Source organism: Canis aureus, chromosome 28, assembly GCF_053574225.1.
Source record: "Canis aureus isolate CA01 chromosome 28, VMU_Caureus_v.1.0, whole genome shotgun sequence".
Classification (NCBI taxonomy): Eukaryota; Metazoa; Chordata; class Mammalia; order Carnivora; family Canidae; genus Canis; species Canis aureus.
In genome coordinates, this window is record NC_135638.1 from 28,178,120 (window position 1) to 28,322,298 (window position 144,179).

Genomic DNA, 144,179 nt, shown 5'->3' on the forward strand with positions numbered 1-144,179 from the left:
AGAAAAAAGATGGTGATCCAGGAATATTCTGAGGTTTAAAGAGAATATGTACACCAGGATATAAGTAGAGAAGAAGAAGAATACATGCCAGATGGTTTCAAACTAGGAACAAAACTGGTGGGTAAACCAGGCTTTAAAAGAATGAACTGAATTAGGCCAAAAAGTACAATTAATATTGGAGAGTGAAGGGGCAGGGAGCTAGTATTGCTAATGTGAACAATAGCCACCTGGATTTTTACTGCTAAGTAAAGCTTTCATCTGCAAATCTTGGAAGACTACCAGGTGGGAACAGTGAGACAAACAAAACTGTCAGCAAAAAAGGACCATCTTAAAACTCAGTTCAATTAGACATATATTTCTTGAGCATTGATTACATGCCAGGCATGATATTAGCTATTAGCAGGGGAATTTTAATGGTATTCTGGGACCTGGAAGCATGCAAAAAGATGAAAATAAAATTTGTGCTAGTTTCCTAAAACTCTAAAAATGAGCATTCTTTAGCCAGGGAGACTCAAGATGACATGCAACAGGAATTCAGATGCTCTCTCCATTCTTTTCAATCTTCACTGATAAGAACTCTGCATTTCCAGCAAAGAAAATGAAACAAAATTTAAAAACTGAGGATTGGACAAACTAAGATCCTACTGATAATGCTATGGTGCCACCAAAAGCCAGGAAGAAACCATGTGAGCCCATTATTGTCCAACTTCCCACTCATCAATCCCAAGGCTGCCGGTTTCCTTATGACCTGCAACAAAGCGTGACCAGGGAACACATGGAAAGGATGCCTTGCAATTATTAAGTATTAAATGACCACTCTGTTAAGAATGGCGTCTCTGTCATCTCATAAAATCTTCACATCTTTATGAAGCAGATATTATCATCCCCATTCTACAGGTAAGGAAACTGACGCTAATAGACAATAAGTAACTGCCAAGGTGAGTAAATCAGTAGCAAGCAATTGCTGATTCAAACGTAGTGGCATCTTTTGTCAAAGGCTGTATCTTTTTCCCCCTTTGCCAGTGACACTCAAGCCTGGCTGCTTATCAGAATAATGTGAAGTTTCAAAACATATCAGACGCCTGGGCCTCATCACAGACCAATTAAATCGGAATGTGTGTGGGCGTGGAACTGGCATCTGTGTGCTGAACAGTCTTCCTGGGTGATGCTAACGAGCAGTCACCACTGAGAACCACTCTTCCCCACCAAGCTGCCGTAATTCAGGTGTCTTTCATCCTTCCGCCTTTCCCTGACTTCCTCAAAGTCAGTCTACCTTTTTATTAGTGTTTACGTTGGACAGTGAGAGCCAACAATATGTCAGTTAGCTTAGGTTTTCAAATTCCTGGTTTTCTCACCTGTAACTGGCTCTGCTAGCCAAGAGTTTATGATTCCGTGATTGTTACGTACAACATGGCTGTTTTTTTTTTAATCTAAATTTAGTTGCATATGTATCTATTTTACACATGATATTCACAATTTTTAGAAAACTGTTTTCCACTCTTTTTAGATTTTACTAATATATACCCACCATTTCTCAAGCACTATCCCGGGGGCTAGGAATATGGTAAGGAAAAGGTAAAGACAGCTAATTAGTAGAGGCAGGATTTGAATCCAGCCTTTCAACTCTGGGTTCAGTTCTCTTTCTGCTCCTTGCACTCCTACAGAGTATATTTATGTAGCTATAATTATTAGGGGGAAAGCTGTTATAAACTGTGGGTTGGGCAGCTAGAGTGGCTCAGCGGTTTAGTGTTGCCTTCAGCCCAGGGTGTGATCCTGGAGTCCCGGGATCAAGTCCCACATCAGGCTCCCTGCATGGAGCCTGCTTCTCCCTCTGCCTGTGCCTCTGCCTCTCTCTCTCTCTGTCTCTCATGATTAAATAAATAAAATCTTAAAAAAAAAATAAAGTAAAAATAAACCGTGGGTTGCCTAGGCAAACATGAAGTTTATACTTTATATGCTCTGTGTATGACTCAATCTGCCCCCAAACAGTTTCCTACTATTCTATCCTAATTCTCCTTCCAAAATAAAGTCTGAATTTCTCCATCTCTTTTTTTTTAATTTTTTTTAATTTTTATTTATTTATGATAGTCACAGAAAGAGAGAGAGAGCAAGAGAGAGAGAGATGCAGAGACACAGGCAGAGGGAGAAGCAGGCTCCATGCACCGGGAGCCCGACGTGGGATTCGATCCCGGGTCTCCAGGATCGCGCCCTGGGCCAAAGGCAGGCGCCAAACCGCTGCGCCACCCAGGGATCCCTCTCCATCTCTTTTGAACTAGATGGTAAAGATAAAAAGATGAGGCTTCAGGAATTATTATTATTACCTGCCACTTACAGAGCACCTGATTAAGAGAAGCTTAAACAAATCACTTCTTTCCCACCAAGAAGTCTGAACACTAGCGGCTATTAATACTGGTTCAATGGCTCACAGATGTCAAACCTAGTACATCTGTTATTCTCATGACCAGAGTGACAAGATGGTGATAAGATGGATGCCACAGTGCCATCTCTCACATCTACATCCAAGGCAGACTAAAAAAGAAAGGGACTGTGTCAGTTTGTCTGCCCCTCCCATCAAGAAAGCAAAAACATACCCTGATTTGCAGCTCCTTTGAGCTCACTACCCATGTCAACTGTGTTACCTGATCATCCCTAAGTACAAGGGAGACTTAGAAAATGTGTTCTTAGCTTTTCTTGCCTCTTTGGAAATAGTCTCTAGTCACACAGTCTTTAGAAGCCATATTTAAAACGTACTGCATTTGAGAGGAGATGTGAACCATAAGGAGCGCTAGCCTTTTCTCTTCTGTTCATTCAGATCTATTAACTAAGCTGAATGTTTTCTTGGAAAGCGCAGAGCTTCAAACCAAGGAAACCAGGCAGTTTTAGACAAGAAGGGGTCGAACGCCAATGATAGCTGTCTGCATCTGGAAACACCAAAGGGACTAAAGCCCTGGTGATGGGTAGTGGGTAAGACAGCTGCTCATAAACAACAGAGCTCCAAAGAAGAGGTCTGGGAAAGATCGTAGAAACATGAAGACACAGTTTCGATGAGAGTTGGCCCTCTCTCCAAGTAAACTGATTCTAATATTGTAAAAGTCATTTCATTTTTTAACAGCTTTATTGAGATATAATTTAAATATCATAAAATTCACACATTTAAAATGTACATTTCAATGGTTTTTAGCATATTCATAGATATGTGCAAACATCACCACAGCCAATTTTAGAACATTTTTATCCTCTCCAAAGAAATGCTATCACATCACCTTTCTATCCTCCAACCCTTCCAGCCCTAAGCAACCACTAATCTGCTTTGTATCTTCATAGAGGTGCTTATTCTGGACATCCATTCAAATAGAAGTATATGATATGTAAGTAGTCTTTTGTGACTGGCTTCTTTCACTTGGCACTATGGTTTCAAGATTCATCCATGCTGTAGAATACATCAAGTACCCCATGCCTTTTTATGACTGGATGATATCCCATTGCATGGATATACTACATTTTGTTTATCCATTCATTACTTGATGGACATCTGGATTGTTTCCACCTTCAGGCTGCTTCTGAATAATGCTGCCATAGACATTTGTGTGCAAGTTTTTGTGTAGACATATATATTTCCTTTTCTCTTGGGAATATACATGGGAATCAAATTTCTGGGTCATATGATAACTCTGTAATAACCATTTAAGGAATGCCGGAATGTCTTCCAAAATATCTGTATCATTTCAGATTTCCACAAATAGCATATAAAGTTTCTGATTTCTACACATTCTCACTGACATTTGTTATCTGATTTATTATTATTATTATTATTATTATTATTATTATTAATTCTAACCCTCCTGGTTGGTGTGAAGCGATATCTCATTGCCATTTTGATTTGCATTTCCCTTATTACTAATGCTGCCAAGCATCTCTTTCTGTGTGTATTCTCTATTTTTATATCTTCTTTGGAGAAGTATCTATTCAAGTCCTTTGCCCATTATTGATTGGGTTATGTCTTTATTGAGTTGTAGTTACTTGTATATTCTACACATAAGCCTAATGTTAGCTGTACGATTTGTAAATATTTCCTCCCATTTTTTGGATTCCCTTTTCATTTTGTTGATAATGTCCTTTGAAGCACAAATGATTTTCATTTGGATGTTGTCCAATTTATCTTTTTTTCTTTTGTTGTTCATGCTTTTAGTATCATGAATATTTAGTCCTATATTTCATTCTAAGATTTTTATAGTTTTAGTTCTTACATTTGGGTTTTTGATCTTTTATGAATTAATTTGAGCATATGGTGTGAGGTAAGGGTCTAACTTCACTCTTTCTCATGTAGCTATCCATTTGTTCAAAAGATTATATTTTGGCCATTATTTGATTTTGATGCCTTCGTTGAAAATCAGTTGACAATTGATGCATGAGTTACTTCTGGTCTCTCAACTATTCTATCAATTTATATGTCTGTCCTTGTAACAGCACACTATCTCTATTACTATTGCTTTGGAGTTAAGTTTGGAAATCAGGAAGTGAGAGTCCTTCCATTTCACTAATTTTCAAGATTGTTTTAGCTACTTTGAATCTTTTACAATTGTAAATCTCTTACGATTTAGAATCAGCTTGCCAATTTCTACAAAGAAGCCAACTGGGATTCCAATAGGGATGGCATTCTATCTATAAATCCAATTAGGGACCATTGCCATCTTAACAATATTAAGTTTTCTGATCCATAAACTGCTTCTAATATTGTAAAAGACATTTCCTACTATCACTTTGTTTGCCTTTGTTCCGTTTTTGGTTTTTTTTTTTTTTTTTTTTTTCAGTTTATTGGTCATGTGTAAAGGAGCATATAATAGGGAAACAGAGAATCAAAATACAGTGGTATGGACAAGGAACCATAATTAAGGAATAGAACATGGTTCCTGTGAATACACCCAGGTAGAACAGTTCCCTCCAAGGTCAATCTTTTCTGTTTGAGGGGAAATCCTAGGCATTCCATTCCAGAGCCTCATTTGGGTCATCTCTTTCTTCTACATGCTGCAGCCCCTGGGCTCCCTTCTTTTTTGTTTCTGTGGCTGCCATGGCAACAGTTCATATGGGCTGGAAAAGAAAAGCTGAGGCCTCTCTGGTGCCATCATTAGTGCTACTCTGGCCAGCAGGGGGTGCCAAGAAGAGCAGCCACTCCCACTTTCTGTTTGTAACAGTTCATACCCACCCCCAAGAAAGCTGAGGACCTGGAAGTGAAAAGGTGGCATGTGTACTTCTACAAAAAGAGATTGTGAACTCTCTGGAGAGGTTTTTAAGAATTTGTGAGGATTTAACTAAGAATTCATGTCAGAACAAAATTTATGAGTGATTAACTAGATCAGAAAATTGAAACTTTTAAATTCTAACTGCAAAATACGATCTTTCCAGAAATCAGAGATCATCTTATTTTTATTTACTGAATTTGCCACACAGATTTAATTTTACATTTCCTGCTCTTGAAAGATTCACACACACGTTAGCCTCTCTTCTTTTTATGCACAGTGCATTGAACATCCTAGGGAATTAATAAATGTTTATTAAGTTAAACTCAAATGCCTGGTCTCCAGATACTGAAGCAAATTCTATTTCCATTTAACATATAGCAGTGGATCACCCACCAATGCTTTCCCAGCACCATAGTGCGAATTTCAAGGGGACACAGGGTTTTTATTTTACAATTCCATTTCATGTATGCATCAGAATATTTTACCTCACACACATGGGCAGGCGAGCTGCTATTAAATTAAAATGTGATGCCAAATACACTTTAAAAGAACTGTGGAGAGCAAGGTAATGGCCTCCTCTCACCCTCCCAGAGTAGCATCATGTGGATAGTCATGGATTAATATTTCTGGATTTGTATTATGTGGAATAATTTCCACATCTCTGACCTGTGAGCTAGAAGTCTGGACATCTTTGATGCCTATGACCGGCAGTTTTTACCTTTGCAAATCTTTTGGTATGCAACCAGTGCTGCATGATACACGTAGTTGACTAAATATTTATCAAATATTCATACAGTTACTCAGCGGATTAATTATTGAACAAGCTTCCACTGAACTATCTTTCTTTTTGCTACAGCTAATTCTCTGTTGCTCAGTTGACATATGTTCTGGGGAAGCAGGGAAATAGCCAACTCAGCAAGTTTTATTACTTTCAAGGTTATGCATTTAAGTGTGGGAAAGCAAGACACACATGAAAGCCCACATCACTGATTTGGCTTGCTTAAAAGATTATTTAAAGATACACATGAACCTCCTAATGGGTTTGGCTTCTTTTTTCTTTTTGAACAAATTTAATTTTTAAAGTAAATTTTTTATAACCTATTAACTGACAAGGAAAGGGAACTCTTTAAATAGGTCAGAATAATTTTTATTTTTGTGGGGACTTATTACAAAATATTGTCTGGTGCATTGTTTCATTTACTTTTCCATAGGAAACCCAAGAGGTCTTCTCTAGTCCCATTTTACAGAGGAGGCAGATCAGGTTCTGGGTTATCCATTGATTTCCCCAAATTCCCACAGCTAATAAGTGGCCAAATTGGCACTGGAACTTGTGTCTTATTTTATCCAATATAGCATAATTGTGTATAACAAAGGGAAAAAATGGAAATAGTTGCTATTTGGATAAATAGATTTTTGTTTTAGCAATTTTTTAATTGTTCTCTGTATTTAGAATTGGAATTACATTATGCACAATTCTTCTCTTGTTCTTGATAAGCAATACCACAAAGCAGTTACTGTTCCCATAAACCAGAGAAGAAACAGGGGAGGAAATAGCCCTGGGATCTTGGCTGCTCACAGAGCAGCTGCTTTAGAGCCTTAGGATAGGTAGAAACACGATGAGCAGGTGTTTGGTGACAAAGCATTCATGTCATGACTCTTTTTTTTTTTTTTTTTTTGGTATGTTTAACTTAGAATTTGTACTCTTCAGGGGAATATCAATTTCTTTATGGAGTTTGGTTTCTACTTTCAGTTAGATCTAGAGGAGGAATAGATCTCAAACTACCATGTATCACGAATCTCAGTATTTCTAGGTTTAAATCCAATGCAGTGTTCTCATTTCCATTTTTTAAAAATTGTGTCATCAAGCTTTTTTCCGCATTAAACATTCTTAGCAAAACATAGTTTACTTCTAAATGCTACATTTCTTGATTTTTCTCTAAGGATATTACCATAATCTACCCATTTTGGCAGTCTGCTCAAAATCTTAACAATAGGAATTTAAACAATATTTTTGGCATCATGGTAAATAAATATGGTGAAATAAAACACTTGAACATGCCTTCAAATTATCCTTTTGTAAGAAATGTTTAAAAGAAAACTATTTTCTATACACATGACCATTAATATCTATTATAGATAGGCCAGGATTTCAAGGTTACTGACCAACCATTAATTTCTAATGTATTATCTCAAGTAAATAATAATACAAGTTACAACATTATCAGCAGATGTGTTCATGTTGTAAAACACGGATGGTATATTTAATTAGTGGTAAGTAATACAAATGCTTGACATAAACTCTTGAGACTTCAGATATGGAGATGTTTTGTGAAAAGCTTTGAAATCCACTGGCATACGCCATTCTTTCATTCAAGACAAATATGTGGGCGAATCAGCAGGAGTCCATTCTGGCTTCCAGGGAGTGCCCTGGAGCTGTCCACAGGAAGGTGCTGGAAAAGGCAGCCGCAGATGGTCCAGGTACACAATTATTTCAGCCCGAAATGCAGCAGAATAATCAGACTCATGTTAGAGTATTGGTACAATGTACATGACCTGGAAACTGCTTCATGAAGGTTGCAGGGCCATCTCCAATCTCCTTTGATAATTATTTTTAAAAAGATGATTTCTCTAAAAAATAGGGAGAAGAGTCAAATAAGACAAGGAATAGCTTATGTAGTCTCATAGATGTAAATGACATTACTAATATGTACCTGGCTGAATTGCTAAATAATTGGCATTTTATCCCAGAACATTTAAAGTTCTTTATTAAATAATATAAGTTCAGATTGTATAGATTTTCTTAGTGTTTCCAACTCCATGTTGGAAAATCGAACGTCATTTTAAAAATCGGCTATTTACCCCCAGTAGAATTGCCCTTCTAGTAAACTGAAAGGGAAGGGGACAAAAGGATTTGTAGTTCTAGCAATATACAAGGACTGACTTTCAGATCCATGGTAAAGGTCAGGTGTAATATTCAAAAACAAATTAAAAGGCAGCCATTCTATTGGACTCAGAAGATTCCAGCAAGCATTGGGCACCCATGGGCATTGGCTCAAAATGTGTTTATTGTGATCACACCCCAGATGATGCTGCAAGCACTATTAAGGACCCTATTCACCACCATCCTTCTTGCATTATGTATGCAGTTATTGTTTTGCATTATGCACTATCTAAAATGATACAAAAACATTTTGCTGAAAAATAAACCACTGGTTTTATGCTTAACACCAGGATTACAAAATGTGATGTCATGAATTATTCATATCATTCGATTTAATGTAATCATTTTCTCCCCAGCGCTAAGCCTCTGTGAATGGTGTCCTATGCAGCCACTGTTTTGAAGAACTTAATACTAGGGGGAGAAACACCTGGCATTAACTGACAGTGAATTAGGCTCATTGTCACTTTGGAAAAAAAATTGCAATTTAATCTTTGATCTTCTGTACATCCTAATTCCAAGGAGCATTTATCAACACCACAAAATGAACCAACCTTAGGAATTTATAGAAATATTGACCTCAACATTTAGGCATAGGCATATATAAAAGTACTCACATACATTTAAAATTTGAACTACAGAATGGAATTCACCTTTGTTTTTTTCGAAGCAATGATGGAATGTATTTGGAATGTGTTTATGCTAATATCAAATAGATTTTGATACACATTTATAATTTATTTAGATCAAATCTTTCAAAGGAGTATGGACCTTAGGACAAAGCATGTTGAGAAAGATAAATACATCAATGCAACTTAGCCTACAGATTAAAGTAATTTATCTTTAAGGCAGTCCAAAAAAAAAAAAATCAAAACCAAGAGTAGAGAGTGCTTCTAAATGCTTGAAACTTTATAGAGAAAGGACAGACATTGGCTTAAAACTGGTAGGAGCAACTTTTAAGAATCAGAATCCCCTTCTGGTAGCTTATCTTTGACTTTTAATCCATGCTTCAATATGGTGAAGTTATCCCAAAATATTTCCATTATCCTTAAATGAGCAGATGCTTCATTCTGGGATTGAATATAGAAACGTGTTATAGTGAGAAGAGTACAGAGCCAACAAACCTGACTCCTATTCCCAGCCTGTTTCCCTGCCCAACTCGTGAGCTTCTAAAAGTGCTAATATCACCTGCCCTACCACCCTCGGAATGATGGAGGAAGACCCAAATGACATAATGAGTGGTAAAACACACGAGGTGATTCACAAATATGAGGAGCTATTATTTAAAACCAAAAATGTCTATAATTTGTACACATTTGCAATATACATAAGTGTTCAAATGGATAAGTAAAGATACTTTATGGGCATCAGTAACAAAGAAAGATAAGTTTAAAAGAAAGGAATTCACTCAATAAGAAAAAAAGAACACCATACCAATTTAAGAATTAAATGGTACGCAAATCTATATAGAATAACTTACCCATATAATTAGCAAGAGGAAGAAAAGTTTGTACATAGTGTCAGGAAAGATCTCAATTACTATTCCAGAACAATTTTTATCTCTCACAGCACCTAGCATAGCATCTTGCACACAGTTGGGACTCAGCACTGTTGCCTGATTGATAATGAAGACAGTTACCGTGGTCAATCCAACAGTAATTGAACATTCGTTTTTTTATAAGGTCAATGTAAAATCTGTCAACTGCTCCTCTGTGATAATAAATGCCTGGAAAACTTGAAACTCGGTCTTTACCAAATAATAACAAATTGACAATATTTGCTACTTTCCAAAAAAAGCAGTGGGACATTTAAGGTGTTAAGGGAGGTAGTAAGGGAGGCAGAGCAGTGAATGGAAAACATTTCTTAAGCTAATGGCTTCTTCAATTTGCTTCTACAACATAGTTTCTTTTCTACTTAATAGCCTAGGTAAAGAAAAAATTTCTCTTTCCCCCAAACTATTAGGCATTTGTCTATTAATCTTAGAAGCATACTTCAACTAGTCTCATTAACATTGTGAACTGGGCCAGGAAGAAACCATGTCACATTATAAGAACTGCCTTCCTTTCATTTCAAGAGCACCTTGACCTTCTCCAGGAGTCACGTCATATGCTCCTATCATAGTTCTCACTGCTTCCCAGGGCAGCCACCCAGTCTCCCAAGAGCCCATCTCGGCACAGGGTGGTCCTCAGAGACGGTCTGCACAGGAAGCCTCTAAGGTTGGCTTTTCATTTGCTCACTCACACATTCACTCACAGTTTAAAAAAATTATCATGTACTCAAATCCAAAAAAATGTTTGTGCTTAAAAAAAAAAAAATCTGGAGAACTGAGAACCAGAGCCAGTGCTTTAAGCCTCTCGGTGAAGCTACAGCCTAATTACTGCCTGCTGCGTGGCGCAGTTAAACACAATCAGTCAGAAAGCCTTAAAGATACAATATCCCTTTTCACAAACTGTCTGCTTGTCAATTCCAAGTCACCCCCCTGCTTTAAATCAACCAACCACAGAGCTGTTATGAACAGCAACTGATTTTCCATGCAGTGCTGCAAAACAAAATCACACCGTATCCTATTTTTAATGGCCACAGTTTTTCAACTGCATAACAAGAGTTAGCTGGCACTGCTGAGCTGAACGGTATCAAAAAAATGGGTTCAAGTAGAAATAGCATGGAACCCTTGAAGTGAACAAGTACAGACCCAATTACAAGTGCATTGTGATGCTCAGTACCAATTACATCCAAATAACAGTGGAGCAAATTTCCCCTTAATAGTTATATTGTAGACATCAACTTCTTTTATTTTTGTTCCTCCAGGATATAGCTTGATACTTAAAAGTGGGGAAAAAAGGCTGAATCATAAATATTGTTTTATTAGCATACAGTTTATTTATGCACAAAGGCTCTTCTATGGTGTCAGCTTGTAGGGACATGATATCTTGGTCATCACAGAGAGATGTTCTTTCCATAGAGTTCATGGTTTGTCAGGAATTTCACTTGGGAAAACCAGATTTTCTTTCTTGTGTATTGCTCACTAGAAACTATCTTTCCTCAAACAATATGCTTTTTAATTATTTGAGCCTTAGGGATATAAACAGGCAGTAACAGGGATTCTTTTTTTCTTTTTTAAAGAATCCTAGCCCCATCTCCAAAGAGGCGGGCAAAATTAGGCATTCCGTGAATTGAAGGAGCTGCCACTTGGGCCTTTGGGGGCTGACATATGACAGATTCCTTAATAGCTAGAAGACGAAAGAAAGAGAAATGGGAAAACAAATGAGCTGAATGGAAGTTGAAAAGATGGAAAAGAAGGTGCATACAACAAATTGATCCTTAAAACACAGAGCCAAGATAAGGGAACAGAAGAGGCAAGGGAGACCAGACTAAACAAAGCAAACAAGAAAATGTCGCTATCAAGTGTGTGTTGTGTTTTGTTGACAATCAGAGAATCACAGAGACAAGGGCTCTTCAATGTCAGCCAGTCTAACCTTGGCCCACAGACTATCCCAGCAGTCACCCTTGCTCTGCTGGAACATTCTGCCACAGACAGGCAGCTTTCATTTGTTCCTTGGGTATTAACTTCACTTTCAATTTCTTGTAGGCCAATATGGGCCCTAGAGTAGTAACAGAGTGCCACATCTTTTCAAGGCTGGCCACTCAGGCTTGAGGAAAGTAGCAAGAGAAATTAATGATGTCTCCAGGGCTTTATCAACATGTTTCAGAGGATGGGAGTACAATGTGAGCAAATAGATCTTTCGTTATTTGCCCCTTTGCTCTGCCCATTTTCTCTTTATTTGGAACTGGGAACTAGAGCACGTGGCCCAGGATTTCCCGCCAGCTTTGTATCCTTTGCTCTTTCCTCATCTCTGATTTAGCATGAGCTTCAACCTGAAACAAAATAAAGCAAAATGGGTTATCTATGGTGTGAGCTAAAATTTAAGTTCTTTAAAAGTTCTCACTTTGCATAAAAAGTAAGCTAAAGACATGCCACAGATTACAAGTAAGTGTTAGAAAACTACCAACCCATCTCTCATTCTAGAGATGAGGAAACTGAGGCCTCAGAAGAACATGATTCTAGAATACATTCGTCATCAGCAGGCAGGGCATCAACGGCCGCCACACCTGGCACTGATTCCAAGACACGCGGTAGCACTGGGAATGCTATTTATTGTACATAGTGACTCACAAATCTAGGTTATGTGAACTATAAAAAGCCTGACTCAGAGCTCCAGAGGAAGGAGCTAATACTATTGAAATATAGGACACAGATTGCAGTATTAGGATGCTTGTAGGATTATTTTCCAAGGCAGCTTTATCCAAAGCAGAACTGAATAGAGTCATACGTCCACTAACGAATATACGTCCAATTTCATAAGATAACCCAAAATACCTTTAATGACAATCAGCATACGTACTTCTGGGCATTTTTGGTGAGAGGGAGGGGGAATCAGAGGGATGGCTGAGGTGGGGGTGGAAGGGAGCCGGGAAAGGAGGCTGGGCTCTGTGAAGGGAGAAGGCCTGGGGGAAGCAGGAGAAGGCAGGAGCACCTGAGGTCCCAGGCCCACCAGCAACTGAGGACCATGACCAAGTCTTTGTCAACCTTTGCTCACTGTCTCTTTTTACCCTAGGGGAAGGCCTCCTCAGGAGACCAGGGAGAAAGGTTATAAACCTTTCCACTACCTAATCCAGACATCACCCAAAAATGTTAAGTCAAGTTTACCTTCAGGACCTTTGAATGATTTCAGTCCTTCCTGCCTTGGATCAGATTTCCCCACCCTCTGTCAATAGCTGACATTAACTTTAGTCACTGAGAGCCGAAATGACCCAAAATGCAAATGCTTGGATGAGGTAACGGTTAATCAGTGAATTAAGAAATAGAACCTATCCATCAAATGGAAAAGACTGATGTGTGATCTTTTCCTGTTTTGACGGAGGAGAGAGTCTGAAAACAGAAGGAGGGTACCAGCCACATCATGGCGAGGGAAGTGAGTTTTAAAGAACAGGGAGCCGAAGACACAGAAAGATAACTTGAGCGACATCACAACCCAGCGGGGGCGTGGAAAGAGGCTTAGCATCAAGTGTATTTTAATCTGCAGCTAGGAAAATGGAGTTTTATCCTCAAATGATTTAGGAATATTTTTGTGGGGGTGTTTGGTGGATGTTATTGAGAGTCTTATTGTTTGTTGCTTCTGTTGTTTTTAACATCTCTTGCTTCCTATAAAGAAATTTTTCCCCCAGGGGATCCTATCCCTGTAACTATACAGACTTAATTCTGGAGCACCAGTGCAATTAAAAGACGGTTCTAATTAATAGGCAATAGAATGGTTGTATGTAAAAGATTTAAGCAGTTTATGCTTGGTGTACTAAACGAATCCAAGCAAAGTCACAAAAGGCATCAGAGCCCCATTAGAATTTATCAGCTGAGATGCTTGGAATATTTTTCACACTGGATAGTCACATTGCTCTCTGCAATTGGGATTGTACTAAGAGGGGGGGGAAAGAGGGTCAACGTATTTTTCTTTACTGGTGGCAGTAAAATGGCTTCTCATTTCAGCTAAGTGGCAACCACCAGAGCAAAAGCACCCTTACTGCAGGAATGCTACTTCTGATCCACCTTAGAGAAACCGGAGAGAAACACCGTGTCCAATTTTCTAACAGTCGGCTGCGCTGAGTGGGTCAGACTGTGGGCTTTGGAGTCAGTCGCCCTGGCTTCCAGCCTGGCCTTGGCCATGTATGAAATGGGGAATCCTGGGTAGGTAACTACTCTTTCTTGTTTCAATGTCCTCACGTGTCAAATGTGCTAACATCCCCTTCTCCGAGGGCAGTTGCAAAGATTGCTTGAGTTAATTCACATAAAGTGCTCAGAATGTTGCCTTGAAACCCACTGAGCACTAGATGAATTTTGCATTATGACTGTTATCTGGGTCTATCATTACAAATCTGTGATGCTGTTGTAGAGAAACAGCACGACCAGGTATATCCCATATTTCTTATGATTATTTTGGCCAGTGGGTCTCATCATGCATGTTCAGGAGATGAGAAGAAGTTTGGAACTCTGGCATCCGAAATAAATACAGTTCTGCAATGTAATGCTGGGCAAACCATTATAAATCCACCTTCTCTTTTGTTAATGCCAATGATTTCTGAGCACTTGGGGGAAAAAAAAAGGTTGACTTCCAGTTCTTCACAGAGGCTAAACACAGTCAGTCTCAAATACTGTGTTGCTGCTGTCACTTTCTCATTTTTGAAAATTATGTCCTTGATATTCTTACTCCTACTCCTAACTCCCTACCCATCATAGAGCACCTTGGAAAAGTAACAGATTTAGAGGACTGGGCTTTGCTTGAGTTTAAGAGTGAGAAGGCAGGGAGTAAGGAGTTAAGGGGGACGCCAGTGATCACTTTGCTACTCTTGTCAACTCCCCAATTTCTGAACTCTCTGCCTACAGTTTGAGAATCATCCCTTGGTTGGCACAGTGTGCCGTCCTCACAGCCACAGCACAGATGGTGCACTGGCCATACTCAGGGCTTGAATGGGGGGAATTGGGTAGCCACCATGCAGCATCCAGGCAGTGGTGGTTGTGTTTTAGGGGCAGCTTCGGGCTCCCAGTTCTGTGCTATCAGAAGTAAGTCTCAGGATTTAGTGCCCAGCGGCAGTGATCTCTCCACCAGGCTCCATTCCTGGCTATATAAGCAGCTAAGCGTAGTTCTCTGGCTGGTGAAGTTTTTGTAAGTTACCTCATATCTTCTTTCCATACATCAGTCACAGTGTCTGAGAACACTGACTGACTAGTACAGTGGACACACGACGGGGTTTTTGAGCCAGACATTTTCATAAATGTTAAAAAGGCTTCCATAATCCAATATAATCCTCATAAGCATTACCTTTCCTGAAGGAACTACTTTCAGGGATTTCAGCATGGTTTACGTCTAAGATTCCTTCCCACTACAAGATGTTATTCATGCATGGGAAGACCTAAGTTGCGAAGCACTAACATCCATCAATGATGACTTGTGGTCATCAGTACCACTAACTAAAATTAAAAAAACAGAATATTTGATACCACAGGTAAAATTTCATGTGTATTCACCAATTTTTCTTTCTCTGTTTTTCAAAGTTATGGATGGACTACATTCAACACCTAGTAGGAACTCAATCAATACTGCACCGAATTGAACTGAATTATGTCCATGGCTCCATTCAGCCAAGGACACCTTTTCCAATTTCTCAGCTTATCACCCACACTGGTCCCCTAACTGTGTTCACCTTCTTCCTGACCCCAAGTTCACTGGCATTGCTTTAATCACTTATCACTCCGTCTTCTTGGTCTATTCCCTGCAGACAAGCTCATTTCAGCTTCATCCTGACCCTAGATCACCAGTTTCTTTGCCAACTTTGTTTTCTTCCTTTTCAATCCATCTATTCCAACAAGCCTGTAGTCTCCTATAGCTGCCCAATCACCTTTCTCAGGATAGAGGCTCAGGAAATGTTTGATGGAAGAAATGAATAATTCGCTATCTCATAATGACTTTTTAAAACACCCTTGGCTTAATTAAAAAAAAAAGTTTATCATTTTTCTGGTATTTCCTGTAGGCTAATAAGTACATATATTACACTTTTCTTTAAAAAGAGAAAAAAATTACAATTAAAAGCTTTCAAACATCACTTACACGTGTGCATATTTTTATTTTTGGTTTAAAAACTTGTTTCGAAATAAGGCTTTTAAGGCTACCTGTGGTAAACGTTCTGTAAACTTTGAAAAGGGTGGCTCATTTTCAAAGCTCTTGCTCGTATCATCTCATACGGCCAAAATTATGTGATATAATGGCAATAATTAGCATTGCTATAGGCAAAGCTCGTGAAGAAATGCCCCTTTTCATAACACTAAATAAATGTAGAGGAGTGTGCCCTTTATTTAGCAAGACAGGGCCACTTTGACCTCACAGAAAAAGGTACTGGTATTAAGTGATTCGGTCTGAGACTTTCCCAGTTTGCACTGGATCACTGGAAGTACTAGTTAAGTGTTGCATAAGTCTTTCATTTTAAACATTCCATCACAACATTTGCAAATACAATGCTACTTCTGCCTTCCTCACAACTGCCCAGTTGTTTGCTAGGACACAAAGAGCTGGATTCATCAAAAGGATGACAGCAGGTAGCCGCTAAAAATTTCAGCCACTAAAAAAGCATTTCTATTAATTTTTATCTTCCTTTAAATATTAATGAATAGTTCCAGTGATAATTAGCAATTTTCTCTAATTACAGAAAATTGGCACTTCACAAATAACAAACTCTGATATTATCTAGTATTGTGCCAGTTTTCCTATTAATTTGGAAATTCAGCAATTATCACCAGAACTATGTAGGTTAAAGTGTGTCAGATTCTAGATAAACAACTTAAAATACCCTGCAATATGAGGTTCAATGTCAAGGAAGTTCAATCTTGGCATTTAAAGAAAAAAAAAAAATGCTAGTGACCACCACTGGCTATTGCAGCATTGTGGGAAGACTTTCCAAGTTTTGTTTTATTTCAGCCTGGCCCTAACAGATGACATGGATTGCAGGACCCTGGATAGCATGCCTCATTATTGATTTGAAGAAGACAAAACAAAAATGCAAATTCTCAAATTGGAAACCAGCATATACAAAAATGCTGTATCAGATCCTAAGTGGATGCTATTATTAATTTTCTTCTAAACCCAACAAAATTTAGAGAGACAGAAATTCTCCAGTCTCTTTGTTGGGTGAGAAATAACTGACACTTTCATGCACTTATCAATCCCTGACGTGCAAACGCCTCCCCGAATGCAAACCAATCCATATACGGACTGTGTTCTTGAGGATTACCTTGATGTTAAGAAGTCAGGAGTTGGAGGAATGCATTATAACTCAGTTCACTTTGGAAGAGCTTGTTTAATGCTGACCAATCACAAGCCCATAATTAACTGTGGTAACAGCAGGAATCATAAGATTGACGATTATTTTTCATCTTAATGCGTGTCAGGATCACTCTCAACACAATGTCACTTAGTTTTATCTGGAACAGATCCTCATAAGTGCAACAGCTAAAAGCAAATGCTTGACTAGGTCTTTCAGAAGTCTTTCCCAAACTCAGCAGTTCTGAGACCAAAATTCAGACTGCATTTGCATGTCACCAAAATAACTGGTTTCTGAAATGTATAAAATTCAGCCAACTGAATCAATCCACAGGAAGCTTAATCAGTTTGACAGATTTTTTTTCATTAAAATGATACGTGGTGTGTTTGTTGCTCAACCCCCCCTCAAAAAGGAAAGTGTGGTAAGGTGACAGGGGTGGTTAGATTTCTATTACAAGATAAATAAAACTAGTTTCCAATGATACCATTCAGAAATTAAGAATAGATTAAAATATCGAACTAGGACTGTATTGAAAAATAGTGAAATTGATTTTCCACCTTCTTGGAGGAAAGACAAGAGAGCAAATGGACTGGAATTCCAATAAAAGAGATTGAAGTCAAAGAAAAACAAAATCTTGTCTTCAGGGGTTAGGAAACAAAGAAATGTATTAGGGTGAGATGGCAGAGAATGTTCTTTTTCAGTGATGCTGTTTCCAGTACAGAATTTAGAGGCCAGGGAGATTATTGTTTCTATTATTCCCATAGGGGTGAAAGAAAACCATGACAGTTCTCCATCTTTCCTCAGAACAAATCGGAACCAAGACTATGACGCCCCCTAACCTATTCAAATGTCCTTCCCTTAGCACTCACTACCTCATCCGATCTCCTTCCCATTCCACAGATGCCCTAGTTATTCCTACCATTGCCCCTTTAGCCTAAGGATGGTCGTCACATTTTTTCTCTACTTTGGCAGATCCTGCCATGTTTCAGCCTACCTGCTAAAGTTATACAGGATATAAGTAGCAATGCTTCATTCAGTTGGACAGTCCAGCTGAACGTATTTCCTCTATTTATCTGAATCCTATCAGTATTTACAGTTTTATTTCAAATCTCACATCTTTCTAGAAACTTTTTTCTAATAGCTGCAGATAGCCATGACTTTTCCTCTTTGACAGTCTTGCAATATCACATGCTTTGTACCAGATATTTTGACATATGAATTTCAGGTTGGAATTTTATTATTTCACTAAGTAGTACCATTTTCTAATTATTTTAGTACATGAAACATATGTCCCTAATGAAATTACAATATCCTTGAAAGCAAGAACAAATCTCACCTTTCTTTTGTGTCATCTGCAGAGTCTAGCAAGGACTTGACAGAAAAGGCTCCTCAGAATTAGGTGCAATTTTAAGCCTTTATCACTGACCAGGTAGGTGATGTTATACAAGTTGTTAAGTCTCATCTATAAAAGGGATATAATAATTCCTACCTCACTTATTTGTTAAGAGGACTGAATACTCTTTTTTTAAAGGATGTATTTATTTATTTTGGAGACAGAGCATTTGAGCAGGGGGTGGGGCAAGGGGAGAGAGACAAGCAAACTCCCTGCTGAACAGGGAGCCCTGGGGCTTGGTCTCAGGATTCTGAGATTATGACCTGAGCCAAAATCAAGAGTCTGCCACTCAGGACGCCTGGGTGGCTCAGCAGTTGAGTGTCTGCCTTTGGCTCAGGGTGTGATCATGGGGCCCTGGGATGGAGTCCCATATCGGGCTCCCTGCAGGGGGCCTGGTCCTCTGCCTGTGTCTCTGCCTCTCATGAATAAATAAATAAAATTTTAAAAAAACGAGTCTGCTGCTCAACTGACTATGCCATCTAGGTACCCCTTGAATACAATAATCTTTAGAAGTTCTTACATTCAACGGAATATGATGTATATTAGGAAGCGATTATTATTTTTTCATAGTCTATGTCATACATTATCACTTACATTTATATTATAAATATTTGTGGTCTTATCCGAAAGCAGAGGACTCTACTTGAAGCCTATTTTTATTGTTTGTAAAAAATACTAGAAGTTCTATTTTATTGCATTTTTTAGAAATAAACAGTTGATTCTTCTCTTTCCCCATAAGTCACCTTTTTCCTCCAGTCAGCCTCTGGTTTTCCTTCCTCAGGCTGTCTGATCACCCTGCTTTGTCTGGAGTAGTGGGATATGTCAACATCATTAACAAGTTTGGTCTACCTATACTCAACAAGTAAGGAATTCATATTTCCTCAAGAAAACTTGACACATTTATAAAAATTAATTACTAAGACTATAAACCAATATCCAAAAATCAAAGAATCATTAATACTCCAATCATATATTCCAATCACAATTCTATTAAGTCAATAACAAAAAGATAGATTTTAAAACATCATATATTCTGAAATTTAAAAAAAAATCACTGTATTAAATAACTTAAGGGTCAAAGTGAAAAATAATGATGAAATATAAATTAAATTATAGTAAATTTCATAACTGAAAGGTAATAAATTTTGATATAATAATAAACATATCAAAAATTATGCCATATAGTAAAAGAAGTTTCTACAGGAAAGTTTAGAATTTTAAAATTCTCACATAAGAAAAGAGAAAAGGCTGAAAATGATGTAAGTATCCAATTTTAGAAGTATTAAGTATTATAAAATAAGCTCAGATAAAAGAAGAAAAAATAACGTTAAAGTATCAATCAGTAAAAAAAAATAAATCAGTGAATATACAAAAACAAAGATTCAAGAGAGAGAATCAAAACGATATTTTAAAAAAAGACTGATAAAGTACAAAAAGCTTTAGTGAGGTTGTTTAAGTGGGAAAAAAAGAAAAAATAATGATATAAATTAGGGTTGCAATAGTATATGTAGAACAGGAATTACAAAAGTAGCAATCCATCAGAGAAAATTCAAAGTTTGGTGTTTTGTTTTCCTGGTAAATTTGAAACTTTCTGTACAAAGAACAGAGTTCTAGACATATATGATATGTAACTGATTTAGGAAGAATCAGAAAACCTGAAAAATCCCATAACTATTAAAGAAGTTGAAATAGTTGTTTAAAATCTTCATACAAAAAAGTAAAGACAGTTTTATAGATTAATTCTACCAAAGTTTAAAGGTGAATAGCCTTCATATTGTGTTTACTCTCCCAGAACATAGCAAAGAGGAATATGTCCCACTCCATTAATGAAGTGACTGTAACCTTAACATCAGCATGAGAAATGCAAATTACCTGCCAACCTCCCAATGCCATCTAGGTAGTTTATGTGAGTTAAGTCTTTATCTTGCAGAGTGTGGCATCATAGGGGAGTGTAATATTTAAGCTCAAGAAATAAAAATATAACAATATTATTTTTAATTATAAACATCACAACCAATAAAATTACTAACGGACACAAAAGAAGATCACCTCTGAGAATAAGAAAGTTGGTGAATGGGAAATGTTTTCAGAAGTACTTTTGAACTGTTTGACCTGCAACCAAGTGATAAATTAAAATGTGTATTTTCCCAAAAGCAAAAGTAGAGCAGGATGTGCGAATTAGAAGTAAAGATAAGCAATTGGAATATAACAGATGTTCAAAAAGAGGAACAGGTCAAGAAGCGTTTGAAAGTTTAGGTCTTATTTTCTTCCTCCATCACCAGACAGCCTGTTTCACAGTTGGCAGGGACTGAACTGACCACAGAGCCAGGGCCCATAGTCAAAGCATCATGTTGGTCAGTATTCAGATCTATCATCTTTTTTTCAAAAAGCTATCAAGGCTCTGTCTTGAATTACATTATCTCCTTTCCCCATTTTGTTTCGTGGTTCTTTTTTTTTTTTTTTAATAAAATAATTTTTATTGGTGTTCAATTTACCAACATACAGAACAACACCCAGTGCTCATCCCGTCAAGTGTCCCCCTCAGTGCCCGTCACCCACTCACCCCCACCCCTCACCTTCCTCCCCTTCCACCACCCCCAGTTCGTTTCCCAGAGTTAGGAGTCTTTATGTTCTGTCTCCCTTTCTGATATTTCCCACACACTTCTTCTCCCTTCCCTTATATTCCCTTTCACTATTATTTATATTCCCCAAATGAATGAGAACATATAATGTTTGTCCTTCTCCGATTGACTTATTTCACTCAGCATAATACCCTCCAGTTCCATCCACATTGAAGCAAATGGTGGGTATTTGTCATTTCTAATAGCTGAGGAATATTCCATTGTATACATAGACCACATCTTCTTTATCCATTCATCTTTTGATGGACACCGAGGCTCCTTCCACAGTTTGGCTATTGTGGACATTGCTGCTATAGACATCGGGGTGCAGGTATCCCAGTGTTTCATTGCATCTGAATCTTTGGGGTAAATCCCCAGCAGTGCAATTGCTGGGTCATAGGGCAGGTCTATTTTTAACTGTTTGAGGAACCTCCACACAGTTTTCCAGAGTGGCTGCACCAGTTCACATTCCCACCAACAGTGTAAGAGGGTTCCCTTTTCTCCGCATCCTCTCCAACATTTGTGGTTTCCTGCCTTGTTAATTTTCCCCATTCTCACTGGTGTGAGGTGGTATCTCATTGTGGTTTTGATTTGTATTTCCCTGATGGCAAGTGATGCGGAGTATTTTCTCATGTGCATGTTGGCCATGTCTATGTCTTCCTCTGTGAGATTTCTCTTCATGTCTTTTGTCCATTTCATGATTGGATCGTTTGTTTCTTTGGTGTTGAGTTTAATAAGTTCTTTATAGATCTTGGAAACTAGCCCTTTATCTGATATGTCATTTGCAAATATCTTCTCCCATTCTGTAGGTTGTCTTTTAGTTTTCTTGATTGTATCCTTTGCTGTGCAAAAGCTTCTTATCTTGATGAAGTCCCAATAGTTCATTTTTGCTTTTGTTTCTTTTGCCTTCGTGGATGTATCTTCCAAGAAGTTACTGTGGCCGAGTTCAAAAAGGGTGTTGCCTGTGTTCTCCTCTAGGATTTTGATGGAATCTGGTCTCACATTTAGATCTTTCATCCATTTTGAGTTTATCTTTGTGTATGGTGAAAGAGAGTGGTCTAGTTTCATTCTTCTGCATGTGGATGTCCAATTTTCCCAGCACCATTTATTGAGGAGACTGTCTTTCTTCCAGTGGATAGTCTTTCCTCCTTTATCGAATATTAGTTGCTCATAAAGTTCAGAGTCCACTTCTGGATTCTCTATTCTGTTCCATTGATCTATGTGTCTGCTTTTGTGCCAGTACCACACTGTCTTGATGACCACAGCTTTGTAGTACAACCTGAAATCTGGCATTGTGATGCCCCCAGATACGGTTTTCTTTTTTAAAATTTCCCTGGCTATTCAGGGTCTTTTCTGATTCCACACAAATCTTAAAATAATTTGTTCTAACTCTCTGAAGAAAGTCCATGGTATTTTGATAGGGATTGCATTAAACGTGTAAATTGCCCTGGGTAACGTTGACATTTTCACAATATTAATTCTGCCAATCCATGAGCATGGAATATTTTTCCATCTCTTTGTGTCTTCCTCAATTTCTTTCAGAAGTGTTCTATAGTTTTTAGCATATAGATCCTTTACCTCTTTGGTGAGGTTTATTCCTAGGTATCTTATGCTTTTGGGTGCAATTGTAAATGGGATTGACTCCTTAATTTCTCTTTCTTCAGTCTCATTGTTAGTGTATAGAAATGCCGTTGATTTCTGGGCATTGATTTTGAATCCTGCCACGCTACCAAATTGCTGTATGAGTTCTAGCAATCTTGGCGTGGAGGCTTTTGGGTTTTCTATGTAGAGTATCATGTCATCGGGAAAGAGGGAGAGTTTGACTTCTTCTTTGCCAATTTGAATGCCTTTAATGTCTTTTTGTTGCCTGATTACTGAGGCTAGGACTTCTAGTACTATATTGAATAGCAGTGGTGAGAGTGGACATCCCTGTCTTGTTCCTGATCTTAGGGGAAAGGCTCCCAGTGCTTCCCCATTGAGAATGATATTTGCTGTGGGCTTTTCGTAGATGGCTTTTAAGATGTCGAGGAAAGTTCCCTCTATCCCTACACTCTGAAGAGTTTTGATCAGGAATGGATGCTGTATTTTGTCAAATGCTTTCTCTGCATTTAATGAGAGGATCATATGGTTCTTGGTTTTTCTCTTGTTGATATGATGAATCACATTGATTGTTTTACGAGTGTTGAACCAGCCTTGTGTCCCGGGGATAAATCCTACTTTGTCGTGGTGAATAATTTTCTTATGTGCTGTTGGATCCTATTGGCTAGTATCGTGTTGAGAATTTTTGCATCCATGTTCATCAGGGATATTGGTCTGTAATTCTCCTTTTTGGTGGGGTCTTTGTCTGGTTTTGGAATTAAGGTGATGCTGACCTCATAGAACGATTTTGGAAGTACTCCATCTCTTTCTATCTTTCCAAACAGCTTTAGGAGAATAGGTATGGTTCCTTCTTTAAACGTTTGATAGAATTCCCCTGGCAAGCCATCTGGCCCTGGACTCTTGTGTCTTGGGAGGTTTTTGATGACTGCTTCAATTTCCTCCCTGGTTATTGGCCTGTTCAGGTTTTCTATTTCTTCCTGTTCCAGTTTTGGTAGTTTGTGGCTTTCCAGGAATGCGTCCATTTCTCCTAGATTGCCTAATTTATTGGCGTACAGCTGTTCATTATATGTTTTTAAAATCTTTTGTATTTCCACCAGTTGGTACTGATCTCTCCTTTCTCATTCATGATTTTATTAATTTGAGTCTCCTCTCTTTTCTTTTTAATAAAGTTGGCTAATGGTTTATCTATCTTATTAATTCTTTCAAAGAACCAACTCCTGGTTCTGTTGATCTGTTCCACAGTTCTTCTGGTCTTGATTTCATTGAGTTCTGCTCGAATTTTAATTAATTCTTTTCTTCTGCTGGGCGTGGGGTCCATCTGCTGTTTTTTCTCTAGCTCCTTTATGCGTAAGGTTAGCTTTTGTATTTGAGTTCTTTCCAGTTTTTGAATGGATGCTTGTATTGCGATGTATTTCCCCGTTAGGACTGCTTTTGCTGCATCTCAAAGATTTTGAACGGTTGTATCTTCATTCTCATTAGTTTCCATGAATCTTTTTAATTCTTCCTTAATTTCCTGATTGACCCTTTCATCTTTTAGCAGGATGGTCCTTAACCTCCACGTGTTTGAGGTCCTTCCAAACTTCTTGTTGAGATTTAGTTCTAATTTCAAGGCATTATGGTCTGAGAATATGCAGGGTATGATCCCAATCTTTTGGTATCGGTTCAGACCCAATTTTTGACCCAGTATGTGGTCTATTCTGGAGAAAGTTCCATGTGCGCTTGAGAAGAATGTGTATTCAGTTGAGTTTGGATGTAAAGTTCTGTAGATATCTGTGAAATCCATCTGGTCCAGTGCATCATTTAAAGCTCTCGTTTCTTTGGAGATGTTGTGCTTAGAAGACCTATCGAGGGTAGAAAGAGCTAGATTGAAGTCACCAAGTATAAGTGTATTATTATCTAAGTATTTCTTCACTTTGGTTATTAATTGGTTTAAATATTTGGCAGCTCCCACATTCGGGGCATATATATTGAGGATTGTTAAGTCCTCTTGTTGGATAGATCCTTTAAGTATGATATAGTGTCCCTCTTCATCTCTTACTACAGTCTTCGGGGTAAATTTTAGTTTATCTGATATGAGGATGGCTACCCCTGCTTTCTTTTGAGGACCATTCGAATGGTAAATGGTTCTCCAACCTTTTATTTTCAGGCTGTAGGTGTCCTTCTGTCTAAAATGAGTCTCTTGTAGACAGCAAATAGATGGGTCCTGCTTTTTTATCCAGTCTGAAACCCTGCGCCTTTTGATGGGGTCATTAAGCCCGTTCACGTTCAGAGTTACTATTGAAAGATATGAGTTTAGTGTCATCATGGTATCTATTCAGTCCTTGTTTTTGTGGATTGTTCCACTGAACTTCTTCTTAAAGGGGAATTTTAAGAGTCCCCCTTAAAATTTCTTGCAGAGCTGGTTTGGAGGTCACATATTCTTTCAGTTCCTGCCTGTCTTGGAAGCTCTTTATCTCTCCTTCCATTTTGAATGAGAGCCTTGCTGGATAAAGTATTCTTGGTTGCATGTTCTTCTCATTTAGGACCCTGAATATATCCTGCCAGCCCTTTCTGGCCTGCCAGGTCTCTGTGGAGAGGTCTGCTGTTACCCTAATACTCTTCCCCATAAAGGTCAGGGATTTCTTGTCTCTTGCTGCTTTGAGGATCTTCTCTTTATCTTTGGAATTTGCAAGCTTAACTATTAGATGTCGAGGTGTTGAACGGTTTTTGTTGATTTTAGGGGGGGATCTCTCTATTTCCTGGATCTGAATGCCTGTTTCCCTTCCCAGATTAGGAAAGTTTTCAGCTATGATTTGTTCAAATACATATTCTGGCCCTCTGTCCCTTTTGGCGCCCTCGGGAGCCCCAATTACACGTAGGTTTTTCTTCCTCAGGCTGTCGTTTATTTCCCTTAATCTAACCTCATGGTCTTTTAATTGTTTGTCTCTTTTTTCCTCAGTTTCCCTCTTTGCCATCAACTTGTCTTCTATGTCACTCACTCATTCTTCCACCTCGTTAACCCCCCGTCGTTAGGACTTTTAGTTTGGATTGCATCTCATTCAATTGATTTTTAATTTCTAGTTGGTTGGATCTAAATTCTGCAGTCATGAAGTCTCTTGAGTCCTTTATGCTTTTTTCTAGAGCCATCAGTAGCTGTATAATAGTGCTTCTGAATTGGCTTTCTGACATTGAATTGTAATCCAGATTTTGTAACTCTGTGGGAGAGAGGACTGTTTCTGATTCTTTCTTTTGAGGTGAGGTTTTCCTTCTAGTCATTTTGCTCAGTGCAGAGTGGCCAAAAACAAGTTGTATTGGGAAAGGAGAAAAAGAGAGAGAGAGAAGGAAAGAAAAGAGAAAAAGAAAAAAGAAAAAAGGAAGAAAAAAAGGAAAAAAAGAGAAGAAAAAGAGAAAGAAAAAGAAAGAAAGGTGAAAAAAAAGGGTGGGGGAAGCAATCAGAAATCAAAAAGAAAAAAAGACAAAAAAAAAACAAACACGGGGGAGTATCTTCTGATTCTGTATACTTAAGTCCCTTGACTTCCCCTGGAACTGGTCCGTCTAGCTGGTCTTCTGTGGGAGGGGCCTGTTGTGCTGATTTTCAGGTGTTAGCACTTGGGGGAGCTACTCTGCCCCTGCCTGGTGCAGGGCTCAGTGGGGGTTGTTGACCCCGTGAGGCCCCAGGAGGAACAACCGCAGTGGCGGGGCCAGCTCTGGAGCCCTGGAGTCAGCTCCCGCAGTCACCACGGAGCTCTCGGTCTGCAGGGCCTGGAGTCTCCGGGGCGGGGTCGCTGCTCTGCTCAGCTGGGGCAGGAGCGTCCTCGCTGTCCTGGGCCCTCCCGGCCTCTGCCTGTCCCGGGGGGAGGCCAGGTCCTGGGCTGTGTCCCGGCGCCCTGGGCTCCGGAGCCTGCGCTGTTGGATCCGCGCTCCCACCCTGCAGCCCCTCCGCGGAGCCGCCCCCGAGCCCCTCTGAGCTGCTCCCACCCCGCAGCCCCCTCCACGGAGCCGCCCCCGAGCCCCTCTGAGCTGCTCCCACCCCGCAGCCCCCTCCGCGGAGCCGCCCCCGAGCCCCCACGAGCTGCTCCGGGTCCCGCCGTGCGCGCTGCAGCCCTTAGGGAGCTCGGCGCACTCTCCCGGGGCGCAGGTGTCTGTTAATGTCCCCGGGAGCCCGAGGCATCCCCGCCCTCCTGGGTCCTGCTCGAACTCCCTGCGGGCCCCTTTCTGCCCGGGAAGGTTGGTGCAGCTCCTGCTTCTCCGGGACGGGGCTCTCCTGTCCTGGGGACACTCGCCCCGGCCTTAGCCCGGCTCCTCGTGGGGCCCCTCCCCCTTGGAGGCCTTTTGTTTTTTTATTTCTTTTTCCCGGTCTTCCTACCTTGATAGAAGCGCAAACTCTTCCACTGTAGCGTTTCAGCTGTTCTCTCTTTAAATCTCAGGCCGAATTCGTAGATTTTCAGGATGATTTGAAGGTTATCTAGGCAATCTGGTGGGGACAGGTGACTTGGGGACCCTACTCTTCCACCGTCTTGCCCCTCCTCCTGTTTCGTGTTTCTTGAATTACTAGATTTATTTGGATTAATGCACACAGTTCCCTCATTGGGTTTTATAGTGATAAATAGAAATAGAAATGCCATAATATATGCAAAGTATTCGGAACATGATAGACATTCAATTAAATATAGATTTTCCTTTCTCTGCTTGAGATCCTGAACCCACATGCTACTTTTCAATGGAAGGTTTAAAGAGGTACCTATTTTGTAGACTATAATTATGCACTGCCATTTTCTTAAAACTGTTGCCTTTTTTTGATAGAGCACACATGCAGTGGAAGGAAAAGGGAGTGCAGAGAGAGAGAATCTTAAGCAGTCTCCCCACTCAGCACAGAGAGAAGGAAGGATTCCATCTCAACCCTGAGATCATGACCTGAGCCAAAATCATGAGTTGGTCACCTAACTGACTAAGCCACCCAGGCATCCCAAAGGACATCCCTGATGTCCTTTTATTAATACAGCCCATGACTAAAATTTGTCATTCCAGAATTTTTATTAACACATAATGAATATCCCATTTTGTTTGTATGTCATGAAGCAACCTATATGTTGAAATAATTTTCAACTGGAATGTGCATTCAGTAGTTTTTGTGGAGTATTTAAGTGAATACCAAGACTGAGGAGGATCTAAATAGTTTCCATCTACCAAGTATGAAAGTTATCATTAGTATTTTAGGGCAATTTGAGAAAATAAGGGGTAGGAATTCAGAGTTCTTCAATAACTTCATTCAATTGCTTTCACTGTATGCAGTGAAAAAAAAAATCCTCTTGTGACCCAAACTTAATAAAACATTCTATATAGCTTTCAATGTCTTTAATTATGTATATTCCTGAAAATATTAAGTTATCATCACTATTTTTCTAGCTATAGGCAACTCATCTTTAGCTATCACAACTAACAATACTTTATTTTTTTCCTTAAGTGGTAAAGTAAGTCCAAATGGGTCCTAGGGCTTAAATGATTCCATCAAATATTTCCTAAAATCAGAAATATACCTCTCTTGCTCATTTATCCTTATAGTAGCAAAGTAATCTTAATTTTCTTTCCTTTGCTTGGAAAGGAAGAAAGAGAAAGAAGAAAGAAGAAAGAAAGAAAGAAAGAAAGAAAGAAAGAAAGAAAGAAAGAAAGAAGAAAGAAAGAAAGAAGAAAAGAAAGAAAGAAAAGAAAGAAGGAAAGAAAGAAAGAAAGAAAAAAAGAAGAAAGAAAGAAAGAGAAGAAAGAAGGAAAGAAAGAAAGAAAGAAAAGAAAGAAAGAAGAAAGAAAGAAAGAAAGAAAGAAAGAAAGAAAGAAAGAAAGAAAGAAAGAAACCCAAGTAGAGGCTCAATCAAGGAAGAAAAAGAAGTATGTCCAAATGTAATACTGTATCTCAAAATAAATATAAAAGTGAGAATCTTGGAGCCAATACCCATTAGGTCATATTAATGAGAGCTGAAGAGCAAGAGTGATACTCTCCTTTTTTGCTAAAATATTGCTATGGCACAAAGCTTGGAATTGGGATATTAAATTATTGCTATATCTGTGGCTGCTCTATTGCATTCTAGATATCCCCTTGTGAAGAAAGCTCATGAAAATAAAATAGGGAGAGAGAGGTAGAAATGTTTAAACTCTTCACTTGAAGTGTTTAGATCAGTGGCCAGAGAAGAGATTACAAACTATCTAAAGATCATTCCAGCCTTATGATTCAATGAGTAAAGACATACAGACAAAAATCTATATGTTACTAAGGTATTAGCTGACAAGTGAACAAGACATCAAGACACTTGACTGAATCTTTTTCATCTTATCAGGATTTCTGGAATCATGCAGATGTTGAAATAACCACTTTGAATCAAATTTATTCTATTCTCTGATAAATGGTGGGTGAACACCTGATTAAGAAGTTTACTTGAAATGAATATAAAAAAAGATTGGAAGTCTTGATCATCTCCTACCTCATTCACCCTATGTACATTTGGCAATTGATAGTAAAGTAGGCTCTTCACAGAGCATGAATCAAACATCTGTACTTTTTTTTCACACTTACCTAAAATCTGAGCCCTCTGAAAGATAGGAGTTTAAACTAACTGCATGAAAAACTTAACTCAGTAGTCCAGAATATAAAATATATTGGGCTGTAGATATAATATATAAAATATAATAAAAAAAAGAAAGAAAGAAAGAAAGAAAGAGAAGAAAGAGGGAGGGAGGGAAGGAAGAAAGGAAAGAAAGGAAAGAAGGAAAGGAAAGGAAAGGAAAGGAAAGGAAAGGAAAGGAAAGGAAAGGAAAGGAAAGGAAAGGAAAGGAAAGGAAAAAGAAACAAAATGAAATGAAAAGACACTCCCCAGAGATATGAACATTGTACTTGATTTTCTTCAATGTCATATGTCATAATTTATAGTGTGGAGTATCTCTGCTTTCACAGAGCAGAGATAAAATCATTGAAATTCAGAGTGTGAACCTCACTGGTGACTACCTTATGGAATTTTTATATTTATATATTCCTCCACAAAGGAGCTTTATCTGTGGATTGAATGAGTGCTGCCTATTTGTCAAGTCCCAAATGGGTCTTCCAGTGCCAATCCCTATTATGCTACCATTACAATTCCATGTCTTTGAGTCCTGAAAACTTTTTGTATTCAGAAGTTCCCTATTATACTTGGACACACAGCTCCTCAAGCTTGTGTTTCTAAAATTGTGGTAGATGTACCACCTGGCACATGCAGAATTATGTCAAGAGAATGAGAAACTATATAACAAATATGACATCTCTGCCTGGAAAATAAATTTTACTTGAAAGTTTTGAGGCAGAAATTTAAGTAATTTAAATAAAAATTTAAACATGTTTTGTATTTTTAAATTATATATTTATATCATGGAATAGAATGCAAAGTGTGTGTGTGAAACTGAAAACTTCAAATTAATTTAAGGAGATAGGGTTGGTGTTAGCAAATCAGTAAGAATTTTTTTATTTGTATCAAATAGCAGAAAGAACTCCATGTGACTTTAACATGAAAGGTATATATTTGCTTGTATAAATGAAAAGTTGATGGGTGGAACTGGCTTTGGATATAGCCTGCCCAGAAGCTCAAGAGATGCTTCTTAGATTTTGTCTTTTAATCCATCTTACAATCTTCTCTCTTCCATACTGACTTCACTCTTATACCCAAAAGATGAGAGCCAAAGCTTCAGTTTTTATATTTTCTCTTTTTCAAATCACAGGGGGGAAAAGCAGTAGCGTCTCTTCTAAAAAGTCCCAGGAAAAGAAAAAGTCTTTGCTGGCTTCAACTGTGTCCCTAGAGAATCACTGTAGCCAGCTACAGAATGTTCTGATTGGCTAAATTTCACACCCCCTCAGGAACTTCAACAAAACTCTATAACTTGAGAGTGGAAGAATCCATTCCCTCCTCACTATGTAAATTGTGGTATGTTTTCTAGAATAAAAGTGAATAATTCCAGGTGGCATGCTTTATACACACAAAGGCTGGTGGAAAAAAATCTGAGAAACACTGATTTAACTTATTCACTAGAACTTTACAAGGGATTAAAAGTTAGTAGAATCTAGCAATGTTCACTGACAATAAGGAGAAAGTCCCTAGAAGAGAGGTTTCAGTGGTGGGCAAGTGCTTCAAGGATGATAGCAGGCGTACCAGAGATTCTTGTCTATATTTCCCTGATTCCTGATTTCATTTAGAACCTACCTCACCTAATGAGTTACTGAATGGAGGTAAACCTAGCTGACTTAATCAGCGCAGACAGAGCTGGAGAAGTGTTTGTAGGTTGGGAGGGTTTTTGAAATCATCTTCAAGGTTGGCCAAGACAGTTGCAAACAGTATAATGAACCATTGTAATGACACTGCGGAGACCCACAAAATGCAGGATGATCAGTGCTGAGCCTGGAAAGCATCTGATCTTCTGAGCAAACCACACAACTGGGAAATTCCTTGCCAATGGGAGGAACTTTGTTTCTCTTTCAACTTCAACAGCATTGGGTTTTGTTCCTCACACTATAGCTTTGCATTGTTTTTTTCCCATACTCCTTCTTTCCAGAGAGCTGAAATCCTGTTTACCTCAAGAGATTATATTGAGAATTGTTTATTCAATTCATTAGTTATTATGTAAGTATTAGCCAGGTGGTAGATTTTGCCAGTTGCCTATCCATTTGCCTCTTCTTCCTTAGAGAGAATCAGATTTTTGTTTAAGGTGACAATGTGTCCCCCAAAATAAACCCTTAATATGCCAAACTTGATCACAGACAAGGGTGGGTTTTGGACACATCTGGATAATGATATATATTATTCATTAGAAGTCTTCTGTAGATTTGTGGAAATAGTTTTGATTTTTTTAATAGCACCACCTCTACATTTCTCCATGTCCATGACCCGGCCACAACAACATGAAGGTGAGGTGAAGGAGCTACTCTCTGACCATGCAGTGATGAACATAAGGATGATACAGGGGATGGAGAGAACCTGGAATAGTAACAGAATGTGCTGGACCACCTTAGTTTCAAGGTGCCTGCAAGGCAGCCAAACAGACTCTTAACCAATAAAGAACCAGTTTTTCAAAATTATGCAGTCTATTGATTTCTCATAACAACAGCAGAAAATTAGTCCAAAATAATTTATTCCACTGGAAGGTTAGCCTGGAAAATTCTATACATTTTTCAGGGCTATATAAACAGTGATATCTTGGACAAGTCACTTAACCATTCTAATACTCACTTTCTCCATCTCTAAAGTGAGATTAACATATCATCTACTTCATAAAATTGTTATGAGGATTAACTAAGACATTCTGTAAATAGTTCCTGGCAAAAGATAAGCACTAAAAATTGAATCCATTATTACTAATTATCATTTAAATTATATAATCTTGACTGGAAAGGAACATTTCGAAGAGCACATAGTAAAATCCTAATAGACATTAATGAATGAGTAGTTAACAGTGGTTGCCCAGTTGTTGGGAGTAAGAGTTGGTAGTTTTTTTTTCCTATTTTTCTGCATTTTCTAGTTTGTATTGACTAAATATATATGGTATTCATAATGAAAATCACTTTTATAAAAAAAAAAAAAAAAAGAAATACCTGAGTGAGAGCTGGTGCTATACGTTTAATATGAGAAAACTCTTATAATTAAAAGCCAAATCCGGGATCCCTGGGTGGCACAGCGGTTTGGCGCCTGCCTTTGGCCCAGGGCGCGATCCTGGAGACCCAGGATCGAATCCCACATCGGGCTCCCAGTGCATGGAGCCTGCTTCTCCCTCTGCCTGTGTCTCTGCCTCTCTCTCTCTCTCTCTCTCTCTGTGACTATCATAAATAAATAAAAAAATTTAAAAAAAATAAAAATAAAAGCCAAATCCTATAAGGCACATCTTCCCAGGTGTTTCCTGACACTTGACACTTGTATATTGCTGGCTTTTTTGCAAGTACTATTACCAGTACTTCACATGTAATTAGCTTCTTTAACTCACACAACACCATTATGATGTGGATACTATTAAAGCCCCTTTTAATAGTTAAGGAGACTGAGGCCTTATGAGGTAAGATAACTTGTGCATGGCTTTGTAATAGCTGAGATCTTGACAATTTTTAACTCTATGTTTTAAACTCTTCACATGTGAGCTGTAAATAATAATAGTACCTACCTCATGGAACCACTGGAAGAATTAAACAAGTAGAACTGTATATAGAACTTAATAATAGTTTATTATTCTTATTATCTTCCTTGAAATAGTACCCAAAATTTTACACCATTTTAAGCTTTACCTATTTTAAGCCTAATTAAGAAACAGCTGGGTGCCTGGTTGGCTCGGTCAGTCAGGCATCTGCCTTCGACTCAGGTCATGTCCTGATTCCAAGGTTCTAGGATCAGCCACATAGGGCTCCTTGCTCAACGGGAGCCTGCTTCTCCCTCTCCCTCTGCCTGCCACTCCTGCTGTTTGTGCTCAGTCTCTGTCTCAAATAAATTAATTAATTAAATATTTCTTTAAAAAAGAAATATTCGACTTTAATCTGTTTGTAGCACTTGACCAACAACTAATTGAGAGTATAATAGGTATTAGAGAAAAGGTTAAACAGTGCGGCTTCAGTAAAAGGGCAAGTGCTCTCCCAAACTGAAAATTTACCACTAGAAATATTTACCACTATTCTCTGCCACCTACTTTCCCTACTCAAAAAAAGCATTTCTTTTCATTTTTTAATTTATAGAAGAAACATTGAATATCATTTTTATTTTTTTCCATCTCTTATAGACTGATAGTGGTATTTCTAGTAATATATTTATTTCATTACACAATTATTTTTCCTATGCATATGAATGGCCATGCATCTAATTATTAGTATAAATATCCATTTTTAAGATCATTGAACTCTTAACTATGATTTTTTAAACATTGCTTATAGTTTAATCTTGTTATTCAAACTATTTCAGTATGTTGGTTTTTTTTTAATATATATATAAAGATTTATTTATTTACTTTAGGAGAGAAGGGTTAGAGGGGGAGGGAAAGGAAGAGGGAAAGAATCCCAAGCCAAGCCAATTCCTTGCTGAGTGTGGAGTCTGACAAGGACTCCATTGAGGATTCCATCACAAAGCTAGATCTCAGGACCCCGAACTGAAACCAAGAGTCAGATGATCTCAGGGTCCTGGGATCAAGCCCCTAATTGAGCTCCCCACTCAGTGGGAAGTCTGCTTGTCTTCTTCTCCCTCTGCCTCACCATCCCTGCTAGCTCGCTCTCTCTCTCTCCTAAATAAATCGATCTTTAAAAAAGTAAATAAAAAGTGAGAATGTTAGAAATGCAATTGTGTCTATGTGGAAACAAACACATATGTGCTCTCTATTAGAGACATACAAAATTTTAAGGATAAACTATTTTAAAAAGACACATCTAAACCATAGCACCAAAAGTTTAAATATAAAGATGTGTTCTATAAATAAAGAAAGCAACTGTAACAATAGTATTATCTGACATAAAAAATCAAGATGACAAACATTAAACAGGAAAAAGATGAATATTTCATATTGTCAAATTGCATCATCCATTATAAATAAATCACAGTTTTGAACTTTTATAAACCTCATAGCACAGCTTTGAAATAGAAAATAGAAAAACAATATAAAAGAGCATGGAAAATTTTACAATCATAGTTGAAGATTTACTGCACCTCTTTCAAAAGTTAACAAATCAACTAAGGATACAAAAAGCTTGAATTATATAATTAATAATGAGATACATTTTATGTAGTAGAATATAACAAACATGGAATTTTGGCTATTAGAAGGAGTTAAGAATGACAGTATATAAAATAAGGTATAAAAACAAAATGAAATAGCAAACACTTGTAATATTAAATTTGAATTGCAAATAACATTAAATTATGACCTTTTCTTTTAAAACATGTATTTCCTAGTTATGTCCATTTAAAGGGCCTAAAAGCAATGACTGCTCAGCAGCAGTGAGCACTCCTATATGCAGACTGTACTCCATAAATACCAAGGTTCATTGGGGAAGCATCTGGTTACAAGTCTGAAGTATAAAATATAGATTTGTCTGAGACATCTTGTTCCAGAACTCGAGGACTCTATCACAAACTAATGGAGTTAGGTCCAAATGACAGGAACCATCATGGAGAAGGATGGAACACATAAACACCAAAGAGAACAAAGTCCACAACTTTTGAAATCTATTGACTAGAAAAACCATGAGTTAAAAGAAAAGAAGATGAAAACAGTAATTTATAATAATATTTAATAAAGAGAAAGCTAAAATTAAAAAAAAACCTCAAGTTTTGAAATTGAAAAGAATTATTACAACAAAAGAAAGCTAGTTAATAAATGTGAAGGAAAAGATAGAACTTAAAAAAGAAGTAGACTCTTATTTCCAGTTTTATATGTATAAGATGGAAATCACCATTACATACTAACAGAGTGATAAATTTATTTATTTATTTATTTATTTATTTATTTATTTATTTATTTATTTATTTTCTTATTCAGCTAAAATGCTGAACAGACTGAAAAATCAACAATTCTTCATGGATCTATAAGGTTACAGGACAAACCACTGCCTCAAAGTTAAAGAGGCAGAAAGCTGAATACAGGGAGTCACAGCATACTGAAACAGAGTGAAGAACAGAAACTGCCACAGAACCAGGGCAGGGTAGGAAAACCTAAGCTATTCATTAACAAATGGCTGGAAGTCCATTGTGGACAAGTCTGAGAGTTAAAAACTCCAGTGTGACCCAGTTATAGAGGAACCCCCACACTTTTATGAATTTTACCTCCAGGAGCTTGACCAAAGTCTTACAGTAAATATCGGAGAAAAATCTCACGTCTCTAGCAGAGGGAAGAGAGGAAACACCAACTGAAGATACACCATAGCACTCTTCTTTCTAACAAGGCCTGCCTTGAAGAGAAACTACTTACCCAGAGCTTAACCTGCTGCAGTATCATTAGAGCCTAACTGACCTGGGGAAGGAAATAATCAAGTTCAGCCTTCCATGTAGGGAAAAGGGAAACACCCAAATCCAGCCTTTTCTAGTCATCCTGTCCCATCTAAAGAGAGAGAAACACTGTAAAACACTTGTGAATTTCACAGCCTAGGCTCACTAAACACTGAGACCTAATCATAGGACTGTATAACTATTGTCTTCCTCCCAGGCATTACCACAACATCACTAAAGACCTATTTATAGCAGTTACTTTTACCCAGTACATGTCTATCAAGAAAATAAATTGTAAGGCATACTAAAAGATGAAAATGAAAATTGAAGAGAAAGAGCAAGCATCAGAACCAGATGTGGTAGGGAAGCTGAAATTATCAGACCAGGAATTTACAAATAGAATTAATATACTAAACGCTCTAATGAATAAAGTAGGCAGCATGCAAGAATAGATAGGCAATGAAAACAGAGAGAGCTAGAAATCCTAAAAAAGAGCCAAAAAGAAATGCTAAAGATAAAAATACTTTAATAGAAATAATGTATTTGATGGAAGTATAGTAGACTGGACAAGCTAAGGAAAGAATCACTGAGCTTGAGAATATCTCCATGGAAACCTCCATTACCGAAAATAAAAAAGAACAAAAAGTAAAAGCCAACAACAACAACAAAATCCCACCAAATCTAGTGACTGTGAGACAACTACAAAGGATGTAACATACACATAATGAGAATACCAGGAGAAGAAAGAGAAAAAGGAACAGAAAAAAAAAACCAAAAAACGAAAAACATTTGAAACAGTAATGACTTAGAATTTTCCCGAATTAATGTCGAACACCAAAGCATAAATCCAGGAAGCTCTGAGAACACCAAATAAGATAAATGCCAAAACCCCTCAACATAGGTATATCATTTTCATATTACAAGAAATCAAAGAAAACTATGAAAGAAGCCAGAGGAAAAAAATACTTTACCCATAGAAAAATTAAGAAAAGAATTACATTCCACTTCGGCTCAGGAAACATGCACACAAGAAGAGAGTGGAATAAAATATTTAAAGTGTTGAGAGGGGAAAAAACCACACCCATCTAGAATTCTGTACCCTTAAAAATATTTTCAGAAAAGTGAAAGAGAAATAAAGACCTTATTAGGCAAACAAAAAATGATGAATTTTTTTTTGCCAGTAGACCTGTCTTGCAAGAAATTTTAAAAGAAGTTCTTTACAAGGAAGAAAAATAATACAGGTAATAAAATTCAGATCTACATAAAAAAGGAAGAGTATTGAAGAGATAAGTGAAGGTAAAATAAAAACTTTTATTTTTCTTATTTTTAATTGATCTAATTAATAGCATTTTTCAAAATGATAATAGCAACAATGTATTCAATTGTGTATGTGTGTATATACACACACACACATATATGCTTATATATAAGTGAAATGAATGAAAACAACAATATAGGGGATTAGAGGGAGGAGGAATTAGGATTATTTTGTTATTGTAAGTGTTTGACAATACCAATGAAATGGCATAATGTTATTTGAAAGCAAATTTGGATTAGTTGTAAATATATATTGCAAACTCTAGAGTTTGCAAACTAAATAGGGAAAAGTGAATTATAACTGATATGCTAAAAAGGGATAGAAAATGGAATGCTCAATTAAAATCAAAGGCAGAAAAAGAACAGAAGACAAAAATAGAAACAAAACATAAAAGCAACAAATAGATAACAGTAATAAATATGGTAGATATTAATCTAAATATATCAAGAATCACTCTGAACATTAATGGTCTAAAACCACCAATTAAAAAACAGAGATAATCAAAATGGATCAAAAAACAGGATCTAGGTATGTGTTGTCTACGAGGAACACACTACATAGACAAAGAAATATACAGATTAAAAGTAAGTGGATTGAAAAAATACCATATTAATAATAATCAAAAGGAAACAGAAGTAGCTGTATTAATTCCTGACAGAGCAGACTTCAAAGAAAGGAAAGTTATAAGGGATGAAGAAGAATATTATATGATGATAAAGAGGTTGATTCTCCAAGAAGATATAACAATCCTTAATGTACATATACCCAATAGCAGAGTATCAAAGTATGTGAGACAAAATAGACATATTGCAAGAAGAAATAGAAGAATCCACTGCCATAGTTGGAGATTTCAACATCCCCCATTACAAATGGAAAGATTTAGCAGAAAAAAATCAATGAGGACTTAGTTGAACCAACACCATCAATCAAGCAGATGTAATTGACATCTATTGACTACTTCATCCAACAACAGCAGAATATACATTATTCTCAAGCTCACATAGAACAATCACCAAGAGAAACCACATTATGCGTCAAAAAACACCTTTTAACAAATTTAAAAAAATAGAAATCATACAGTGTCTATTCTCAGACCACAATGAAATTAAGCTAGAAGTCAGTAACAAAAAGATAACCCAAAGGATATGGAGATTAAATAACACACTTCTAAATAACATGTGGATCAAAGAATAAATCTCAAGAGAATTTAAAAATATTTTGGATTAAATAAAAATGAACACAACATATAAAAATTAGTGGGATGCAGTGAATGCAGTGCTTAGAGGAAAGTTTATAGCATTGAATGCATATATTGGAAAGGAAGAGATGAGGGATGGAGGAGTGGGTATTGGAGGAAGGTGGTTGAAGGTACAAACATCCACTTATGAGATAAACAAGTAATGGAGATGTGATGTACAACATGATGACTATAGTTACCACTCCATATGATATATCAGAAAGTTGTTAACAGTATATCCTAAGAGTTCTCATTACAGAGAACATTTTTTTTAACTTTTCTATTTATTTTTATTGTAACTGTATCAGATGGATGTTTACTAAATTTATTGTGACAATCATTTCACAACATATGTAAGTCAAGGCATGATGCTGTACACCTTATATGGTGCTTTAAGGCAATTGCATCTCAATAACACTGGGACGAAAGATGAAAGATCTTATATCAATTACCTAAGTAATTCCAAGTAAGCAGAAGAAAATTAATAATAATAATTAAGTCAGAAACCAATCAAATTGAAAACAGGGGTGCCTGGATGGTTCAGTGGTTGAGAGTCTGCCTTTGGCTCAGGGTGTGATCTCAGAATCCCGGGATCGAGTGCCATATTGGGCTCCCTCAGGGAGCCTACCTCTCCCTCTGCCTCTCTCTCTCTCTGTCGCTCATGAATAAAGAAATAAAGAAATAATTGAAAACAGGTAATCAATACAGAAGAATTAATGAAACCAAAAGTTGGTTCTTTGAAAAGATCAATAAAATATATAAATCTCTAACCAGGATGACTAATGAAAAAAGAGAGTAGATACAAGTTACTTATATCAGAAATGAAAGAAAGAACATCATTACATATCCCTTCAATGGACATTACAAGGTTAATAAAGGAATGCTCTGAACATCTCTATCCTCATAAATATGATAACCTAGATGAAATGGACCAATTCTTTGGAAAATACAATCTGACAAAACCCACACAAAAAGAAATAAACTATCTGAATAGATATATGTCTATTAAGGAAATTGAATCAACAATTAACAAACTTCCCAAACAGAAAGCACCAAGCCCAGATGGATTCATTGGTGAATTCTACCATTTGTTTAAGAAAAAAATTATAACAATTCTCCACAATTTCTTTCAGAGGGCAAATGCAGAGGGAATGCTTCCTCACTCATTCTATGAGGCCAGAATTACCCTAATAACAAAACCAGACAAAGATATAATAAGAAAAGAAAACTACAGACCTATATTTCTAATGAACATAGATGCAAAAATTCTCAACAAAATGTTGAATTGAATCTAATAATTTATTTATGAGAACTATATACCATACTCAAGAATTATACACCATACTTGGGATTTTCCCCAGGTATGCAAGGCTAGCTCTACATTTGAAAGCAATTAATGTAACCCATCACATTAGCAGTCTACAGAAGTTTATATGGAGAGGCAACGACCTAGAATCGTCAACACAATATTGAAGGATAAGAACAAAATTAAAGAACTGACATTACCTGACTTCCAAAAAGCTACAGTATGCAAGACTGTGAGTTAGGGAAAAAAAATAAACAAATGGATCAGTGAAACAAAAATGGTTTAATAGAACGGAGACCAGAAATAGACCTACATAAATAGAGCCAACTGATTTTTGACAAAGGAACAAAAAATAATACAGTGGAACAAAGTTTATTAATTGTGTTAAGTGAGATAATGTCACTGTGATTATGTAAAAAAAGTCTATATATTTTAGACATAATCTCTGAAGTATGTGGAAATTAACATTTTATATATTATTTCCTTTTTTAAAAAAATCAGCATAAGAAAGGTGCTTGGATGGCTCAGTCAGTTAAACATCTGACTCTTGGTTTCAACTAAGGGCATGATCTCATATGTCTTGAGATTGGGCCTCAAGTCAGGCTCTGCACTCAGCAGGAAGTCTGCTTAAAGATTCTCTCCCTCTGTCTCTCCCCCTGCTCATACACACACACTCTCACAAACAAATATATAACCCCTTTTAAACAATTCTGCAAAGAAAAAATGGCATAAAATGGAAGAATGGAAGGAAGGAAAAAGGAATAAATAAAACACATTTGGCAAATCTTTATTCAGAATATGATGATGACTTTTCTGAGGTTCATTTTACTATCTTTTTTGTGTATAACTGAACATGTTCTCAGATCTAGCAGCCATCTTGTGAGAGGAGTGTCAAGTAGTTCTGTGCCTGTATTAGGGCTTCTAGTGGTCCAGCAATTGGCTGAGATCTGATGCATCTGCTTTTGTTCTAAGTAGCCACTTCTTTTCTATGAAGTTAATTAATGTTTGGCTAAATAGAAGTGTGATAAAATTTGCATCAGGAGTGAGGGTGCAGTCAGTAGAGAGAATCATGTCTATAACTAAATCTATAATACATTCAAAACACTGTCAAAGCCCAATAAATCCGGACTAAATTATGTCTTTACATACACAGATTAGAAACTAAGAAAGAGTGAACATAAATGACTTAAATGTACAACTTGAGAATCTATTTTGTTTAATCAATAAACAAGCTTGAAAAAGAATGTAAATTCTTACAAGTTTGGTGAAGAAAAAAATGGAAAGAGAATATAAACAGGCAACATTAAAAACTTAAAAGGGGACACGAGACAGGGGAAATTTTTAAAATTATAAAAGAATACTATAAATATATGCCAATCTTTGATGTTAGAAAATAATGATTTTTAAAAATATGTATATTACAAAATTGACATACAAAGAGGTAGAAAGCCATAATAGTCCAATGATATTACATAAGTTTTAAAAACTAGTGTAACATCTTACTTTTAAAAAGGCAAATGGCTCATGTATTTTTACATAATGACCAGGTACAATTTAACCAAGAATACAAGGTTATTTTATGAACTGGTTAGCTGGAGTTGCCTTATAGCAGCACATGAAAAATGTGCTGTAACATAATCAGTAATTCCGTGAGCCAATTGATAGCTTGAAACCAGCTATTAAGGAAGTATGCACAACACAGAAATTGGCAAATGCAACAAATCAAGGAATTTTTTTTTTCATACAGAGGGTCAGTTTACTAGCACACCAGTGTTGTGTTAAAAAAAAAAAAAACTGTCAAAGGCATTCATTTCTTAGAATAAAGAAAAATATTTATTATCTCAACAGATGCCAAAAATGATGAAGATCAATACTCATCTTTCCCAAAGGTCCTTAGTAAGTGTAAATTAGAAAAGCATCCCCAACTTTTTAAAGGATTTCTTTCATAAACTTTCAGAAAATTATGTTTAATAAATCTTACTGAAAATTAGAAGACAATATGTTTATCTATTACCACTACCCTCTAATATTTATTAGCAGTCTTAGACAATGTGTTCAAAAAAGTAAAGAAGGAAGATAAAGAAAAGAACGTGTATAATCTTCAGACAATTAGGAAATTAACTGATAGCACATTACTATAAGTAATGGAGTTCAGCAAGGTGGCAAATATAAAGTCATCATAGATTTTAGCTAGAAAATGTAGTTGACAAAAGTTTCAATAAGATTTTAATAATGAGATACTACAAATAAATTTAATAAAAGTACTCAAGCTCTAAATAAAGAAATTATAATATTTTTGTGAAACTAAAACAGTGAAGTTATATACTATGTTCTGAGTAGGAAGACAATCTAAATAAATGAGGGCATTAATGCAAAGCATTGCTCTCAAGCATCATTTGCTTTCTCTGTATTACTAAGGAAAGGCAAAGCTAAAAATGGAAAAGGCTATTCAATTCTCCTCATTTTCCAACTAAGTATCTCTGTGAGGCCAGATTTTCTTCAGGTACTTCAACACAACATATTACAATAGGTTAAATGCAGAAGCAGATATGCAAATCTAGTTGTCTTTTATTAATCCAAACATATAAGAGATTTGCAAAAATGCAGAGAAAAAAAGAACCATTCTTCTCAACGTTTTTTGAAAAGAAATTTATTATACATATTTATACACACACACAAAGATGTAATGTTGTTCTTATTATTTTAAATGTAGCAATAAATATATTTAATTTTTTTCTTTTTAGATTTTAATAGACTAAATATCAATAGATGTAAATCCACATAAACAAAATCATGATAAGAATACAAGTCGGTCATGTGACCAGAAAGCTTGAGAACTACTAGTCTAAACACTCAAGTTAAAAGGGAGGTAATATAAAAAAAAGGGGGGGGGAGGTAATAGCAAATACAAGTAGAACCTACCTCTATGTTGTCTATAAGAAACTCCCTTTAAATGCAAAGACCTAAGGACACCTGGGAGACTCAGTGGTTGAGCATCTGCCTTCGGCTCAGGTGGTGATCCTGGGGTCATGGAATTGAGTCCCACATTGGGCTCCCTGCATGGAGCCTGCTTCTCCCTCTGCCTCTCTCTCTCTCTCATGAATAAATAAATAAAATCTTTAAAAATAAACAAAGACATAAATAAACAGTAGGATTATAGAAAAAGGTATACATGAAAAAATTAAAGAAAGCTAGAGTTGCTATGTTAATATCGGATAGTCTAGATTTCAGAACAAGGAATATTATCACAGAGACAAATGTTTTATAATTAATAAAGTAATTGTTGCATCATGAAGACACACAGTACTAAATGTGTTTGTACCTACCAACGAAGCTTCAAAATATAAGAAGCAAAGCTGGTAGAATTGAAAGGCAAAATAGAAAAATCCAAATTATAATTGAATATTTAAACATTAATCTCTCAGTAATTGATAGAATGTATATAAATCAGTAAGAATGGGAAACTTGAAAAACATTATCAACCAATCTTACCCAAGAAAAGAATACCTATTCTTTTCAAATGCACATGAAACACTAAGAGCATATTCTGAGCACAATAAATTTAAAAGAATTAAAATCATATAAAAAAATTTCTGCAAACACACCAAAAATTTCTGTAAAATCATACAAAGAATTAACCTAGAAATAAGTAATAGTGAAATATCTGGAATACTTCCAAATATTTAGAAATTAAACAACATGATCTAAATAACACATAAGTTAACAAATCATACAAGAAATTAGAAAATATTTGAATTGCTTGAAAACTTAAACATCACAAATTTTTGTGGATGTAGCTAAAGCATTGTTTAGTGGTTACTTTATAGAATTAAACATTCATATTAGAAAAGAAAAAAGACCTCAAATTGATGACCTAAGATTCCACCCTAAGGTATTAGGAAAACAGAATTAAACCTAAACTAACCTGAAGAAATTAATAAACATAGGGCAGAAATTAATGTGATAAAGGTCAAAACAAAATATGGAAAATCAAAAGTTGCTTCACTGAAAAGATCAACAAAATTGATAAAACTCAATAGTTAAAAAAATCCCAAACAGCGACACAAAACAGTCTGGTTAAAAAATGAGCAGATCTGAATAAAAATTTTTCCAAAGAAGACATACAAATGTTCAGCAGGTACACGAAAAGATGTTCAACATCATTAATCATCAGGGAAATGCAAATCAATCACAATGAGATATGACTTTACACCTTTCAAAATGGCTATTATCTAAAAGTCAAAAAACAACAAGTGTTGCCAAGGTAGCAGGAAAAAAGGAACCCTTGTACAGTGGTGGTAGGAAAGTAAATTGGTGCTGCCATTATGGAAAACATTATGGAAGTTCCTCAAGAAATTAGAAATAGTACCACTGTATGATCCAGTACTTGTAAGTCTTTATTATTTCCACTTGTGAGTCTTTATTTAAAAAAAAAGAAAAAAAACTTATTCAAACAGATATATGTGCCCCCATGTTTATTTCAATACCATTTACAATAGCCATGATATAGAAAAAGACCTAAGTGTCCATTGATGAATAAATGGACAAATGGAATATTATTCAGTCATAAAAAGGATGAAATCTTGCCATTTGCAACAATACAAGCAGACCTTGAGGGCATTACACTAACTAAAATAACAGACAAAGAAAGACAAATACCATGTGATCTTCTTACACCTGGAATTTTAAAAAAAAGCTAGCAGATACAGGAAACATATTGGTGATTGCCAGTGGTAGGAGTTGGGTGTGGGAGAAAGGATTTTTTATATGTATGTATGTATGTATGTATATTTTTTAGGTAGGGGGAGGGTGAGAGGAACAGAAGGAGGTGAAGAGAGAATCCCAAGCAGGCTCCATACCCAATGTAGAGTCCAATGCAGGGCCCTGTCCCACGACCCTGAGATCATGACCTGAGCTGAAATCAAGGGTCAGACACTTAACCAACTGAGCCACTTGGCATCCCTCGGTTTTTGTTTTTGTTTTTGTTTTTGTTTTTGTTTTCAGTTTAAATAAATAGAATAGAACAAATTTGAAAAAAAAAAAAAAAAAGACCCAGGAAGCAGGAGAAGGAAGGACCTCTCACATTTAGCCCAAGTCACACTCTCTCCTCCTTGTCCAACACCTTACAGAGTCTTGATTTGGGTGTTATTACTGCTTTCTTGGAGCCCAAGAGTCTTTGCTCAAGAGCTAGTGTTCAGGGTCAGGCATGCCCAATGCACAGTGTAGCCATTTCCCTTCAAGATACCAGGGTTAGAGTCTTGAGACCTCATGACCCCACAAGGAAGCTTTCCCACAGAACTATCTTGTGCCAGGTGCAGGTTACATCTCTGTTCACTCTCCCCTGTTTTCCTTCCTCTCTTCCTCTTTCCTTCCTCTCTCCACTGAAGAGAGGAAGGAAGCACCTCAGAGATACCTGACATCATCTCTCCAAAGAGCTAAGCCTTTGATAGAAGACAGAAAAGAGAAAGAAAGAGAACAAAGGAAAGGAAGGAAGTGATAAAATTATGCTATGAGTAAAATCGAATCCTCTTGACTGTTCATCCAGTGCTCTATCTGCTAAGGTGATTTCTGCCTGAGCAGGAAATGCAAGTTACTGACTTATGAGACAGATGCCTTTAGTATCCAGTAGCTGGATTGCAGGGTCTGCCCCTTTACCATGGCCTTTGCACATCATTATAAAATCTATAGGTTTCCAGGCATCTGTATATAGGACATGTCCCATATTTAATGCTGTTTGTCCTCAGATACTGTATTAACTTTGTCAAGATACCCTAAATGTCAATATTCAGCCTTCTTTTTATCAATAAATTATAAAAATTCAAAAAACAAAATTCTAATGAAACTGTTCAAGAGAAAAGAAAATGCAATTGGTAATTTCAAGAATGAAGGAGAAGATATCACTACAGGATCAGCCTTACATTAAGGAGATAATAAGGAAATACTATGAATAACTATATGGCAATAGATTTGGCCATTTGGGTGAAATGGACAAACTTTTTGAAAGATGTGAATTACAGACGCTAACTCAAGAAGTAATAGATCATCTGAATAGTCTTTTATCTTTTAAGGAAATTGAATTTGCAGCTAATAGAAATCCTTTTCCACAGTAAAAACTCCATACTCAAAGACTTTACTACTGAAGTTTGCTGCCTCCAAAAAATAGAAAAGAAAGGCACTCACCCCAACTCATCTTATGAGGTCAATATTTCCATTATACAAAAACTGAAACAAAAAAAAAAAGAAAGAAAAACAAAAACAAAACCACAGGCCCATATCCTCCTATTTTATATGCCAAAACCCTTAACAAAAATTATAAAAAGTACATCTAGCAATGTAGATATACAAAGCACAAAATATTATGACCTATTTGGGCTTATCCAAAGAAGGCAAAGTTGGTTTTATGTCTAAACCCAATGTCAATCAATTAATTAATATGCTAAAACAAGTCAGATAATCATCTCAATATGTGCTTAGAAAACATTTGACAAAATTCAGCAACGATCCATGGTAAAAACTCACAGCAAAGCCCGAATAGAAAAGAAATTCTTCAAACTGACAAAGGGTATTTATAAAAAACCTACTGCCAACAACATATTTAATATTGAAAATCTGAAAGCTTTCCTAAGATTGAGAGCAAAGAAAAAATGTTTATTCTTACCATATCTATTAATCATTATCCTAGTGGCCCTAGACCATGCAATAAAGAAAAATAATTAAAAAAAGACATAGAGATAGATAGGAAGCAGTATAACTGTTTTTATGTGCATGTGACATGGCCATCTATATAGGAAATCCTAAAGAATCTACACAAAGCAAGTAAACAAATAAGTTGATAAGGAATAACAATAATAAGGAATGTATTAGAGTTCTCCAGAGAAACATGATGAATAGAAAATATAGAGATTTGTAGAAGGTGGATAAAGGTTAATATACAAAAATCATTTATATTTCTATCTGCTAGTATAAACAACTAAAAATTGAAGTATTAATAAAAATATCACTTATAATAGAATTTTTTAAAGATTTTATTTATTTATTCATGAGAGACACAGAAAGAGAGAGGCAGAGACACAGGCAGAGGGTGAAGCAAGCTCCATGTAAGGAGCCCGATGTGGGACTCAATCCCAGAACTCCAAGATCATCCCCTGAGCCGAAGGCAGTTGCTCAACCGCTGAGCCACCCAGGCATCCCATTTAAATAGAATTTAAAGACATAAAATACGTAGGGGCAAATTTAACGAAGGGTATGCAAAACTTGTACTGAAAACTATTACTGAGAAAAATTAAAGAATGTCTGAATAAATGGGGAAAAGTGGCATATTCATGGATTGGATTCTGTTCTGTTTTGTCAAAACATTCAAATTTGTATTGTGATTCAACAAAATATAAGTCAAAATCCCACCAGATTTTGGGAATAGAATTTATAAAGTGATTCTAAAATGTATTAAGTTGTGAAAGTTTAGACTACTAAAGAAGCATTTTTGAAGAACAAAGTTGGATAACTTATGCTACCTGACTCTAGGATTTACAATAAAGCTAGTACAGTAAAGATAAAGAGGTGTTGGCAAAGGATAATGGATCATATGGATCAATGAACTAGAATAGAGAGTCTAGCCTTGGACGATTTTTTACAATGTGCCAATGTAATCCAGTGAGGATAAAATAATCATTTAAATAGTGTTAGAACAATTTCATATACACTCAAGAAAAAGTTAACCTTGACTCTTATTTAATATAAAATCCAGAAATTAGCTCAAACAGATTATAAATCAAAGTGCAAAGACATGGAGAAAATCTTTGTAACTTTGCAACAAAAAGCACAAAAACACATACCATTTAAAATTTATGAATTTATTCAAATTAAAAATGTTTGCTATTCAAATAAACATTAAAAAAAATAAAAGGCAAGCCATAGACTGGAAAAAATATTTAAAAATATATATCTGAGAGGTGCCTGGGTGGCTCAGTGGGTTAAACGTTTGCTCAGGTCATGATCCCAGGGTTTTAAGACTGAGCTCCACTTCAGGCTTCCTGCTCAGCAGGGAGTCTACTTCTCCCTCTCCCACCTCACGACTATTCTCATTCTCTCTCTCTTTCTCTTTCTACTCTTCCTCTCAAATAAATTTAAAAAAATTTTTTTAAAAAGAAAACACATATCTGATAAAGAACCAGAATACAAAAATATATGAGACTATATAAGGAATATTTATGGACACAGATCAATTGTTAAAGATGAGCAAAATAGTTGAGCAGATACTTCACTAAAGATGGTATATGAATAGCAAATGATGACATGACAAGTATATTTAACATTCCTAGTAATTAGAAGAGTGCAAATTCAAGCCATAATGAGATACCATTGCACACTCACTATAATAGCTAAAATTTAAGATTGAATGAGTGATGGGCATTAAGTAGGGCATATGATGTGATGAGTACTGGAGTTATACGCAACTGATAAATTATTGAACACTAGATCTGAAACTAATGATATACTATACGTTGGCTAATTGAATTTAAATTTAAAAAATAAAATAAGAAATTTAAGACTGACAATATCAAGTATTGGAAAGGATAAGGAATGTATCCGAATTTTTCCAGAGAAACATAACCAATAGGTTACATATAGGCATATCGAAAGAGAGATTATGCATCATTGGCTCTCTAAATTATGGAGGATAAATTCCACAATCTGCCATCTGCAAACTGGAGGCCCAGCAAAGTCATGGTGTAGTTCTAGTCCAAGTCCAAAGACCTAAGAATCAAAAGCAGTGATATCTGAGGGCATGAGAAAGTGAATGTCCCAGCTGAAACAGAGAGTAAATTTGCCCTTCCCCTTCTTTTTTCTACTTAGGCCCTCAAGGGATGATACCCACCAGATTTTGTGAGGGTGATTTTCTTTACTTAGTCTACTAATTGAAATGTTAACCTCTTCCAGAAACACTCTCATAGACATGCCCCAAAATAATAGTTTACCTTAGCCAAGTCAAGTTGACATGTGAAATTAAATATCACATGGAACAACTAAAACTCTCATATGTTGCTGGTGGAAATGAAAAATGCTATAGCTTTTTTAGAAATATGTTTGGCAATTTTTTACAGTTAAACCTACACTTTGCATTCAACTCAGAAACTCCACTGCTAGAAATTTAAAGAAGAAAAATGAAAACATATGTCCACAAAAAAGACCTGCCAGATGTCCATTAACTAGTGAACCCATTTACAGTTGTGGTATATCCATACAATGGATTAGTCCCCAACTATATATAATAAACAAAAAAGGAATTAGTGTCACATGTAACAATATAGATATTGGAGGCATTTTTTTAAATGGAAAATTCATACACAAAAGACTACATATTTTATGATACCACTTGAATGGCATTCTGTAACAGTCACAGTTGTCCCCCAGCACTTTTCCAATCTTCATTAGGAAATGCACCAGTTTTCCTCCTACCCTTGCAAGTTCTACTCATTATCCATTGTACAAGCTTCCACCAAAGTGTATCAATCATTTGTTTCCTGTGCAACTTTTCTGAAGCTTAGGAAGTACTGTATTTTAGAGGGTTGTCTTCCTCTGTTTTTCCAAGTAAATGGGAAGTCTTCAAGGACAAAGTCTCTATCTCCTTTGTATCTGTAGTATTTGACAATGACTGATACATGGTAAGACTTCAATACATGTTGAACAATACTTTCAGTTTTCTGTGTCTCAGATCTCCTTTTAGCTAGCATGTCTATAATGAAAAATAATTTGACTACAATTAACTTATTGCTATTTTAATTTATTGGTATTGTTTAATTATACAGATTAATCAAAAGAACCAGAGAACATCTTAGCTTAAAGATGTACACTAGAGTTTTATTATAACCAAATGTTATTTTTCATATAAAAATGTAGTTTTTAATAGATTTTCTGTTGGTCATTTGATAGCAGAAATGAACAGCCCTGTCTTCCTCTTTTTACTTCTTTCCTTCATTTTTTTTCCTTTGTCAGTGTTTCCAGCTAAGGAAATAAAATGAAGTCACATTTAAATAGAGATGGAAGAGATATAAAAATCTATTTAGTGGACGCTGAGATTCCACTCATGTATGATGAGGCTGTTGATAATTATATTTTCACAGACACATTGCCACTGATATTTAAGCAAAACACACGGAGAGGAAATGCATATAGAAACATGGCATTTGGGGGATCCCTGGGTGGCTCAGCGGTTTAGCGCCTGCCTTTGGCCCAGGGCGCGATCCTGGAGTCCCGCGTCGGGCTCCCTGCATGGAGCCAGCTTCTCCCTCCTCCTGTGTCTCTGCCTTTCTCTCTCTCTCTCTCTCTCTCTCTCATAAATAAATAAATAAATTTTTTAAAAAAAGAAAGAAGAAGAAACATGGTATTTCATTCCCATTTCCAAGCAAATTCCAAAAACCTCCAGAATAGATCAACATGAATTCTTATTCATTTGCATTCTCATTGCTCCTGAGAAAACAGTTAAAGGTTCTTGTTTTATTTTTTAAAATATAAACATGAGAAAAAAATAAAATAAAATATGAACATGTGTCTACCTATACAGACATAATTAAGAGAGTATACATAGTTAAAATGACTTTTATGGCTTAATAAAAGATACTTTTATTTAAGGGCCTTAAGGTAGAAGTACAATAAAACATAGAGCTAATGACAACGTTTAAAATAACCAAGAGCAACAACAACAAAAAAGGAAAAACAGAGAAAGAAGATCAAATAAATATGCAAGCAATACATACACACACATATACACACACACACTTTCAGGGGAAATCTATTTTAAAGATTAATTTAAAAAAACTAAATAGCACACATTTAACAAAATAATATTTTCATGGTAAGAATAAGGAAGGAGATCCTAAAATATGGGCTGTCCATAAGTTTTGTTTTGTTTAAACTAGTCTCCATTCAATCCATTTGCAGAGTCTTGGACAGTAGTCTCATGGTAAGAATGGCAAGGCCCCTTACATGAAGAAGAGATTGATTGAAAAATCTACGAACTTCAGATCAGAATCTAGCATTGCTATCCTTTTGCCAGGACTCTCCCTGTTTTCAAGGACCTCCTCTTCAGATTGCTCTTTACTTCCTGCCCGAAACACATCTAAAATATCACTGAGTTTTTCTTCTATGCTTTAGAATGGGCTATTTTTATCTGTTTTGTTTAACTTAACTCAAAATCCGGAATCCCTGTGTGGGACAACCTTGAAGGGAAGGCAAATCAGACAGAAAGTCTGTAATACTTGACTCAACAGCAAGAGTTAGACTTCATATTTCTCTAGGAAGTAAGAAGTGCACATCCCCTACTTTATTCATCCAGCTTTCCCAGGAAGAAATCCTAAGGAACACATTGGCCAAAATCAGCAAAAATCAACACATTGGCATTCTATAGGAAGGCTGAGGAGGGCAAAACAAATGCCGTACATAATGATAGGAAAAAATCCAAAGGAGGTAGAAATACTGGCAGGGATAGTCACAAACATCCCTGCATGTCTTAGAACATACTCTTTCTCCACTTTAACTTCCTGCAAAAAAATATTTTTCGATGTGAAGACATTTCACAGTAGCCCAAAGGGGCCCTTGAGATGTTTGTGTGTTTGAAAGATTTGAACTTCGAAGGTTTATGGAAGGAGTTTCTACTCTTGGGGTTTCTGAGTCTCCTGAGACCATTGTGTTAAGGGGATGGGGAGGCTTTTCTATGGCACTGAATTCCAGTCAACATAGTCCATACTGGACAAGGAAAAGCTGCAGCTAACTACTTAGGTTTTACTCCACGAAAGGTATAGAAGATATCTGAGTTCTTTTTTATGCTGTTCCTGCTTATCAGGAGCCATAATTTCAAGGCAATAGTCATGTCTTGAAGACTTGAGGAGGAGCATGTAAGATTTTAAATGAGATAATACAGTCCCTGGCACATAAAGAATGCCAAATAAATGGTTTTTGTTTTTCTATTAATGTCTATTCTCCATCACCCTGACTTCTTTTTGTACATGCTGCCTTAACGTCCCCCTAAATTCCTGTTTCCATCACAAACCAATGTCAGAAAGACTCACCACTGGGTCTTTAGAGATGGTGGCTTCTACATTGCCCTTAATGTTGTGGATGTGGGATGTAAATCAGCTGCAGTTACATTTTAATAGAAATGGAGATTCAGAGCACAGATTTAATAGCAAGTCAAGGAACGTCTACAAGAGCAGCTCGCTAATTACATGTACCAAACACTATAATAACATAGCATCTATCCATCCGGGAAACGTTCCTTTACTTGCTGTTTGAAAGCAATGATTTCCATAGTTGACTTGTGTACAATTATTCCTTCAGTGACTTGAATGTCTGCTTAAAGTAGTTCAAGAGCTCAAAAGATTCTCTCTGATGTGACTATAAGGCAGGCATGGTACTTAGGATATTATAAAATTGCCTCTAGAATTCAGGTTAGCAAATATTTAACAAGTGCCCTATACAGTATCAGGCACCTGGGTACTAAAAAAGTAAAGACAAATGAAACAGTGTTGAGTCCTCCTTCAAGGAGCTCAGTGAGACAGACAAATAGGCAGATGACTTCAGTACCTGGGAAATCCAGTGTTATGATGGAGAAAGGGTACCTGCTCCAGCCATCCTGGAAGCAAGAGGCTAGAGAGAGGACTGTCTGTAGAGGGCAATGAATGAGGAGAGACTTAGACAGTGAGAAACATGACCCAAGCAGAACAGTCTGGAGTGGAGTGTTTGGGATGAAAGCAGGGAAGAATGGAAATCAGCGAGGTTCGGGAGTGAGTGTCAGGGCATGGAGAACCTTGCTTAGAACTCACACTAGGATGGGGAGGAAGCTGCTGAGGAGCTCATTCAGAGGAACGTCACGGTTAAACTGGTCTTTTAGATAAATGTCCAGTAATCCATCCAAACAGATTTGGCACTATGGTTAGAAGGTTATTGCAGTGGCCCAGACAAAGGAGAGGCCAAATCTAGCATAGCAGATAAGACTTGAGGGAGAGAAGCTGAGTTCAAATCATATAGAAGTAAAATCTACAATACTGGCTATGCATTATACATGGAAGGGGAGGTAGAGAATAAGTCAGGTTCTTTACTTCAGTGAATAATGATACCAACAAACATGACAGGAGTAGATGACAATTCTCTCAACCAATAGCAGCCACATAGTACTGAGGGACACTTCACCACACTGATGAAGACAATGAACTTTTTTTTTTTTTTTTTTTTTTGACTATGAACTTTTGAGCCAGAGAGGCTGGGTTCAAATTCTATCTTCATTTTTCAGAATTTAGGTTAACTTAGGAGAGTGTATGAATTTTTCTAGTTTTCTCATCTATAGAAAGAAGATGATAATGATAGTACCAATTTCATAAGGCTATCATGAGGATTATATAAGTAATTATATTTAATATGCTTAGAATAGTTTCTGGGTTACAACAAGAGACAGATGACAACTGTACAATATATATATGTATACACACACACACACACACATACACTCAAGGTGAGGAGATAAGTGGTACAGAACCCAAATGGCAGGAACACCCACCCTCAAGAATTAGAGCTTAAGTGGAGCATGAAATAGATCAAGAAAGAGAAAAGAATGAAACGTAATGTGGGATCAGAAAACCCAAAGGAGTAGTGAATAAGTGTTAGATGCAGTTGAGAGATCAAGCAAAATAAAGACTATAAAGGATTTTAAGGTAGCAGGTAGGTGTACAGTAAAATATCACTTCTCATACTCTTCTTCAGATGAGGCTCTACTGTGTTTGGAGCCAAAAATTATGACTACTTCTCCCTCAGATGTTGTCAGTTCCATTTCACCAAATAAACAAAAGGCATAAGAGTATACACAACTAAACTGGATCCCTTCAACATTCCTAACATCAGAATAAATCCCAGATGTGTCAAAGATAGGTATGTAAAATATGAGGCCAAAATATACAAGAAATAAATTCATGAACATTTTGTAATCTAGGTGTAAAGAAAGTACTATCTTTAAACATGAAAAATTATTCAGACAGTGTGGGGAAAGTAACTTACAACAACTTATCTATAGAAAAAAAAAACATTAAAACTCTGAAAAAACCCCACGATGATATAAATATTTGTTAAGATTTTTGGAGCAATCCTAAGGCCAAGAGCTCTAATACGTGAAGAATTTAACAAATTTATCAGAGAAGTTCAATATCCTAGTAGAAAAATGGACAAAGAACATGAATGATCAATTCATAAGAAATGAAAAACAAATGATAAGTCTTTGAAAATATTCTCAATCTACACATCAATTAAATCCATGAAATAATTCTATTTATCACCAGCCAGGAGGCAAAGTTTAACAAGAGATAAATATCTTCCAATGTCAAGGTTATTAGAAAAAAATAGTCACTAACATTCACTGGTATAATAGATTAATAAAACATCTTGGGGATTAAATTTTAAGTGCAAATATCAATCAATCCCTCCTACAAAATACCTGGCCAGTACTCTTCAGAACTGTCAGGGTGATGGGCAACATGTGAAGAGTGAAAATAATCACAGCCCCAAAGAAACAGAAAACATAACTGAATGCATTTATTCTGGATTGGATCCTCAAACAATAACAAAATACATTAGTAAAAACATCCTACTGAAATCTGGAGTCCGGTGAATAGAAATGTACCAATATTGGCTTCTTAGTTTTCACAGCTAAACATAGTTTATGATATTATCATGGTAATATAAGATGTTAATTTTAGAGGAAACTGGATGAGGCGTGTATTATCTTCCCAACTAGTTTATAAATCTAAAATAATTTCAAAATAAAGGGTTTGTTAGAAAAAATTTCACTTAACCTGCTGGTTAATTCTGTTTTTGAGAAATGTATCCTATAGAAATATTTTAAGTACGAAAAAAATGTATATAAGGATATTCATTACATATTAACTATAATTGGAAAAAATCCAAATGTAGTACAAAAGGAGATTTGATAATTAAGTGAGGCTATAACTATAAGATGGAATGTTATGCATCCATTAGAAAGGATGTTTATTAGACTTATAAACACTGGCCAGAAAGTCATTTATGGTATATCATATTTTTATTTTTTTTAAGATTTTATTTATTTATTCATGAGAATACACAGAGGAGAGAGAGGGAGGCAGAGACAAAGGCAGAGGGAGAAGCAGGCTCCATGCAGGGAGCCTGATGTGGGACTCGATCCTGGGTCTCCAGGATCACGCCCTGGGCCAAAGGTGGCGCTAAACCCCTGAGCCACCAGGGCTGCCCACAAATTATCTTTTAGCTGATGGAGGAGGACCTATGGGATTAAAAAAAAAATGAGATATATTAACTCACTCACGGAAGTTTATGAAAGCATTGTGGGATTCTTGTATCCAACTCACAATGAACACAGCTGGTTTGTTGGAAATACATTAGGCTACTTGGTACATTCATCTTTTAGAAACTGGTTTTGACCAAATTACTGGACAACATCAGCCTGAGAAACTATATACGCTCTCAGAGGTTAATGGACGTTTCAAAGACACCATGATTTCAAACTTTCTTTAAACTCTTTTATGCACTTTAATGAGTTGCTCCTAGTCAACCCTGGGCGCACTCATTACTAAGAGAATTCAAACACAGTCTTTCCATTCCTTACAATTATATATTTTTCTAAAATCTATTCAGTTATTGTAGGCAGGGTAGGTTTATCAATTACCTCTCCAAGCTGTCCATTATCTATTTTGAGAGTATAATTTGTTTCCCGCATAGAGTATGTGTTAACAGCATGATGCGTTTTACATTTGTAATTAATTTTGAACTGACAAAGAAGGTAGGAAAAATTCTCCCATAAATAAAAGTAATGAATGCAAGTATTTAAACAAAAGGTCCTAGTAATTTCCAGCAACTTAAAAGAAAAGAAAAGAAAAAGACGCAACTTGCTCTATCTCTTAAACTAAAAATACCAAGATATCTTTTGTTCCTCCTTCATGATACTCTAGAGATTCTGAAATTTCAATATTAAATAGGATAATAAATAACAGATAGGCACACTACATTGAAACTGTGAATGAGAAATTGTTTACTTCTCAATAGCATTAACGACATCAGTTTTACTGTACGTGACTAATTGGCTAGAGCACAAAGTTTTATCAAAAAATCAGTGTTGTAGACATAAATTCCTACCCATGATGAAACTAAATATTTTGCTACTCATAGCACTTTTAAAATGATAGAGAGCTTGAAATTAAATTACACTAAATGCCTTTATATTTATTCGACATTAAACCTTATTTTCCTTACTGTCATTCTGCCAGCGTGATATCATCGGAGTTGAAGAGGGATGCTAATGCTATTTATATTACACTGCACTGTCCTCTAATTGACCTTGTTTGTGCAACGGAATGGCTGCTTTTCTCAAGCTGCCAGCCCTTTATTGCAGCATTTTGACCATGCACTAGTGGCTCTTTGTGCTGCTGCTGAGTTCAAGAATCAATACTGCATTCCCCACAGCCAATAAAGGCAGCTGACAGCATGAATTAACTGAGTGTGGCCAGTTGCATGGAGGGCCATTGTCTTTAAGGAAAATCTGGATGTGATTACCAGCCTCCATCTCCGAGTGAAGGTTTTAATGCAAAGTGCGAGGTTGCTGTAATTTAATTTTGGCCTGCTGCTCTGACACACTCCCCTTTGCCACTGCTTCATGGAATCTAAGCTATTAATGGCCGCAAACCAAAACACATACAGAGACAAAGGCAAATACTCACAGTCATACGATAGCGGTTTCACCTGACTTGGCCATTCTTTTCTGATAGTACTTCTATAACAGGTTCTATTTCTTTGAGCTGGGCCTTCTGCCATAGTAATAAGTCAAGTCAAAGTTAAAAATCAAACTTGTTATGATGTCTGTATCTAAACGAAGTTTTCATATGTGGTAGGGTTAAAAATTCCCCATAGAGAATTCACTGCCTTTGATTCAACTGTCAAAATTATGGAAAACTTTGTCTATGCTCCTCAACGTCCACCCATCGCAAGATGATTTCCATCCCCTCTATTGCACTGAACCTATTTTCCCTTACAACAAAATCAAATGAATTCTTTTCCATCTTTATCTTCTCAGTAGAATTTACTGTCAACTACTTCCTCCTTCATAAAACATCCTCACCTCTGGGGTTCTACTCCCTTTAATCCTATCTTCTCAGTGTGGGTGTTCCTCTCATTTTATCCTGGGCTTCCTCTTCTCACTTTAATGTGGGGCCCTCCATGCAAGTCCCCATCTTTCTTTATGCCCACAAATACTTTTCTCTACCAAGTATTATTCCCAAATAATCTGCACTCCACACCTCTTAATAAATTTGGTTGTCCCATCTGTATTTTGAAATTCACATATCTCAACATGAATGTATCATCTCCTGCTGGGTTTTCCCAATAAATGACCATCTGTTACGTATGCAAGAATATGGACCTCATCTTTGAATCCTTTATTTCCTTCACTCCCTACCCGCAATCAGTTAGCAAGTTCTCCTACTCAACTCCTTAATTTCTCAACCTAGCCACCCCCCAATCTGACATTTCCCTTACCCTTCTACCACTCAGGCTGCACTCCAAGGTTTTTCTAACCACTCTCCTCCCACCCAGAATGGTCCCCACCCCTCGGCCCCCCAGCTAAAATCCCTACTCTGCAACTAATCTTATCTTCCCCCAAACTAAATCTGTTCACATTACTTCACCACTTAAAATATTTCAGAGATTTCCCACTAAGACTTTATTTATCTCTTTAGCTTCGAGTTTTACAGTATTTTGTCTTTTGCTTCTCCCCAATGGCATCTATTGTGGCTCGAGCACTACTAAGTCAGTGATTTAAATACAAGGACATGGACCATGGCAGAGACTTAGTTTGAAACCAGAACAAAGGAAAACACCTATTAGACACTTGACTGCAATCATTATGCTCCATGGCTGCAGGTATTGCCTAAGCTCCTACAAGTGTGTTAGACAAAGGAAAAATCCACAGAATAACAAAGTGGGATTTATGTAAGCCTTTAAAAGGGGAAATGACATGTCATTTTTTTTGCTTTATCAAAAGACCTATATTTCTGAGAGAATTTTGGTATTGAAAACATCAGTTCTGTTTATAACAGGCAATGCTCTTGGTTGAAATTAATTCAAGCAGAGTTATTCAAGGGACAGTGTATTATATACAAACCATTTAACTTGAGCTTTAAAACGATTTTTCATGTCTGAGAATTATTAAGAAGATACCAGTTTGGATCAACACTTTCCAGAAACTGGAATAAAACCTGTGGTTTCAAAGCCTTTTATTTTCAACACAAACATTTGTGAGACTCTTAAAGGCACAGTATCTGTTCTATTCCTACTCAAAATTTTTGTTGCCGTCATTAATTTTTTCAGGAGAGTTTTATTTTACCAGCATTGTCCCCAAACCGCCTAACCATCACACACACACACACACACACACACACACACACACACACATTAAAATATATAATTCCTACATCCCCCCTTCCAAGGCTGAAATGAAGAAGGTGATGCCACATTTGCCTCTGCTGCCTCATTCTCCCTGAATAGGTAGCAATGAAGTAAGAAATAGGCATATTGAGGGGGGTTGGGTGGCTCAGAAGGTTAAGCATCAGACTTGATTTTGGCTTGAGTCATGATCCCAGGGTTGTGGTATGGTGCCCCACATAAGGCTCAGTGCTCATTGCAGAGTCTGCTTGAGATTCTCTCTCCCTCTGCCCCCCTAAATAAATAAATACATAAGTGAATGAATGAATGAATGAATGAAGAATAGAAATAGGTGTATTGAACTTCAGATCAGTACGTGATGCTCTGCCCAAGACAGCTGAAGGAAAGATGTTTGCTGTTTCCCTACCCTTCCACCTATCAGTTTTCATCTTCAATATTATGCACTTCCCTAGCCAAGGAATAAATCTTCAAGGGTTTTTGGGTTGGCAGCTCAACACCATTTGATTGTGTGTGAGAAAACAAGAGGCAGATAAAAGGAAATCATGAAGAACTCTCTACCCTACTCCATGTCTCTCAAGGTTATATCATGGAAAGAGACACAGGCTACCTCCACAGAGACAAGGTTGCTGCTCTTTGTAATATATGATGAGCTCTTGGGCAGGAGTGGGAGGGACGTTTTGTGATACATAGATACATTCACTCTGCCATTAAGAGAAGAGGAAAAATGGTCCAAGGTGCTCAAGGAGGAATGAAAAAGTACACATCTCTTGCTCATTCTCCTTTAAAATATTTCATCAGGAGCTTCCTGGCATAGAAGCATAGGTACTAGCTTTCTTGAAAAGAAAGTGGACACAAAGAAGGAGAGAATGTCTGGTCCCCTCTATACTTGGGAAAGTACACTTGTATAGCTGCTCCCATGACTTCAGCGTGACTAATTGAACCCATTAAATATCTTTGCTCTTGATTTATTTTACCTAAAATGATTTTTCTGAGCAGCAAGATGATTTTTACCAAGTTTCCTTAATCAAAGGCATCATTCTCCAGATTAGATCTGTCTAAAAATATATTTCATAGGATTTAGCATACTTTACACCTTCCTGAAATAGCCCTACATTTTTAACGATGATTGTGGTTGCCTGGCCTCTCAACCTGACAGAAGAACGATAGCAGGCCTGTTCTTCAACAGCATGCAAGTCTGGATGAGGAGTGGGAAGGTGGGGAGCTATCCATCAAAGTCCTTGCTACGGGCATGTCCACACAAATGGCTGTACGTCAAAGCCTGAAAACATAAGGACTTTTGCTCTCTCTTTGGTAACATGCAAAAGCCAAGTTTTACGTGTTATTCTCTTTCCTGTTCCTCATCCTCAACCAAAAAGTTATGTTTCCATTAATAGGAAAATGTGGCCACTTTTTGTTTTTCAATCCAAGCCTCTGAATGAATTATCTGGCCAAAGCAAAAGGCCAGGGGGCCTTCTGCATGCTCTTGATGATATACGGGAAGGCTATATGGCATCAGCTGGGAAAACCGCAGCCAACATTGGAATAATCAAAAGTGACCTACATGCAATAATAGCCTGTGTGACAGTCAAGACGGGACACCAGGAAGCAGGTGGTCTATATGACAGAGGATCGATACTCCCATAGCAGGGATAAAATAGATTCCAAATGGAAAATAAACTCGTGGAGAATACGTACAGGAAGACAAGAGAAGGGGAGGGAAAAATAAGCCAAACCTGCAGGAAACAACACAACAAAGAGAATGTGAGGGTGAGTGCAGGGGCCCACAGCTGATGTGATGATGAAAACTGAATGAGAAAGGGGAGAAGACAGTCAATATGAATTTGCTTCCACCGCAAAGAAAGGGCACAACACAAGCCCTCAGAAGCTTAAGCTACCCAAATTAGCCAGGATCTTCTCTATTCTAATTTAACATGCTTACAAAAAAATGTCATCATTTGTAAGAAGTGTTGACAGCCTCAAAAACTTGGTTTTGTTTAGGGAGGCCTAGTTTTTAGCAAGAAAACAAGGACAACCCATATTTCATTTCTTTGAAAATATATTCCAATGAAAAGGGAGATGGATCGAGGTAAACCTAATTTGCATTATTTAGTTCAAAAGAAATGTTGCTTTGATGCCACTGTGTATATTTGCAGTGCTTCCTTGCTCTCTTGGGAGCTGGTGTGCATTAACATTCCATTCCTCTTTTTCATTATTGCTATCACATATATTAAAACATGCGCGTGCACACATACACGTGCAGTATTAGCTGATAAAGCTGTAATGGCAACCTCCAATATGAGAACTTTCTCCAGAATTCAATCCCAGACATCAATAAAACTAAATATTCTGACAAATGTTAGCAAAATTCCCTTACATTAAAAAACAACAACAACATTGGAATTTCATGACTCTGTGTTCCTACCATGGGTTGTGTGAATCTGTGCTTTTAGGGAGTCACACTAGGCTTGTAGACAGGCCTGAAGAATATTTCAAATCTCATCCAAATGGTGGAACGTGGCATTATCTACTGCATCATCTTGATTTCTTCCTTTTATTTTTTATAACTGAAACTTGCGATGCATTATTGCTCCTGTGCCAGGGGAGTAGCAGGGCATCTCATTTCCTGACTGCTTGCTGACACACCAGGAGGATTTTGCTCCCAATGCTGAAAGTCTATGTGGAAATCAGAAGTCAAGGACTGTGATCTTCCTAAAGAAACAGCTTTAGAAATCTCAAGCTCTTCCTGCAATGCAGCAGATGTGCTGGTTGCTGCCAAGCTCCGGCTAGCTCTCAAAAATGCTGACACCAAGCCTGAGACTCTGCAAGGAACCAAAGTGATGTTTACACAATGCTGTCAGGGTCCATGAGACGCCCTTCTTGGAGTGCCCTTCAAGCACACCATTTTGTTCCTGCATCCCCCACGGGGCTTAAATTGGTCTTGCTTTCCCCGTGCCTCTGCTTACTCAGCCTGGGCCAGAAGCTCCTTGAGGGCAGCTCTGTGTGCACCCCTCGCCTCCAGCATAGAGCCTGGCACACAGCAGGTGCTCTACAGTTACTTCCTGGGTGAATATACAAATAGCATAGCCTCAAAGAAGCCTCCTAAAAGCTGAGTCACTTCTGAATCTGGCAGGTAGCTCTATGTTCCTAAGGGAAGATATGTAATTGAGGACAGCCGACTCCCCTTCCACCTGGAAGGGAAGAGAAGCCAAATGTGCCCCTGAGGCGGACGGCATGCCTCTTCTTTCCCCTCTCTATGAAGTGGTTTCTCAACACAGCCCTCAGTTCGATGCTGCCCTGTGCTGGTCTTTGTTCCCTGGCTAGAATTCCTTTGCTCCTAGGGATGAAGCTCAGCAGTGGTCTGAGGCACTTCCCTGTGTCTGACCCAACAAGTGAGTGAGATGCTGCTTACCAAGTCAAAATTGGGATTGAGCTTTTTCCTCTTGACCCTCACTCATATTTTCATTTTGGGTAAGTAATAAAAAGTAGAGATACCTGGATTATGACAGCTCCCCCTCAGCTCCAGCTCCAGCTCCAAGCTTATTGCAGAGCTACCCCCCATGCCTGATTTAAGGACAGAAAGAAAAAAAAAAAAAGGCCCAAAGGCCCAGAGAGACTGGAGAGCCGGTGAGCCCCTCCTGCTCCTGCCTTCTTCCCGAGTGCCCAGCCCTGCTGGCCAAGCCGCCCTGCTGAAGTGTGACAGTGCGTGATTCATGGCTGTCTGCGTTCAAGCGAGCAGGGCTTTCGCTGGAGTCTGCACATCTGCTGTATCCTAAGAAGAGCCCACGTTTTATCAAGTCTTTCCCTTAGGAAGATCACAAACCACTTTATGCACAATCATCTCTTCATCCAGCCCTGTCACTTGGGAAGTGAAGACTACAGGGAGCCGTAGATAAAGAGGCTGTAATAACTCTAACTAAAATTTGGCTGGGATGTTGAGGGTTACTCTGTCCTCCAACAGAACGTGCCATATGTTCTTCTGTAAGCACAAGTGACTGAATCTTTGAATTTATTCTTTATCTGAAAGATAGTTAAAATGAGTTGTCAAACACTCCAGTTCAGTACCATATTCAAGAATCCTTTTTTTTTTTTTTTCCACATGGCTCTTTGGGTAATTAGGACATTCTTAAATATATTTTAAAAGGTCTTTAGTCTATGTACCTATTTAATAATTTTCAAATTTGACTGTCAGAGCCAAGCAAGGAAGATATTTAATATAGAAATGGTTTCCATATTATTAAACCATGCATTTCATCTCCAGCACATTTAGATTAAGATAAAGATTTTAGTCTAAAGTGAGTGGCCAGTGATAGCAACCCTCCCCACAATACACAGACATACATGCATGTAGATGTATATGTGCACACCTACACATGCACACACACAAACACACATACACTTTTATCTTTCTGAGAACTGCTACACCTCTTCTTTTATGCCACAGGATACATATAAGTGAGAATTAAAGTCCTTTGTGGCTTAATAAGGAGTTAAATGAAAAGAATCAGAGTTTTCATTTTGCACGAACTCCAACCTCTATTTGTTCATCCTCTATGAGTTTTAAATGACCCCACTTCCCTAAGATTTAATTATGTTATCTCATTCTCCGTGAACCCCCTGTGAGGACCTCACTGTGGGGACTCGAAGACTTTGTGGGAAGTGTCAAACGTGTTTCATAAGGAAAACTATGTTTTACTCTTTTGAGGCTAGTGAAGATAGAAAGGAGTATTTCTCTGTGTCTCTTTAATGTATGAACTTAGGGATAATTCACTTAGCCAAATAAGGGAGCTCTTCTGCCTTAATTTGTGTGCATGTTTGATGTTCATTTGAACCCATCCACTTGCTGCTGTATACGAATAGGTAACTTGGAAGATGCTTTCTGCCCTTTAATTAGTTGAACTCCAATCTGGTACCTGAAAAAAAATAAATATTCTAAGGAAAAATTTTGGAGCATACCTGCTTATCTCCTCTTTTTCAATAGAGACCAACAAAGACTTAGCATGAACAAGGAACTTACAAAATAAAAATGTGGCTTTATAACAAGTTATTCACAGTCTGAGTAACAAAACTCATCCCAGGTGAAATCTGTTCATTGGAGAAGTGGATGATTTCACTGACGCCTTGAACTCAAATTGTATGAAAACATTCAGGCTCTTTGTCTAGCCACCAGGGCTGCCTTTTGGATTCTGCAAAATTCACTTTTTTTCCCTCCTAAAATATAATTTATTTTCTCCAGTTAGATATTTAAAGGGAAAAAAGAAAGAGATAAAAATAAAAATTACTGAAGAGGGAACATAACAAATCATTCCCTACACAGTGGTGGCTATGGAAAGCAGCCTTTCACAACCACTAACTTTTCATTCTCTGAGTGAAAAACAAAAACAAATTGGAGACATGTTCCCTTGAAAGCTGCAAAATGATTTGTCTTCTTAGAATTATCAAAGCGATGTCGTGTTCTCAGAAGTATCAAACAATTGAGGAAAACCACAGTAGGAAAAACCATAACTACTCACCTACTAGTAATGATATCTTAAAAAGTAAAGTAGAGACAACTAAGGAGAGAGTTTTTCTAAAAATGTCAGTGTGAGAGAAGCAGGAGATTCAAAATGACCTGTCAATCTTAGAGCAAGATCTTTGAAATAATAACTTAGTAACCCTGATCTCTAGAGTTTTACCTCTTCAATGCTAAATGTATTGTGTCTATTTTCACTTAATCTTCCTTTTTCATATGGTTTAAAAGATAAATTTTCTGATATAAAATTGCTGAATTAGACAAATGCCATTTGTTTGATTAATGTCTCTCATAAGCAAGAACTGCATGACCTCTGCATATTTCTGTCAGGTGTCATTTGGGCTACATTTAAATTTGAGCAGGATCAAGGAAGAACTAATTTCACTGTGATGATGTGCCTTTCTTGAATGCAGATAATTAGCGTGAAAAATTTTTTCATATATATAAAATGCCATGATAAAAAAAAAGAGGGAAGGAACAGTGTCAACTCAGAGCATATTTAATTTCAAAAAATAAAAGAATAAATTTGAAATGAGTTTCCCAAGACTTGGTAGTAGCTTTCACTCACCTATTTGTTATCTATTTACTTGCATTTAGTTATCATATTTTTATCACTGTGTGACCCATATTAAACCCATTTAGGTTTGGGGGTGGATGAACTGTTCATTTAGATTAGCGCAAATATTAATACTTTTAATCATTTGCTCGTTTAAACGGCTGTAGTTGATATTATAGGTATAATCTCTCCTTTACCAGTTAGGAATGTACTTAGCTGCAAGTAACGAAGTAGTAAAATATAGTATCTTAACAGAATAGTGTTGAGTTTTTTCCACAAACAAAAGAAAACAAAAAACAAGTTGAAAGGCAGGCTATTTCTGATGTGTGTTCAACAGCAGCACAATCGCAGGCTGGACATTTCTGTCCTTTTATAGTTAAGATGGCTACACATCTGCATTCAAAAGAGGAAAAGAGGTGAAAAGTGGTGTCAATGATGTCTGTCTTTATTTTTTTTGAAGAAAAGGAAAACCTTTCCAGGAACAATCTGAACAGATTTTTCTTAGATTCCATTGGCAGAACTGACTCTCGGGGCTGCCCCGTATGCTGCAGACACTGGGAAAGCAAGGAAGATGATGGTTATGATTGGTTCTGATGGATTATAGTCTACGTCAGATTCAGGGTGGCAAAATACATCGCCATGCTGAACAAATGTGGAGTTCTGTTAGAAAGGAGGAAAGGAGGAGGGATGTTAAGCAGGTGATAACATTGTCCATCCTACATCCATAAATATAGATCAATGGTTCTCTTGTTTATTGCCAAAATATGCCACCCGCTATGTGAGCTTCGATCTTCAAACTCAAAGTCGTCGTTGTCAACTGCAAGTCACTCACATTATCTTGGTATGGAAAGAAGCATACTTCCTCCTGATGTCCATAGGGTCCTTAATCTCTATGATTAGAACTGATCCTATGACAGCAGAACTTCACTGAAGTATGAATAAAATTTTTCATTTCCCTGTCATTATTTGGAAAGGGAAATGGGCCCATCTGTTTTCACATCCATTTTCTCCACATTTGCTCTCTCAGCAGTAAGGAGCAGGTTGTTTGGTTTATTGTATGGCACTCAGATCCTCATTAATGGTTATTGATTTGAAAGAACTTAAGGTTCATAGACATTGGCATAAGACAGATCTGGGCTTACATCTAAGTTTTTTCTCTAACTTGCCACCCAAGCTTTAATATGTTACCTACTCTCTTCAGACCTCAGTTTCCTCATCGGTCCACGAGCATAACCATCCCTAGTTCATGGGTGGCCACAAGGATGGGATGGATGTTGACAGATGTAGAGGACACACTCTGGTGTGCTTCTCTCTCTCTCTTAAAAGTGAACCTATCATGGAAGCCAACCCTGTACTAAGGAAGAAAACCTTAAAGGTTTCAGTATGGGTTTTCAATTTTGTCCTTAAGAGCACACAGAAAATCTTTCAGTCACTCCTGGTTAGTAGAGCACAGACTACAATTCATGGAGGTTGGAGTGTGGAGTCCTATGAAGACAGATATCCAGGTTGCCAGGAGTGAGGGAGGAGAACTGAGCTGCCGTAGGACAGTGAGTGGGCTTGAGAGTTGCAGTCATCGGTCAAGGCTTGCTTAAAATCTCTTTCCTGACATCTTCAACCCTCATTAAAGAAGTTGTTCTTCCCCTGTCGAAAGTCTTTCTTTCTCTCAGTTTGTTTCATATTCAACCTAACTCATCAATTTTATAATTATTTTATGCTGTTATCTGCCCTCTCAACTGTAAAAATAGGATAACAATAATGATACCTTTTTCAGTGGAATAATGTGGAGATTAAATGAGATACTTACTGTAGGTGAAAGCGCCTAGCACAATGCCTGACTCATTTTTCTTCCTGCAGATACAGTCTTTGGGTGCATGTTCATCTGTGTGTGTCTGTGTGTACTTTCTAGCTACTTACTCATCAGAACTTTACGAAAGTAATTTTCATCATTCTTGTAATAGTTTTGGGGTTTCCATAAATTTCCGACTTTCTCCATTTTGTTCATCGTAGTCTTTCGGAAATCTTCCCGAGGGATAGAAGGTACTAACAGATGCTTTGCCTACACTGAATAAACATTTCCAAACCATTAAATTTATATGAAAAACCCTTTCTCATCTATTTGGAAAATCTTGTCTACAGCAAAGATTGCTAAAGCTACATCAGTGGAGAATGGACTTGATGTGACTTTTGTCTGGAAATATTCTCTAAAAACAGCAAAAACCACTTCTCTAAAGGAAAGTTTTGATGAAGAGGCTTGCAGGGCCAAAACGAATTCTCCTATTAAAAAACTAACACCCTGCATGCACCAGTAATTCCTTCCCAAACATTCATTTTATGATGGGTAGGCATAGCCTTAATGGAAGTTAAAACTGTATTTGAGGGATTGTTTGTGAAAATTGGAGGCACATTAGGCATGAATCTCATTTATGGAGAACTAGAGAGAGCAGCCATGCTACTTACAAAGCATTAGAACAAAATCCTTATCATAAATAAAATAAAAAGTCAGACATAGTGTTTTATAGCTAAATTGATTATGTTGATTTGGGTACCTTTCCTTTCCTGGTCCCCAAACTATTTAAGTAATAAAGTTTTAATTGCTATATGTAACAATTAAGAGTCCTTGGCAAAATGTTTGCAAGCAAATAATAAATGATTCAAACCTATAAATAAAATGAAAATATGCTAAAACAGTAATGATAGACTGTACATACAAATGAACACACTGGGGGCTTCCCTGCAGGAGAAAAGAAAAACCTCCCTCTTGTCAGCATTGCCTTTTTTTTTTAATGTAGCAAGGGAAAAGGCAACGTTAGCAAACAAAAATTGCCTTTCACTTTGCCAACAAGATAAATAGAATGAAATTTCAATGAAAATGACTGGAAAATGTACATGATTGATGCTAAATTTGCAAAAATTCCAAAGATATGGGTGCAGTTTGTCATCAAAAATGATGTAGAAATCTTTTTGTTTTGTCAGAAAAATTATGCAAAGAAAAAATTGCCAATTTTCCTCCTCCAGCTCTTGTCCTTGCCTATTCTAGAATCTGTTTGCTTTTTGAAGAAAAGAGACAGGAATATTTTTACTTTTAAATCTTTTATTTGGCTAATCACTAAGAATATGTGGCAGACATGTTTCCGTGGGAGCTTTCATGAAGATAATGGGCCCACATCTGTCCCTCAGAGCGTCAGAGGAGGACCAAAGGAGGAGCTGTACATGAAAGGCCTTTGCAAACTTCAAAATGCCCCCAAAATGTTCATTTTCCTTATTAGCTAAATGCCAACTTAGATACATTTAAATACTGCTTGTAGGGGGAAAAATTAGATTCTAAACTCTAAATCAAAGGGAAATTAGATAGCCTTAAAAGTGGAGATAGAACAAACAAAACATACTTTTACTAAGATTTAGAGATCAGGCTTATATCAATCCTCATCTTTTGTAACAACAGCAACTCACTTGTTTTTCCCCTACAGATCAGTAGAGCATAGACTCTTGTATAGCTGAGTCTTCTCTTAATGTCCAGCCCTTAAAGCATAGGAGGTCCATAAACATATACTCAGCGAATGAATGAAAGGTCACTAGTGAACTAGGTACAGAGTTGAGTGTTTTTACTTGCAATAGTTTGTTTAATCCTTATATTATACATATGAAATAGGCTTATCCTCAATTTTTGATAAGAAAAATGAAACTTGAAAAGTTACTTGTCATTTATATGTACTGTGGTAAAAATTTCACATAATTAAATTGTTTAAACTTTATTGCAAGCCTGTGGGGTAAGCTCTGTTATCCCCACTTAAAGATAAAAAAACTGACACAGAAAGAAGTCAAGTTGCTTGCCCAACAAACCGGTCCCACTAAACATGATTCTAATCCTAGAAGTCTGACCCCAGAGATAATACATTTGTTTTTTAAAGATTGATTGATTGATTTTTTTAAGATTTTATTTATTTATTCATGAGAGACACAGAGAGAGAGAGAGGCAGAGACACAGGCAGAGGGAGAAGCAGGCTCCACGCAGGGATCCTGATGTGGGACTTGATCCTGGGATTCTAGGATCACACTCTGAGCTGAAAGCAGACACTTAACCACTTAGCCACCCAGGCGTCCCAGATTGATTTTGGAGAGAGAGAGAGAGAGAGAGAGAGAGAATTAGAGCATGAGTGGGAGGGGCAGAAAGCCAGGGAGACAGAATCTCAAGCAGACTCCTCCCTAAGTGATCCACACAGGGCTGGATCTCACAAGAGATCATGACCTGAACCAAAACCAAGAGTCAGCTGTTTAACCAGCTCCACCATCCAGGTGCACCCCACCCCCCACCCCCAGAGATGCACTTTTAATGTGAATACTATTCTGTCTTTCCTGAGGGCACACAGGAAGAATGTGGTACAGAGCAGATTTTGTATCCATCTCTGCTTGACTCCAAAATTCCAAAATGATCTCTTTCCATTCCATATTCAGAAAAGAATTTTCAAAGTTGCCAAAACAGAAAGTTGAAGCAAAAAAAGAGTTGGAAGATTGGGAAGATTTTGGTAGTAAAAAACTGAAGTTGGTTTTGGCAGTTTTGCTGAAGGTGCTCAGGAGCCAAAGAGGAAGAAATCACTGACATCAAGGCAATTCACCAGACCCAGGAGAGAGTCTGAATTCCATCATTTATAAGTGGGTGACATTGAACTCTTTCATCCAATTGACCTAAGACTTGGTCTCTCAGATGAGAAAACCAAGTAAAGTGGTAAAACAGGTGCTATGCAACTCCAATTTCATGTCAATGTGGCTAGACATATGAACTTAGCATCATTATTAGTGGCAGCATGATTTCACTCTTTTATAGGAACTATTGACTGAATTTGGACAGAAATAAATCATGTCTGGTTTGGTGGGAAGGAGCATGTGATATTCAATTTTGTTTCATTTGAAGGCTTTTCTGAAAATCAGCCATACTCTTCAGTTAGACCAGAGGGTCAGCTTCTTATACTTTTTTTTTTTAAATAAATACAGACTGCTCTAGAGTAAAGATCATTAAAAATTCAATCCTTTGCTTTCTAAATCAAATACAAGGAATTATTTAAATAACCAAAAGATTATAACAATTAAAGAGATTTCAGAAGCATATTTAGTCCAATCCTGTGTCTTTTTTCTAAATGTCTTTGAGCTGATTCAACCATGAATCCTTTCGATCAACTAGCATCTACTGAATACTCATTGTATCCCAATAACACTTACTGAACGATATCATTTGTCATGTACATTGCTAAACTTCATTTGGACTACCTCATCAAATCTATATAATAACACTTAGGACGCATGCTTTTATTATGACCATTTCACAGATAAAGAGATAGAATCATAAAAATGTTAAGGGACTATCCAAGATGGGTGACGGGCACTGGGTGTTATTCTGTATGTTAGTAAATTGAACACCAATAAAAAATAAATTAAAAAAAAAAAAAAAAAGGGACTATCCAAGAACACAGAAGTCATTAGTAATCAGGCCAAGCTTAGAAGCAGGTGAATATAATTCCAGAGCCCATGAGGCTAATCCCAAGCCAAACAAAAGCTATCCCTAGTGCTATGTTAACTTGTAAAAATTCATTATTTAGACATAATATTAATTTTATAGAAAACTTGAAAGAATAAGAATAGTACAAAGAATACCATTATACCATATATGTGATTCATCTATTAAAATTTGACTCAATTGCTTTGTTATTTGCACAACAGAGAGAGGAATAGATGACATATTGTTGAATCAACTAATCTATAGATTGATCAAGAATAGATACAATAGGTAGGGAGATGGGTAAGTAATGGATAGATGGGTGGGTTGATGGATGGATATAAATTTATATATATGGATATATATCATTTTTTTCTGACTCTAGAGGATAAGCTGAATACATTAGGGCCCATTATCCCCATATATTTCAGCATCTAATTCTTAAGAAGAGGATATTTTCTCATACAAACTATAGTATAGTTATGAACCTCAGTAAAATTAACATTGATAGGATACTTTTTTCTAATCTACTGTCTGTACTTCAATTTTTTCAAGTGACCCAATAATGTCCTTCATAGCATTTTTCCCCTCCAGTGCAAGATTCAGTCTAGAGTCAAGTAATGCATTTTATTATTATGTCTCTTTAGCTTATTTTAATCTAAAACATTTCCATAACCTTTCTTTGTCTTTTATGACATTGACAAGTTTGAAGGAAACAGTCCTTTTTTTTACATTGAGATATTCTTCATTTTGGGTTTATGTTTCCTTATGATTAAATTCACAAATGCATTCCAGGCTGGAATAATACATAAGTGATGCTGTGTCCTTCTCAAGTTATCACATCTAGAGGCACACGATGTCCATCTGCCCTTTCTTGATGTTAATTTGCATCATCCAGTCAAGGTTTGTCTGATTTCACCATTCTATTATATATTGCTACTATGTAGTTACTTATTATATAGAAACTAAATTGTGTGTGTGTGTGTGTGTGTGTGTGTGTAGCTATAATATAGTTAGTACTATGTTGGTACTGTTTTTCCCCTTACAACTACAAGCAATCTGTGCAGAAATACTTAATACCATACAAACATCTTGCTTCATCAAAATTTCCCTCTGCATCAATGACTCTTGTCTGATCTGATCTTTAGCAAGTTGGTTGTAAAATAGTGATTATCTAACTCCAGCACTTCCTCCATTTTTGAGTAGACACTTGACATTCTCCTGTAAGAACGCTGCCTTTTCCTCTATTTGTTTATTTACTTTTATTTTTGACATGGACTTATAATTTTTTTTCATTTCCCAATGATTTATTACTATACTAATTGTTTTGGTGCTCTGATTGTCTTAGGAGTCAGTAGTAGGGATCACTTAGAGTTGTTCCCATGTCCTTGTAATATGCCCTACCAGTTTATTTATTTGGAGCAGGGGGTGGGCACTTTCTTATTTTATAGATAACAAGATAGTCCCAATTCATCCTGTAGCTACTGTGTCCCAGCCCTGAAAAGAGTCATTTCTTTCAGGAATCGCAATTCCTTTTCATAGAGAATGGTACAGGGCACAAGACACTTGTATGATAGGCTTTTTTGTTTACTCTTTCATCATTCCTTCAGGTAGAATTTCTAAAAAAAAAAATTTAAACTATCAGGCATCTCCCACTAGTTAGAACTCTTCTTCACGTATGCAGGTCTTGAAGGAGTCCTAGGACAATAGTGGAGAAAAGAAAGTAATGAAGAGCTTTCTTATTTCCATTCCTAAAATTTTCAAGTGTGAAATCCTCAACCCTGAACATCAAGAAGTTATGTTTTAGAATTCTTAAGCTAAATGTATCATGAAGAAATTTCAAAATTTGTTCAGTGGAAACTAGTTTTATAAGATATTTGAAAAAGGCACAGTGGTCAAGTTTAGGTAATGATGCTTACCAACCTCTCCACCCCAATTAACAACACATATTAGTAAGTTAAAGACACCATTAAGTACCGCATTAGACGCAACTTGTTAATATTAAGCCAGTATTGCCACATTCACTTGAGGCCCCCAGTTACACCTGTTATCATCATTCAAAACATTATTTGAGAATGTTAATTTGCATATTTGAAGTGGATATTAAGTTGCCTTTAAGGTCTGTCTGCTTCTCCTCCATAGTCTTCTATATAGCTCTTAGAAATTGCTTTGCAGGGACCTGGGTGACTCAGTGGTTAAGTGTCTGCCTTTGGCTCAGGTCATGATCCTAGGGTCCTGGGACTGAGTCTTGCATCAGGCTTCCTGTAGGGAGTCTGCTTCTCCTTCCGCCTATGTCTCTGCCTCTCTCTCTGTGTCTCTCTGAATAAATAAATAAAATCTTTAAAAAAAAAAAAAAGAAAGGAAAAAAAGAAATTGCTTTGCAACCAGTTATTTGCTTATCAGACAGTTCCTTCTGACAAATAGGTCCTAGAGGACAGAAAATTGTTTTCAATATTTGCCATTTCTGCTACAGTACCTGGTACTTAACAGGTATTAAAAAGGTGTTAAATTGAAGTATTGAATTGCCTGAGAGATATCAAATTCACTTGAAATTTTATCTTAGTTCAGAAGCTGTTCTTCCCTCACCTCTACCCCCATTCAGTGAATTATTTTTAAATTAATTTTACCTTGGAACCATGACAATTACTCTCCTTTATCCTAGAATAGATGCCCAGGTGAAAAACAAAGCAAAGCATGAACAGTGCGTGTTGAGAGTACTTTAGATGCTTGAAACAGTGAAGTTTTAAGTAAGGTGGGTGGACTCCTAGGGCATCTCCCCAGTGACTAAGTTGAGCCTGTGTGCAGAGCAATTTGTCCCTCACTTCCGAGTCTTCTCACCTTCTTCTGGGTGTTGGGAGTTTCCTGGTAAACAAGACAGGCAACCCCCTTCTCTCCTGGAGCTAGTATTCTAGTGGATGAAGACAAATGAAAACAAAGTGAGCAAATAAACAAATAAGAAAAACTCCTCGAGCCTTAAGCACTTTGAAGACAATAAAACAACATAAGATATAGGGTAAAGCAAGTAGGGTTAAAACTTCAAGGAGGAGAAGCAGCCAACCCTTTGAAAATCCAGGAGCTGAGAATCTTAGGAAGAGGGGGACCAGCAAGCGCAAAGGCCTTGAGACAGGAAGTGGTTTGAAGGGCTGAGCACCAGAAGTGGCCTGGTGACAATGAAGCCCAGGCATCACGTGACACTCCACTGCTGTGGCAGGAGACTATTCTTAGCAGCATCTTGTGAAGGAGGAGTGCGATGAGGGAGTAAATGATAAAGAAAGGTCTGAGAGCTGTGAACAGCAATAAATAAAGGAGGCAAGGTTTTAAAGTTAAGTGATGGATGATAATGTACAGAATCTAAGTGAGCAACATGATGGGAAAATAGTGCTGCTGCCTTAGCTGCTTATACCTCAAATCTCCTGGCTTCCTCTCCTTTGGCTTCTCGCTTTCTTTGTCTTCTGCTATCAATGCTGTACCTTATGTGGCTGTCTCCCCCAGCCTGCCAGCTGATCGGGTCTCTCTCCTCTGATTTTTGCTCTCCCTCTTCTCCCTTCGCCTTTGCTTATCCCTCCTGTGTGTCATAGCTTCCCCTCTCTGCTCACGTTTCTCATTCATACTAATTTATTTGACAAGCCTTCACCAAATCACTTCTATAGCCAGTCACTCTCCTTGGTACCTGGAGGAGATACTAAAATGAATTAGCTTCAGTGCTCCCTGCCCTCAAGGAACTTGTGGGCTTCTAGGGGAGGCAGATGAACACATTGTTCCAATGCAGTGTGTGCTATATAAAGGAAGAGACATAGATGGCCCTGCACTGCCTTAGTCCTTCTCTGCCTTAAGCAATGGTAATATAGCAAGAGTCTCCTGACATTCCTGCTTTTAGCTCTCTGCCCTAAAATCTATTTCACATGCTGCCTTACAATTAATCTCCCTGAAACACTGCTCTTGTGAATTTTGTAGTAAGACAGAAATGGGTTCAAAATATGTCTCCCCAAATAAAACTAAGTGCATTGTGGGATCCTGGAACAGAAAAAGGACATCATTGAAGAAACTGATGAAAGCCAAAAAGGCCCACAGATTAGTTAATAATAACCTACCAACGTTAATTTCCTGGTTGATAATTGTGGTATGATAAAGTAAGATGCTAATGCCAGGAGAAGCCATGTGAGACGTCTGTGGGAATTCTATGATTTTTGCAACTCTCCTGTAAGCTTAATGCTTATTAAAACTATTAGTTCAATATTAGTTAACATTAGTTAGCTAATATGAGTTAATATTAGTTTTTTTTTCTTAAAGAAAGAATACACATCACTGAAAATGTCTAGGGACAGGAAAAAACAATAGAGTATTTTTAGTGACTTGTCTTAATAGCCACTAGATGATAACCACAAAAGTCAGGGCATGCTGCCTCGGATGAAGAAAGGGGAAACATGATCAGAGAGGAGCCATGCTCTCCACCTGGTTATGTGCACATGTGTGTTTGTTTCGTGATAATTCTTAAATTGTGCATATACATTCTATTGTCTTTCTGAATGAGTATTGTACCTGATAGTGTTAAGCAAACATACAAATCATGTATCATTCAAAAATAAATATATGCCCCCATACTAGCAAGCTGTGTGACTCTGGGCAAATTACTTTGTCACTCAATTGCTGGTCATAAGGATTCAATGAGATAATGTGTAAAACACTTAACATGAGCTTGGCCAATAATAAACAATAAATGCTAGTTTGCATATAGAGATATATATTTTATTATATTACACAATAGTAACAAAACTAAATATAAAAAGAGAAGAAATGTTCTTCTCAAACCAGAAGTAAACCACTTAATTATCATCATTATTACTGTTGTTGTTATTATAGTGTTAAAGTAATAATAACTAAGAATTATTGAACTAATACTATGCTTTAGAAGCAGAGATAATTCTAAGGGGTCCCAGGAATCTGGGTGTTTAATTTTGTAAGTGATTCTCCACATTTTTAAGTGATCAGTGGATCACACTTGGAGAAAACAGAGTTCTCGCAGCACTAGCCCATAGAAATAATATGCAAGTGTTTTCACATGTAGGTTTTATTATTATTCCAGTATGGCAAGGCCAACAAATCAGAAAATTACTGCCATTGAAAAGGTAGTTTGTTGTAGTCACAGATCCCAAGAAGATGAGACATTCCATTTGCAAGAGGGCCACATGGGAAGTGCCAAGGTCAGTTAGGAGGCTGAGAGAAGGGTGCAAAACATGGGCAAGGGCCTTTATTGTGGTTTGCACAGGGAAATAGAAGAAGCAGGAGAAGCAGTCTTAAATTCGACTAATTTGAACAATTTCCGTGGGCTCTGGGCCATAGGGTCTATCTTAGCTATCTGGTATCTGGCTCTGGGATGATTAGAACAGGTGAATAGTGGCTTAGAGTATGAAAGCCCAATACAAAAGGTGGCTGGAGGTATGGGCTCTGGATTGGTTGCTTTGCATGTGGCTGGGGCTCTCATATGCAAGTCCTTTTGCTATCTCTAGAAATTAGCTAGCCCTGGAGGAGGCAGTCCCTTTAGAGTCAGCAAGGCGCAGATGTCCAGCATCAAACACAGAAACTAGATAATGTGATTATTAAAGTGAGTCATATGTAATTTTAAATTTCCTAGTAGCTATTTTTAAAGTATATTTTAAAAAAGGAAAGAAATGCCTTAAATGCTATCATTTCAACATATAATTGATACAAAAATTATCAATGATATCTTACGTTTTTAGTATTAGATCATGAAATCCAGTATGTATGCTGAATTTAAGGCATGTGTCGATTTTGACTAGACACATTTCAAGTGCTCAATAGCCACACATGGTTAGTGGCTACTCTATTGGACAGTGCAGCTCTAGACAATTCATCGAAGAATTCATTGAGGTTGATGGAGACTTAAGAGAATTTCTGAGCATCTGTTTGGCAGTGGCAGCCATGTGACTCTTTAAAGTGACCTCTACCCTCTGACCCCCGACCCCGCATATTATCAACACTGCTCTTGTCTTTTGCTAGCCCACTCCCCTGTCCCCCCTCCCTTATTACCATGTGCCCCATCACCGCTGTCACTTCCTCACTCCCTGTCTCTCCCTATTAGTGCTCTGTACTGGGCTAGACAAAGGAAAAATACTACTATTTCTTTTTTCAGGTTACTAGCATAGAAATCACTGCTCTTTGGGGAAGGGGCTGGGAGCGATCTTGGTGGAGAGATGGGTGCCAGCAGAGCTTCCTGAACAGGTTTAAGGTGCCAAAAAATAAAAATAAAAGAAAGGCAACCACAAGTCCTGTATTCACTGCTGTAAGGACAAACAACACTTACCCAACAATAAAACTTCTTATTTGGTGATTTGAATAGAAAGAAAATGGGTGGGAGGATTGTTTTTGTTATTTGAATCTATATGTCAGTTAAACGATCACAATAGAAAAGACATGAAAAATAACAATTGATATTATTTAAAGAGTAAAAATGTTTAAAAGCAAATAAACAAGTAGTTTGTTAGTCTAGAAAAGCCATAACTTTATCATCATGTCTGCTTTTTATTTTCATGAGATACTTTTGCCCATGATCATTTGGAAGTTTTATCAGTTCTCTTTAGAAAATCTAATACAGTTCTAATACAGTTCTAGCAGTTTTAATGCCCAAATCAGCAAAGTCCATGTAGCATTTCCCAACCTAGACACCATATGACAAACTAAGTTCTCCTAGACAATATTCCCTGGTTTCAAGCTCACTCATCCTTGATCTCTATTTTTAAGGTGTAAATCTGGCACACAGGAAAGCGAGAAATATGTAGCTTTGTCCTGAGCCAGGAATCCTGCGAATATGCCTCAGGCAAGATAATCCACAGAGCTCAGCACACGCCCTGCGACCTGAGAGATGCTCCTGTCTTCACCGTTTCCTATAAATAGTGGTTGACTACTGAACTTCACAGAAAATGTCAGCTACAGCGACATTTTCCAGGGCAAGAATTTAGGTCTATCTATTTCTTCTTGAAGTTTCCTAAAAGATTACTTAAAATAAAGCTACACATGGTAATGGGCCCTATAACTTTGGTTAGCACGTTGCAAAAAAAAAAAAAAAAAAATCTGGTTTACATTGTTATTTTCAATCAAGTTATTCCTCATGAAACCCTCTGGCACAATTCCCCGAAAGGATAGAATGAACTTGTATTTTAAATGGTCCTCAAAAACACACATTGCTTCTTCTCATAGAATATTAACGGAAGTGCACTTTGTTAATATGACAGTGGGAAACAAAAAAAGTCCAGCTAGGTTCTCATTCTCAATTACTCAAGTGGTAAAGAAGGACAGGATGTTTCAAAAGATTTCTCAGAAATTCTGCACATCCATGATTTCAACTAAAATTGCTAATTTGTCTTCAAAACACCAGTTTGCACTGATGGAATATCTGTCTAATAAAAGGCCACAACCCCGTACAAGGTAATCATTAGGGAGACATTATTATTATTTTGCTAATTAGTCAAAAATCATTGGCTTTCCCGTGGCTTCTTCCTGCTGAGCAATCATTTGATCTTGCTTATGTTGACAAACACACACGTCACCAATTCTGCCTCATTTATCGTTTGACAGGGACAGTGTTTGCTTCTTCGTGTGTAAAGAAAGGAAAACTAAGTGTAAGCAGATACCTCAGACTCATTTTCTTGCAAATAAATAAATAAATAAATAAATAAATAAATAAATAAATAAAATACTGCAACGTGTTGTTTTCTAACAAACTGGCTTTTGTGTGCGCTGGTAAATGACAACATGGATTTTATATCCCTTATGAACAAACCAAATCAGAATGTAAGCAAAATTGGTATACTTCATAATGAGAGAGGAAGCAACTGATAACCTAGCAAAAGACTGAAAAATCTTATTAAATAGTCAGAGACGTGGAATGTTCTTTTTTCTATTTGAATTAATAATATTGAACATACATTTGGCTAGAAAAAGAGAAAAAGGACTTTCTTGTCTCTATTTGGTTAAAATATAAGAAAAATGTTACATTCTGTGTAAGACAGACTTTCAAATTCAGTGTGACGATCATTTGAAATTCCAATCAGGCTGCTTAGATTCTGTTGCTAAAAAAAAGAAGAAGAAGAAGGCAGTATCTAAAATAAAGTATCTAATAACTACTTGGGGAAAAATATATTTGCTTCTATAGAAGAATGCATCAGATAGAGCTTAGCAAAATTTTGTGGTTTTGGTAGCCCTGGCCAGTTAATAGGATCAAATGCTTGGTTGACTGATTATTTATGCAGAAATCACCATTATGATAAGAAAAAAGAAGTCGCCTCAAAGGTTCCAAGTAAGAGGGTGTCTGTATGTGACTAAGGGGGGAGGACAAGTCAAGAGTGGGGCAGAGGGGGTAACTGAGTACATTCTGGTTAGAATAAACTGGTGAGATAGCTGGATTTTTCAAGGGAAGAGCTGCAATGGGAGCCTGGTATTCCCAAACGGTTTTTCTGTTCTATGTTGTCTGTAATCTCAGGGGCATTAAAAATTACTGTCTTCCCATGCAAATGAAGTAACATTGCCATCCACCCACATATTGTGACTTTAGCTTTAGGCAGACCCCCAAATTCTTATAAATGCCTGGGCAGTGGCTTCTACGTGAATAATGAAAAAAACCCTAGATTAAGTTGCTGAGATGTGAGAAACACAAGTCAAGGAAAACTCATTCTGTGTCTTTAAGTTTGTTTTTAAGGTATAGTTCAGTGATATGGATGCTATGCATCCATGAAATTCTCTGGTATTTTTTATTAGCCATGAAAACCCTACTTATGGAAATTCCTTTTAATTTTTCCTGAATTTTGCTCGTGATTTTCATTTGTGAATGTCATTGTATTATGGAAACAGTACCAAACTCCATTTTAAAACACCTTTCCTCCTATTCAGAATTAATATTTTACAGCTCACTGTGTGTATTTATTAAGAAGCATTCAAAATTCAATAGCTTAGCCCCCTTTTTTTACTAGCACCCCAGCATTTATTAGATTTTTCATCAAATAAAGAAAACATTATAAAAGAAAAAATAATGATAGCCCACTTGTAAATGGTTTGGCAACTTTCAAGAGGTTAAGTCTGCTGCCTTTTTATACAGGAATTATAAAAGGTAAGACCATTTTCTAATTCATACGGTGTTGACATCCGTGGAATCAAGGTGGCCTGCATGTCATGTTTGAAGTCAGAGAACAGTTATTAGCTAGAAGGGAAAAAAAAGTTAAATTATGGTGCTATATTAACTTTATCTCAAGTACTTCTCTAAGCTGGTTTAATAAACAAAGGCAAAGTAATGTAAGATTAAGCAAAAAAAAAAAAAAAAAAGAAAGAAAGAAAGAAAAAAAATCTTCCTTTTGTTCACACATCTCCAGAAGATACGAAGTATAAGTTGTTTAGGTACAATTTAAGTGCTATCTCAAACGTTTTCGATTCTTGTTAAATAATCAAGGTTGGCTTACTATCCGGTTTGTTTATATATTTATTCCCATCCAAAAAATTTTGCAAGAAAACCAAATCCCAGGCCCTTATCTCCCTAATTGACCCTGCAGGACACATTTTGTTTTACCATGCTTTTAGAGATAAAATTAACTCTTCAAAAATAAAATGCTTTCTTCAGAATGTTTGACAACTTTACAAAGAAAAAAATCAGTATTTTATTCATTATTTGCAAATAAAATATTACAATAAAAGGCTTGTCCTCATTTTAAATGGATGCACTATATTAACAAACAGAATATTCAAGGCTTAACTCAAATGATTAAAAACTGTAGCTGTCTCATTAATATAGGATTTTAAGGTAATGGCGTACGGCTCATTGGTTCTTTGTGTGAATAATGTGATCAAATGAAGGGGGGAGGGGTGGATGGCTAAAAGAACATGGAATCATAAGAGCTTATTTCCATTGCCCATGAGGAAAATATATAGAATAGCATCCCTACCCCCTTTCCCCCCACCAAAGACAATTTTGAAATGTTGAAATACACCTTTTTGGGCTAGTGTTTTTCAGCGCTCATGGCTAAGATGTACCTGGAGGAAAAAGACAATGTGCTTATTGATTTGGATTATTAACAACTGACTACCTAAATTTCTCTTCCACTAGAATTATAAGGGTTATATTTTGATTTTGATTGTAACTCTTGTATGAGTCTCCTGGTATGATGAGACAGGGCACACACACACATATACACACACACATATACACACTTCCGACCTACCACCTTTGGTCTGCTACCCATTATCAACATATCATACATTTGCCCATTTGAACAGCATCTTTGTTCCAGATCTGTGAAATTTTATTTCACAAATTAGAGTAAGTCCCATAACAATCATTATTTTATTAGGATATAGTCCATTTCCAGATCCAAAAGTAAAATCACAGCGAAAAATGAATATTCCAAACAAGAACTAAAAGTGATTTATAAAATCTAACTCCTTATTCAAATTATTTTCTTAAGTTTTTAGACCTTTTCTTCTCTCTCTCAAGAGTGCTGAACATCTACACACATGCAATAAAGCCTTTAAACCATGTTCCATAAACACTGTGTCTACTATGTGAAAAAAATAGAAATCTCACACCACATTCATTTACAGTAATAATTTCATGCTTTGTCAGCGTGTCATCTATTATCAAAATTGTGGACAAATATCCAGATTAATTTGTTCAACAACAGGGTACCACTGCATTACAATAGAAGGATTTTCTTTTCTTTCTTTGTATTCCAAACCCTATAAGACAGAGCAAAAATAAACAAAAGAAACACACATGATATGTATACACAGTGTGCAATCTATGCATTTAAAGAGACAGAATTTTTATCACATAAAGGTAAACCAGTGCTTTCCCAGAAAAACTGACTCAAAGAAAAGTCAAATCAATTTTCAGTAGACAATGGAACAATTAAAAGGAGTAATTTCTGAACAAGTCTCTTGCACAGCAGCTTAGGTTGTATCTTTAGGGTTAAGGGGGCAGCAGTAGAGCCTCCTATAATCTCTGCATTCCGGAAGGCAGTTTTTGCTTCAGGGCCTCCACCGGCTCTTCCCTACGCTTGGTCTCTGCCACTGCTTTGCCCTGCCTCCCTGTGTCCAACGTCAAAATCACACACAGGCAATAGGAAGAAAGCCCTCTGCTTCTGCAGTCATTGTGAGTGATGGCAACGCACCAGCACGATGGCGAAAGTGCCCGGGCCACAGTGCTGCCTCCAATCACTGGCAATTATCAGAGGCTCCCTGAATTCCTCCCTCAGTCCCAGGTCCTGGGAGGGAGCTGCAGTGGGCAATGGAGGCATTCTCAAGTAACCATTTCATCTTAAGATTTCTATATCTTGCATTTTTAGCCTCTTTTTTCTTGAGGATTAGAAAAACACCACCTCACATCTATTCCCAGTGAATGTCACAAATCTGTTCTCAGACTAAAGAATATCCTTTTCAAGAGAAGATGCTAAAAATCCCAAAGCTGACAGCTAATATTTTTGTTCCGTTTTAATTAAATGCCTAAAACCCTAAAGGCATCCACAGTATTCATTCTAAGAGTTATTTATCTAGATAAACTGTGTATTAGTGTAGGTGAGAGATTATCATTTTATCACATTTTATAAATTACACGTGGCTACATGCCTGAGTATCTCGGTCTCTGCTTCCAGTAGACACTGTATTTCTTTAAAAACCAAAAACAACATTTTATTTTTACACCACAGTTTTCAGAAATATGCATTATCACATTTTATTTACAATATAGGTTATGTACATAATTCTGCTGTATTATCCTATGATGCATAGTTGGATAATTGTGCTATATCTAACTTACCTAAACAGTCTTAAAATGGCAAAAAGATGGACTTATGCTCAAAGTTCTTGATAAGGAACTAAATATATTTTCACAGCCTCCACACATTCCTAAAGACAGATCCTGCTGTGGCCTCCTGTATAAGCAATGCAGCAGGTGTTTGCATATCTGCATAAGATGCTGCAGTGTGGCGAAGTGCTTGAATCATTTCCAGAACGAGGGCGCATTCATGATTGGTCCAATTGATCACTGCAGTCACTTGATATTACATAAAAGGTTGGTGTTGAAGCATATGGATTGGATAATAATCAGAGTTGTTCTGACATGGTCTATTTAATAATTCAAAAAGGAAAATTTGAAAATGATTCTGCACAAAGCTGCAGCACCCGGTTGACACTTTATTTATATCAAATGTTCTTTGTGTAGTTTGTGAGCTGTGCGGATTGCCTGTTCGATGTAGTTCTTTTTTCTAAAGCATCAATATTCCAAATCACCGTCAGCAAACAATCACGCACATCAACTGTCACTATGGAAGGGTTGAAGTGTTCAGCTTCTCTGTACATGTAGGTAGCAGAAACCAACCCAAAGGAAAAAAAAAATCACCATTTGTGAATGTACCCAAAATGCAACGCAGGACAGGGTTAAAGACTCGGTGAACTTGATTAGACAACCTGGAGAGAAAATACTTATTGGTAACGTTCCCAACTGATCAAAGTGTTTCTATTTCATGTAGTCTTTTCATCATTTTGCTTGAGAGATACAGCAGGAATGCAGCTGGATTAGTGATGCTCACCTCCTCTCAGGTGAGCATGGACTGGAGCTTTTCCAGAGGGTGGAAAAAAAAGCCAGATGTTCATGGTTCCATAAGCTAAGCTCAAACCCTTAAAAAGGCTCTGAGCATGATGAGGGATAGGTAGGCAGATTTTCACACTCTGGAGGAGTGGCTCCCACCACAATCTTCTAAGACCCCCATAAGCCAGTGCCCTTGCTGGTCACCCTTTTGGCCCTCAGGGCACATCTGCTCCCTCACCATCTGTGGCCCTCATCTCCCACACCTGTGACATGGGAAGAGCACTGTGACGTATCTGGGGCTTTCCTTCTGACTACTCTAACCAAAGAGAGGCTTCAGATGGCCCTGTGGAACTTCTTAAAATCTGCTTTGTAAATACTAAATGGTGACAACTGAAGTTATCAAAAGCAAAGCGAATTGTTACTGAAGTTCAGGAAATGTCTTCCTGTCTTATGTTATATTTATGGTCTCAAAAGCTAATCCAGTGTATAGCTTCTTCACAAATATGCAGGTTCATAATACACAACAGCAACCCTGGCAAAAAAGGTTCCAACACCATAAACAAGTATGGATCACATGCTGCAATAATCACATGCTATTTTAAATGCTAGACTTGCCTCCTAATGTTTTTTCTCATTAAAAAATTATTGGAAAGATTTTAATCATGAAGAAAAGCTGAATCTTTAGTATGCCTTCTAATCTTTTGTATTTCATCCTAGTAAGAATTAACTCATGAAATGCTGACATCTATCCAGCCTCAGGATCAACTAATTTAATAGCCATGGCCCATACTTCTTAGCAGCAAATCAAAACGCACACATAAGACACCTGGATGTCAAAGGTAATATTTTCCAATATATAAAACAATTTTTAAAACATATTCTCTTTTCTGTAAAGAAACACAGATGACAATCAATATGAAAGAGACTTCTAAACTGAAAAGAAAACACTAAGCTGATATAGAAAGACAGTAAACGGTGATCACCCACAATTTAAAGGTCTATCTTTCTTGGCCTACATGTCCTTGATATCAATCCCCAAACTATTTATAATTCATCACCATTGTTCTCTGCTACAGTTGATATTTAAGATAAGATAATATGAGGCGGGATGCCATATAACATTTCCTAAAATTATCATCATTGGAAATGAATCAGTATATCAGTAGCTTCAGATCATCCTAGAGAGCTTCCAGGAAGAGGAGGTGAAATCTGTGCTCTTTAATAAAAACATTCACTTTTTCTTGCAAGTATTTCTTATCATGATGAAGCAGTTACATTGTGTTCACATGCAAAGTTGTACTCGTGGACTTTAATTTTCTGAAGAACACTCTCAGTGAATTTAATAAACAAAAAGGACACATGGTATTAAGATAAATTAAGAAGGCCTCGACTGAAATCATTGGTTCAACCTTCCATTTCTGGATCAAAACTTTTAACTCCTGCTAAAGAGAATGTAACCAAGTGGCAATGTGGGAAGCTCACAGATGAGGAGAAGCTCAGGACATCTGTATGCACGTGAACTTCATCCTGTGATCTGAGTCCAAATATCTAAATGCTAACCAAAGGACCTGATAGCATTCTTTCTTGGTCTAACCTCATCCATACCATTCCCTGGTCACTGATACCACCCCTGATCTGCTCTATTCATCTCCCATATAAATAAAACTAAGAGGCAAAAAGAAAAAAAAAAAGAAAACAAAAACCTGCATTACTTTATTTCATATTTATAATCTAATTTCATCCTGAAAAGTATTTTATAAACATCATTAACCCCATTTTCTTGATGATGAGCCTGAAGCCTTAGAAAGTTTAAATAACTGGTGTCAGGCCCCTGATAAAGTGGTGAAGCTGGGTTTTTAACTTTGAGCTTAGAGTCCGAGTTCAATGACTTGTCCCCGAATTAAACTACAAATAATCAATGATAATAAATGAGCAATGCACATGTCATAAACTTGGATAATCAGCATCTTCTACTTATATAAGGGGCAGTCCTCCACTCGATTATCTGTTATCTAATAATTGATTTAAATAATGATTAATAAGTACAATCATGCTGTCGATTGTTATTCATAGAACTGAGCCTCTGTCATAAAATATTAATCACAGAAATATGACGGAAGAGACAGAGGATTAGTCAAAGGCTTTCTAAACCACCCTCCCTCAAGACAAAAGTCAACAACATGATTATTTAATGACACCATAGTATTTCTCTGTAGGAGCGTGTCTCGGGGCAGGCTTTTGTCACTTTCCCCTATAATGCTGCTGCTATTTTTAGCCTGGCTTCTAAAGGCAGAAATTTAGAGATCCCCTGCCAATAAAGAGCCATCCCATCACTTGCTTCTTCCGGGCCAATAAGAAGTGTATGGGACAGTCAATCTGAAACCCTCTCCTATTCTCTAGCAGCCATGAGTACAGTCTCTAGAAGTAAACCACAACGTAGTATATATATATTTCTAGGAATATATATATATTCCTAGAAATTTAAATAAAATCTATGTTTTTTGAAAAAAAATTGAACACTTTTCTACTTATTGGTATCAACAACAATTTAAAGAAAAACCAACTGGCGAATGCTTTTACAACTTCAAATACTGTATTACAAAGTTAGTGGACAGAGCACAGTGTTTATAGGGAGAAGATATGGATTCAAGTTCTACCTTTGCCACTTACTATCTGTTACCTTTAGCAAGTCACTGTCTGAATGTTGGTGGTCTCACATAAGCTTTTTCACAAGATTGCTTTACAGGTTTATTGAAACAATTGAAACTATGAATTTCCTATGCAATCTAAATTATTATCAATATTTCCTAATTTAAGGGGCCCCTGGGTGGCTCAGTTGGTTAAGCATCTGCCTTCAGCTGGGGTCATGATCTCAGGGTCCTGGGGTCAAGTCTTGCATCATCTGGCTCTCTGCTCTTTGGGGAGTCTGCTTCTCCCTCTCCCTCTCCTGCTTCTCCTGCTTGTGCTCTCTCTCTCTGTAAAATAAATAAATAAAATCTTTTTTTTAAAAATTCCAAATTTAATATTTCTGTAAACTCAGAAAATTTTGCAATTATTTTCTCACAGAGAGATCTAACTCTTCCTAAATGAAATCAAGTATCCCCAAGATCTGAAAAAATCAAAAGGTCTTGTTTTGTCTTACCACTCTGCTCCAATCTAAACTAAAGCTCCTTTTGTATTCTTTCATGCTCTCTGTAATTTATCTTCACAGCACTTACTGAAGACTCTTTAAAAAAAAAAGGCTATGGACTATTGGCTTGAACCTCCAAATTCTTAGTATATAGGAATACAGAATATCCCCATACTTTCTGTGAATTGCAGAACATTTAATAAGCCACAGCTTGCTTTCTCTTTTTTGGTTCTCCCTCTACTAAGCATCTTCTTCCTCTCCTTCTATAGGATAATTAGTCAATCACTCCCTTGGTGTTCAGTGAATGGATCCATCCGTACCTAGGACCGTCAATATCCTCACTCCTCTCCACCAAACTCCTTTCAGTATGTTTCCAAATAATTAGATTCCATTCATAGGGATCCCTGGATGGCGCAGTGGTTTGGCACCTGCCTTTGGCCCAGGGCGCGATCCTGGAGACCCGGGATCGAGTCCCACGTCGGGCTCCCTGCATGGAGCCTGCTTCTCCCTCTGCCTGTGTCTCTGCCTCTCTCTCTCTGTGACTATCATAAATAAATAAATTAATTAATTAATTAATTAAAAAAAAAGATTCCATTCATAGAACAATTTCTTATGTCAGCTATTAATATAAACTGTTCCCTTCTTTTTATATTCAGCATTATTTGTATTCTTTGTTGACTGTCTCTCCATTTGAACTATCAGCACCATGAGGCACTGTATCTGTTTTTCTCATCACTGAATTTCTAGCACCTATATATAAGTTTTCAGTAAATATTTGTTGATCGAAATTAATAAAGAAGAATAGAAACTAAAGGGAAGATAGGAAAGCAGAACACAATACAAATAATTATAGATTTCCATCAATTTCTAATGAAGTTTTCTTTAGGTGTCTATGCTTCAGAAGTTCCCCCCTTTTTCACTCTACTTGAAGGAGGGGGATAGGGAAGAAAAGAAAGGGAAAGGGGAGGGGGAGGAGAAACAAAATAAGGAAACAGTCAATATTTAAATTGCATTGGATTTTTTAATGAAATATCTACTATTTTCCTCAGAAAATTATTAAATGTCTTTTCTATTTAACATATTTAGGTAGATGGTCTCTAAAGAGGCTTCATTATGGGTATAGGTTAGTACGAAAACCCTGAAAAAAAAAAAACAATAATTTTTTAAAGCACTAGAATTGCTGAAAAAAATATTCAGACGGTTTCAGCATTCTGTGTTAAGCTTTAACAAATAGGAATGTTATTTATTGATCTGAATGTGGAAATCAATAAAATCCCTTTGATCCCTGCTATGATTTAAAGAATTTCTCAATTTCTGGTTGGAATTAAATCAGAATCTGGAGTGGGTGATGTATGCCCTTTTTCTATATATGATTAAAAAAAAACCACCAAACGGCACAATAGACTTTAATATTATGGGGAAACGCATCTGCCATTTGGGCTACTTTCATTCTGATGAAATGGTTTGGGGTCAGCGCGCAGTTACAGCTCCTAAATGCAAATCACTGCGTGATCCTAGCACATGGAATTACATCAGCGCTTTTGATGAGAGGACAGAATCAATACAGAGGTCAAAAGTGCACAATTGGGAGGAGAGCCGCAATCAGGCACAGGGATTCCCCAAGATTACAATTCCCCTGACGAGACAGTGCCGTTGCAAGAGCGTTCCTAATGTAGGGAGGCTACCTACCGACCATGCAAAGGACTCGCTCATTAGGGTTTATCTCTACCCGCATTCATCTCTGCACCGACTTGATTGGATTATGTTGCAAAGTTTGCCAACAAAATGCTGACATATAAGACCAAACTTTCAGAAAATCAATACCAAATAATTGCCCAGGCCATGCTGGAAGATAAACTTATCCTGCACATTATGTACCTTCAGTTCTAGAGTGTGGTAAGCCACGGAGCCGAGAGAGCTAAGCTGTTCTTATTGTGCATAATATACCTTTATACATCAGCAGGCAGCACAAATCATCTCCTTCCCCGCTGCTCAATACCCAGTGATTCCATCTCTTCTATATTCATTTTTTTGTACCAGACTGATGCCCTTAAATGCTATGCTGCTGTCAGTTCTTGGATAACCCTTACCTGGCAGCCAAAGGGAATGCTTAGGAATGAATCTCTTGTCCCCATGGTAAATGTCTTCCGGTAGTGGGCTAGTTTGATAAGTTTAAGAAATAGACCACAATATCAACCATACTGTATTTTCCATAAGTTCTGTCCTACAGAATACACTTCTCAATTTATTTTTATACTGAATGGATAAGGGATGAGGTGAAACACGTACGTAAGGCCTTTGTTACTGCAATGTTTCAGTGAAATGATTTCTGTATCAAACAATATTAAAAGCCAAGATATAAAACCAATTATAAATGTACCGTATATATTTGTTTATGCTTCAGTGGCCAGAGCTGCTCTGTTACATAGATTAGAGCAGGAACTATACAATCCCTCTCATTCCTAAACTGAATTTTCCTTTCCCCCAATAAAAAGGAAAAAAAAAAAAAAGATTTATCTTTTGGGTCATAGCTATGAGTATTCCATATTATTGGTTCCAAAATGTGATTTCAAGCTTAGACAACAAAGCAATGACCTGGGAAAAAGCAGCTCAGTTGCCAAATGTATGAACTGGTAATTCCTACTCCAGACACTGTCTTTTTTATTATTGTGTTAAGAAAAATAGATAGCTGAAAATATTTCAATAAAAATAACAGACATGCCTATTCAAAACTCCTCGGATGCTAAATTTCTGCCAACCTTGTTCATCTCAAAGATATCATATTCCCATTTATAGAAAAATCTACCACATAATATAATTTGGAGATGCAGGCATAGAACAGGAAGAAGCGCCTGGAATAAAAAGAAACTATGTCAAGGTATTTTAGCATGAAATTGGCTTGAACAGGAGGGGGGAAAAATAGGAGGGAGTTTATAATAACTGACACTGGGATGCATAGTCACCTCCTTAGAAATATATTAATTTTACATGATTGTTCCTTTGCACTTTATGACAGAAAGAAAGACCCTGCTAACATTAGTCCAGCTTTGTCTTTAATCACATTAATTCAGTAACATGTTATAATTGGAAGATGAAAGACTAGTGCTTTATTTACATAAATATAAACGATAAATGAGCAATTTCTGAATTGAAGCAAATCAATACACACTGCATTGTCATGTTGACCTCGCCAGCATTGAGGTCAATACATGTGTGAATCCTCAGAATAATATCCCATCAAAACCAGAGGCGAATCTCCAAGTCTCCAGGGATGTTTCCATCACTCCTTGATCCTCTAGTCTGAGGTTAGCTGATGAACATGTGACAATGTTAGATAGATGGAATGTAATATTTGAAGTGGAGGGAAAAAAGACCAGGCTTGGTGATCCACTGGCTGATAAGTAGCACACATTGTTGGCTGCAGCAGGTAAGGGGTAGTTAGCTTGCTCTTACTCACCAAGTGAGGGAACCACAGATGGGAGTTCTCACGCTCACGTTTCAGCTGAGCATCTTGACTTGAGGACCAATGATGCAATTTATTGACAACTGGAAACCTGGCACAAAGATGCCATATCTACAGCAACTCACCAAAATTTACAGTTTTGCTCCTACATTGTTCCTCTCTGCCAGGGTATTACAACCATGAAGAATACATGTTTCTTGTCCTTAGTAACAACTCGCAACACAATCAATTGCTTAACATTATCTATAACTGCTTTAAGAAATTGGACGAGCCTAAGGTTATAAAGAGGGGGAAAAATTACAATAATTCTAGCAGCTTGTTGGAAAAGAAAGGCAAGATGACTCTTACATAGCTAAACCAAAATTAATCTTGTATAGCAACTCACAAATTACTATTGAAACTATGCTATCCCTAATAACCAAATATCAGAATAAAATAAAATCAACAAGTACTTATTGACTATCTATAAGTTCAGACTATTCATTAGGAAAGAGTTTCAGGATCATTTACTCTTTGAAGGCAATTTATCATCTGATGGCAGATTAACAAAATGAGAAGATCGAGAAAGATAAAAAGATTCATGAGAACCCCCCACCACAACCACCACCAAATGATAATGCATTAAAAAAAAAAACTGGCTATTTTATCCCTGAGTCAACTTGAAAAAGAGTTTACTTTAGAAAGCTAAAATATTATCCAAGTAAAAGGGAAAAAATATTATCTATTTCTGACCACATGGAACTTAAGAATTAAATGCTAATTTTTTTTAAAAAATGGGATGTGGAAGAGTATTCAAGAACAAATGTTTCAGATGAAAAAGATTTTTAACATACATTTTTGAAAACACCAGATATTTAAAATATTAAAGAATTATTGTTAATTTTAGGTGCAATAATGAAATTATGGTTGTTTTAATTTTTTAAGTACACATTAAAACTACAGAAAAAAATGTCTAGAATCTGCTTTAAGATATTTCAGACAGAGAGAGAAGTGAGGGGTTCTGTTTATAAACAAGATTAACCATGAGTTGATGACTGTTAAAGGTGGTTGATGGACCCACAGAAGGTATTGATTACCATCTTCTCTCTACTTTGAAAAGAATTGAAATTTTGTTTAATATTTACATGTATATATAAATATATACACACAGTTTTTAAATATGTGTAGATTATAAATGTGTATGTATGTGTATACATTTATAAATTTATAGGTATGTATCTATAGTTTATGTATATATAAAAATTTATATTTAGATAATAAACAATATTATTAGGGTCTTGACATTAGTTTATCTCCACCTAACACTGGATACTGGTTCTCCAGCTTTTTTTGATGAAAGTTGTAATGTCTGTTTTCTTGCTAAAATATTCATGAGTAATTCATTCTATATTCACTAAAGACCAGGCCTTCGGCTAGGTTTTGAAGGTCCAACAATCATGGAAAGCTCTCTGCCTTCATGGAGCTTACATTCCAGAGAAGTCAGGCACTTATCTAGTGGACACATGAATAAGAAAGAAAACTACAGATTGTCATCAGTGCTCTGAGGGAAATAAACAGAAACAAGAGAGGGAGACATTGGGCAAAGACACTTGAAGGAGGGTAGTCAGAGAATTTCACTTTATGAATGTGATATCAGAGCCAAATCTTGAAAGATGAGAAGAAGCCAACCATGGAGATGTTGGAAAACATTCAAGGCAGAGGGATTAGCTCAGCAATGATCCTAAAATGGGAATAAGCAGGGTGTGTTTAAAGAACCAAAAAAGATCATTTGATTAGAACATAGGACTGACCATGTCTGGTCTTGGATTACTTGTGGGGCATGAAAGAAAGAGAGGCTCTGTCTTTATTTCAAGTATATATCTTTATATGATTTTTATCCCTTACATATACATACATAAAATATCCTAAAAGAAATATTTCCATCTTAAATAAAAAATATATATGCTTTTAAATTTAATATACATTTTTATCATTACAAAGGCAATATGATTTCACAGAGAAAAAAATTAGACAATAAGCAAATGGGAGAAAATTAAAATAAAAGACCTATAATTTCCACATCCAGAGTGAGCCACAATTACCATAATATTCTTTCAATTCTTTTCCTTCCATATTTTTGGATAAAATAATGCAAAAAATAATATGCATACAAATTTTAATCTGATTTATTTCAGTTAACAATATAGTATGAATGGCTTCCCATCTCAACTATTCATTATACATTGCATTGGGTGGAGTGTTTAACCTGTTCTCCAACATTTGGTATGTGTGATATTTCTATTTTTTCACTGTTATCAGTAACACTGAGATGAACACTTACAGAAAACTCTGTGTAAATCTTTAATGATTTCCGTATAGTGCAATTCTAAAAGTGGAACGGCCAAGCAAAAAATCATGCACACTGTTCAAGGTAAAATGCTTACTTTTGCTGAAAGAAATACGCATCAAAAGAAAGGTAATTGTCTTCACAGTCCTCCAAACTCCTTCATTCTATTCCAGTTCTAGATCTTCAAACTTCTACTGTCTATTGGCTTAAATCATGGAAATGATTCCTGCAAGATGGCATTTAGGTACAAACTCATACAGACAGACCTTGATAACTCTTTCAATAAGGTCTATGGAATCCATCCTTCACACAAAGAGATATAGTGGAGTAGAGAGAGAAGGTGTTTGTTTTCTTTTCTTTTACTTAGGGACTATATTTAACCCATAGGATAAATACTAAATTAACTTAGACCTCAACAATTAGAATTGGAAGGAAACTTAGATCTTCCTTATTCTTATACTTCCCCTCTCTCTATTTAGTGGAATTTGTCAATGTCCCAGTTAAAAAATGGTGCTCAGCAATGAAGATGACTTTATTTCCCATGACCTGAATATTGTATTTCAATTAATGCTGCCTACAATTGGAATCTTTGTCTTCATTCTGCCCTCAAAAAATGAAAAATGATTTTTTTTAACTGTTGGCCTACAGTTTTCTCCTAGCAATTTCATTTTCTTAAGATTTCTACCTCTGGGTCTGTAGTACACACACACTAAGCTTACTGCCTTTTAAAAAATTTGAAACATTTTGAATCTCTTTCTACTGTTTTGTTCCTTTTTTCCCCCCTCTTTCTTTATTTCTTTTCCTTTTCTGCAGCTACTGTTTTCTTTCACTTGTGTTAGATAGATAGACTGGGGGCCATCCTCTTCTGGAAAGGCAGCATTGATATAATATTGGGCAGGAGGATGGGCAGCCTGGGTGGCTCAGCGGTTTAGCGCCGCCTTCAGCCCAGGGCATGATGCTGGAGACCCGGGATCAAGTCCCACGTCGGGCTCCCGGTGCATGGAGCCTGCTTCTCCCTCTGCCTGTGTCTCTGCCTCTCTCTCTCTCTCTCTCTCTCTCTCTCTGTGTGTGTGTGTGTCTCATGAATAAATAAATAAAATCTTTAAAAAATATATATATTGGGCAGGAGGAGAGGGAGCCATCCATTCCCAAGGCTTCTTCAGAAACCTTTTCTAGGACTTGCCTAGAGAAACTTGACCTTGTTCATCATGGGTGAAGTAGCCCTAGTACTCACTTAAAAGTAGGGTACACAAGGTTTGAACAAACCTTGAAAATGAATGGCTCACTCTCTTCCTGCCGAATTTCATATCGCCAGTGCCTTTCCAGAAGAGTGTAGCCCTAAATGCATCTATTTAACAAGTAAAACAAGAGAGTAGCTGCAGAAAAGGAAAAGAAACAAAGAAAGGGGGAAAAAAAAAGGAGAGAGAAACAAAGGAGTAACTACAGAAAGAGTTCCAAAATATTTCAAAATAGTTAAATGGTGGTAAATTTAGGACCTCTAAAACAAAATGTAACATTTTGTTAGGACCAAATTATCCTAATGTTTGTCATTTGAAACAAAGTTAATTGAACTCCTCAGGCATGGATGAAGGATTTAATTATGTATTTACACGTTCCCACTCTCAATAGACTGAGTTCCCCAAATCAGGGGCTGTATTTTATTGATTCTTCTTTCCCCGGCACTCTGAAAAGTGCCTGACACAGAGGGTTTACTAGAAATATTTGTTAAATGGATGATTAATACATAAATGGATGAGTACATTTTGTGGCACCAATCATTTGTAGTATTTATAGAGTATGAAGATTGGTTTTCAAATTTGTGATTTCAAATTACATGAATATATGTAAAAACTGCCCAACTCTACTTCTGTCACAGTGAGCAGATGACTTATTGGCACAAAAACATCCCCTCCCCCCCATAATTATACACTTACTTTTTTGAGACTCTCTAAAGTTCTCTATGAAATTATTAACCGTTGTTATACAAAATTAACATGTTCACAGTTGTCGCCTTATTCAACAATTTACTTTCCAAAAGCATCTTCTCAGTACCATTGCTATAAACCATTTGACCTTTTAAGCCTGAAGTAATTCTGATTTCTTATTTTCAAGTTGAAATTGTTTTGAATAGTAGAAGCATTCTCTCTTAGCTTATTTTTTCCCCAAAAAACTCTAGGTCATATTCAAAATGAAAATGAAAACAATCCAATTTGCTTTTGCAATTATTGTACTTTTAAGGACATTCTAATAATTCCATTTTTTCTTAGGTAAAATTGTCCATTTTGTTCATTGGGATGCCCTCTGCACTTTGAAAAAGTTTCACTTTGGTAGGTCCATCTGCCCACTCTCTGATCTTTCTTCCATATGCAGAAACTTGGTCTCTTATAAATTTAAAGCAAACTACTGATCCCTCTACCCTCTACCCTTCTCAGCTTATGAGAAGTGCTCCCCAAACAAATCTGCTGAGAATGTGATACTGCTTTTTCTGTTTCCCAACTGTGAAAGCTTACCTAGGTTTGCTCTTCCAAAATCAGTGCATTTCCCCATACCCACCCTCTTTTTAAAATTATAAAATCATCTCATTTTTAGTTCATATTCTCGAAGCTTCACAGCCCAATAATGAAGGATACAAAAGGGTATGTGGTATCATTCTTTGTAGTTACAGGTGTTATGATTATTTATTATTGTTTATTATTTTATTGTTATCTTCATAAATTTGGCTACAATTTGAAGCTTGGCCTTCTATCTCTTCCTTATTGAGCACAAGATGATAGGTTTACAGTTCAGTTATATCACTCTCACCAGGTATGTCACAATTCCAAATACTGCTTTAGGAGCTTAGTGAAATCCTACTCAACCTCTACGGTCCAGCTCATCATGAAGTTTCCTTTCATGGAACCTTCAGTTCCTGACTTCAAAGGAAATATTGGTTACTGATTCCTTGTGGCAATCAGGTGTGCATCTTTATAGCACTGCTTCTTTCTTATGAAGACGGCATCCTGGATGAGCATTCTCTTCCCCCTGTTTCCAGTCTACGTGGTTCTGCTGAACTCATCATGTTCCCTTAGTAGTTTGTGACCTGGGCCCAAGCAATCAGTGTAGTCTCTCCCCATAGCCTCAGAGATTGTTTCAGAAAGGGGCACAAGATCGAAACCAGGCCAATGTGAATTATTTCAGGAAATGTTATTAGACATGGTGGGAAAGATGTGCATTTTCCAAGGGGATTGCTAAATTGAGGATGATCATACCCTGGAGCTGCCCAGAACTATGTTATGAAGAGTGCCAGCTGGATAAAGAAGCCAAGACAGAGGGAAGATGACAGACAGAGACAGAGAAAAATAGAGAGTGAGACAGAGACCAGAAGTGACTTGTTCAGCAGCCCTGATGCTGTTACACTTACCTATTTTATTGTTAATGCTATTTGTTAGCAGGTCTGTATTAGACACAGCTCTGTGAGCTTCTCAGGACTATCAGGGAAGTCCTGATAGTCAGGGCTTTGAATTTGGGTTTCCTTTCACATTCATCCTAAGTAGGGTTTTTTATATGAATCACAAAACCCACACACCAAATGAGTTGACTCGTTTTTCAGTTCACCTAAAGTTGGCATGATGGTTAATTTTACATGTCAACTTGACTGGATTATGGGATGCTCAAACATTTGGCTAAACATTATTTCTGGGTGTTATCTGGGAGGATGTTTTTGAATGAAATTAGCATTTGAATTGGTGGATGCAGTGAAGCAGCTTTCCCTTCCCAGTGTGGGTGGGCATCATCCAATCCATTGAGGGACTGAATGGAACAACAAGGCAAAGAAAATTCATCCCTTCCAGCCTGATTCCTTGAGTTGGAACATCAATCTTCTCCTGCACTTAACACTCCTCGTTCTCAGGTTTTGGGACTCAGTTTGAGTTACACTACTGGCTTTCTTGGGTCTCCCACATACAGATGGCAGATCATGGGACTTCTCTGACTCCATAATGATGTGAGCCAATTCCTTATAATAAACCCTCCCCATATATATATCTTATTGGTTCTGTTTCTCTGGAGAATCTTGACTAATACAGGTTTTATATAACTAATACCGTTCTAGATGCAAAGGAATAAAATTAATTCATTACATACAATGAATGCCTGAGGGCATTCAGGCTTAATTACCTCACAGACCCTTCCCCCTTGAAAAGGTCTTAATTTTTTTGCTATGGTTTCTAGTGACTTCTATTTTCATACATGAAAATGTTCGTTTTTCTCTGTATTACCCAGATCTTGTTTCTATACTGCAGACCTCAGTAAATATGTCCAGTTGTCTTTCAAACCCTGTATGTGCAATGTGAAATCATCATTCTTTTCCTCAGAAGGGCTCCTCTCCCTGGATTTTCTCTTCAGTCAATGTCTTCAGAAAGCGGGCAGTCTTGACTACTTCTTCATCCCACAAACCTCAACAATTCCTATGGATTCTAACTCTCTAAATGTATTTTTTTTTAAATCTGCACTCCCAATTCAATCTCTATTGTCAGTGCCTGAGTTGGGCTCATTATTTTATATTCAGATGATTTCAAAAATCTCCTAAATGTTGTTTTTCTTGCTTCCAGACTTTATTCCTTTCAACCCATCCTTCATAACAAAAGACTATCTTTCTAAAATATTACTTTTCGCATACCTTCCTTGTCTTCGCCTACTCTCTCAGAGCCAGAGCTGGGATTCAAACTAGGTTTGCTTGTTTCAAAATTTATCTTCCTTTATATGTTTTATTACACTTCCTGAGTTCATCAGAACAAGAGGTTCTCTGCTTGTTGTTTTAGCTATCTATGGTGTGCCTTTGGTTTAAAAAACAAATCACATGCAAATCACAAATTAGAAAACACAAATTGGAGTTATTCTGGTTAAAGCAAGGGAGAAAATACCTAGGACCCATGCCTATCATCCTCTTCATGGCATCCTCACATTGCCAGAATGTTTTTTGCAAGTTACTGACCCGTTTTATAGATGAGCAAACTAAGTCCTGCTCTCTTCCCACTCTACCAATCTGCTTCCCTGAAAGATAACATATAAACTATTATTTTGAAGAGCTCATATGTTGATAAACAAGGGTAACTAACTTTTTTATTGAAGCTACTGAAAGCCCTTTAATAAAGTACATCATTCTTTGGTAATCCCAAATAGTCATCCTTTTGATTCATTTGTTTTGGAAGTTTGGTTGGCACTTATCAAATTTTCCCAAGTCCTAGATTTCATTATCACTTGATCTACCTAGAGCTTGCTGCTATATTACACCCTTCTGTGACAGCCTGCTTATTTGCGATGAGCTTATTGGGCCTCTGTCTATATTATTTCTTATGGATAAGTACCTCTGAAAAAGTAGAATTTGTTGTTGGCCTTTATCCCTAAATCTCCTTTGAATAATTGTGATTTTATTGTTGTTGTTGTTGTTGAGATAGAATTGACATATAACATTATATTAGTTTTAGGTGTACAACATAATGATATAATATTTGTGTATATTGTAAAATAATCTCCAAAACCAATCTGTAATTGTGATGATTTTTAGAGCTTTCCAGACCTTTCAGTACACTCAATTAATTCTGCCTGATGGTTATATTCTATCGCACATGCCTTTAAGACCAAAAGTCTGAATCAAGTATAGTAGCTTATAAGACTTGGAATAGATTATGATTGTGTAGAAGGATCTACTTCCTACCACGCTCCCTCTGCTCCCCAAATCCATTTTATATACAGAGCTCTTCTATGTTTAAAATGATCCTTGTGGTGCAGCCTGGGTGGCTCAGCAGTTTAGCGCTGCCTTCGGCCCAGAGCATGATCCTGGGGATGCGGGATCAAGTCCCACGTTGGGCTCCCTGCCTGGGGCCTGCTTCTCTCTCTCTGCCTCTCTCTCTCGCTGTGTCTCTTGTGAATAAATAAATAAAATCTTTAAAAAAATAAAATAAATAAAATGATCCTTGTGAAGTAAAAATATAGAGCCCAAAAAAAAGCAGATAGTCATAGATTGTTTGGAGGACTGAAGAATGGAAGACAAGCTCCCAGACACACAGGACCCAGGAGTGGAAGAAGAAGATGAAGACAGTAGGCCAGGAAGATTAGGGGCAGACTGCCTAGAAGGCAGGGAAGGTGTCCAGGAACCTTCAATCTAAAGGGACAGAGCAAATGAGGACTATAGAATGTAGAGTCAGATGAAGGTGAAGACAGGAGAAGGACCTTGGCAATGAGGACATGATTGCGAGTGGTCTCTGCTGTGTATTAAGTACTCTCTGCTGGGTCACCTGAGCAGGTTTTGCACAGTATGAATGGCTAAGCATTTGTATCCTCGTCTGCCTTATTCCTCTAGGGCTATCCCTCAAAAGCTGTGGGCTGGGTCAGGTAGGACCATTCCCTCAGACTTGGCTACGATCGCAGTAATAACATTCTTAGGTGAAATGATTACATTTTTAGATAGACTCTAAAGCAGCCTTCCATTAAAATGATGCTTCATTCCAATCCTGGGTTCTAAAGAAATTTTGCGGAGTTCCTTTTCTGACAAAAAAAAAAAAAAAAAGAACAATTTGGCAAATATTTTTTGTTCCTGTCAAAAAAGTGCTATATATGACCTTATTATTTTTTCCTTCCCATGGTGAGCAATATAGATCTTCTTTTTATAATGTGAGGTAGAAGATTATCATAACACATTTTCCTCCATTATCAATATTAGCCATAAAACCCCTGAAGTTAAGCGTGTGGGAGGTGCCAAGGTAAACAATTCAAAAAACTAGATATAAAAAAATAAGTAAATAAAAAAAATTTAAAATGCAAAACAAACAAACAAAAATCTCACACACAAAAAAGAAAACAGTTCAAACACTTTATTTTAGTAACTACCCAGCCACAGTCCTGGAGAAATAGCTTGTCATCTCACCTATTCTAAACCTCCAGGGGGTGGGTGAGGGGTCAATACAGAATAATGAGGGGAGAGGAATTCATGATAACGCTGGATAGCATACTGTCCTGTATTTCCTATACGAAGCTCTCACGCCCAAAATTAAACTGAAAACCCATTGAAGGAAAGCCAAGTCTTCACAGACTTTGCACAGCACAAGAAATCAATATATACTTTTCATACCAAAATTTAAATTAATTCACCTTTTTTTTTAGAGACCTAGCAAAATCAAATGAGAGAGAAACCCAAGCTATAATTTAATCCAAGAGGAAGTATTCAACTTTTTTAAACCAACAAAAAGAGCATTTCAGAAAGAGGCTTGTTACTAATTATATTTTGCTGACATATGCCAATTATATTCAGCAATATTGTTCTCCCAGCCTGTTGGGTCACGTAACAGCCTGAGAGAACAATGATGCTGAATTAACAATTGCAGTGAAAGCTTTCAAGAATCTCTTACTCAATTAGATGCTGACAAATTTACCTGTAAGTCATAAAAATTTTATGAAATTTAAATAGTTTCATAAAGTGCATGTACTTCACACAGTTAACACAATAGCTCTGAGATATGGAGTCCATTTTTATATATTTATAATGTTCCTTTCTTACATTTAAGTGACTTAGTAATTATGTATTTTTTAGCCATTTTATCACATAATGTATATATTAAGTTGTCTCTGCAAGTCATTTGAAACTAACTAAGGAAATGTAATCCAATGATTCAATGACTTTCCAGTAATGTCCGGCTGTTTTATGGTTACGAACAAATCATTTAACCTTTAGAGGTTCAGTGCTGATAGATACTGAAGCAAAGGTTAGTCACAAATACCAAAATGAAGCCAAAAGATAGATATTTTTAAACATTCACAACTCATAGATATGTTAATAGTCTTATTGAGGTACTAGAAATACTACCAAATGCATTATGGTTTCATTAAGAATAAGTTTGCTTAAATGTGTGACAGAACTACTTTTAATTATATTATTTTAGAAAAATAGGAGAATGTTTCCAAAGCCATTGTACAGACAGAAAAGTAGAGGTACAGAAAAAGGATTGTGGGGCATCTGGGTGGCTCAGCGGTTTAGCATCTGCCTTTGGCTCAGGGCGTGATCCCAGGTCCGGGGATCTAGTCCCATATCGGGCTCCCTGCAAGGAGCCTGCTTCTCCCTGTCTGTGTCTCTGCCTCTCTCTCTCTCTTTCTCTCTGTGTCTCTCATGAATAAATAAATCCTTGAAAAAAAAAAAAAAAGAACTAGGATTACATGATGGAAATATCACACAGAAAGTCTCACGCAGACTGAAATGGGTTCCAAGAGTTTCTGTGGCTTCTATATTGATCTCCGCCCCCTTCAGTGAGGAGTTCAAAGATTACTCAGACTTTGAGAACACACAGTGACAAACATCGTAAAGAATATAAGATCGAGATCTTATTATGTATTCCAACCTATTCCTTTGATTGACTGAATAATCTAAGTATATATGTGTACATATATACACACACATATATATACCCACATATATAAATGACAAACTTCTTGAGAACAAGAATTGCATTTGGCTTCCTTTAAGTTACAGCAAAAATAGATCATCTCTAATTAAGCAAGCTTTACTAATTCCAAGTGAAAATGATGTTGGCAAACTTGTGGGAACTCAGCCTGTAGGCTAACTTCACTTAACGTGAAAACTATGTTGAGCAAGACAAATTCTGACCTTCCTTAAATCTTATCTTTTCATTATTTGTATTTAATGTTATCAAAATTAGCCACCTTCAAATAATTTTCATATAGTATAAGATATTATGTTCCCAACAAGAATTATTAGAATTATATTAGAAAGTCTTGAGAGTAGCATGGGTTTCCTTTCTAAAGCATTCTTGGGCTATACCAGGAGGAATAACTTAAGAGGAAGTTTGGGTAAATCCAAGATAGTGATATTGTTTCTCTTTAAAATAAGCATATCTGTACATCCCCCGTTTTATAAGCCCTTGTAAGTTTTCCTTGATACTTTCAGTTTATATACTTTCAGTTTACATATACATATATATACACACAATATATATATAAATATATACACACAAATATATGTATGTATATATGTATGTATACATATACGTGTATATCAGGATCAACAGATTTTCCTTCTATAATCATTTCTCAAAACACAGATTCTGGCTACTGGTTCAGAAGTCAATTAGAACATTTATTTATGTGGGTTGTGGGTACCCTATGCTTAGTCTCATTTACACAATCTCTTAGCACTCTGTTAGGTGGAGATGGCTGATGGAGCCTTTACTTGATTTTGCATATTGACCTTGACCACTGAGGTTTTAGAAAAATGCTCCTTGTGCTTGTGTAAGGCAGCTACTGTTCCAGCAGTTCTTCCTTTCAGCTTGAGAAGGCTTAAGGTCATGAGATATGGCCCCTTCTTTGACCCAATATCTTTGTTTGGCTTTTTCTCTTGAAATGATCCTGTGCTGACTTCCATATTTGCACTATCATTCATTCTTTTCTTTTCTTTTCTTTTTTTTTTTTTTTGCTTTTTCTTCTCTCATTCCCTCCCTCTTCCCCTTACTTGCACATACACGCGCACACATACGCACACAGAGGAAAATCTATATGTGTCAGACATTCAGCAAGGGAAAGACAAAGGCACTGAGTTAATTACCCATCATTTACTGCTGCTGAGAAGAGCAGATGGCAGCAGACGATATGTAAATGGCAAGGGGCAGTGAATTATTCGATTTTTTTAGATTAATCGTCGATGACAAAGGAAGTGATTACAGGCTGTGACATTTATACAAATGTATAAAGTACATCACACTAAAAAATAGAGCTTAATATTATTATGAGGATGTCAGGCATATGAACACTATTGTCACAATACAAAGCAACAAATTTTACAATAACCCAAGAATATGTTCTCCCTTTACCTTAAAACTTTAGGGAGTCCTAGACTGAAAAAAAGGAACTCGGGTCTGACAATTATGAAGTACTCACCCCCAGCCAAACCAAACGAAATAAGCACAAAATATAAGGAATGCATTACAGAGTAGAATAATATTTATTGGAACATGAAACAAAACCGTATTGTTTGCTCACAACAGATCTGGTGCCATATCAGTGAGTAGACTGTAAAACAGAAAAGGTGCTAATAAAATACAAGCTAGAAATAGACATTAAAATTAAGGGTGATGTTTGGCTGTGAGGCCCATTTATGTGGTGTGGAGAAAGAACAAATTAAAAGAGAAAAGAAAAAAACGAGGATTGTGTCCTATTATATCCAAATATTACTCTAACAGACACACAGACAGAGAAAATCTCCCAATAATTTTCAAGGTCAAAATGCAGAAATTTCTGGCCAAGTTTCTTTTCTAAGTAATATACACATATGTATAAACATGAGCCCAAGAGCACAGACACACACACACACACACACACACGCACGCACACACACACACTACCGCCTCTTGCAAGAGGGAAGCACACATAGTAGCCTGTACTTTCTGTTGCTTCAATAATTAATTGGTACACGAACAAATCAGATGCTTTCCTCTGCAGATCAGAGAAACTGCCCCATCATCGAAATGTTTTCGAACACCCCATTATTAAATCTATGTGGTGCTAATATTATTGAAAAGGGGGGAAGCCATCAAGCCACACATTTGCTCCCTGAAAGCATTCTGGTCACTGTGGTTCTGAGGCTGCCCCTTTGGATGAGAGCTTAGCTCCACACCTCGACATAGAGAAAGGGGGAGACTTTAGGGCACATTTATTTATACTCTTCAGAAATACTTTCAAAACATGCAAGGCGAAACATCACCAAAATTACTGCTGAGTACTTCACCATTATGCATTCTTTGTTGACAATAGGGCCACTGGTGCCTGAGTGTGTGTGTGTGTGTGTGTGTGAGAGAGAGAGAGAGAGAGAGAGAGGGAGAGATGGAGGGAGAGGGAGAGAGAATCATCCGAGTATGATGGGTGGGAGCCGGCTTGGGGGAGGGGCATTATTAGTCAGCAGCAGCAGCACTAGATAGACCATTTAAGTCTGCCAATCCATTCTGAATGAACGTGGGTTCAGGAATAAAATGCAGGCAGAACCAATCTGCCCTGAAGAAAAGAAAAGCATAAAATATTGCACAAAGAAAGGAGAATTTCCAGGGTGGCTTTAATAGCAACCCAAACTGGCAGGTGCGCGAAGCGAACCATTAGTTGTGCATTCGGGTTTTAGAAAAATATTCTTGTTTTTGGTTATTTTTTTTCATTTAGCCATACAAAGCAATACTCACACATGCAAATAACGCGGATTTATGCCTTGCTGTAAACACGGTGGGGCACACTACTCCTCCACTTCCTTATTAAATTTTACCTATATGCACGTGTTATTGACATTATATAGAGAATGCTTAAACGTGATTGTTACCTTTAGCTGAAATTGAGCCTAAGATGTAGCCACATTACCCTTACTCAGCATTTCATATGTGTTTTGAGATGATCATGTTTTAAATAAAAAGATTGAAATATTAGCAAAGGTTAACCACCACCTGGAAAAGTTATGTAAATATCTGGACCTATGACAAAAAACGAAAATTATTTTAGCAAATAATTCTAGATGCGCTCCATATTCACTCTGCCCTCTACACTTTCAGGGCATAGTACCTATGATGTTAAGTTCACTCTTGACAAGTAAAAATAAGCCAAACCAAATAATTCTCCCTACATGTAAGGAGGGAAATATTCTGGAAGAATTTATATGTAGGAAAGAATTCTGGAGATAAAGGTAAAATCCTACAATATTAAAATAGCAGCCCTATGAAGCCAAAGTTCTTTGCTGTTACTGAATCTTTATTAGGAAATCTCTTGAAAGTCGTCATTCATGCTCCTGACAGGCTCATTTTAAACAAAACAAAGCAAAAATTAGAAAACATACTTATCCACAGTGAAAATTATATCAAAAAAGCATCTCTACTTTTAAAAATACCTGAAACAACAATAAGTAATTTGGTTTGAATCTTCTTTGTATTTTATTAGAAGTCTCTGTTCCTCAATTCATAGGGAAAAAAAGACAAATGGAAATATAATTGCTAATCAAACTCTTCTAGATGAACAGTTAGGTTGCAATTGTATTTATTCTGTTTCAGCGAAATATTTTGTAAATTTAAAAAAAAAGCATTGAAAGTCCTTTTATAGAAAATCAAACTAAATTTTATTTGCTTGATAACAGACTATAGTAAGAATATAGGTTATGAACATATTATTCAAAATAAATGAGGATTTGTTTCTTAATATTATAGATCCAAGTATCACACATAGCAAAATCTTAGCAGGTCAAAGCCATTACAGTAAAAATAACCATATGTCTTTTGAAGAAATATAGATATAAAAATACAGGATATATTGAGAGAGTATCACGTAAGAATATAAATATAAAATAAATTCTTTTTACATACTTTATATACTAATGGTTTACCCAGAATATTAAATTATAATCTGCATGTGTATTCAAGGTCTAGAAGGAAACATTTTGGAAGTGAATATAGGCATTTATTAAGATGCTAGTATTTCTAAATGACATTTACAGAATATTTTAAAACAGCAATTTGGGAATTTGAGGTAGATATATTTTAGGAAATGTATCCAAACTTCAAAATTATTTCATTAAATTGAATATTAGTTTGCCATCAAAGCATCCCTATACCAAATGAAATAAACATTTTCAACGAAACATAATAAGATGAGTTAAAATTTTTTAAAGCTGTCTGCTCATAGAACATAATGAGCCTATGCATCTATGCATCTCAAAGAACACTGAAGGAGATCAGACAAAAATAAAATATTCCCTAAAATCAGAAGACAAGGATCTGTGGTCCAAAAGTAATTTGCTTTAGTTTATTCTTTTCTCCACTTTAATGCACATCTTGTAAGCTTCTCCGACCTGAAAATAGAATAAGAAGCTAGGCCTAACGTGAAAAAGTAGACTGCATAGTATGTATGCTTACGTAAAGAAATATATTTCACAGGCGCTTATTTTTATGCCTTTGTACTTCACCTTTCTAAACAGTATCACTTGTTTTTGTAAAACATTTTAGTAACATTGTGCATTTTGCGTGCATACAAACACATATTTTGTGTATTAAATATTTACAATGCATTTTACGTACATAATACATCGCCTTACGCCAACACTAAATTATTTGACAACAGTAAAGATAAAATGTCTCCAAAGAGAAAATGAATGCAGTAGCTCCTTTTTTCTTTTAAAATGTAACTGAAATGAGGTAATATTAATAGTATTTCAAAGCATCGAATATCTCTAATTTGCCTACTTTCTTATTTAGAGACGGTAAAATGTATTTTGCCTTTTGAAAAGAACATCAATTCAAAGAATTACGAAATTCTGCCTTGTAAGAGTAGACCTTACATTTAATCTTTGGATGATTCTTCCAGTTCAACTCAACTGACTCCATTTTTATCAGTTCTATTTTTAAGGATAATACAGAATTTACTATAGCAACCTAAACCCAAGTAGTTTTCTCTCACTTTCTTTCTTGATCTAAATCAAACCCATAGAGCCCTCTATTGGAAGGATATCAGATTGCATGGCACAGCTTTCCTTTGGAGCACAGGAAATGTTTGGAATGCTAATCTTTTTTATTTTATGCTAACAATTTTTATTTTAGAAGGCATCGGACACGAGTTTACATGTGGCTTCCCAACACAACAAAAACCACTTTGTGCCAAAATAACAAAATACATAAACACGAGATACCTTTACTCCAGAAACTCCAATCTGTGCTGCATTAGTTCGGGGAATGATGCTAAACTAGCAGGTTCTATCTACTTCACTACATTCATCAGTCAGTAAAACACTTGGATGCTGTCTTCGCAAAAGGGAATTAATACAGGCATCCTTTGGTTTAGCCTGTAGGACGATCTAGAGACAAAAGATATACCCATTTGACATGTAATCATTTAAATGGAGCTTTTAAAGTATTGAAATATTTATACACTCATTTGCAGCAACAAGATTTTCCTATATTTAAAAAAGATGTCATCCAAAGAGAAGATTCCTGAACTTTCAGGGATTTTTTTAAAATATGAGGCTTTTTGTTTAGCACATTTTTAACTATCAAATTGAGGAAGGGTGTTGGCATACCAGGGCACCACCTTTCCTGGACAGCTCTGGGCTCCTATATGTGGTAAACATCCCTTTGGGTCTCCTGCAGTTTTCTTCAACTTATCCAGACTCCCATTTGGTTGCAACAGTGGCAGATCTCTTATCACTTCCCACCATCCTTCTGGCTGCTACCCTGAGCTTCAGCCTCATCTCCTCGGAGAGCTATCCCTGCTAATCCAACACAGCACAGCTTCCTCTAACGGGAGCATAAGACATTAACTTCATCTCTTATAAAAATCAGTGTTGCTCTACATGCTAATGGAATGATTTCATGGATAACGTGGCTGACTTCTTGGCTGGGTCAAGAAGCATCTTAGTTGGCATCGAGTAACTAATTTTTTAATGCATTGTCTTCATGAGACTGCCCTCAGTGCATGTGGCAGACTGCCAGAGTTGGAGAACCCTAAAAGGTTACCCAACAATTTCTAGAATTCTCAATCATGCGAAAATGCATATGTTAATAATATTTTGGGTAAATTTTGGTGGGTCATTCATCTTTAAAAAAAGAAGAGAAAAGAAAGAAAAAAAGCATGTGTATATCAGCCTGTCTTCTCCCAAAGACCCTTGGCTTATATAATACAGATTTTTTTTAAAAAGGCAAACTACCTCATCTCCAAAAAAGGCTTTTTGCTAGCCTTAGGCAAAGGGCACTAGGTCTATTTTTTGAAAGACTCAATTATCCCAAATTATTTAAGAAGATCTCAAAAAGTAGGCTTTAGAAGCCTTCTCTACATGAAAGGAAATGTTGATCTTCTTACCCCTAAGCCAAATGGAAGCTTTTCTCTAATACTTATCCGAGCATACCTAGTCTGCAATAAAACTACTTGAAAGTTTATATAATACATATTTGTTTACATAATATATACAATATATATCAAATATACATACAATATATATACACACAAATATATATACGTATATATTTGAAAGCATGAAAAACGGAATATAAGCCAGGGGAGCACAATCTAGGTAGTCATAAAAGTAAGCAATGGCCCATAAGTCAAAATTTGGGAAGAACTTTGGAATGAGCTCAAAAAAATCAAGACTACTGCTCTGTTTATCCTTCTTGCTTTAGCTTTCATGAGAATCTGCATGGAGTAACTCTTGTGTGCATTTGCTAGAGGCATTTACGTACATTATCTCATTCTGTAAAGGGAAGGAGAATCAGGATTCAACATTGGTAATATGAGTAAAACCAATCCGAAGTTTTGAAACGATTAAATTGGGGTGAAGAAGGTCAAAAGAGTTAAGCAGCATTTCAAAAATAACTCCAAAACTAATCTATGGAATTTGAAACAGGATTTGAAGGGAAGGCCAGTTTTCCTAAACTCGAGTTCATTTGCATGATTCTCTAGAATATTCTTTAGTAACTGCAAGATAAGGATTCTAGCCATACAGAGAATGGTACTCACAATTCTAACCAAATGAAGGAGCAAAATCTTCAACCAAAATGAAACTCAAAGGATTAGTTTCTATCCAGCAGATGGTTCTGGCCACTTGGTCTCAAATTCCTGAGTTCCGAGCACAGCAACTGGGAAAGGTGTGTTTCCCTGGTGAGCAGATTCAACCCTGCTGTCACCTGGGTGATGAGAGGTGCATGTCCATAGCCAGCATTCAGCACGGGCAAGCCACTGCAGCAATTAGACCTGCATCAGCATCTTCACACACTTGGCTATTACTGTGATCTAGAGCTCATATTCTGAACTGATGGACCTAGATTAATCCTAGAAGATGAGTCTACATAGTCTGTATGCATTTTTTACTGATTAGATTTCTTGGTGGACTTTTAGCCTAAGAATTAAATAGAGATGCATTTCTGTCATCTGCATCTTTGCACCTGAACATCCTCATTTCGAGAAACAACACTGCCTTTGGAAGATAAAGTAAGCAGTTAAAGAATAATGTCTCTTTTGGGACACGCATTAAGTGTCTCTATGTGAGAAAACATCACATGCTAAAAACAATTTGCTTAATGCCACCCCAAACTTCGGATTCTAGGGAGCAAAGACTGCTTATCAATTACTAAAATAAGAGTCACCAGGTCATCTAAAAAAAAAAAAAAAAAGTGATTGCGAGGCATATGCACCCGATATCCTTATTAAAAAGTCTTGAGAATAAGATCTCAACTGACCATAGGATCAGAGCATCTGATATTAATATCTACTTGTCTTTGTGCCGGGTGACAAAGGTGAGCATTTGGATGATTATATAATTAATAGAATTCTGCAAATACATATTTTAACTTCTCACTTAATCAATGGAAAATGAAAGATTTTCATACACATGCATTATTTTCAGAATCTTCTAAATCAATTTCAGGGTTGGAAGAGTTACCTGGGTCTCTTCTCTTTCAGTGAAAATATTTAGTTAAATTGTTTGAGCAAATAATCAAACCATCAACAAGCTATATAATACTATTATTTTCAACAGGCTGAATTTCAGCAAATTAGATCAAATTTGATAAATTTTATAAAAGTGGATAAAAAGCAAAAAATCCATTTTGAAAATTGTCTTAAAATCATAACCTTAGAAATTCCGTTATCTCAAAACAAAAACCCTAAAGATTTGTTTACTCTGAGAGAGTAAAAAGGCTTTCAATATGAACACCTAATTTTTCATGGCAACCAGATAAATCTCTAAAAATGAAAAAATATTATGTGCTAGTGTTTTCTAAGTTTGTCTATAGAAATATCCGAGGCAAGCATTACAGTTTAAACTTCTTCCTTCTCTTCGTGGACTCGAAATCAAAACAAAGCAGTAGTGTTCCAGGAAACATGCTCATCACTAATAGTCACAGACAGAATTCTAGAAAGAGCTGGGGATGATGCCCCTCCACGGATGATATATGAGGAGTTCCTGTTGCCAGCTCTCTGTGGGTCGCATTAATAGTCCTTGGAGACTGGATTGATGTTAATTAGAAACCTCTCCCATGTTTAGCACTAAACTCTCATCCAGCATCCTCACCTTGCATAATTTTCTAAATTTCAGAAAAAAAAAAACGTCTTTGACTGTTAAGCTATTAGGAGAACTATGTGTATGTGTATGGGAGCAAGGGTTTAAAATGGCGAAGGATGCATAGGGCCAATCTTCCTGCATCTAAGCACTCCCTCTCTTTCTCTTTTTCTCTCTCTCTCCCTCCAAGCCATTCTGGCATTTTATCAAGTTTATTTCTGTTAAAATGCCTTTTTTATCCATTTACTCCTCTCTTTAAAACCTTCGGTGATGTGAGGTCAAGGGCAGGATCCTTGGCTTGGTGTTTGACATCGAATTGCCAGATAAAATGTGGGATGCCTAGATAAATTTGAATTTCAGATAAACAACAAACATCTTTTTTATAAGTGTGCAGTATCTGGGACATAGTTAGACTAAAAAAATATTTGTTGTCTATCTGAAATTCACATTTAACTGGGGATCCTAAATTTATATTTGCTAAATCAGGCACAGCCCCGGCCCCAACACTTCTTGTCAGCTAATTTTCCCACCGTAGCAGAGCTAACTCTATGATCCAACCCAAATAGGAACTCTATGTTCCCCACACACCTGCGCTTCCCCAACTCCCCACATTTGCTCAGCGTTGTTTCTACCCATCATGCCCTTCTCTCTCCTATTCAAACTCTACTTGAAGACCCGGTTCAGGTTGCCTCATTCCCATAAACTCTTACTTGATTATTACACAGTGCATTCTTACAACACCTCACCTTTCACATTAACTCATCAGTTCTCTCTACCTTGTGGTTTTTCTCTCATCGCAACATTTCAAACGTCATTTAAACCCTGGATGGGGTCGTAACTTTTCTCACACTTAGGCTCAAACCCTCAAATGGTTTATAAGCAGAGGCAGGGTTGCTGTTTATCTTGTACATTTGTGCACTGGTCCCAGAGCATTTACCTTGAGCAGAGTGTACTTTCAGGAAGGGAAGCAGAGCTGAATACTGATGCTAAGAGGGGCTTATTATGAGCTAGGAGTTGCACACATTATTGCAATTCATCCTTACAACAGACTGGCATCATCTTCTCTTTGAAGAAACCAAGGCTACCAGCAGAGTTTAAGCATCTTGCGTTAAGGTAACAATGAGAGGCAGAATTTGAACCCAGGTCTGACTCCTGAGTCAACGCCACACCACTGTTTCCATTAATCCCATAGTCGTTTGCTGCTGCTGCTGCTGCTGCTGCAGCTGCCAGCACTAAGTTATCAGTGCTGGTGTGGAAGGCTCAGGAAATGAAAACTCTAGGCAGGGAAGCTGAGGTCAAGGAGGCGGCTAAGGAACTTTGCAGGAAGCACAGATTGCAGCTGGGGCGGACTCTGCCACCCTGGGAAAAGCCAGAACAGCTGGGGCAGCAGAAGAGAAAAGCCCACTGCATGGGGTGAAGAAAATTGAGTGGAACAGAAGCAGAGCTGACTCCACGTTTGCTGGTAACTGAATGTTTGCAAGCAAACAGCAGTACGGAGCCAGCCCAGGCAGACAGGCGAGTCCCATGCTCTCCCTGTAGGCTGAAGCCCTTGCCATCTTGCTGCAGAACGTGGCTGCTTGGAGAAAGGGGGAAAGGAGAGAAACAGCAGGCAAAAGCCCAAAGTTGAATTCCCAGCAGAAACTAGGCATTTATGTGCAGTAATTGCCTGTAGGTCAGTAGATTCTTAAAAAGCATGAAAGCTCCCTAAAGGTCAGTGAACATTTTTAAAAATTTCAGTGCACATTTGTGCACCATTGCATGCTTTGCTGTTTTTCAGCTCCAAGCTCAGCAAGGGAGAAATGTGGTGATTCTAGGGTCTGGGAGCCTCACCCTGCCCTCTGGAAAATACCATCTACTAGATATACCATCGCCCTTATCTCGGAAGGCTTATCTAGTGATAAATTTCATTTCTGCCTCCCTGCTGTTCAGAGGCCTCTGCAGTCAGCATGTGTGAGATAAGAAGAGAGGAGCTGGATTCTCTCCCTCTTGCTTTTGTGGGTTTCTGACACGGAGGCCTAGCATTTTAACATATTTTGTGTAGTTAAATGTGAATCATTTGGAAGAACACATTCCAGAGAACATTCACCTGCCCACTTAATAGCCTCTGTAGCTAAAACTAAAAGCAAACTGTGCTTGTCAGGATAAGCAACGATTCCCCCACAATGCCAAAGACATTATTATAAACTCAGGATCAATAGACATTACAAAGCAGTGTTGCTTTTATTTTCAGCTTTAACCTTTGAAAAAATCAAGGCTTCAGAATATCGAATCGGATCAGCACATCAGTGATTGCAGACACAGATACAATTAGGGCATACAATTATGGTGCAGCCAAACAATTATAAATCTTCTTTGTAAGATGCCTTGGTTTCCTATCGTGTGGATTATCCACACAAATAAAGCATCTCATTGCGCAGACCTTATTTTTCTTAACGTATATCAAAGTGCATTTCCAGTTCACAGTTATGGGATACTCCATTTTACATATGGAAAAACTAAAGTCAGACAGTTTATAAACCCTGGATGTTGATTAACCTATCACTGGGCTAGCCAAGATGAGTGGCCAAAACAGAATTAAGTGCGTGGGGTATAATTAATGTCAGAGGATGTATAATATGTGAAATCTCAACCGGCTGAACAACGCTCTGTGATTGACAAAAGCTTGGTGAGCTACGGAACCTTGCTCAGCCATAATACTGCAATATTCCTACCGAAGACCACTGGATTTCTGAAGCATCTAAGATCTGGAGTACTTTCCTTCTTTTTTTTAAAGATTTTATTTATTTATTCATGAGAGACACTGAGAAAGAGACACAGAGACATAGGCAGAAGGAGAAGCAGCCCCTCTGGGGAGCCTGATGTGCGACTTAATCCCAGGACTCCAGGATCATGACCTGAGCCAAAGAGAGATGCTCAACCACTGAGGCACCCAGGTGCCCTGGAGTATTTTCCTTCTAAGGTTGTTTCTGCCCACTTGTCACTGTTTGTGATGGTCCAAAGGTTCAGGCTTGGGGGATGGACAAGGTGTTTTGGGAGCAAGACAAACTGAATAACAGTTATAGGAAGCCGAGCTCCTCCAATAAAGCTCCAGTTTGTTATCTGGTTAAGAAGCAAGACAAATCCTTCAGCCATTTCAAGGGCATACAGGTATACTGAATTATGAAATCGTGCTAACAAATGACTACAACCAGCCAACCACACTGGCTGGCAAGCAGCCACCAGGAGGGAAGTGATTCTCTTTGAGCTAAAGTGGGAGTCAGGTGCTTTCTTGTCTTCTCTCTCTCTCTCTCTCTCTCTCTCTCCTTTTCTCTCTCTCTGCCCCCTGCCTCCCTCTCTTCTCACTGCTAGCACGTGCTAGTGCACACACATACCCACACTAAGGTCAGGTCTATGACAGAACCTAAGAGCCAGAGAAATTCATTCTTTTGCCCCTTCTAGGTCAAGGTATGCCAGTGGATTATAAATGGTATAAAAAATATATCTGCCCGACTAGGGGGTAAGAAGACCTAGAGAGGCCCATACTTACTTAATATGCTATCTTCATACACGTGGAAAAGGTAAAATAGGGCCTTTAAGTGAAGATGAAAGGCAATAGCATTGTTCATCCTAAAGAAAACCAGGTTAAGAGGTGATCTGATTACTAGTTCCAAGTCCACAAAGGGCATTCTTATGAAAGTGATAGTGATTGATTGCTCTCCACATTGGCCAAGGACCTGACAGGACAAAATGGGCCTAAAGGTAGAGTCCAGTTAAACATGAAAAACGTGTCCGCCTTCAGGTTGATCAAACACAGGAACGGATGGCAGGGGGTATAGAGAGCTCATTCCTGGAGCTCTTCAGAAGAAAATAAGCCCTATCTTCCTGGTGTCTACAATTATGCCTGCCTGAAAGAACCTGTCCAACGGCCCTTGATTACTAATTCTAAGTGAATGGTTAGGAGACTAGAATGGGCTGGGGAAATTAAATAGTATGAGAAATTATATCAGTGTGCCTGTAGTATTTAGCATATAGTTGGCACTCATTTCACGACGCCAAAACCAATCCTGTGAAGGAACTCCACATTGTCACTCACCTGCCTTATCTGTTGCATTGGACACAGCTTTTCACTCCCTCCTTGATGTCTATCCCTCACTTGGCCGCTAGAACACCACCATCTTGGTCCTCCTTCCTACTGGTTCCTCTTTTTCACACCGGGCCCTGAGGCGGGTTTATTCAGGCTCAGTGCTTGAACTCTTTCTCTTCCCTAACTATACTCAACCCATAGCTGTTCTCATCAAGACCCATCTCTCTAAACACCACTTACCTTATGAAGACTGCCAAATTTATATCCTCAGCTGAACTTCTTCTGAATTCTAAACTCATATAACCCAAATGCCTTATCACAGAATTTTGTACTCCTGCCTCTTTACCATACTTTTATTTTTTATTTTTTGTTAGTTTGTTTTTTCTTTCTCAAGCTTCTATTTAAATTCTAGTTAGTTAGCATATAGTGCACTATTGGTTTCAGGAATAGAATTCAGTGGGTCAGGGGATCCCTGGGTGGCTCAGCGCTTTAGCGCCTGCCTTCGGCCCAGGGCGTGATCCTGGAGTCCCCGGATCAAGTCCCACATCAGGCTCCCTGCATGGAGCCTGCTTCTCCCTCTGCCTGTGTCTCTGCCTCTGTGTGCGTGTGTGTCTCATTAATAAATAAATAAAATCTTTGAAAAAAAAATCTGTGATTCATCACTTACATACAACACTCAGTGCTCATCACAATAAGCACCCTCCTTAATGCCCATCACCCATATAGCCCATCCCCCACTCACTTCCCTCCATCAACCCTCCATTTGTTATCAATCATTAAAAGTCTCTTATGGTTTGCTTCTCTCTCCTTTGTTGTTTCCTTCTTTCCATATGTTCATTTTTTTTCTTAAATTCTACATATGAGTGAAATCATGTGGCATTTGTCTTTCTCTGACTGACTTGTTTCCTTTAGTATTATATTCTCTAGCTCCATCCATGTTATTACAAATGGCAAGGTTTAATTCTTTTTGATGGTTGAGTAATATTCCATTGCGTGTGTGTGTGTGTGTGTGTGTGTGTGTGTGTGTACATCTCATCTTTATCCATTCATTGGTATACGGACTCTTGGGCTCTTTCCATAGTTTGGCTATTGTTGATAATACTTCTATAAAAATCAGGGCACATTTATCCCTTCAAATCAGTATTTTTGTATTCTTTCTCTCATCTCTTTAAATTTTTTTTTTTTTTTTTGTGATAGTCACACAGAGAGAGAGAGAGAGGCAGAGACATAGGCAGAGGGAGAAGCAGGCTCCATGCACTGGGAGCCCGACGTGGGATTCGATCCCGGGTCTCCAGGATCACACCCTGGGCCAAAGGCAGGCGCTAAACCGCTGCGCCACCCAGGGATCTCCTTCTCCCATCTCTTTAAATGGCAATTCTATTCTTCCAGTTGCTCAAGAGAAGAATCATGGAGTCTTTCTTACGTCTTCTCTCTTCTCCATCCACAATCAACCCATAGCAAATTTTGCCAGTTATATTCTCAAAATATGTGCATGTCTAACCATTTCCACTGCTACCACCCTACTTCCAACAACCATCATCTCTTCTCTCAAGTATTGCCACATTGTCCCAATTCACATCTTTGCTTCCACCTTTGCCATCCCATGCAGCACAGGTGATCCTTTAAAAATGAGTTAGTTCATGTGACTCTTCTGGTCAAATTTTGAAATGGCATCCAATCCACTCAGATGAAAGCCAAAGTCCTGAATGTATTTACTGTAGCCCACAAGGACACAGGCAATTGGGCCTCTGACCTCACTCATCTCCAGCCTTGCCAGCCTCCTTACTAGTCCTTGGTGATTCCAAGCATGCTTTCATTTCAGAGTCTTTGCCTCTGCCTGGAAATTTATTTTCTCAGGTATATACATGCTGCACTTCTTCCTTTCAGATCCCTGCTCAAAAGACACCAAAATAGTAAGACCCTCCCTGGCTAATTTTTAAAAAATGGTAATCCCCCCAGACCTGTACCAGCATTCCCTCTCCCCTTTGCTCTGCTTAGTTATTTATTCTGTCTGAAATGACCATATAATTTACTAGCTAAAGAGATGTTTATGCAGCTGAAAGGAGGTACTTTTTAAAACTTTTTTAAATTGAATTATAATTGACATATAACATTAAATCAGTTTTGAGTGTACAGAATAATGATTCAGTATATGTATATGCTGCAAAATAATTACCACAATAAATCCAGTTACCACGCATCACCTTACAAGACATTTTTTTCTTGTGAGGTGAACTTTCAAGATCTACTCTCTTAGCAGTTTTCAAATAGGCGTTATTGACTACAGTCACGATGCTGTACATAACATCCTCATGACTTACTTATTTTATAAATGGAAGTTTGTACCTATTGATCATTTTTACCCATTTTATACATACTCCTACCCCCTTCCCTCTGGCAACCACCAAAATGTACTCAGCATCTAAGTTTTGTTTTGTTTGAAAGGAGGCACTATTAATGACAAGTACAGGTGACATATAAACCATTTTTCCAGGCAGAGCAGGATATATGGTCCATAGTAACTCTCACCACCCAACATAGTATTTATTCATTCACCTGTTTATTGTTTGACTCTGCAGTGGAACATAACCTCTAAGAAGTCAGGAACTTTTTGTTCATGATTATATCTAAAGTAGGTGCTGAATAATTTATTGATTGGCTAGATGGCTAGATGAATAAATATTTCTTGTACTGAACTGAGCCTATCAAAACCTGTAGGTATACCACTAATGACAACAATTCTAGCTAAAATTTTAGAATGCCGGCCACTATAATGACTACTGTCTATGCATTCTCATTGAAAATTTATAGCCATTCTCTTAGAGGCTGAAGGAGGACACTCAGAGAGGTTAAGGACCTGCATCTATTCACACAGCTAGGAAGTACTAGTGGGGATTTTACACTCAACTCTCTTCTTCTCTGAAATGACCTGTTGACCAGTCTCTTTGCCTATAGTCTGTCTCAAATCCATCCTTCCCTCTGTCCTCAGACATCTTCCTAACACACACACACACACACACACACACACACACACACACACCTACTTAACTTTCCATGTCTTTCCATTGCATTCCAAATGAAGCCCAACCTCTTCCACCTGGCACTTAAAACCTTCTGAGGGAGAGCGAGCCCCACCTGCCATTTGCACCTCATCTGATGTTACTTCACTCCCCGTCTCCTCCCACCCTGCCTGAGAACCCCCCAAGTCTCCACAGCAGCTGCAACTCTTGTCTTTCTCAGGGTTCCCTGGACAGGGCTGGTTTTTCAGCCTCGTTCCTAATGCTAAAGCTCCTCCCCATCTTTCCTGTATCTGTCAAAGTCTGACCCCATTCTATCCTATTCATCCCATAGTATTTCCCAAATCCCCCTAGTAAACGTCAAGTTCTCTCTTCCCAGATCTGAGAATGCTTAGTTAAACTCATTCATTGTTTATTCCAATGTGCCTTATTGAAGATATCTATTTATATGTGGTTATTAGAGATTCACGAAGACAGGAGCTGTGCCTAATTCCTCATTGTATCCGAGCAGGGCCTAGCAGAGTGCTTGGCTCAGAGGAGGAGCTAAAATGGTATTGATTTTGCTGGATGTGCTGTGCGTGAATTGTTTAAGAAGCAGTTGGAGATGCAGAGCTGAAGCTCAAGATAGAAATTGCAGAACATTCACGTGTAAATGAAAAATACATGTGTAAGTGAAAATGAAAATTTTAAGAAAACAAGTGACGAGTGAGAAGCCTAAAGAAATGCCACATTTAAGGTAGAAGTATAAGAAGCATGAGTAATTTTTAAGAGTGATTTGCTATTCATAATCTTATATAATATGTAAATATATACAATATTACAGAGAATCGAATGAATAAGTTGCATAATGACAGAAATCTCTTCCCTTTTCCTGGCATACCTGGGACTGATTTCTGGGCCTTGATCATTTGGTCTCCCTGTGGAGTTAGATTTCAGAGCATACCCCATGCGGCATCTGAATTCATATGTAAGAACTATGTATGCTATTATATGTAACTCTATACCAGTGACTTCAGGGGAGATACTACATACTTGCTTAAGAGAGATCATTCCTTTAAGCTACTGTTCAAATTTGCTTGACCCACAGATCTGTTTTGGGGGAGAGGAAAAAGGCGGAGTCTAACATAAATTAAAAAATGAAAATGTAAATAAATTTGAAATGCAGCGCCACACCAAATAAATTGATTTCTGTGGTAAATTAGTAGTCATTGACACAACATGTCACATTATATACAGGTTTGAGATAAGTCATAAAAATCTTGTAAGTGAATATATCTTATTTGCCATTTATTTGCAGATCAAAAATAAGAATAATTTTCAGATTTTTGAAAACAGACCACACAAATCTCCATTACGCCAGGACACTAAGGCAAAATTTCCAAGGATGATAAACCACTTTTAGCCTGACTTGCACCAATACCTAAGCTATAAATTACTTCACAGGCAATTATATCACTGAGTTAGTCTGTCCTCCTGCAAGGTTACCAGGAAAGTATTGTCCCAGTGATCAAGCAAAGGTTTAGAGTTAGAAATGTGTGTGTTAGACCAGGTTGCTAAAAGGTATGTTCAGGTACGAGCGGCCTTCTCGCCATTATCATCACAAGCACAGCCGGTGCTTTTCTGGTGTCTCTATGAAGACCCCATAGCCTGCCTTTTGTTCTATGCACTGCTTTCATTAGGGAGCGTATGGCAGCATTTCCCAGGTGTGTTGCCTGTACAAAGGGCATTCATTCTACCGCTGCCCAGGCATTAAAGATAAAGGACCCAAATTACAGTCAGAGCTGTGTTCATGGATAAATGAGGCAGGAAAAAGATGATTTTACTGTGCTTCTTGGGTAATCCTACCATTAATTCCTGAGATGCTCCTATAGAAGTTTTAGCCAAGAGAGAAATAGATCGTTGTGTTTCTATGCCTTGGAGACAATGAGCGGCCCCATGAATGTTCTGCTTCCTTCTTTATATAGGAGAGCCCTTTAAAATGCTAATTTCCCAAGCCAAGGCAGCAGTGATACTATTTAGAAATATAACTATATGGTGGGTGTTATGGGGCAGGATGATCTACACTTTCCCACCCTGGAACATTCACTATCGTCCTTCCATTACAGCTTTGAAAGTAAGAGAGGCAAATTAACCAAAGCCAGGCTGTAGTGAAAGCTTTCAATCGTTCATGCACTGTTTGGAACACTTTGTATTTATTAATACACTGAGATCTAACTCAGCTATTATCTCCCATTTTATAGAAGATGAAACTGAGATACATCACACCGTAAATGACCCAGAATTATATAGAGAATGAGCGCAGAGATTTAAAATGCAGGTAGTGATGCCTGGGTGGTGCAGTTGGTTAAGTATTTAACCCTTGGTTTGGGCTCAGGTCGTGATCTCAGGGTCGTGGGATCGAGCCCTGCATCGGGCTCCACACCCAGTGTAGAGGCTGCTTAAACTCTCTCTCCCTCTGCACCTCCCCATGCTCTGTCTGTCTGTCTGTCTCTCTCTCTCTCTCTCAAATAAATATTCTAAAAAACAAAAAATAAAATGCAGGTAGTCTAACTCCAGAATGTACCTCCTTAGCAATTACGCTCTGAAGATAGCATGTCTCCCTACTTAATAAAGTTTCAATTAAAATGCAATATGTTAATCTATGGTAATAGTTATTGTCCCTTCCTTTAATAACCCATTTGAGCCTTCCTCCTTCCAAATAGGTTACTTGAACTCTTACCTGGATCTGTAGTGAGGCAACCTGATATTTTTAAAACCTATTTTACTCTTGAAAAAGGTGAAAGGACACAAAATTGGTCAGCAGTTTTCCAGATTATAGGATAATGGGTGGAAAAGGTGAAGGGAGAGGAGAACGAATAGATGTTAGTCTTTACTGAATGACTCTACAAATTTAAGTAAGATGTTCAATGCTGTAGTCATTCCCAAGGGCCGCCATAACACCGTACCACAGGCTGGGTGGCTTCAACAACAGAAATGTGCTATCTCTAAGATTGGAGGCTAGGAATCTGAGTTAGTTCCTTCTGAAGGCTGAAATGGTGAGATCTATTCCTGGCCTCCTTGCCTTGGAGATGGCCATCTGTCCCTGTGTGTCTTTTACATCATCTTCCCTTTTAGTAAGTCTTCACATTCAAATTTCCCCTTTTTATAAGGATGCTAATCAACTGGATTAGGGCCTACCCCAATGACCTCATTTTAATTGTATTGCTTCTGTAAAGACCCAATCTTCAAATAAGGTCCTAGCATGTGGTTCTGGAGGTCAGACTTCAATGTATCAATTTGAAGTAACACAATTCGGCCCATTACAAAGTCCATAGAGTGGCAGAGATAAGGCTGAGATTCTAATTCAGATTTATCTGATGCCAGGAGATGTTTTTCTGTTCTTTATCACACTACTTCGCATTTGTGGTCCATAAAGGAACTTTCAACACCAATTTCTGGGGCCCTCAGTAATTTGCATGAGGCTCTATACTGGTAAAAAATATCCAGAATATTTTCTTTTTGAAATTAGACATCTTCAATTTCTGTCTTTGCATCCATTTTCTCCCGCTGGAAAGAGCACCTTGGTACCTTCCATTGGAGAACTGATCTTCCTGCATCACCTGTCCTGGTTGGCTGCAAATCTTGCACCTTCTCCCACACCCAGACATACAGCAGACTCATAAACTCTCAGCAAATACCTCTTTCTCTTGGGTCCAAGAGTTGGAAAGATCTGATCCCTGATTTCCCAGAGTTACTATCTCTCACTCCACAGAGAAGCCTGAAATTTGTTACTTTGAGGTGCATGATAAAAGCAAGGTAAAGAGATTGAGAGATGAAAAAGCAGAACAAACCAACATATATATATATATATATATATATATATATATATATATATATATAGACAGGCTGAGGTCAGAAGCTCCTTCAGGCTCTGTTTTTTACCTTGAGACTAGATCCACTCCAGTCTGTACATGGACTGGTTATATGATTAAATTAATGATCCCCCCCTTTTCTTATTCTCAAGATAGTTTAGAGAATATTTCATTCACTTGCCACCAATCGTGGTTGGAAGTGAGTAAATCCTGAGTCTCATTTTTATATAAGCAATTGCAGCACAGAATTTATAATGTATGAGATACCATGATATGAAGAAACATTTCAGAAGTAGAATTCATATAGTTCTATATCAGAAACTAGTTTAAGTGTTTGGAAAGGCCATAAACTCTGTTTTCCACTTGTACCATAATCATTTTGACTTATAATTTCACACAGTAACCCCTAGAGCAAACCATCAAGATGGTTAATTCATTTTAAGATGAAAAAGTGAAAATTAATAAAAGTAAATATGTGGCCTCCTATCAAACTGCTGTTACTAATGGATACATTTTTCATCTCATCATTATAAACCATCTTTTAGACCAGAGATTCAAACTATTCTATATAACATTTTAAATTAAACTATATTGCATTCTCTGGAATAAAAAAATTTCAGAACACGTTGCCAAATACAATAAAACAACTGTTCATTACATAAACATCTTTATTACCTAGTCATATTTTTCTACATTAATCTTGAGCTTATTTACCAGATTCAGGCTTTAAAAATTAGTTGTATAATCTGCATCTTAGCAAGTAAAATCAACAATGTTTTCTAGAGGAATAACACCTTCCTCGATAATGAAAAGAAAACCAATGGCTAAAAACATCAATGGAAAAAAAAATTGAAAAGATTTCAGGTAAGAAATTTTATATCTTCAATACAAAATCACTTCCAATTATACAAAGTGTAATGTATCTTCTTCCAGGAGTATTCCTCCTGCTAATGTCATATAAAGAAAAAGTCATCAAATAATATGTGTGTACCACATGGAAGATGTTATAAAGATATTTTACATACTTTGAAGCAGCATATATTCTAATGGATGAGAGAAGAATAAGAGATAAAGGACAAGGATCATTTTAACTTGATTTTTTTATATTCCTATGACTGTGCACACTGTTGGAGTTCAAAAAATAGGTATCCAGTGGCTACATTCACCTAATGGATCATCCTTAACAGAAACATATTTTGAAGCGCTATAGAATAAATTACTCCTATACACATCAGTGAAGATACAGATAGAGACATGGTCAAATGTTGGAAACACAGTCAGGGACATTGACATTTGTAGAAATGCAAAGATGAAGATATTGGCATAAACAGAGATAGAGACCTACTTATAGATAAGTAGGTAAGATATAGGTACAGACATAGAGATATGGACATAGACATATAATGTACTAGGTATTTCTAGTTTTCTGCTCAGAGTAGACATCTGTTATTTCTATCTCTCCAGCATTCTCTTCCTCCCACTGGAAATAGCACCTCATTACCTTCCATTGGGGAACTGATCCTCCCCCACTTCATGTTCTGGTTGGCTGCAAATCTCAGCACTTCCTCCCACACACCAACAAATCGTAGACTCATAAACTCTCTTCAGCACCTCTTTCCCTTAGGTCTGTGAGTTGTAAAGACGTGATCCTAGATTTCCCAAAGTTAATATCCCTACCCACCCTGCCCCCCTAAAGAGAAGCCTGAAGGCTGAGATTTTGAGCACAACCCACAAAAGCCATATGGAGAGATTGAGAGATGGACAAACAGGCAGACCAAGGGACAGAAATACTTGAGTATTTCTTAAGTGTGACTTGAGTTCCATGGCATTCATTTGTTACACCTCCCACATTGTAGCAAAAGATAGGAAAGGCAAGGGAGAGGTGATGTTTGCAGTTGCCAAAAAGGAACCTGGGTCTTATACGAGAGGAAAGATGTTTTTCCCAAAATTTGGATTCAGGAGTCTGCTATGAAGCATGAAGTGTGTTAAACATTGAAATGGGAGACCATGGAATTTTTTTACCAAGAAGTCTTTAAAAATACACTCTCTTTTGTCTAGATGATTTATGTCTCAGTTTTCTCACGATTTATCTTTCTCAATCAGACTTTAGATAAAATAAAGAACAAGATGTGAAAACAGAACTTAAAGCTGTAATGACGGACTAGTAGGCTAGATATAGAGATCCCATCCACAATTTTTCCTTCAACGTGCTTGCTCTGAGATTCCATATCCACACCTACCACTCATGAATGCTGTTTCTCCTACAAGACACTAAGATATATACACAACTAATTTAAAAACCAGATAAATGGCCATGTGGGTATCTACCTTGCAAGACACAGAAGGCAGAACTGCTTTTTTAAACAAAGAATTGTCAGCATTTTATGTTGGCTAGATCTAAACAAAGAAAAAGAAAAGAACCTACCTAATTCACATAAATTCTCTGGGTTAACCCAAGTATTCAAGCAATTCAGAGGGAACTCTAGTCTGGGGACAGGGGAATCCAGATGCTCTCTGAGCCTCTTCAAATAGTACTCTTAGGGAGACTATGAGCCTTCATTTTAAGATTTAAGGGAATTCAAGAATGATGCTTGTGCCTATGCCTTTTCTATCAAATAACGCAACAGAAAAAAAAAATGTTGTTCAGAGTTTGTTTACATAAGTGCTTTCTCACCCCCAACTCTCTAACACTAAGTAAATTGACCAAGAGGGCAATCAGAACACAATTTAATTTTGCCAATAATTGCTGTACTTTGCTAAAGCCTCAAAGAGTTGGACATATTAAGGAAAACCAGAGATATGTATCTTCAAAATATTTAATTATGAGGCATAATTATCATATATATATATATATACATACACACACACAATGATTAGTATTTTTTAAAAATGTCTCTGCATGCTACATGGTTTAGAAAGGGAGCCATTTACTTATGTCCCTCTACAGCCGTGTCTATTGATTTATTCACTCAAAGGAGAGACCTCTAACCTATAAAGGTGAGTGCCAGGGATAACCACTCCTTAAACTCCCAACTTTTTTTTCCAATCACAATACAAAAATTACTGTCAAGTATAGATTTACATTGAGGGAGACACCAAAAGTATCAGTATGGGTAAAATACTCATTTATACCAGAAACCAATAACACTATTTTCATATGCTAAATTGCATTATCAAAAATTGGGACATTCTCCATAACCAAGATTATTTAGACTAGAACTTTAAGAACCTTATCTGTATATGAGAAACACACACAAATTCATGAGTATTTTGTTACCCTTCAAACTGCAGATGCCATGGAAATATCATTTTTAATGCCACCATATATTTTATAGTCTGATATGACACACAATGATCCTAGTCCCACTAATATTTTAGACACACTTTTGCTTATTTATATCACTATATTCTTTAAGATAAAAATATATGGAAAGATAAAATGAAATAATCTGTTAGATTTAAAGAGGTAGTACAAAATAGTCCCATCAAAGAGATAACCAAAGTCCCTTAAGAAATTGTCATAAAGTTGTTCCACCATGTTAATAAGCTTTCTTTCTAAACAATTTTTAAATCCCCTTCTAAAAGTCATGCCATCAGAATCATTTCCAAGCCTCCACTGAATTTTAATAAGATGCTTAAGTGTTTAAGAACACTTGGATGTTCTTAGGTAATTATTAGGATTTGAGGGAAGGTTTATCTTTGCTTTGGGGTCAAATGGAGACATATTTAAGCTCAAAATATGAATATCACATGTTGATGGCTAGAAATCTGGGAGTAACTTCTCCCTTGAAACAACCTCACTATCCCTGAGAGAGATGTCAAAAGCAGCATGCTGAATCTGCCTGTATACAATATGCCTGAGGAGAGTAACTGACAACACTGGAATGACTCCTGAAGTGACACCCAGGATCCTCAGACCTCACACAAGTCCCAGAGTATAGATCCCAGTCATGAATCCAACTCCAAAATTTCTGCAAGGACAAACCATTTAACAACACAACTTTGAACAATTGTGAAGGTCTCATTAAATCCAGTCTAGCTCTTTATAGAGTTTGAGATAAAGCTTAGCTAATGACCAAACTATCTGAGGCAAACCAAGTCCAGCAGAGGGTAGTTCAAGGCTGGTAGGTGAAAGTCCCATCTATCTTATTACTCTGCTGTTTGTCATCAGCATGTGATTTCACCTTATTGACTTCTAACCTGGGAGATGCAAGAAAGTAAAAAAAAGAAAATTAGTTTGACCCTTACTGACAAGACCGTTTGTAGAAGTCATATATGAGACTTCTGCTTATATCTTATTGGCCAACATGTAGTCCTTTGGCCACACCTGCCAAGTAGTCCTTCGAAGTGTAGTCTTTACAGAAGTTAGCCAACAAAAACTCAGGGGATCCCATTGCTAAATAGGAAGAAAAGAGCCAATATTGAGAGACGATTAGCTGTCTCTGTCTCCTTCTCTTAAAACCCTTTAGAACTAAAAAGAAATTAAAGGATATTATTACAAAATCAGAAAACCAGAACCAACTTAGAAAATACAAGGATGGGGATCCCTGGGTGGCGCAGCGGTTTAGCGCCTGCCTTTGGCCCAGGGCGTGATCCTGGAGACCCGGGATCAAATCCCATATCGGGCTCCTGGTGCATGGAGCCTGCTTCTCCCTCTGCCTATGTCTCCGCCTCTCTCTCTCTCTCTCTCTGTGTGACTATCATAAATAAATAAAAATTTAAAAAAAAAAAAAAAAAAGAAAATACAAGGATGGAGGAAGATCCCAAGTACAACCATTTCAAGTTTCTCACTTGGACATCACACTACACTGTAAAATTATCTCTAACTCAACAAACAAAACCTGTAATATTCTATTATGACTGATAACTTTAAAAAACAAGGAAGTCTTTGTGGAAAAAAAAACTCCACTGGGACTATGTGAGTAGGATAGATTTCTAAAAACTATATACTAGAAAATTATAAATTACATACCATTAGGAAAAAACCACAAGCACAAATAATTCTTTAACTGGGAACAAGAAATTTCTACAGACTCCTTAATGTTAGGAATTACATTTCTGTGAAAATAAGTACATTTGAATTTTATCTGTCTGGAGATCAATTTAAGATCTGAAGCAGAGAGCAGTATTGTGTTTAAATAGTGACTGTTTGACTTTCATTAAAAAAAAAAAAAAAAAGACTCTTCAGAAGTGAATCACCTGAGCAGAAATCTTCAAGGCCTATGACATAGTGAAATGGAACACAGTGTTGATAGTTTCACGAAAATTAATTTTGTCAATCCAGGTGCATTCTCAAACTCAGACTTTAAAAGCCAGAAATCAAAATACACATAAAGCAAAGCAAATAAATATTAATATGCTAGTATGATTTAAATATTAATAGCATCTGAAGTTAGGATCTTTCAAGATAAAACTTTCACTGAATATTCCCTAATTGATTTACCTCTACTAGATGTCCCAGTGAAATACACCCTCTCCCATTCTCCCTTCTATATCCCAACCCTCAATCCAACAAATAAACAAACACTCTTGGAAGCATGAATATAAGAACCCATAGAGAGAGTTAATCTGGAGATTTTGATCAAGAAGAGAAAAATGTGTGTGTGTGCACGCACACACATGTGTGTGTGTGATCATCTCTAATTTCTACACTTTCCTTTTTCTAAAAAGTAAAAGCAAAATTCATGGCGGCACCATAAATATCCAACCTCAAACCAGATCCAGGTCAGAGCAGGTCAAGGTCCTGCAAAAACCCTCAATAGAAGAGCTAACAAGCAAGAATCAGAAACCACAGTAACCACTCTATGAGCCCTTCTAAATGAAAGAAGAAAATGTGTAGGGACTCTGCTGTTGACATCAGTCCTTCAAGTGCTAGGATAACTGTGTTGAGGAGATTTTAATAACTGGCTGTCTAGCTAAGGCGATGCATTTTGTTTCTAAATTCCTATTCATCAATGAACATGTCTGGGTGACTGCTGCTAATGTTGATTCACTCACTCATTTATTCCTCCAACAAATATCTGCCATTGCAACATTTACAATTCAAGTCCCCAGAGAAACAACATGAATGAAACACACCATCCTCGCCTCGATGGAAATTACAGCGTGTGTGTGTGTGTGTGTGTGTGTGTGTACCAGAGTCTTAGAAAACTGACATGAATACTACCAATCCTATATAAGAGGACAATGTGGAAGCTCCACAGCCCAGCAAAGGAATTTCTGCTTCTATCTTGGCGGTGGTAGTGGAGCAGGGCAGCGGGATAGGAAAGACTTTGCAATGCCAGTGACATATAAGCTGGTATCAGGAAGGTGAATAGGAATAGTTAAGGAAAAGAAGAGTGTTTCAGGGACTCCTGGGTGGTTTGGTGGTTGATCATCGGCCTTTGGCTCAGGATGTGATCCCACGGTCCTGGGACCGAGTCCCACATCCAGGTCCTGCAGGGAGCCTGCTTCTCCCTCTGCCTGTGTCTCTGCTTCTCTCTGTGTCTCTCATGAATAAATAAATAAAATCTTTTTTTTTTTTTTTTTTTTTTGTAAAGAGTGTTTCAGTTTAAGTACGGAGGAGTTTGAAATAAATTTTTGGCCTGATGTTCCAGCCAGTCAATAGGATTATTTTTTTCCGCCACTGGTAATTAAACACCAGGAGGCATTATTTTCATTCGTTCAACAAATATTTTCCTGGACCTTCATTTGTACCAGGCACTGTTCTGGGCAGTGGGGTGTATGTAGAAGGGAGAAGAGAGGGTGAGATCCGAGAGGCGGTGGATTCTGTGTCTGAAACGTTTTTGTTGATTTTGAAAGTCTTAAATTAAAAAACATTAAACATTTATTTAAGGATGAAAGCATTCCATTACTATTCATTAGAGTCACTGCTTCATATTGGCACCACATTCCCCAAGAGGCAGTCGACTACGGTGGTTATGAATATGGACCTGGGAGCCAGATTGCCTCAGTTTAAATCTTCGCTCTGTCATTTATCAGTTATGTGAGCAAGACCAGGATAATTAACCTCTCTGGAATTCAGTTTCCCCATCTGTAAAATGAGGGTAATAATAATCGTTCCTACCGCATGCCGTGGTTTGAGGATTAAATGAGTTAATACATGTAAAGCACTTAGAACAGTGTCTGCTCCATTGTAAGCAGTTAGTAAGGGTTGCATATTATTAGAGGGAAAAAAATTCCGGTATAATCATCCCGGAGTTCAATTCACTCTAGGTTACTCTGAATAAATAACATTCTGTCAGTCTTGGTGCTTTTATATATAACCTTAGACAAGTCACTTAAACATCATTAGCCTGAGTTTCCTCCTCTGCAAAGTGAGGGCAATAATACCAGCCTCACAAGATTGTCTTGAGGGTTAAATGAGATAGCGGATTGAAGGGCTCGCGGGCTGCAAATTGCTATGCGCTTGTTGCTTGTTGTTATTATCCTGCTCTTTTTAACCCTCGTCCCCAAATTGGTAAGTGCTTCTCTCCTTAGGAGGGAGACAAAAATGAACACACGCGCGTGCCTTTGACATAATGCTTCCTGCTCTCCAGATAGGCGAGCGTGGATAAAAACGAATGCCTCCAAATTGAGCCTGGAAACCAACTTGACATCAATTTGTAAATTCAAACACCGATACCGCGTCAGAGAGGAAGGCTTCTTCGGTTCTGCTTCTGGCAAACGCCGCAGGTCGCCTGACCTACGTTGAGTTCTACGTGGTTCTACCTTCGGACGAGTCCATGCTCAGGCAGGCCCTGACCTGACCCCGCTCCCCGATCTGGGCGCCCTCTGCATGCGGGTACCCCGCGAGGCAGCCTCCCCGCCTTTCCTCTGACACCTGGTTCCAGAGGGACCCGGGAGGAGAGAAGGGGGTGGGCCTGGCGGGAATCGCTCAGGGTCACCTCACTGCCCCCTGCGTTTGCTGAACGCCAACAACGTACCAGCCTCCGCCGAGCTGGCAGAGATGAAGCGGGTGTAACTCCAGGCCCCAAGGGCCTCTGGTGGGAAAGATGGGCAAAAACCCAAAACATCAGTCAGCATGTGGGAGAGATGCTAAAAATAAAAGAATAAATGACCAAGTGAAAAGGCTCAGATGATAGGCAAGTAGTGATTTAATCTGACTGGATGGGTGAAGATGAGGCATTACAACTTGTTTCGGGCTTCCCAGGAGAAATGGCACCTCAGAGGGGACTTGGAGAAGGAGGAGGTTTCTCAAGCAGAGGAAGAGATAAGGGACGAGGTCAGGTTGAGGAGCAAGATAAGGTGGCGCAGAAACATGCCAGAGGAGCTTGGGTCCCTAAAACAGAGCGTAGAATAGGGGCCTGGCACTAGAAACGACAAATACCTACTATTTGCTTCGACATGGAGGGGCCTGGAGGGTATTATGCTGAGTGAAGTAAGTCAATCGGAGAAGGACAAATATTATATGGTCTCATTCATTTGGGGAATATAAAAATTAGTGAAAGGGAATAAAGGAAAGGAGAGAAAATGAGTGAAAATATCAGTGAGGGTGACAGAACATGAGAGACCCCTAACTCTGGGAAATGAACAAGGGGTAGTGGAAGGGGAGGTGGGCGGGGGGTTGGGGTGACTGGGTGATGGGCACTGAGGAGGGCACTTGGCAGGATGAGCACTGGGTGTTATGCTATATGTTGGCAAATTGAACTCTAATAAAAAAAAAAAATTTTTTTAAATAGAAGAATAGGGGCCTGGGACAGGATGTCTGTGGAAAGGGCGAGAAGGAAGAAGCATATATTGAGGTAAGGAAGTGTTAGGCCCAAATGGAGAAGAAACAGGTGCACTGTTTTCTGGGCAAATTTGGGGCAGGTGAATGGATCACACCCACATAAACAGAGGTCTGCATTTTATTTATTTATTTTTTTGAAGTTTTATTTGTTTATTTGAGAGAGAGAGTCAGTGAGAGAACGCGACCGGGGGGAGGGGCAGAGGGAGAAGCAGACTCCTGCTGAGCACACAGCCCTACACGGGGCTCCATCCCAGGACCCTGGGATCATGACCTGAGCCAAAGGCAGACGTTTAACTGACTGAGCCACCCAGGCACCCCTCGGGTCTGCATTTTAAAAGCTAAGTCCCTCCACTGTGGACAAGGGGCACCAGAGATTCTTTTGCTTTTAGAGACGAGTTACCAAGAGCAGATAAGATGCTTAAGCACATGGGCTTGTCGGTCACCTCCAGACAGGCTGCACCCGAATGCTATACCGTATAGTGCCCAGTATAGAGACGCTACAGGACTGGGGAACTGGGGTACACACAAGAGCATCCTGTTCACTCACCCATGACGGTGCCACTTCCTAGAAACACCTGTCAGTCATTCGACTAAACGCTGATATTGCTTGATTTCTCTGGTATGTACATATACGTGTTTCCATTCACATTCATATTTATAAGGAGGCCTAAGGTTACATTAGAGTATTTTATTCCTTTCATTTCAGATGAACTATTTGTATAAAATGGAAACAATTAATTTCAAATGCCTCAGTTCCCTAGGAGGAAGGCCAGCTTCCTCCAATTAGCCCCAAGGGAGTAGCTGGCTGCACTTTTGCATTTTATAGTTTCTATTGTGCTTTCCCGGCCTGTTCCCACCCCCTAAGAAGTTCTAGAATTTGCCTGTGATTTCCTGCCATCTATTCCCCAGGATTCCTTCCCAGAGGAACACACAGAGAGTGAGGCAAGATGATAGGCAAGAAACAGATTGCTGAACTGGCTCATTCCACAGCTGTCCTATTTTTTTTAAGTAGTTTAGACAAGGGAAAAGGAAGACAGTTACAAACTAAACCACCACACAGCTTTTTATAATCCTCTGTCACACTCTCTTCAAAAGCAGGCGAAAATTAAGGTCCCAGTGATTTCAGTTGAGCCCGAGTTAGATAGGCAGATGTTGCATGATCAATGTGGTTTAAGGATTCTGCTTTGAAGTTAGAGCCTCAGAATGAGGGCTGCCTCTCCCAATAATCGATGTTGTTTTCAAGCTTATCCTATTCATTTTTGAAATTTGGAGAGTAGAAATTGTCTTAATGCCTGTTTTAAAGACCAGAAAATTGTGGCCCTAGAAGATGGAGCCAGTCAGTAGAATAACAGGGACAATTGGTTTCTTCCTTTGCCCAAGAAATTGGCACAGATCCAGAGAAATAAAGATGTTGGCTTGGTCATAATCTGCTACGAGATCAATAAATATTTACTGAGTACCTATTATTAGGATCAGGAAGACATAAACCAGTATATTTAAAAGCCACTGTATTTCATGAACTTTTATTCTAGATCAAGAAACAACATAAATTTATGAAAACGTAAAAGTTAAATAGCATGTGAGCCAAAATGCCCATAGGGCCTTCGTTCAGGCTTTCCTAATCACTCACATGGAATATTTGAGAAGTCTCCAGAGTGGTCCCTCTGCTATCGATATGCCTCCAATGCATAATGCTGCCACACTGATACGGAGGGGTGGTCCCATAAAACAAATTGGACCATGCTGCTCCCACGGTCTTTCCCTTCCCCTACTCCCAGCCCTTCCCCTACTTCCTTAAGTATGGAGGCCAGACTGCTCAGCTTTGTGATAGGGCTCGTCACTCTGACTTCAGTTTACATCCATAACTTCATTTCTGTATTAGTTTTCTACTGCTGCTGTAAAATTACCAGACACAGTGACTTAAAACAACACAAATTCATGATCTCAGCATTCTTTCTTGAGGTCAGAAGTCTGAAATGGGTCTTGCTGGGATAAAATCAAGGTGTCAGCAGGGTTGCATTCCTTTCTGGATGCTCTAGGGGAGAATATATTTTCTTTCCAGCTTCTAGAAGCTGCCTGCATTCCTTGGTTCACAGCCCCCTTCCATGGTCAAAGCCAACAACAGTGGCCATGTCTTTCTCACATCACATCACCCTGACACTGACCCTTCTACCTCCTGCTTCCATACTCAAAGACCTTTAAAATTATTGGGTGAAAATGTTCCCCGATTTTATCAGGCAAGTTCTCTTTGAACAGTAATTCATCCCTACCACTTTTCATTCAGTCAACAAATATTTACTTTGCTCCTGCCATGTGGCAATAGATCTATTATATATTGAATAAACCTTTTTGAACAAAAAACAGACAAGATTTCTTTTTTCATGGAGTGGGGTGGAAGATACAGAAATTAAGCAAGGAATCACATATGTGAATATAGATTATAAGTTATAAGGATGCTCTAAGGAACAAGAAGAAGAGTATATGAAAAGAGAAGCTGAGGGGGTTCAGGGACACCCTCTGAGAAAGCAGCATCTGACCTGAAACAGGAAAGGGAGTGAGCTAGGCAAAGGGAAAGCAGCAAGTATGGCAGCCAGAAGCAGTGGACCTGGCTAGAGAGGAGCTAGGCTGTGAGCTAGACATATAGTCAGAGCCAGACCACATTGAGGAGTTTGCACTTTGTTCCAGTACAATGGGAACATTGGCTTAGTGGTTTCAGTGGGGACAAATGGGATCCATTGGGGATTTTTTAAAACTCACCTTGAATGCTGTGTGAGCAGTAAGTTGGATGGGTCCAGATAGGGAGCAGGAATACTGGGGAAGAAATATTAGGGGAAGAAGATGTAGATAAGATTGAAGAAAGAGGAAGAGATAAATGTGACCTTTTAGGGCAAGCTTACTAGACTAACATAGATTTCTGGACCATGTTACGTTCTCATGTGAAATAGTATCAACACATTTGAAGGAACACCCGTCTTCCCAGTTTATAATTTTCACCACTGACAATCAACTGCTCAGATGTAGCCATGGGGGAGACAGATGGTTGGATTTATCCCGGTTTGGGATTTTGCCAAGAAATATTGTGGATGGAAAATATGGTGGATGAAAACAGGGGCACGGCAGTGGAGGGCTTTTGCAAGGAAGTGATTACAATGATGTACCACTGAATCCTCACTGGATGAGAAGGCAAGTGTAGCTGGAAGAAAATGAGAGGAAAATAGAAGGTAGAAATCCATGGAATGATGCTGCCAGGGTAGACTTCAACAAGTGAATTAAGAGGAGGTTGATGGGGGGAGATGGGCCATTTTGTTTTGTGATTTTCAATGTAGTGGGAGTCCTGATATGTCAACATCCAGAATGCAAGTATGGGAGAAGATGGCTGAGATTGAAATCAGGAAAGAATCACTAAAGATAAATGAGGAAGGAATGGAGAGGTCATCTCTGCGGCTGTCCGTGGGATCCAGAACTCAGTGACAAACAAGGAGCTGGTTACCAGGAGATTACTGGCACACTGCACACTGAGGAGAGACAGGTGGTTTTGGCAGATGGCATAAGATTCAGAGGAGTAGGATGGACTTGGATTTTGTATAAGGTGGAGCATAAATAATAACCAGAATTGGCAATGGGGACTGAGAAGGACACTGATCCAAACCTCTGTGGTGAGTTATTGTCATTTGAGAAAATAAGCAATGAGCCCTTCCTAAGAAAATGATGTCCTTATGGACCAACTAGGTGCCAAAGAAGGATTCAGGAGATGGAGGCAGCTTTCAGAGGAGAGTTTGGGAATATAGAGAAGGTGGCTGAGTGTGGACAAGAACTCCCGAGAACAAGTGGTAAGATTTGGGGATAAAGGCGGAGACGACCCATTCAGATGAGAGAAGTTTAGGGTAGATGGGGAAACCCTTGAATGACGAGGTTTATCTGTTTCTATTACTTCCTTTCCCATGAGATAGTAGTGCTTACAGACCAAGGATTTTGTCTTACGTATTTTTATATTTTAGAATACTTGTAATGTTGGATGTTGAGTAAATGTTGAGAGAGTAAGGAGCAATTGCTAAAGAAGAACAGAGTATATCTTCACTGATAATCAGAGGACATCATCCTGTGGCTTAGAAAAGCTATAGAAGTCGTACATACATACTGCATGATTTTGAGCAAGAATGCAACTAACTGAAACACTATGAGAAAAACATTTGAGGGAGGAGTATCTAGAATCAAAGAGAACAGAAGTATTCTCTGGTCATCTAGAGCTAATTTCAGAAGCAAAGTTATTCAACAGTTATGCTAAAATTTCCACATATTTGATGAGAGGGGAAAAAAAAGACACTCAGCAAATGCCAAATCTAAAATCAAGTGAAATCATCTCTCACTCTGAAGAGACTGGGTGGGAAAGGCCTGGGGATTTATTTCCTTTTCTATCCTGGAAAGGCTGAGTGCAATTCCCTCTAGTTTATATCAGCATTACTTCTCAGATCATCACAGGGTTTAGGTGGAGGGGTGGGTGTTCTGCACTCCCAATGGCATATAGTTTGGCCAATGCCTTCCGGTCGTAGGCTGTAGTTTTCTCTTTCTCATAAGACCTAACACAACATTTTGCTCTTGATGACTGCTTCACAGTGACTCGCTGGCCTCAGGGATGAGTCATGCAAAAGATGAAAAAGAAAATATCACTTGTAGGTTAGTGCCAAGAAATTGGTGCCAACTGATAATTTGGTAAAAATGATACATGTTGTGGAGGTTACAAAAGGGATTGGCTTTAACACCACAACCTGCAACCTTCCATCCCAGTGCCCATTGACCTTTGCAGAGCCTAAAAGGGAAGAGGCACTGTTTCTCCCCTCAAGGAGTATGTGCTCCATTGTGGAATAGAACAAATGACAACAACAAGCTCTTCTATAGACAGGTGAGGGGAATGGGCTATGTGCTAGAGTGGAAAAAAAACAAAAAAACAAAATCTAGAATCACTGGGTACTGGTCTTGCTACCATATAAGCTCTTTGACCTTGGCTTTGACCAAGGCAGACTTGACTATCTCAAGTACTGGGTACTGGTCTTGCTACCATATAAGCTCTTTGACCTTGGCTTTGACCAAGGCAGACTTGACTATCTCACCTTGAAAATGAAGTGATTGCATGGAATACTTTCTAAGCTCTCTGTTATTTTGAATGTATACTAAGGAAATACCTTATTTATCAGGAATATTCAGAGAATCAGGGGTTATCAGAGCTGTGTGGAGGTCTTCAAGTGACAATTTTCAAGAATAGGAACTGATTAGAAGAAGCATCAGAGAATTTCACATGGGAGGTAAGGCATGAGGAAAGACTGGAAGCCAAAAAAAAAAAAAAAAAAATCACGTACAGAAACAGGTAGATAGATTGATGTCTGAAGAGTTATATGTGGCCCCCAGAACTCGTGGAAACAGAATGAGAAGAGAAAAAGAGTCACTTGCCTAGCAATTAATGCCACTGATGTGATTTAGAGTTTAAGTTGATTTCTCAAGCGATTGGGAGCCACGGGTCATTTCTGAGAAAGGGAGTGACATCATGTGGAAACAAATCCCTGAGGATGAGAAATATGAGCCCAATGGATAAGCCCTGGGGCCGGACAGCGAATCCTTCATGTGTCTGGCCTCATGTATGTCTCTCACCTCCTGCAGCCAGGCCACCTTCCTGGACGAGTAAGCAGAGGAAGGAGCAGTGACTTTGCACAAGGTCACAGGCTAGAATCCTAGCTTCCTGCCACCTGGACTGTAGCTCTTTTCCAGTAAACCCTGCCCCCTGCCACTTTCCTCACTGAGGCTTTTCCCCCCTTTGTTTCCATGTCTCCGAGAATAGAATGTGTCTAAATTTCATGGGTGCTGCATCGTAAGTGATCCAAATAAAGGGTTTGAAAACGGGTGCGTATCACAGCTGAAAAGTGTTGTGTGTCGCCGGAAATAATAAAGGAGAGAGGCAAGAAAGGTCCTATCTTCCCTCTTTCCCCCCGGAGCCTAACAGAAAACTAACAGGGATTTGGGGGAGGAGTGAGGGTGAAGTCTGCAGTCGTCTTGCTGTGCTCAATTAGTATTCTAGCCACACACTGTCCCATCAGGGGAAAATGCTTCCCGCACACACACGTGTTCAGGATATCAGTGTGATGGATCTGAGCGAGGGCCCCTCCAAACACAGTGACCATCTGCTAGGCAAAACATAGGGGTTTGACAAGCAGAAGCCATTCAGACCCGTTGTTGGGCCACATTATTACATATTTGACAAGGGTAATGAGGGGCTGTCATTAACCTTACATGACAGTCGCTACAATGACACACTAAAGCAAGGACAAAGAGCCGAACTCAGTAAAAAGGCACCTACTTCTCATTTAACCCTGGAATTATGTGACGCCATTATTCCTGACGGAGGCTGGCAGGCCTGGGGTTAATTTCCATTTCTGTGTCTGCTTGTTCTCTTTTTAAAATGTACCCCTCGTATGGCTAAGGCAACTGTTGGGAAGGCACTGCATTATTTATCACAACACACTGAGTTAGATGCAAGAACAGAAAGGGTCTCATGGAGAAATGAACAAACAGACAGATTGCGCGAACCCCAGCAATGGCCTGAAATAAACCTTCTGAACTCTGGGATATTTAAGGTAACTCCTACCTAAGTATGACATCGCTTGGAATCTTTTTTCCTGGACATTTATCACATTTAAAGGGAAAAGATTGTCTGAGACTATGAGTACATAGTCCCAACACCTTTTCTGAGCCACTGACAAGCCCAGGGGGCAGAGGCTAAGTCAAGATAATAATTTTGACGGTTAACCACGTAATTTTGGGATCTAATTTCACAGAACTTGTCATTAGAAGTATTCGAAGGAGCGCCCCATGCCTTTGTTTTATTTCACAGAAGGGGCAACCAAAGTCATGAGATGTTCAGGTACTTCTGTTCGCCACCAAACCCTGAGGCTGGAGAGGCGGTAATCACACAGTCCCTCCCGTTGTCCTGCTCTCCAGAGCCATGCTCTTCCCAGCTTCTTCTTTGAGGATTCAACTTTTATTATTAAAATGGATTTTTTTTCCGCTTAATTAGTTAAAGCTAGTTCTTCTCTGAAAGCATGCCTGCAGAGGTGCCAGTTTGTAGTGCTGCTGTTTGTGACAGTCCTACTTCATCATTTCAAAAGCTGGTTGTGCATAGTTTGGCCACCTGAAATGTGTCTCCCTAGTGCCTGACATCACAGAGCCTGACGTCACAGAGCCACCAGAGTGATGACAATTGAGAAGCGTTAAATTAAGAAACTGTAATCAAGATGGCCCCAGCCACGAAGAAGAAAACATTTAGTAGAAAACAAAAAGATCTAGTTTGGGTAAAAGGTCACATAGACTACATCTATTTGCACTTAGGTACCACCTGCCTGAATGACACCAACCTGTAACTGTCTCAGAGTCTGTGATACCCAGAGAGTCCAAATATATCTAATTATTTTGGTGTAAATTTCAATTTCTCCTTTCTGTCACCTGTGCAAAGTAGAAAGATTGATGATCTACTTTATATGCAAGGTGCCTGACTTTTATCTGGCTTGAACCTGAGGCAGTGCAATCATGTGGGCCTATGGCTATGACCAAGGGGTCTGGGGCCTTGCTCTGTCACTCAATAGCACATGGAATACCAGAAAAGTGTTGAATCTCTCTTGACCTAATTTTCCTCAGCTGTGGAGTAAGGAGATTGGATCTGATAGTACCAAAGGTCATAGTTCTGTTTTGACCAAAAACTTCCAAGTCCATAGCAAAGAAAAGGTTTTTGCTGATTTTCCAGAAAGTACTATCAGTTCCTTCTGAATATAATGAATTCAACACATAAATGAGTTTAGGTGATTTGGGACCTAGGAACAAAAGATAATGGAAAAAATAAAAGATGTCCAACACCTCTGAGATTCGTGTGCATCTGACATAAGAACATAAAAGCTCCTGAAAATTCAGGGGCACATGGTAGCTTATTTGATCAGTTAAGCATCTGCCTTCGGCTCAGGTCATGAGCTCGGGTCCTGGGATTGGGTCCTGGGATCAAGCCCTGCTTCAGGCACCCTGCTCAGCGGGGAGTTTGCTTCTCCCTGTCCACCTGCCCCTCCCTCCACTCATTCTCTCTTTCTCTGCTCTCTCTCCCTCTCTCTCTCTCAAATAAATAAATATAATATTTTTTAAAAAGCTCCTGAAAATTCATAAATAGACCAAGTTAGTCAAATGCAAGGGCAGTGGGAATGAATGGTTGTGGAAGTGTCACATCCTGGCTGAGATAGGACTGGAGTGGGAATAAGAAGAAGAAATCAATGCAGTGCTAAGGTAAAGGACATTCCTACATAGAGCCATGTCACAATCTTCATTATCCCCCACATAGAACTCAATAAATGGGTGAATGAATGTATGAAAATTTTAGCATAAAAATTACAAGGCCATAAAAAACAGAAACTTTCTCATTTTGATAGCAGTTCATCATCTCTTCCTTAAAAATTACCACTTAAAAGTAGGAAGATGTCTGAAAAAGGACAAGAGAAAGAAAAATCCCAAATGAGCCAACCTTCACAACAATAAAATAAAATATTTAGATTTGACCTGAAAAGTCTGTTGCTATATTAGTGCCCTTGTCTTCTGAAAGTAAGTTGTTGGTGATGTCTTGGTAAGAATGTTGGCTCAGTTAATTAACATGGTTACTGGCTTATCAGAATACCCATATGTGGGATCCTAACATACAACCACAATTTAAAAACCAAAAGGAAATTATTTGAAAACACCGTGAATCTAAAATCAGAACACTTTGAACATGTACTAGTTATAGTAAAAAAAAAATGTTAATTTTTACTATGAAGAACACTTGTTTATACTCTTGAGTATAATTTCACAGAGTCAATATAAAGAGGTGGCAACTTAAGAATGCACAGAGATAAAATCTCACATAGGAAACCGAACCAGTTAAGCATAACTTTTTTGTCCTTTATGTAGGTGTTTAAGTGTCCACAATTTAATGTTTTCCAGAATGAAACTGCCAGCTTAAAAGTGTTACCTGACAGCTTGTAAAACAAAGTAATTGTTTTCCAAGTAGCAGATTTATAAAGAAAAATTATAATACCCTAGGACAACATTATAATAAAGTTTAGCTGGCACACTTAAAGCATGTCTACACATATACTACACAATTAGACTCATATATTCCAATTATATGTGTATTACCTATGGTATAGAAGCAATTCATACATCAAATATCTTTTCACTGTATTTCACATGTTTAAATGGGACAAATGTCATTCTCATATTTAAAGAGTGTCAAATAAAAACAAATCCAGGCTTAGGTAAGGGGAGACTATTCTATTACAAGAGGTATTGAAAGGAGTTTGGGGAACTATTACAATAGTAAGAGCATCCCAAATTTAAGATCTAGAAGTCTCTCAAAGTTAAGGCAGAAAGAGTTTTTCTTATATAAGGGGGAATGAGCAAGGCTAGATCGAAATGGACATGGGGTAGGGGGACATGGAGAGCTGAGCAGGAAATATCTTTGTGGTCAGTCAATTTGGAGGAAGAGTCATTAAGGAGGCTCTGCTTCCCATTTCCAATGTTTGTTTAAGCTCAAGAGTACATCAAGATCTGAAACCTGTGAAGGGGGGTGGGGCGGGGGGGGTGGCTACAGTTTGATCCAGTCAAGTTGTTAGGTATTTTGTCCAAATTGATGAGTGGGGACAGACAGTTAGCTAATCAATATGAGGCTAAGAATAGAAATTTGGAAGATCTGTCTGGCCTTGTCATTGGTAAACTAGGGTGTCATCCCTTAGCTTCTTTAAGTCATATGAGAAAGGAGGGAATTCTTCGAAGTAACCCTGGAACACAAAAGAATAGAGGTGTTTCTTTTTCATCTTTTTAAAAAAATTTTTCATTGTGGTAAAATACACATAAAACTTACCATCTTAACCAATTTTATGTGCACAATTCAGTAGTGTTATTGGCATTGTTGTGCAACCAGCCTCCAAAACATTTTCATTGGGCAAAATGAAAACTTTATACCCATTAGACAACTTTCATTACCCCATTTCTCCAACCCCCTGGCAGTCATCATCCCACTTTTCTATCTCTGTGAATTTGACTACTCTAGGTATTTTAATGAGTGGAATTGTATAGTATTTGTTTGTTTGTAATTAGCTAATTTCACTTAGCAAAATGTCCTCAAGATTTATGCATGCTGTCGCATGTGTCAGAAATTTCTTAACTATGTAAGGCCAAATAATTTCCCATTGTATGTATGTATCACTTTTTGTTCAATGGACTTTTGTGTTGCAACTACCTTTTAACTATTGCAAATAACGCTGCTATGAACTTAGCTCTACGAATGTCTCTTTGAGACCCTGCCGTCATTTCCTTTGGCTATATACCCAGAAGTGAAATTCTTGGATCATATGGTAATTCTATTTTTAATTTTTTGAGGAACTGCCATATGTTTTCCACAACGGCTGCACCATTTTACATTCCCACCAACAGTGCACACAAGGGTTCTGTTAGAGAAAACCAGAATCTAATAGTTAACGTGGTAAAAACAGATTTTATTTGAGAACTTTTGCAATAGGGAAAAGAGACCTCAGTATAGAAGCAGGCTCAACTCCAAAAACAGCCTGGGCAAATAGATACTGATAGCTAAGAGGCAAGGTCATGGTCAGTGAATGGAAGATTACTAAAAGGAAACATCAGGGCAAGGAAGATTCTAACTAATATGACTTGACAAAATTCTCACTGAGATCAGGACAGGGTGATCAGATGTCATCTGAGGCGAACATCGGGGATGAGAAACTCAGATATCAAGGGTGAGGAATTTTAGCTAAACTGATTAGAAGGGATTCTTGCTGATACTGAGCAATACAAAGACATACACAGAAGTTCAAAGGTCAGGGCTTAGTTGAGTAGAGGATTCAGAAAATCCACCCAAGGTTTATTAGTCAAGGAGAGACTCTGTCAGTTACAATTTCTCCATATTCTCACCAATATTTATTATTTTCTGGTTTTTTATAGTAGCCTTCTTAATGGGTGTGATGTGGTATCTCACTGTGGTTTGGATTTCCATTTTACAAATGTTTAATGATGTTGAGCATCTTTTCACATGCTTATTGGTCATTTGTATTTCTTCTTTGGACAAATATCTATTCCAGTCTTTAATTCATTTCTTAATTGGGCTGTATTTTCATTGTTGAATTGTAGTTCTTTATATATTTTAGCTATTAACCTCATATCACGTATATGATTTGCAAATAATTTCTCTCATTCCATAGTTTTCCCTTTCAATATGTGGATTGTATCCTCTGATACAGGAAGTTTTAATTTTGATAGTCCAATTTATCTACTTTTACTTTTGCTGTCTGTGCTTTTGGTGTCATAAGGGATAAGAGGATTTCTTAACTATCGCTTCTTTCCAGGAGCACGGGATGGAGGTAAGGTTCAACACTATCAAAAATAATGCTCAATTTTAACCGTTATCATTTACCATGGGAAAAGATGTAGTAGAGAATCTGCAATCCCTTGCTATAACCTTAATATTCAAAGAGGAGGGTAACATGGTCTACTGCAATCCAACATGAAGAATCTAGCAGATTATGAAGGACGGTTCCGTTCAAATCCAGTTCAAGCACCTAATGCAAACCAAGAAGAGGACAAAATCCATGCGTCCTCTTCCTGCTACTCGTGTCCATACGTTAACTTTAGTTTATCCTTCTTCTCAGGATCCTCACTTCTCCAGAGAGTCTTTGCCTTGCTTTCCTCACCCATCTCCCACCCCAAGAACCCACCCATCCTCTCTTCTCTTTCCCAGTTTTTAAGCATTCTGTTTCACATGTCCCTGTCCTTCCCACACCTGGGGACTCTAGTGTGCTTTCTACACTTTCAGCAAAGCTCAAGAAAGAATGAATAAAAGCCCCTCTAACCCACTGGTCCTGAGGTTAAGGAAAACAATCAGACTTTTATATACTCTAAAGATTGACACCCTCTCCCTCCACTTTCTATTACCTGCTAAAAGTCTTTCTTTTATTGCCTGACTTTCTTTACACAACACTTCCTTTTATTATTCAAATTCCATCTATGTTCAACCCTAGGAGAAAGAATGCCATGTCCAGGAATAAGATGAGAGAATATGAGAATGAGAGAGCCAGAAAGAAACCAGTGAGTAAGCATTCCACATAAATCCACCGAAGAGAAAGAAAACATGTGATCAAGAACCGTGCAAGAGGTCAGGATAGAGATAAAATCTAGGTGGGAAGCCAGGAGGTCACAAAAATTGAAGAGCAAAAGAAGGCAGATGATATGGGACATTGTCCTATGGGTGGGAGCAAAATGAGTAAACCAAAGGAGAGCTTCTCAAATCTCCACTAGTTAGTTCATGTTTGAAGGAGACACCCAGAGAACCTCAAGGAGCTCTATACCCATAAAGTCATCTCTAGAGTCCCATCATCAAAGAGATGCCCAAATCTTTTCCCTTTTATTTTTCTATAATATCTTTCAAAATATTTACTTTTTCATCTAGAGAATTTAGTGATACAAAAATATGACTTTTTGAAAGGTTAGGCAGTACTAAAGATACTATACAAAGTAAATCAGTTTTCCATCTCTAATCCAATTTCTCTTTGTTGATTCAATCACTAGTAATAGAGTCTTGTGACTTCTTTCAGAAAAAATCTGGACTAAATATATCAGTATTTATACAAAGGATATATTTGATGTATTATCTTACATCTTGTTTTGCTCATTTAATAAAATTTCTTGGGGAATTTTTCTTCATCATCATAATAAATCTATCTCCTCCTTTAATCGGTTTCTCTGTATTCCATTACATTTATCTTATTTGTTCAGCCAGTCACTTACTGATCGATCATTACATTTTATCCACTCTTTCCTTACTGCTCCTGCTACTTGATACATAGTTTCTTAAAATTTGTCCCTAAAATTTAGTCTTAGAAATGAGATTTTCTTGTCAAAAATTTGGATAGTTCCAAATTGCTCTCACAAAAACCTTATATCAGGGGCACCTGGGTGGTTCAGTCAGTTAAGTACCTGTTAGGCTCAGGTCATGATCTCAGCGTCCTGAGATGGAGCCCTAGGTCAGGCTCCGGCTCTCTGTCCAGTGGGGAGCCTGCTTCTCCCTCTCCCTTGCTCCTCCCTTGCTTGTATGCATGTGCACCCTCTCTCTCTCTCTTTCTCTCTTTCTTTATCTCTCTCTTTCAAATAAATCAAGAAAATCTTAAAAAAAAAAAAAAAAAAAAGAAAACCTTACATCAGTTTACAGTTCCACTATAACTATGTGAGAGTGATCACTGCCCACCCTTTGTCCACACTGTGCAGTACTAATTTTGATCTTTGTATCAAAAAACAAAAATGCTTTGCATAAAAAGCATCTCCTAGATTTATTTTATTATGAATGATATATTTTCTGCCCATTTTGAAATTAGGTTTTGTATTATTAATTTGCAGGAATTATCACATATTAAGAAAGTCAAGCTTCGGAGTCTTATACGTGTTACAAATATATTTTCTAATCTGACTTTGTCTTGTCTAGAAAGAGAAAGCTTTTGATTCCACTGTTAAAGCATTCTTCCATTTTCTTCTAGTATTTTTACAGAATTGCTTTAGGGGATGCAGGGAGGAAAATGGGTTTAATTTTAACATTTGAATTCTTGACAAATCTGAAATTCATTTTAAGAATAAGTATTCAGATTTTTTCCCCCTCAATGGCACCTGATTGAAATTTCAGTAGTATCAGACTAACTTATCTTGTATATTTTTACCAATTCTGGACTCCAATACTATTCCTTGGGCCAGACTATTTTGTACACCAGTACAAAAAATATTGCACTAATACATTCTTGTATTTGGCAGATTTAATGTAGCCCCATTAATTTTGATTTTCTATTTTAAAATCCTATATTTTTTATTTATTTAATGGAGTTTAGAACTAGCTTAACCAGCTCCAACAATAGTCCAAAATTAATAAGTTTTATTAGTGTGATTCTATTAAATTTATAAATTAATTTAGGGAAGATTTACATCTTTATGATACTGAATCTTCTTATTCAAGAAACAGTTGCAGCTTTTTGTTTATTCAAGTTTTCATTTATATGCCTAAATAGGGTTTTTAAAAAATGTATATAGGTCCTATGTATTTCTTATTAAGCTTGTGACTAGGTATTTAGCTTTGTGCATGATATTATAAATGCAACGTTTTCTTTATATTGTCTTACTCAGTGGCTTGATTCTGGAAAGCTATTGGTTTTTATGTTAGAGAGTAGGTCACATTAGTAATTTCCCTCATTTTTTCTAATTGAATTTTGGATGACTAACCCAGGCTGTCCAGAATTACAGTAACATCACCTGTAGATAATTATAATTTCTCCTTGTTTACAATTTTTGTGCCTCTGATTCTTTCACCTCTACAACTTGTGTTGGTTGGTACTTCTTTTTTTTTTTTTAAAGATTTTATTTATTTATTTATGAGAGACACACAGAGAGAGGCAGAGACATAGCAGAGGGAGAAGCAGGCTCCCTGTGGGGAGCCCAATGTGGGACTCGATCCCAGGACTGCAGGATTATGCCCTGAGGCAAAGGCAGCCGCTCAACCACTGAGCCACCCAGGTGTCCCTTGGTTGGCACTTCTGAGAAATTTTAAATAAAAGCAATAATAGTGGGCACTAACCTATTAATGTGTTTCTGGATTCTATTTGCTAATATATTTTTTAAAGATTTTATTTATTTACTCATGAGAGACACAGAGAGAGAGAGTCAGAGACACAGGCAGAGGGAGAAGCAGGCTCCTTGCAGGGAGCCTGACACGGGACTCAATCCAAGGACTCCAGGATCACACCTTGAGCCGAAGGCAGGTGCTGAACCGCTGAGCCACCCAGGGATCCCCTATCTACTAACATTTTATATTAGACTTTTATATCAATACTTCTTTATAAGTGAGACTGGTGTGTTTTCCTTTCCTTCTCTATTTCTGCCAGTTTTTGTTTTACTCTTTGTTTTGGTGTTGTTGGGTTTTTTGTTTGTTTTTGTTTTTTTCCTAAATAGATCACTTTCTTTATGGTGGCTTAATAAACAGTCATATTTTAATGTAATTAATCTATCAATTCTTTTCTTTTAAGATTAGTGCTATCTGTGTCTACTTCTGAAATATTTCTTTGCCCCCCAAACATAAAAATAGTCTCCAACATTCTTTCCTAAAAGTTTTAGTTTCATCTTTCAGATTACATTTTTACTCTACCTAGGTTTGATTCTAGTGTATAGTTGAGACAGCTACGCAGGTTCTTTTTTTCCAAAAAAGATTTCCAAAAAGATAATTACTGATCATCTCACCATCCTTTATTAAGTGGTCTATCTTTTCCTTACTTCTGCTTTTGTCACATGTCCAAGATTTATGTATGTGCCTAGCTAGGTGTTCCAATACAATATTGAATAGAATCAGTGATAATAGGGAATCTTTGCCTTGTTCCTGATTTTAAAGGGAATGTTTTTAGTATCATATCATTAAAAATGATATCAGTCAACAGAATTTCTTAAAAGTAGAAGATTTGAATAAACATTTTACCAAAGAAGATATATGAGTGACAAATAATCACATGATAAGGCTACACCATCACAGATCATCAAGGAAAAACAAATTAATTCAAAATAAGATACCTTGTGTATCCACTAGAATGGCAAATATTTGTTATTCAAATTTGCTACATGATTGTATGGAACACTTAGCTTCTGTTATTATTTGTATTATTCTTGGACTTATTCTGAAAACAAGAGGGATCCAATAGAAGCTTCAGCTGAGATGTAACATGACCATAATTGTATTTTTAAAAGATAACCCTGACAGCAATGTGAAGCATTCTGGAATAAGTTTATCTTAGGGTTACAGAGGCTCCAGAGAAGGAAGCTATTAGAAAAACTGCAAAGAGGAGAAAGGAAAGCTTGAACCATGGCATTAAGAAGTAGGGGAACAGATTAAAAAGTCATTACTGAGAGAAAAATTAATAGCATCTGGTGTATAATTAGATATAATCAGTATTCCAGAATCAACCTATTGGTAGCATTGTCTTAAAATATCAGATATTGAAATATATATCTCAAAATGGCAAAATTGTATAAATCACAACAGTCTCATATTAGGAAAAAATATTAATGACTTTTAGCCCCAATCAGTTTGGAAAATCCTTAAAAGATCATCTTAAAGGTGTTTTGTTTTGTTTTATCCAATGTTCAGATAAACATAATTAAATCTATCAGCACTTTTTTTCCCATTTGTGGTACAGACACAATACACTTACAATCAAAATTGACATGTTGGCTCAGAATAAAATACATGAAGAATAAGAAATTACAAGTAGCAATTTTTCAGTTCAAACAGATATGTCAGCTGTGTGCAGATACCCTAAAAATGGAATAGAAATTTCATACATTTTGAGCAGGAGGACTGGGTTTGTTTAATGTGTTTAGCATATCTTGGCAA

At 37.5% G+C, this 144,179-nt stretch overlaps 1 long non-coding RNA gene across 1 annotated transcript; it reads right to left on the bottom strand.

Moving 5' to 3' along the window:
* Positions 1-3,862: 3,862 nt before the first annotated feature.
* LOC144300582 (uncharacterized) lies at positions 3,863-61,764 on the bottom strand. Its single transcript, XR_013367329.1, has 2 exons — positions 61,419-61,764; positions 3,863-7,868 (listed from the first exon to the last, which is right to left on the bottom strand). It is a non-coding gene; the product is annotated as an uncharacterized LOC144300582 (long non-coding RNA).
* Positions 61,765-144,179: the final 82,415 nt, after the last annotated feature.